The sequence below is a fragment of the Halichoerus grypus genome, chromosome 14 (assembly GCF_964656455.1).
Source record: "Halichoerus grypus chromosome 14, mHalGry1.hap1.1, whole genome shotgun sequence".
NCBI lineage: Eukaryota > Metazoa > Chordata > Mammalia > Carnivora > Phocidae > Halichoerus > Halichoerus grypus.
The window spans coordinates 79,775,682-79,919,860 of record NC_135725.1 but is presented as its reverse complement, the minus strand read 5'-3'; the positions used below and the strand labels follow the sequence as shown (position 1 = coordinate 79,919,860).

The window sequence follows — 144,179 nt, the reverse complement described above, 5'->3', positions numbered from 1 at the left end:
TTTTTTTTTTTTTAATTTTTTTTATTGTTATGTTAATCCCCATACATTACATCATTAGTTTTAGATATAGTGTTCCATGATTCATTGTTTGTGCATAACACCCAGTGCTCCATGCAGAACGTGCCCTCCTCAATACCCATCACCAGGCTAACCCATCCTCCCAACCCCCTCCCCTCTAGAACCCTCAGTTTGTTTTTCAGAGTCCATCGTCTCTCATGGTTCTTCTCCCCCTCCGATTTCCCCCTCTTCATTCTTCCCCTCCTGCTACATTCTTCTTCTTCTTTTTTTCTTTCTTAACATATATTGCATTATTTGTTTCAGAGGTACAGATCTGAGATTCAACAGTCTTGCACAATTCACAGCGCTTACCAGAACACATACCCTCCCCAGTGTCCATCACCCAGTCACCCCATCCCTCCCACCCCACCCCCCACTCCAGCAACCCTCAGTTTGTTTCCTGAGATTAAGAATTCCTCATATCAGTGAGGTCATATGATACATGTCTTTCTCTGTTTGACTTATTTCGCTCAGCATAATACCCTCCAGTTCCATCCATGTCGTTGCAAATGGCAAGATCTTATTCCTTTTGATGGCTGCATAATATTCCATTGTATATATATACCACATCTTCTTTATCCATCCATCTGTTGATGGACATCTTGGCTCTTTCCACAGTTTGGCTATTGTGGACATTGCTGCTATAAACATCGGGGTGCACGTAGCCTTTCGGGTCCCTACTTTTGTATCTTTGGGGTAAATATTGGGTATGTTTCTTAACATCTCTGAATCTCCATTTCTCATCTGAATAAAAGGGATAATAATAATCTATTTGAAAAGAATTGTTGAGAACATGTGGGGATGAGGCCAAGCTCTCAGCACTGTTTGTGACACATAATGAACCCTCATTACTGGTCACTATGATTGACATTACATTAATCATATGAGGTGGGTACTATGTGTAGTTCACAGATGGGCAAACTGAGACCCACAGGAGAAGTGCTTTACACAAGAGCACTCAGCAAACTGGGAGCTGTTGCTCAGGTTCCCAGTCTCCCAGGGCATTGCTCCTATCTGGTCACTTGAGCTTTTTTTTTTTTTTTTTAAGATTTATTTATTTATTTGAGAGAGAGTGTGAGTGGGGAGAGGGGGAGAGGGAGAGGGAGAGAATCCTCAAACAGACTCCCTGCTGATCATAGAGCCCTCGCAGCACTTGATTTCATGACCCTGAGATCATGACCTGAGCCAAAACCAAGAGTCGGATGCTCAACCAAAGGAGCCACCCAGGTGCTCCTGGTCACTCAAGCTTTAAAGAACACTATGGCTTTCTTCTTTTTTGACAATCGAAGACCCTCGGTGGAAGTGAGTTCTTGTCACGCTGCCAGCTGCAGGTGCTGGGCACCAAGGACAGGGTTTGAGCACGAGTGATGATCACATTGGTATCAGTGAACATAGTGTGCTGAGAAAGCAATTTACCAGTTCAGCTCCCAATATGCAGGGGATGGCTCTAATGGACTTTTCTCGTCTGTATGAAAATGTCAGGGACACATGGCACGTCCCATCGATACCTTCTGAAGCCCTCATTTTCCTGAAGGCAAAGGTAGAATGTGGTGTGGGTGGTGGGGGGAGACTTGGCCTTGAAGTGTTCATTAAGTAATAATAATAATAGGAGCCCCCATTTATTAAGTACCTACTATGTGTCCGGCACTGAGTTAAATGTTTTATATACTTTATCTCTAATTTTCTCAATAGCCCTGCAGAGTAGATGTAAATGGAAGATCAGAAAGTATGTCTCTTGATATCACACAGATAATGGGAGCTCTTTATTCGGCTATTTATTGATCTATTCATTCAGTTGTTGGATGAATTCTCATTAAACACTTCTATGAGTCCAGCACTCTGCTAGGTACTGAGGATATACTGATGAGTAAAATCAGAAGCTTATAGTTTAATGTGGAATCCAGAAAATAAATAATCACAGCAGTAAAACTATACTTATGATTCAGGGGTTATGAAAGATTCTTTGAGTGAGAACGAAAGGGGTGCCAGTTAAGTGATTCACAGGAGGGCTCCCAGTTAAGAAGTGTCAGAGCTGGAAGATTTAGGGTTGGAGAAGCCTTGGCTCTTCCCGTTTTGCACCACAGAGAGGGGAGAGGGGAGTTTCCTTGGGAGGCTTGGTTTGAATCCCAGCCCTACAACTGTCTAGTTGAGTGTTCTTGGTCCAAGCATTTCACCTCTTCAAACCTTGGTTCATCCCTTAAGAAATGAGAAGAATACTTGAGCCCGTGTGAGAACCAGAAGAGATAAGGTATAAGAGAGCCAGAGAAGTCGAAGAGTTTTGCACATCACAGCCACGATGACATGAATGAGAGTCTTGCACTGTGCGGGCCCCATGATGGTGTTGGGCTGGGATGTCGGGACTGTCACAACCGCGTGAGGACACCAACTCTGGGCAGGGACAACTTCTTGCTTTGCTTTGGGTTCCCTAATTTAAGTCCAATCCTGAGGTCTTATCTCTTCAAGGCTGGCAGCCCTGCATAGGGGATGCGGAGAAGGCATTTGTCCAGGTGAAGAGTGTGTGTGGGGGAGAGCATCAGAAATTCACGTGCATGCATCTTGAGCTCTTGCCCCAACAAGATAAGGTGAGTGTCATGGTAGTGGAGTGTAGGCAAGAAGCAAGGGGTGTTTTGACCTTCTTTCCTCCCCTCTCCTCTGTCTGCCATCAGGATGTCTGGAAGAGTAAAAGAAGAGAAATAAAAGCAGCCCTTGAATCCCCACCTTCATATTTCTTGCAAGGAATTTAGGCTGTTCCTCAGAGCAGTAGAAAGTGATGAGGAAGATGGGTGAGACTATGGATTAGGAAGAGAGAAGGGGCTGTAATAAATGAGGGCACCACCTCGTAAATGCACATTGTTCACTGACTTCAAGAATTGCAGTGTAATTATATTAGTAAATGTACTGTACTCTACTTGGTAAAGGTAATGAAATTTTAATTGCATGTGACTTCTCTGGCCCTGTCTGGGGTCCAGGCTTTGCAGGGAAGTGTGACCAGTCAGTGGCATTTCTAGAGAAAAGGGCCAGGAGAGAATGGAAATGACTTGTTGCGAGTCCCATTATGCACCAGCCGCACTGTGATTCATGTTGGCGTTGGTCATCACAACAGTCCCAGGAGGCATCCCCGTTCTGTAGATGGAGACTCTTGGGGTCAGAAAGGCAAGTGTCTCATCTGAGTCCTCAAAAGTGAGATTAAACCAAGCTGGTGGCCTCCAGGTCAAGAGATCTCTCTTTTTTTTTTTTTTTTTTACATTATGCGACCAGAGGAGTAAGGAACCGAAGGTGGATCCAGCTTCCTTCAGATGTCCCATTTATACAAAGGAAAAGGAAATGGATCCTCAGAATATCACCCACTTGAGATCAGCAGAGCTTAGTCCATGGAAGGGTATAAGGGATAGCAATTTCTTCTCATCAAGGAACTGCTGAATCATGTGACAGTGGGGATGTCATCAGAGAGAATTCAGGATTCTGGGGTAAGCTGGGAAGGCTTTCTGGAGGGGGTGATGTTGGGGTGACGCCATCATGAAGGATGAGTGACTATCCCCAAGAGAAGCTGCCACTCTGAGTTGTGTCCTTGTCTGTTTTTCAGTAGACTGTGGGCAGCAGCTGTCTTGTGTATCTTTGTAGATGCCTATCCCAGAGCCTGGCACACAGTAAGTGCTTAATAAATGTTGTTAAATTCAAATCTCACATGAGCTCTAGTAAAGGCTCCAAATTGTGGAAGCCTGGACAGGTGAGGGTTGTATTGAAAGAACACTCAGACTTCGGTGGGGATTTCTGCTGGAAGCACTCTCTTTGACAGGAACAGGATGAATGCTAAATTAACAAGAATTATTAATACCATTATTATTACTACCAACGATTAGGATAATGATCACAATGTAGCCAGTGATCCCAGCTAATATTTATTGAGTATGTACTATATGCCAGACACTACGCAAGTATTTTCCATAGATTTTTCTCATATCATCTTCACAAAAGCTTATGAAGCAGGTACTATTATTATCTCCAGTTTACTGAGACTGAGGTCCAGAGACGTTAGGATATTTGCCCTGCATCCCACAACTAGGAAGGACAGAATAAGGGCTTGAATCCAGGCCTGCTTGCTGCTAAACCTCATCCCGTTTCTCTGCTCCGTGCTGTCTGCTCAGCTAGGAGGGCACCAGAAATGGTCAGAGCAATTTACATTGACCTTCAGTGCCATCGAGGGTAAAGGTAGGATGTTGTAAAAGAAAAGCAAACAGAGGTTTTCACCGGGGGACATTGCCGAATGGGTGAGAATGTGCTGGTCGACCCAGTGCTATGATTTTGCCTGATTCAGAAGAACCAAAGAGAGCAACTTTCCTCAGGGGGACATGATTCCAGAATCCCCACTGCCAGTGTAACTCCCAGAGTAACTCCCTATGTTTATTTGGGGCCAAGGTGTGAAATGAAGCCTGGACATCTGTGCATATTCACAGGCAGAAGTGCCACAGAAGATAGGCTGAAGACTGGGCCACATTGGTGGCCTTTCTCCTTCCACCCTTTCCAAGAGAGCCCTAACCACTGGCCGTCACGGGGGTAGGAGGAGAAGAAAGCTAAAGAGGGAGAGAGCTCTGTAGAGTTGGGAGAGGCTCAGCAAGATGTACTGAGATGAGACTCAAACCCAGGCTCCAGGCTGACTGCTTTCTTTCACAGCTTTCTAGCTCAGACAACTGATGAACAAAAGTGGCATCCAGTGTTTATTCCAAGCCCCTTTTATCACAAATGCAGAGGAAATTGATTCAGGGAGAATCAGGGAACAGCAGAGTTGGTGAGAACAGGAATATAAGGATTTATCAGCCCCTTCTCCAGGAGCTGCCTAATCACGTGGCAGACTCACAGAGGGAACTAGGGATGGGCTGGGTAATCAGGGAGGCTTCCTGTAGGAGGTGGTTCACCATACACGTTGCACTGAGATGCACCTGGGATGGCCACCGCCTGCTGCCGCAGTGAGACTGGTCACCCACATCTTTAGATCCCGCAGCCAGACTGGTCTCTCTTTTTGTTACCCAGAAACCTGAAGGAACAAGATAACAAGTAAGGGTGGGGGGAGGCATCTTGGAAGCAAGAACAGAAAGAGCATGGCCTGGGAGTCAAGAGGCCTGGGATAGAAGCCTGGCTCTGCTCCATCTCATGTGTCACGGTGGCCTTGTTGATTTTCCCCTGGGGCTCTCGGGCCCTATGTGTGCGAAATAAAGGCAGTGGGCCAGATCGTCTCTCAGGCCCCTTTTGGTCCTGGGAGGTCCCCATTCTTTGGTGTGTCCTCATAAAAATACAACTATCAAGGCTGAGCAGTCCACATCGTGTCCAGGAGATGGTGCAGTCAGTTGGGAGGAAGACACCCACAGAAGGGAGCAGTGGGCTGGTCAGGGCAGGCTGGTGACCTTCTCAGGACAGGTGGTGTTGGGCAGGGCTCCGAACCATGAGACAGGCTTTGCTAGATGAGGGATGTTCATGACCGAGGAGGTAGCCCAAGCAAAGGCACAGAGGAAGAGAGAGCGACATGTTTTCTGGAAACAGTGAAGAGTCTGCAGAATGGGACCCAAGCCACTGGGTGTTCTTGGCTTCTTCTTCCCCCTGGCGTGGCTCCACTTGACCACTGGACTGCAAGCTCTGCCTGGGGCCAGAAGCCACATTGTCACTGCCGCATCCCCACAGTCTGGCACAGGGACCGACATGGAGCAGCATGTAAAAAACACTGTTTAATGAAGGAAGGAATTTCTCTGCATCTCAACACCTAGCTGCATTTAGCCAGATGCCTTTGTTTGAATGAGTAAATGGGCAAAAGCTGAATTCTGCTAAGCTTTCAAAACATTCACCCCGAGAGATGCAAAGAGCTTATCCTTTGGAAGTCTGTGGCTCCCTGGATATCCCACATGGTTTGGGAACCTGTCCCTGGGTGTCAGCTCTCAAGCCATTCTCAGATAGATCCTCAGGGCTTTGGGACCGAGGCTGTGCTATATATGTATGTATGAATTATTTTATTATATATTTCTTCCCCTGCTTTAATTGTTGCTGAGCTCATGTTTTATTTTAATTAATGTTTTAATTTAGTACATGCGCCATGAGGCTCTTTCTCCGAGGGTATAATTAAGTTAGAAAAAAATTGGCTACTCTAGGACTCGAGGCTGGGAAACCAAGGCTCAAAAAGCGTGGGTTTGTGGCCCAAAGTCATTCGGAAAGTTAGGGATGGGTTCAGGAGGAGAAGGGTCTTTAGGGAGTCCCCTAAGATGTCATCAACCCCTGTCCATTTGAGCAAAGTGAGAGAGGAGGGAATGATACTCGTGGAGAAGCTACTCCATGCCCAGGGCTGCGCCCCAGATTATACGCAATGTTACATAGTATCCTTTTACCCTTCTAACAGCCCCCACACAGCAGTTTTTCTTTTCTCATTTCACAGATGAAGAAGGTGAGGCTTGGAGAATTAGCAGCCTCCTCAGATTCTAGCAAATTGAAAAGAGTAAAGTCAGAATCTGAACCTATGTTAGTCTGTTCTCTAACCCTGGGTTCGTGTTATCAGAGCACAGTTTTTTTATTTATGAGTACACAGAAAATATTAGGCAGTCACCCTGGAGCAGTTCATGGTGATCCTCTCACTAATCTAACCAAGAAGGAAGAGGCTCTCCGAAGCCTCCAATAGAACGAATTCCTCCGGTAGTGTTCGAAGTGAACTTCAGTTACATTGTTGAGAGTAGCTTTTAACGCTCAAAATAGATCCATGACGCCCACCACCATGATCAGCACCACCTCTGCTATTACTACTAACAACAGCAGTATATAATATTCCAAGCACATTATACAGCAACTCTAGGAGGAGGTTCTACTCTTATCCCCCGTTGCAGATGAGATTCATGACAGCTCACATGTGTTCAGAGATCACCAATCTTTCAAAGCTAGTTCCCATCTTCTCATATCATTGTCTCTGAGGACATCTGGATGGGAAATCTCTGGGCTCAGACGTGGTTGGAATCTCAGCCCCATGTCTTCCTGGATGTGTGTCCTTCATTGATTGACTTTGCATTTCATGGTTCCCATTATGGCTGTTCCAGAGGCTGGGAACATGGAGATGGCCCTAGCTCTCATCCTGCCAGGCAGCTTACATCCTACCAGGCAGAGACAGGCAATGGACAAATGAAGGAACACATAGAAAAAGGAAATAGCAAGTAATGATGAGTGCTTTGTGGAAAACTCAAAAGGGGTGATGCTAGAAATTGCCTGAGGATGTTCAGGGAAGGCTATTTTGAGAAGATGATGTCTAAGCTGAGGTCGGGGAGACAAGGAGGAGCCAGCCTGACCAGAGCTGGGGAAGGATTCACGGGCAGTGGAAACCACTGGCAAAGGCCCCAAGGTAGGAAGGCTTCTCTCCACCATTTTCTTACATTTCCACCATTTTCTTGCAGTTCTTTTTCAGGGCACACTCACCACCATGGGTGATTTTATATTCACTTGTGGGGCTATTTCATTCGTATTCACCTCTCCACTGACTGTGAAGTTCAAGGGGGCAGGCGGCCAGGTATATTTTGTCCGTTATAATAATCACAGGATCCAAAAACAACATCTGGCTCAGAAATATTTGCTGAATGAATGAATGAGTTACTGTTCAATAAATGCTATTCCCAAGCCCCTCTCCCTTTTGTAAACTGTAAACTGCAAGCCCTTGACACTCGACAAAGAGGAGACTGAGAACCAGAACACAGTGCTTACCTCCTGTGTGGAAAACTCTTCTCACTCGACCAAAAACGTCTGCCATGTTTCATTCATTCGAGACGTGTGTTGAGTGCCTACTATGTCCCTGACCTTTCACACCCGAATCCGAGTGGGTAAGGAGCCCATGTTGCGTTATGTCCATTTCTCGGGGTGGAGGGGAATGCCTCAGGCAATTATGTGGCCAAGGTCATTGATCTTCTAATGCTGCAGTGATACTTTTCCCTGTCACTTGACCTATTCCAGTTTTGTTTTTTTTTTTTTAAAGATTTTATTTATTTGTGAGAGAGAGAATGAGAGATAGAGAGCATGAGAGGGAGGAGGGTCAGAGGGAGAAGCAGACCCCCTGCTGAGCAGGGAGCCCGATGCGGGACTCGATCCCGGGACTCCAGGATCATGACCTGAGCCGAAGGCAGTCGCTTAACCAACTGAGCCACCCAGGCGCCCAGACCTACTCCAGTTTTGTCCCCTCTCACAGATCTGTCTGGGGATGCACTTCCTAGAGCTTGCTGGGGGGCAGGGCTTAAGGGAAGCTTGACAGGGAGCCTGCAGACCTGTTTCCTCCAAGATGTCCAGCACTTTCATGGTGCCTGTGACACGGAGTGTGCTTGATAAATACACTTCCTGCTCCCCCCAGGGACTCACATCTGCACGGGAGAATGTGCAGACACCCCTGAGCCCCCTTTGCCCTGCAGACCTGCCCCGCACTCCTCATTGAGCTGTCCTATGAAAACAGTGAGGACACCAGCATGTCATGGTCTCTTTGGTCCTTTGTGCCCCCAGGGGACTCGGGTCCCTACATGGCAAGGCCATCTCTTTCCCACACAGGGCTCAGCCTGTGGAAGGCATGATTGAAGGAGGCTCGTGTGCTTCGGGAGCCCGTACAGGCCGGAGCGTGTTCCTTTTTTTTTTTGCTTGCCTTGCCGGGTGCTGGGCTCCCTTGGGGTGGTAACCGGTCTTGGCTGCACCTTCCAGAGCGCGTTGTGTCGCAGGTCTGCCGCAGCTGTGTGTCTGGCATGAGCCCGCATCCATCGCTGCAATTTGTGCGCGCTGAAGCCATTTAATTAAATGGGATGGAATTGAATCTGCGAGGCTGTTATCTCTGATACTGTGTTCTGCGCACGCCCGGCTGCGAGGGAATCCACGGGAGGCCTGGGAGCGGCTCCCCACTCATTCCGGGTCTGCTCTCCCACCCCCAGCGCAGATGGCGCCGGGAAGTGGCTGAGATTTTGGGCACAGATCTGAAGTCAGGGGTTCAAAGCCCCTCCATGCGTGCATCCCCACCCCTCCCCCGTCGGTGGGTCTGAGCCACCGACAGGCCTGTGCCTCTCTGCAGGAGGCAGGCAGAGCCCTGGAAGCTAATTTTGCTGAGGGGAACCTTGCCAAGCCAGAGCAAGCTCTCGTTTGCCTAAGTTTGCATCAATAATTAATCCAACCTGGTTTTACACAAGGCTCAACATAAAATTATTAGCTCTGAGAGCTTTTCCTGAGCTAGTCCCAGAAGAGGGCTATCATGAGCCCAAGAATTGACCACCCATGAGAGATGGGATGGGCGGCTCGGAAAGCCATTTTCATTTTCCTATTTCAAGCTCCCTCCATGGCTCCACTGGGGCCTCTGCTCCTGCCAGCCAGGGCATTCTGAAGTCCGGGGTCTTTCCCCTGCTCAGATACCTTCAGTGGTTTCCCACTGTGCTCCTAATTCAGCACCGATTCCCACTGGCATTTCCTGTTCCCAGGCTTGCTCTCTGTTCCCTCTCCATTACAGCCAAAGGACCTTAACCCACCATCCCTTGTTTCCTTGGCTTGTGCTCCTTACTCACATTTATGTGGCTCGAACTCTTATACATCCTGCAAGGCTGAAATCCAATGCCACCTCCTCTAGGAAGCCTTTTCTGATTTCTCCAAGGATCATCTTTCTTCTGCCTTCCAGAGGTCTCTGTTTTGAAAGGTAACCTGTCCGTCTTGTGCTATGTTATCTGTGTACATGTCTTCATTTCCAAGAAAGGGTGTGTTTCTCGTGGGAAGATACGATAATTCATGATGGAATGCCACTCAGTGTGGGGCACTCACGGCTGTAACCAAGGGAAGTGGGCAGAGCTGTGCTCACTCTTTCGTCCCCTGAACTGGATTCTTAGTCTTCCTTCCCAGAGTGGCTAACAGCACCGAGAGCGTCCCAGTCATGTGCATTTGAAGCCTTCTTTTTGACTGTATTTTTTTCTTCTTCTTTTCCATCCAGATGGTTTCCCACCAGAGCCCTGTTCTCCTGCTCGCAACCACCCAATCACCCAACAGGCACGCATGGGCTCATTTCTCACTCCTGCCCAACCTGCCCCAAACCCCAAGGAACTTCCTATTGCGGTTTAAATATCCCCTGCTCTTCAAGCCCTCTGGCAGTCTGCCCTGTCTAGAAGGCCCTTCCAGCTCCCTTACCCACCGCCCCCAACCCTCTACCCCATCCCTCAAGAGTCACCTCGTCTGTGAAGTCGACACCATTTCTCCCTTTGCAGAATTAAGGGACCTCCTCTTTGCTCCAACAGCACATCGCTCCTACCTTGATGATATCAGCGTCTATCCTCCCCTGCACTCTGCCTCCGCACCTGATCCTTCTGATGGCGGGAGGGGAGTGACCCTGTCTTTTTTGTTTTTCATCCCCTCCCCCTAAGGTCTAGCCTAATATTTGGCCTGCAGCAGGAGCTCAGTAAATATTTGTTGAATTATTAAATAAATATTCAAGAAGTTGGAAATTAGAGAAGGCAGCCCTTCCATCCACTGGGCTAGGAGGAGACTGCTACTGTTACTGTTGTTGTCCTTGGTTGCTATCATTTTCTGCCATCCAAGAACACACAGGCTTCACTCACCTTTCTCAGGTCCTCAGGCAAGTTCATATTTCAAACATTCCATCTCGTTGTCCGCCCAGAGCACATTCAGACTTCTCAGATCAGCTGTCCTAATATTCTGTTTTTAAATAAAGTCCCTTCCAAACGATCTTAAATGCCTGCTGGATTCTCAGTCCTGGGTTGGACTCTGGGAGGGGTACTCAAAACAACGTAGTTGCTGCATAGGGAGAAGATCACCATCTGCTTTGGGGACAGAGCAAACACACACTAGCATGAACACAGAGTGTGTCTAATAATGACGTTTCTGACCATAAAGCCAGTCACCAAAGGCAGCCTTTCTGGTAATAGAGCTATAACCATACACCTCTTTTTAGCAGTCAACAGTAACGAAAGAGCCTGTAAAGTGGGAGAATTAAATCATTCTGTTTAGAAAGGCATCATGGAGGTGGTAGTTGGTTGAGCAAGATGGATCGAAAGTGTCTGCATTTTCTCTGCCGGGTGGCCAGCACACCTTTTCACCAGAAACATTTCCACTTCCACTCCTCATACAATCCCAAATGCCTTCTCTTTTCTTTCCAATAAATCTCCTTTTGTTTTCCCGGAGACTCTCCTGCCAGCCTGTCAGGAAGTCTGCACAAAATAGTGTATTTCTGTCAAGAGTTCCATTTGAAGTGTTAACTATCTTTTGAACACCAGAGGCAGTTGAGGCGGTGTGTGGGGACACTCTTATCGCCATGACGCCTGTTTACTTCCTTTTTCTGGGAAGCTGGCTCTGAGCCAGCTCAAGCCTGCTGATTCAGCTGCAGACAGGGAGAGGGGCCATGGTCCTGTTCAGCTTCTGAATGGTCCCCGCAGAGAAAGCCTTGGAGATGAGAGGGTGCCCGAGGTCCTGCTCTTCTGTGACACCCCCCATCCCACCCAAGCAATATTCCCACCTTCGAGCCCCTGGACGGCACCATGCAAATGCGTCAAGGTGAAGGGCTTAAGCTAACCTGCTATGTGTCCTTAGGCTAGGTACTGCACCTCTGAAGTTTTCCCATCTGCATGAAATGGGAGTAGATAATCCCGAGGGTGCCTTTGGGTCTGTCATTCCATCATTTCATGAATCTATAGCACCTAAAACTTGCTGAAAATGTGATTCTTTCTTGGGGATCCAAAGTCAATGGAAAAAGAAATGGTCTAGGTAATTCAAAGACCCAGGAGGGGCATTCTTTTAGGGCAGTAAAATAACAATAATAATAAAATCTAGGATCAAAGTGCTTTTCCATCTCTTATTCGATTCTCCTAACAGTCCTGTGGGGAGAGAGCCAGATACACAGAACTTTTCACTGGGCCGTCAGAGCCTCTGTGTACAGATGTTCAGGTTGTGCACTGCACAAGGGCGGTATATCTGAGGAAACGTCATTCATATTAGAAATAAAGACTAACTTCTATGAGCGGGTGTGCGTGGTCATGAAGAATCAGGCCTCCCAGCTGGCACACCGGATTGGGCACACACCCAGGGGAGCCCACACACAACACATGCGGTGGGCAATATATATGTTTACAGCTTCCCCTGTCTTGATCACCCTTCACATGACTCCCGAGAGCACCTACCTTTTCTCTTGGAGACCTGACTACACTTCCCTCTCTCTGAACCGAGTACCATTGCCTTATCTGAGGGATGAAGTTGGGGGCTCGGTGTATTCTCTTAATGGTATGCATGCCTGTGTCAGGCAGGGTGGGAGTGGATGAGGTGTGTGTTTGCCCACTGACCCCTGAAGGCTCCCCTGGGCCAGAGCCAGGCCAAGCCAAGGGACACACTCACACCACAGCTGCAGCACCCAATTCTTCATGGGACACACACACTCTGGCCTTCAAATTAAGAAACTGGGAATCTGGACTCTGTGCTGGTGAGTTTTAGCCAATGGGACAGATTAAAGTCAGAGTCAGAGCTTTCCTTACCCTGGTCCTGGCCCCTCTCTTCCCGTCCTCCACCTCCCCCTTCTTTACATGGGGGCCACGTCAGGGGCAACAAACGTGGCTGGAGGGGCCATCTGCCCACGGGCCTGCTGTGCCAGAGCCAGACTGCTTAAGGTTGCTCAGGTTAATATGCCAACGTTTTAAAATGTTGCTGAAGGTAGGGCGTCTTTCTCTAATTTATACAAAAGCACGGCACAGGCCAGTGGTGGGCACACAGACTGAGGTATATGCATGGGGTTCTCCTCTGACTATCTTTTGCTGCAGACGCCAAAAGCACCTTCCCAAGATACAAGTTGGATCATGTCACTCCAACACCTTCTATGGCTCCCTATTGTCTATAAGAGGGCTTTGCAAAGGTGGAAGAAGAAGGGCATATTTCAGAATTGCATGGTGCACCTTATTAAAATATACATTTCCAGGTTCAACAGCAGATGTCAAATATTGAAAGGGATGTGGAGGGGAAGAGAGGTAGAGAGGAAAGGCAAGTGTATTTTTAAGTTTCTCCCCAGGGATTTGAGACACCACCCTGACTGAGAAACACCATCCTTAGGGATGCTATTTAGACCTTCCCATGCCATTCAAGGCTTCCTTCCTCTCTTTGTATCTTTCCATCTTTCTCTTTCTTTCCTCCTTTCCATCTTTCTTTTTCTTTCTTTCTTTCTTTCTCTCTTTCTTTCTCAGATTTATTTATTTGAGAGAGAAAAAGAGAGGTGGGCAGACAGAGAGAGAGAATCTCAAGCAGACTCCCCACTGAGCATGGAGCCCAACATGGGGCTCGATCCTATGATCCTGAGATCATGACCTGAGCCGAAACCAAGAATCGGATGCTTAACCAACTGAGCCACCCAGGCGCCCCAATTCAAGGCTTTCTAAGAGTAGTCTGAGCCTAATTTTCCAGGTTCTTCTCCTGCCATTCTCCTTCACACAACCCATGCTCCAGATCACACTGGCTTTTCCCCATTATGTGGACACCATGATTCAAATACCACCACCTCTGTCCAGCCTTTCTTGATTCTCCAGTGCAAATGGCTCCCTTCTTCCTTTGTGCCTCCACATTCCAACTAGACCAGAGTTGAGACAGGGTACTTCTGGGGTAGAAGTAATACTACCACATTGCCCAATGAGGTAGCTCTTTGGCTTGAGTTTTTTGGAGGAAAGAAGAAAGAGATGTGTGTGTGTATGTGTGTGTGTGTGAGTTTGCATGTGAGTATGTATGTGTGCGTGTGTGCATGCGTGTGTGTGTTTGCATGCGAGTATGTATGTGTGCATGTGTGTTTGTGTGTGTGTGAGTTTGCATGCGAGTATGTATGTGTGTGTGTGAGTTTGCATGCAAATATGTATGTGTGCGTGTGTGTGTTTGCATGCGAGTATGTATGTGTGCGTGTGTGTTTGCATGCGAGCATGTATGTGTGTGTGCGTGTGTGTGAGTTTGCATGTGAGTATGTATGTGTGCATGTGTGTGAGTTTGCATGCGAGTATGTATGTGTGTGTGTGTGAGTTTGCATGCGAGTATGTGTGCGTGTGTGTGTGTGAGTTTGCATGCGAGTATGTATGTGTGCGTGTGTGTGTGTGAGTTTGCATGCGAGTATGTATGTATGTGTGTGTGTTTGCATGCGAGTATGTATGTGTGTGTGCGTGTGTGTGTGTGAGTTTGCATGCAAGTATGTATGTGCGCGTGTGTGTGTTTGCATGCGAGTATGTATGTGTGTGTGTGTGTGTGTGTGTGAGTTTGCATGCAAGTATGTATGTGCGCGTGTGTGTGCGTGTGTAGGCATCTGCATGGGAGGGAAAAACAAGGGGAAAGCAGAATGGCAGGGTTGTGTAGCCTCTGCCCCTGCTGTCAGCAGAGGTGACTGGATTTGAGCGTTGATGGAGGGATGCCGGCTGGAGCTGGAGTTGGAGCATGGCTTATGAGACCCCGGAGGCAGTGAGACCCCGGGGCAGGAGCAGCCCGGCTCTGGGTCCAGTGCACAGCCCCATCTAGAGGTGGGGGAAAGGATTTCTCCTGCCCCTGCCGCTCGGCCCCAGAGGTGGACCTTGGCCCCCTAAGCCGAGCTGGGTGCCGCTGGCCACTTCGTGGGTGGGTGGCTTGGCTTCTCCTGGTGTAAAGGGAAGAACTAAGCAAGAGATTGAGTCTGTACACTGGTTTGGGACCCCAAAGGTGCTCCGTGAAGGTGTTTCCCTTCCATAGATGTCAGACTGCCTGTGGCAAAATCTTGAGACAATTCTTAGGCTTGGAAACCCAGCTGTCATCTGAGTTTCTCCAGCCATGATTGTTTCCATACATGCGCTGGTTACTCCTGCTCATAAACGTGATAATAACTGCTAACATTTACTAAACACCTACTGTGTAGCCACCCTTTATATGTATCTCTATTTGATGCTTATGATAATCCTGTGATATGTTATTATGCAGCCCATTTTCCAGAGGAGGAATACGAGGATTAGAAACACACACCGTGGGGATCATACAGCTAGAAAGCGGAGGGAATGACATCCAAACCCAAGTAGGTGGGACTGTAATGTTTCCTCCATGCTCTGCAGGCAGCTGATCTCCTCTGCAGGTTGTTACTGAGTTCCTACCCTGTACTTACCTGGCACAAGGCAATGCTCAGATCCGGACCCAGAGTTACTAGGCTCCGTGCACTTGCGCCGTGGTGGTTAAGGACTCAGACCCTGTAGCTGGACGCGCCTGACATGCATCACGTATTAGCTGAGTGACCTTGGACGAGCAGCTCAACTTTTCGGAGCCTGTTTCCTCATGGCGTTGTGTTGGGGATTAAATAAGGAGATGTATTTAAGAATTTAGCAGACTGCCAGGCATAGAGCAAGTGTTCAGTAAATGAGGACTCTTCAAGTCAGTATCTAAGCATATCTAAACATTTGTGGGGGACACACCGTGTGCTAGGTACAGTATCTGTTCCTTGGATGAAGCCTGTGTCGTAATGCATGTATCCTAACGACTTAAACTCTGCCCTTCCTCCCTTCCTAGTCTTTGCAGGAGCGGAGAACTTTCCCTCCCCCGAGACCTGTGGGGAGCTGCTGCTCTTATTTATCATGTAGGAAGCATCTGCTCTTTGGTGAAATATCACCCTCATGAACAAACACAGTGCGGGCATTTGACCTTTCTCGATGAGCGTTGGCTTCTTTGCTCACCGCCAGGAATGAAGCAGATTCGAGGAGGAGACGTGTGTCAAAGGACCTTTCAAAGGGGTCACCAGATGGGTGCCTGGGTGATGACCCCGGGACTGAGAAGAGCTGTCGAGATGGATTGGAGGCTGCAAATTAATAAACCTGATCCTGTTATTCCGATGGGCCAAGAAATCTCAACATCTGCAGGTGCAAACTCTGGAAACGAAGTCGGCCTGGTAGGTGCCTAGAACGCATGGGCTGTGTAGCCCCTGCCGCCTCCCTTTGGTCTCCCTCTTGTGCCCTCGCAGTAGCAGTTGACATCTGTCAGGCAGAGCCCAGAAGACACAGCTGGCCAGAGCCTGCCAGGTGAGTCTGCAGGTGGCATCTGTGAGCCATCTGGGGTTTGCAGTGGCATCTCTGAGAAGCCTCCAGGTCCTCCCGGGGCCGGTGATCAGGAGCGGTCTGGGATGGAGGCTGAAATTCCCACAAGGGACATAAGCAATAGTCTAACATAAAACCTTCCAGATGCTGCACTTGGATATGACAGCAAAGTTGTAGTCCCTAGTCACCGCCGAGGGGTCATCTTTGCTGCCGGGGTCTGTATCGGGCTCTATGAGGAATGGGTCATTCGTGTGAACTGTTGTTCCGATCTCAGGGGCTGTGACTATGACTTGGTTTCCTTCATTCACTAGCATTTACTGAGACCTACTATGTTCCAGGTGCTTTGCTAGGGGCAGGGACACCGAAATGAATGAAACGAAGTCATTGCCTTTGCAGAGCTCAGCGTCTTTAGAGGGGTCAGGGTCAGGGCCGGGGGTAGGGGTGGGGAGAGGAGAGATCCAGCACAGGTGGGACAAGGCTGGTGTCACTGGCACAGATAAGAGGCACGGTTCTCAGCGTTGCCCATGGGAGATGGCTCTGTGGTAGGCTCAGGAGCTGCAGGAAAGTCTCGGCTGGGAATTACGAACAAGGGACATGGGGGAGGATAGGGCTGCACCCTTCCAGCACTCAGGATAGGCCCATATTCCTGGGGAGCAGGGCAGAGGAGGCAGTGGGGGCTCAGATTTAAAATGTGGCTTGTGGCTGAACCACAGACACCACGGGGAATGTCTCCTGATGGCAGTAAGGGGCCACTGAAGATTTTTGGGTTATGCTTGAGGGCATTTCATATTGTAGCCTTTTATAGGCTGCGTGGGGAGGGGCTTCAAGACCAGAGGCAAGAAGATTAGTCAAGTGGCTACCGCACTCAGGAGGAGGGCTGGAAATTAATTCTCCGAATCTACCGATTTCCGTGGTCACCTGCATGACCCATCTCCAACCAGGGCTCTGGAAATGGATGAGCTGGAGAGGTGGCTGGACCCTTACCATGGAGGATGTAAGGAGACACCAAATAAGACAGTGCAGACGGCAGGAAATATTTTCAATACTGGAGCTGCTGAAAAGAGTCTGCCTTCTCATTCCTGACCTCTCTTTGTAGCCGGAATCTCAGATTCTGCAAATCCATTAAGAACAAACACACAAAAATCAATGCAAACTAGACAGGAGACCTTTCTAGGCTGGAGAATAGAGATGGCAGGTGTCCATTAAGCCCCTTCCATAGCGTGGAATGCAGGGCATGGTGAGCTGTCGGCCAACTGGAACCAACTCAGGTCTCTGCCACTCGGCCACCGGGTAACCTTGCCCCAGTTCCTTGGTACCTCTGAGCCTCAGTGTCCTTGTCTGAAAATGGGTGGTCGCCATCCTCCAATGTTGTGAGGGTCATGATGTTCTTAGGGAGATATACATAAATTGTCCGATCAATATTAGCTTGTTTTCCTTGTCACTTAAAGGAGCTTGAGGACCAGCTCTTGTTATTACTAAAATACTGCTATAGGAGTGTCCTTTCTCTAGTCCAAATATAACTGCACATGTTGGTCTCTGTTAGGTTACAGTTCTCACGACAGAGGTTGAGTTTTTCAGTGGTCAGCAGTCATTTACACTTTAGTATGAATGAATCTTAATTTACAAGGTGTTAGCTGCTGGAGGCGTCTTTACAGACATCCAGGATGAGCCACTTGTTTTATTCCAGGGACTCCTGTAGTCTAGAGAAGGGAGGGAGGTTCTCAAGGTCTTAGAAGGAGATACAGAAAGAACCAGGATTAGAACTCAGATCTCCTGTGGCATGACTGCTAATCTTTCAATTATTCATGATGAAAATTTATTTATCTGTTATTTTGATGGCAGGCAGATACTGAGCCTGAAATAGAAGCAAGGAGATGACTGAGAAGGCAAATATTTAATTTGAAGAGGTGAAGCGTGCTATCACAATTTTTGACTGTGTCCTCCTGGGCTTTGGGAACCGTGGAGATGGACCTGCCCCATGTGATTGCAGGATTGCAGCCCAGGCTTCTCACTGGAAGGGGAAATAAGGTCATCTTGAGCCCTGCAGGTGGCCACCTGAGATGTAGAGGAGGGCAGAGGTATGACCCCGGGCAAACTGCCTCAGCACTCGGAGCGTCCTCGTCTTCACCTGCGCGGTAAGTAGGGACCTCCCTGTGACCTGTATGTCCGGGTCTCAGCAGGCTGTGGGTTCGCACATTGCCACATTAACTCTACGTCCTGGTAGCACTGAGCCTTCACCAACAGGGCAACGGGACCTCAACCCAACACAGGGTCTCCCCCAGTTCGGAGGGGTCCTCAGATCAAGGGTGTCCCCACATCCTCATGAAGAAGCCTGTGCGTGTATTTGCTCTAGACCTTTGTGCCACACCACTGTTTCTGCCGTGAAAACTCCAGATTCCTACCACGGATGCTGCCTCCCAGCGTCCAAGGGCACCTGTCACGTCTGTAGGGCAATGTTGCCCTCCTCTCAGTCCTGTCACCTGATCCCCAAAACAATACTCCTGTGCCCCACGTGCCATTGGTTCCTCAGGAGAGCAGCTCATGGAGTGGTGCCTCTCCCCACGGCCCCCCCAAGGGTGAGTTGGGGGTTAGCACCATGGCATCCCTCCACTGCCCTTATCTTTTCCCACCCCCTTGGATTCTTCCTTCAGCCCGAACGACAAAGTCTCCGGAAACAAAGTAGTGCCTGAGCATGGGCTGTGGAGCCAGACTCCCTGGGTTGAAGTCCCACCTGCACCACACACAAGCTGTGTGACTTCGGGTAGGCTGTGTAACCTCTCTGTGCCTCGGTGTCCTCATCTATAGGAGGAGGTGATATAATAGCTACCTCTTGGGGGTGGAGTTCAGATTCAATGAGTGCATTGAGCCTGGCACTTGGTGAGGGATTAGTACATGTGACTCATTCACAGGCAGATCAACTCACACAAATAGATGCATTCTGGAAAAAAAGCACATGTTTTGCTCTACCCGCCATGAGCCCCTGAATCCAGCTGTGATCATTTGTCCAGCCAAGTGTCCCACACTTTACAGGTGTCTGGATAGGACTTGTCAGTGGTACACAACCAGCAGGCTACAGGGTTCTTCTTGGGCTGGGCCAACAAGAGGAAAGTCCCAGGGCCATGTCACAGATCAGACTTCCCGGAAAGGCAAGGCAAGCCTTGGCAGAGAGAAATTTCCAGAAGGAACTGTCAGCTGAGTGCATCTCCCACCAACACTGTCAGCGGCTGAGGGGACAAGTCCTTCATTCCTCGAGGGGGACCCGAGTGGTTCTGCACAGCCGCTATGACAGACCAGGATGGGGGGTGATGGAGGTCATGTCTGGGGGCCTCTCACGAAGCATCCTTCCAGGCATGCAAGCAAACTAGACTCAAATTACTCAGCAGGGCGTGTGCTTCTCTTTACAACTGACTCTGGCCTGTCGCCATCCTACCATGTGTCTTCTTCCTCCCCCCACGCCCTGCCCTTCACCTGCAGAGAGCTTCCCACGGATCGTCCCTCGTCCTCCATGACCCCTGTGCCACTGCACACCCCCTCCTGAAGTGCCCTTCCACCCCCTCTCCTCATTCCTCGAGAAACATCCCCAACCTTCCAGGTCCAGAGCAAACATCACTTCTCCTTGGGTTCCATCACATTTTGCACATACCCTTCACATTCATTCATTCTGTCACTCCACAGAGATGGGTCATGAATCTAGAATGTTCTGGGCTCTGAGCTGCCACTCTCCATCCCATCCTAAAACACATACCAGACTCCCCTGCTAGGCAAGGCAAGGGCCATGCTTGACACGTGTCACCCTAATGTCTGAACCTCTGGTCTAATGCCTCGCACACAGTAGGTGCTTGTTAAACACTTGCTAATACATGAATGAATGCAGTAAATTGGAGTTTGGGTCAGTTGAACTCCCAGAATCATTTTGTTTTGAGCCTAGCATTCTGCGAGCCTGCTCCAGGGAGTGATCTGGCCTCCCTCTGGCTCCTTGTCAGTCAGGATGGTGCCTGGGGACAGGAAGACATTCATGAAGGTCATTTTGGGGGAACAAATAAGCTGTTCCAGGTCTTAGTCTCCCAGGCTAATGCTGTCAGAAGAAGGGACCCGACATTGGTTGAGCTCATACTTTGCGCCTGACGCTGTATCTCTGGCTGATGGCACAACACTTCACTCCCCATCACCCCACAAAGCAGATCTTCTCAACTCTTTTCATAGGAGACCCAGAGAGGCCAAAGGACTTGCCCAAGGTCACACAGTTAGGAAGCCACGGGCTTGGGCTTTGGACTTGGGCTGATCCACCTCCAGCATCCATGCTTTTCCTGCAGTCTGTGCTGTCACTCAAACTTTCCTCCGACAAAAGCTTCCAAGATCTACAAAGCAAGCCCATGCAGAGCTCCGTGAGGCCTCAGACTCCAGGTCCCCCCGTTCTCCACTGGTGGGGACCCAGCTTCCAAGGGTCCCCTTCACTTTACCCCTCAGAAAACCCCCATCCTCCCACCACACTCTGGGAATGAGTCTGCAGGACAAAGGGCTTTGTACCCGAAGGACACTTCTCCAGCTGTCCTTGACTTCCTTCCACCCCTCTGTCACCCCTCCCCGATACCACCGGCGGGGAGAAATGCCTTTATAATTGAGGGCCCGGTTCCAGCCTCACCTTATTATACGCCCAGGGAAGGAGAGCAGACGGACTAAATCACCAGTCGGATTAAAGCTCCGTTTGGCTGGAAACGGAGTTGTTTTTGCAAAAGTCCTTCCTTGATTTTTGCACTGTCAGAGGCTGTTTTTAAATTTTATGTTTTCCGGTCTTTTAGCATTCTGCCTGGTTTGCTCTCACACTTTACTGGGCCATTTTCAAACATTACACCTCAGTCCTGCCAGCACTCGGGGGGCGGCGGGGAGGAGGTAGTGGGGAGGTCAGCCCTTCTGGGCTTGGATGGTTGTAGGCAGGAGCTAGGAGGACCCAGGAGCCCCACACCCCGTCCTGGAGCCCCCTGCCAGCACCACGAAGTTGGAGCTGGGCTGTCTCTGTTCTGTGCGCTGCCTCCAAGTGGCCCTCTTGGGGAGGCAGTCTGGCCGGGGCTCAACTGCATGACCCCTCAGCCTCACTCACTGCAGGCCACCGACAGTGAGCCCTTGGACAAGGCATTTTCCTTCTCCATGCTTTCGTTCCCTCCTCCTATAACGAGGGGAAATAAGTGTACTCGCTTCGTCAGGTCACTGTGAGGAGTGAGTTTTCACACGTAAAGCACTTGGAACCAGTGGGGCCTGTACTAAGTGCTCAGGAAGGTTCAGCGAACACAATCCTAACAGCATTTATTTACCAAGCACTTGCCTTGTATTTTATGCATATATCAACTTGTTTGATTCCTATTCACAATACTGAGTCTCGGTGTCTACTCCATCTGGCAGAAGAAGTAAATGAACATCAGAGAGGTTGAGTAAGTCCCCTGGCATCACACAGCCAGTCAGAGGGGACCAAAAATTGAAACTGGGCCTATTGGATTCCAATGTCCGAGGCCCTTGCCCTTTCTACCCTGTGTTAAAGATATTGGGCAACGTGCTTTCTGTCTCCTATGAGAATTTGTGTCTGCAGAGATCAGACTCTTATTCCAGCTCACCTTTGTAATGCCTGTAACGCCGAGCATGGGACACTACTCTGTGGATATTTGTGGAATAAATGAATGGTGCCTGAGAGAAGAGAAACCAACACTCATAGAGTTTCTACCGTGTGTCAGGCACTCTGCCGAGCATGTCTTTAAAGTCTCACGGGGGGGTATTATCTTTGTTTTACAGCTGAGAAAGCACTAGAGGACTCTCTTAGCTCCAAAGTTAAGAAAGAAGATTAGATGTTAGATGACCTTTTAATGGCCTTTGCAAAGATACACTTAGAAGAAAATGGAATTTTAATACTGAAAGGAATTGCAGAAAGGCAAAGAGAATGCATTTAGCCACCATGCTCTAGTAGAAGGCAGCGCGGTGGTTAGAAGAGTAGCTTGAGAATCAGACACAACTTTTCCCAACCTTGGCTTTACCACTTTCTAGCTGTGTGACATTGAACTGGCTGCTCAACGTCTCTGAGCCTCACGTTTCTGTAAAACGAAGCCAGCAAAGTCCTTCCTCTCATTGGTCAGCTTACAAATCTAGATGGAACGTCTGTCGTGAGCCAACCCCAGTTCTAGGCACTGCAGACAGAGTGGTGAATTAGCCGGCACCATCTGACTGTCACCAGGGCTTGACACTATTGCAGGAAAGGGACACCAAACACTGCAAACAATCCTCACATTTGTAAAGTAGTATCAAGTAATGGTTGGTGTTTGAGTCAGTTGATTAGACCGGGGGTGTCTAGGGTGGACAGGGTGGTTTCTTTAGAGTAATGATATTTGACTTGGTCCCTAGATGATGGGAAGGAGCCAGCCATGCACTGTGCGGGGACGGGAGTGCCCCTAGCAGAAGGCACAGCAAGTGAAAATCCTGGGGTAGAAAGTCGCGGGGTTGAAGGACAGGTAGGCTGGGGTAGCTGTAATTGGATGACCAAGCAGGGAGTGGGAAGTGCAGAAGAGGAGATGGCCAGGTGGTCCTGGGCCTCGAGACTTCAGCGGGTCACGTGGATTCTACGTGGGGTGCTCTGGGAAGGCCATGCAAGAGTCCCAAGGCCATCAGCAGGCTGGGGGTAGTTTTCCAGATAAGGGCTGGTTGTGGCTTAGAGAAGAGTTAGAAACGATGACACGTGCTCAGATTGATCCCCCATCACAACAGTGGTGGTGGAGCCAAGAACACTTAACCGACAGATTGAATGTGGAGTGCAAGGAAGAGAGAACAATTGAAGACAACCCTAGGTTTTGGGTGTGGACCACGCGGGGGGAGGATGGTGCTGCTCTTTATGAAGATGGGGAAGACAGGGTGGAGGGAGAATATAGGAATCAGTAGTTTTGATTTGAGGAAGTTAAATTTTAGATACCTATTAGCAGATCAGGAAAGATCTACTGGGAATGTACACTTGATGTACAGTGGGAGAGGGTGAGACCCTCTAGAGACTGAAGTGAGGGAGAGGCTGGGCAGGATCCCAGACCATGACTGTACTGGGGGGTCTGGGAGAACAGAGGAGATCAAGGTCAACAGACAAATGGGAAGTCATGTTGGACTTTTTTACAAAGTGAAGTGATTTCTATACCCAGTGCAATGTGCTCATTGGCTGAACTGAAGAATGTGGAAGGAGGCCTCATATGGGAGACTTGAGTGAGGTGCCCCCAAACTCCCCTCCAAATTACCTTCAATCTCTATCTAGATCCTCCCAACTGTCTGCCTCCAGAAAATGGATGGCTTGGATATCACCTCCATCGTGGGAAGGAAGGCCAGGGAGATGTGTAAGGGGAATGGGCACGTTCACAAGACACCAGTGAGGAGATGAATGGGGGCTGAGTGCCCTCCTGAGCCTTAGCACTCTCCTCATGTCGTGAAGCAGGAAGGAAGAGGAAATGGACACATTTTCGGCTTGTGAACACAAGTTTCACATGCCGGGACCGCCCTGACCACTAGTGAAACGTGGCCTAGACCTTCTGGTTCCTGCCAGTGAGATGAGTGCCTCCCCCTCCCGTGGGGGGAGCCAGCAAAGAGTGGCCAGAGCCACGCATGCTCCTTCCGCACAGCCCCTGCAAGCCCAAGCTGCTGTCTTGTCCTCAACATAATTGCCTTCTGAGCTGGCACAAACAATCTCAAGACCTTGCCCTTCTTTGCTCCTGCTCTTTTCTCTCTCTCTCTCTCTATTGCCAGTAACTTTCATGCCCAAGGAAAAAAAAAAAACAAAACTGGTGGGGAGATGGGCCCCAGGGAGGGCTGTTTAAATAACCGATCCACTTACATGTTTTGCTCCCACCTCAAGGCCTGGATGAGAGAGGTGTGGAATCAGAGCAGTGCATTTCAAGCCACATGATCCAAAATGTGTTTCTTATTTTTAAATTGGGCTTATTTATATATTCAACAGTTACTTTTTATAAATGCAAATGGAATAGCAATGAAAATCCTCTTCTCTTTTTTATGTCTTATGCAGACTCCTCAAAGTTTTGGGAGCCCTGGGTTCTCCCACCCCAACTGGATCACGCTGACTGAATTGGCCCGGGGTCTGTAGGAGGGGCAATGGGTCTGTCTTTACCTAGGCCTGTGGCATGGTTACCTGTGAACATTTTCAGCCCTTGGAGATCACGCTGACTCTGAGAACTTTCTTCCGTGAAATATCTGACCAAATTCATGCTCTTTGACCTTGAGAAGGTGAGGGAGGCCTAAGGACTTGGATCAGACTGGCGGTCTACTTGCTTAAGGTTAAGGCAATGTCCCACTCAAAGTCAATGGCAGCTTCATTGTCAAAGTCTCTCAGGGAACTTCATGAATTCACTCATTTAACCCATATGGACTTGGCGCCCACAGGTGGTGCTCAGGTAGCAGGAATCTAATGTTACCCAAGGCAGGCTCGGTCCTGGAGTCCATGGGACTTAGAGTCTCATGGATCATGGACCGGCCCAGTAGTGCAGACTTAGCCGCTCCATGTCATTAAAGTCAAAGCCCTTCTAACCTGATGCTGTGGAAGGTACGTGAGGAAACACAAAGAGAGTGTTTGGTGTATGTCATGGAGTTTTCAACAGGCCTGAGCTCTGTGCTGAAGAGAGCAGGAGACAGAGTAGAAGCTTTGGAGTGTGAATGTCGGACTCACCACAGATGAGCTGGGTGAAGGCTGGTGATCTGTTGCATCCTCCTTGGATGCCAGGTTGCTCATCTCTAATGGCGGGTGTGAAAATACTAGCTGTGTAGGGTTGTGGCCAAGATGACAGGGGAGAGCCTAAGTACAGTGGCTGCATTCAATAGCTCCACGTGTCTTCCTGGGCTTCCTGCAGCACCATGCTGGGAGACTGCTTAGAAACAACTACCTTCGAGGAGCTCCCAGCCTGGACCAGAGCTTCAAGGGGACAGGTATGAGGCCTCCCTAGTTCTCTGCTGTGCCCCCAGTGCTCAGCACCATACCCGGCCCACACTCTACATTCAGTACATATTTGTTACTCACTGACTCAATGGTCATGGGTTTAAAGAGTATACATGCAAGGCAGAAAGTGATCAATCCTTTGGGAGAGGTGCTTGGGGCAGCAAGGGGCAGCTACTGGGTTAGTGCTGGAGTTTTCATGATGACTGGGCTATAGGAAGAGGGAACAGCATTACAGGGAACAGGATGCTGCATAGTATTGATGGAGCATGAAGTGCAAGGTGGTGGAGGAGGGGTGGCAGAGGTGAGGCTGGGGTGGTAGGCAAGGCTGGTAGGGCATGGAGGACTTTGAACTTGATTCTGTGGGGCTTGATTCAGACATGGTCAGACTTGAATTTTGGGAAGATTGCCTGGGATGGACATGATCAGACTTGAATTTTGGGAAGATCACCTGGAATGGATGGGAGGGATATAAAAGTAGAGGCAAGGAGACTGGTTAGGGAACTGTTCCAGAGGTCTAGGGAGAACATGACCATGGCTTAGGGTCATGGCAGTGGGAATGGAGAAAAGAGGAAGGTCCAGGAGAAGTCAAGGCTGCACAATCTATAGGACTCAGTGGTCAAGCAGTGTCCAGTGCAAGTCTTGGGGCCTAGGACGTGACTGAGGATGGAGGGTAAAGCCCTTGATTTCTGTCCCCACCAAGTGTGAAGGGAAGACTCTTGCATTTCCCAGTGAGGCCTGGGCAGCCCTACAAGAAATTCCTTCTCAGAACTCTCTGGTGAGGGGAAAAGAACCACTCTGCCATCTCTTTACTCACGGGGGCTGTCAATCTCGTAAACAAAGGTGTTGTCAACCCGCCTTATTGAGAAGTAGTTTAAATTAACCTTGACAGGTGGATTAATAAATAATAAGGCCTGAATGGCTTAGAAAGAAATCAATTACACTATAAATTTAAAAAAAGCACGTGCTTGGCTCCAACTCAGTGAAGCTGCAGCATTCTTGAGCAATTCCAAATGTGCCCAAACTTGATTCCAGGCAATCTCATCACTGGGGGGTTTGGACAGGATGCATTCAGTGGCGTAGATTACCATATGTTCTGCGGATGGCTAAGGGACATCAGCAGGTGAGGACAAATTGTGGAAAACAAGATAATTTACTGTCATTCTCTACCTGTAATGTGCTGCAGGTGATCAGGCCTGCTTCTCTTTCCATAATACCCCTACTTTGCCTTGGCTGGAAGCGACCCAGGGGTCATGTGACCCAGTGGTTCTCAGCCCTTCCAGACTAATATTTTGTGATTCTCCCTTTATTATCCTGAAATAGAATTCATAAATTATATAACCCACCTAGACATCTCATTTTAAAAATCCATATAATGCCTGCATGGCAAAGTAAATGAAAAATAAAAAGCAAAGTAATTTATAATAAAAGAATATGTATGTTGATATGTGAATAAGAGGGTATAACTGGACCGGAAGACCTAATAGCAGTCGGATGATTGCTTGATGGAAGCCGAAGTGACTATGCGGAATTGGCCACTCAAATACATGAGCAGCATGGCCTTCTGAGCTGTGATTTTCTGAAACAGTGGAGATCTGAAGAAAACAGGGAACCATCCCTCCTTTATTTGCATAGTAGCTGCATTCTTGGAAAATTCCGTGTATTTTAAAATCATACAAAAATTCCTCGTATCTCTATGTGAAATGGAACTAGAATCGAGGCTCAGGTCATGAGAGCAGGCATTTTTTCACTTATGTCCGGTGGGACATTGCAAAATCAAGTCAGGTGTGGTCCAGTCCTTTATCAGGCTGTGCCTTCCCGTGCACTGCAGGCTATCTGCATCCAAATGGCCCCCCTTCCATCTGTTAGGATCACAAAAGTGCCCCTGGAAATGTCCAACTGGTAGAGGTAGAACTGCCCATATGGAGAGCCACAGTTCTAATCTAATCTCCTCGGGTCTGGGTGGAGATAGAAAAGGCTGGAGAAGGGAGGGGACTTGCCAAAGGTCGCCTGCAGGGTTCCTGGTGGAGAGAAGCTGGAATCCAGTCCTCCTGTCTGGCAGCCCAGTACCTTCCCATTGGCCTTACTCTTGCCTGCAAAGGGGTGTAGAGTGGGGCCTCCTCCAGTGCCTTTGAACCCTGGACTGTCCTTTGGCCTAGCGGATGTCCATCTCTCAACCTGTCTGGGATGAATTCTAGGCTTCTGTACTCTGTACCTATTCTTAAAGTGAGTCTCATCTGAATTTTAAGGTATTGCTCTTCCCCCCCCCATGTCTTATTCTAAGCAAAAGTGGGTAAAGTACTGTGGATAACAATGTGTGTCTTGTGATCTAAGTGGCAAAACCCTGTTTATCTTCCCACTACTTCATAAGGAATTATGGTAGATACAAAGCACACATACTGATACCCTCAAAGGCTGATCTCAGGGCAGACATAACTAATCTATCTCATCACTTGTACCCATGGGGCAGACATGACTAATCTATCTCAGTATTCATATGCGTGGAGACCATCATGGTCTCAGATCCCTTCCTGATTTAGAACTTCAGGCAACCAAGACTGATCTGAACCAGCAGAGATATTAATAGCTTTGTTCATCTTTGCCTTAGCTAACTGCTGGATGGCTAACTGTTTGGAGGGTTTATTATTCTGTAACTCCACATTATTAGGTTCTAGAATTCAAAGATTCTAGGATCTATAACTTGGAGTGTCTAAGATTATGTGATCTCACACATCATTTTATTGTGTCCACTCAGAAACAGGCTTTCCCACATCCTCCTTGGTCATTTTTGGGAACTACTGTGGCTTTCCTTGTCTTTTTAGTGTTGTCTCTGGTGCTTTCTAGATGGCACCCAGAACTCTGAACAATACTCTGCATGACACTGGCCCCTTGAGGCTGAACAAGGGATCCCTTGACAATCCTTGAAGGGATTGTCATTACTACTTGGCAAATGAGTTAACCGAGGTACAGAGAAGGGAAGTGACTTGGCCCAGGCCCCAGAGCTAGTAAATGGTCGAGCAGGTCTCAAGCCCAGCTCTCTTCTAGTCCAGAGATTTCCACTGCACAGGTTGACCCAAGAAAGGGAGTGGAAAATCCTGGACCACCCCCCCCTGCCCCACCCCACCTGCCATTGCTCAATGCAGAGGCCTCAGGGGTCCTGAGGGTTCAGAGGAAGTAGCTCCCCCACCTCCTCCCAGCTCATCATCTCTCACCAAGACCATTGTGATCTCTTTCCTGCTTCCAGGTTCAGCCCTCCAGTTCATCTGTCCAGCTGGGGAAACTTTTGTAATGGAAATCTGACCACATCACACTTCCTACAGTCCATCAGTGGCTTCCCATTGTCTAAGCATTTCAAAACCCTTACCTTGGAATTTAAGGCTCTGTGGCCCTGAACCACAAACCTCTGCAGCCTCTTTTCTAATGACACACTCTACACTTCAACCATTATGAGCTTTCATCTCTATATTAGTTTCCTATTGCTGCTGTAACAAATTCCTATGAACTTAGTGGCTGAAGGCACACATGTGCTTCTTTATAATACACATTATTACCTTACGGTTTTGGGGGTCCAAAGTCTCAAATGGGTCCACTGGGTTGAAATCAACACGTCAGCAGGGCTGCATTCCTCTCTGGATCATCTAGGGGAGGATCTGTTTCCTTGCTTTTTTAGCTTTTAGAGGCTACCCAAATTCCTTGGCTCATGGTCCCCTTCTTCCATCTCCAAACCCGGCAGCGGCCAGTGGAGTCTTTCCAATTTTCCATCACTCTGACTTTCTTGCCTCCTCTCTTCTACTTTTAAAGGCCTTTGTGACTGTATTGAGCCCACCCGGATAAGTGAAGACAGCTGATTAGCAACCTTTATTCCTGCTTGCCTTGTAACATAACATATTCACAGGTTCTGGGGGTTGGGACAGGGACATATGTGGGGGCCCATTATTGTGCCTATCACATGTTCCATGTCCTCTCTGGCCTCCATACTTTTGCATGAGCTGTTGCTTTTGTCTGAAATGCCATTTCCCCTTTTTACAACAACTAACACTTTTCTATGTTTTCTTAGGACCCAGATTCTCCCTTATAAAGTCTTTCCTGAGCCCAGAGAGTTGGTTATGCCTTCCTCTTTTGTGCTCCTGCACACACACACACACACATACACACACACACACACACACACACCATATATGTATAAATATATATATATTTAAATAAATCTAATATAATTTAAATAAATATATTTAAATAAATCTATCTATCTATCTACCTATCTATCTATATCTATGTATATATATATAGAGAGAGAGACTGTAACTTTGTTATTTGTTCTCTGGATCATGAGCTCCTGCCAAGAGCAACCATGATTTACTCTATTTACGCAGCACCTGTTTACTCCCTGAAACATTATTTGTGTTCAGAAAGGTTTATTGAATAGGAGAATGAATATAGTGGAAGCTGGAACTTGGGAAGCCTGCTATTTTGTATTTATCTAATTAGCCAGTTTGATTTTGGACATCCTCTCATCCCTTCCCTGGGACTCAGGTCTCTAAACCACGGGATTAACACCAGGAACTAGAGGAACTGGGTCTTACTACAGTTAGGTTCACGATTCAATGCACTGGAAACTTATTTTTTTCATGTTCAAGTCCAGGACTGCTAGGGGGTGGTATTCCATAGAGTTCCCAGCGACCCCTCCACCATCTCTACAGTGTGCCCTTCGACCTCAAGGTCCAAGGAGAAATTCTAACAATCATATTAATGTCACAGAAAGATGGTAGAAGAGACTTTCAAAAGGGCAAAGGATACCCAACAGCTGTACCTTCAGAGAGGTTTCTGGAAGTTTCCATTCAACACCTGTGCTTATATTCATTAACTCAAATGAAGTCACATGACATTCCTAGCTGCAAGGGAAGCTGGGGAATGGAGATCCTATTCTGGGCAGATAAATTTTATTGTTGTGAAAGAAGGGGAGCATGAGTGTTAGGGCATCTCTAGAAGCCTCTGCCATAAGCTCTAATTTCCCCTCACACATTCTGAGATTTCAAGGTGGATACTACAGCTCAAGGATTAAGAAGGTCAAGATGGGCAGGCTGGTATCTGTCATGGATGTATTATGGTATATCATAAAGAAGTCTAGTATTAACATAGAACCATAGTGAATCTGGAGGAAGGCAGAAGGCTTTCATCTTATGTCTCGATGACTTTGGCCACTATTTACATAATGACCTTCCTTTGTTCCTCTCCATCCTGGCTAATTGATCTGGGATACTTATGTTAAATCACTGGGCTTACAGACCTTGGAGCCATTTACAGCCCCCTATAAATAGGGTGATCATGCACAGGCTCACTTGGGACAGTGCTGGTTCATGCCTGTGGTCCTGGTGAAGTAGCAAGAATGCCCCCTCCCTCCCTCAAAAGCATTCCAGTTTGGATGATGAATTATACAATCACCCTACCTATAAACAGTGCAGCATACAGGAAAGGAAGGGGAATAGTGGCTCATACTTGAACCTCAAGAATATTAAATCCAGAATTCAGTTTTGTTTTGCTTTTTAAGGTTTGGTGCAGTGGGGACAGGGCATGGAGTCAGGAAATAAGCTATTTGGGATATCATTCTTCTCAGGACAAAAACCTTATGGGTTATAACATCCATTTGTCTTTTTCTTTCTTTCTTTTTTTAAACATAAGGTTCTGTCCACCTGCCTAAAAGATCACTTTCTCAGTGGCCTTCTGTGATGATTGGATCTGAAGTTGCCTCCCTACCTCCATTCTCTCCTAGCCTGGTTTCATTTTCCACCTAGAATTTATCTTGTTTATTCATTAGCTTGAATGTTTAGTTTATGTTTTTCTCCAACCCTTCTGCTGCTAAGAATCCAAGCTACATATGATCACAGGACTTATTTTGTTCACTTTGTGTCCCAACTATTTAGGACATATTATCTATGAATAATAGATAATCAATGGATGGCCGGATGGTTGGATGAATGTAGATGGTTAAAATAGCTTGTTGGAAGGTGGAAGAAATTGGGAAGAGATCTAGAAGCCACTGAGGTTTGAAACTTACACAATGTTTCTAAAAAGCTTCTCTGCAAGGGACTAAGATGTGCCTTTGCCGGTTTCCATGACATGGGACAGATCACATGGGCAATGAAATCCACAAAGACATTGTCAATCAGAAGGGGCCAGAGCTTCAGGGCAAGACGGCTGCTGGTGGATGGAACATCTGCCACTCATTGTGTGTTCTTCCAGTGCTATTGTATTAGTTTCATAGGACTGCTATAACAAAGTACCCCAAACTGGGTGGCTTAAAACAACAGAAATGTATTCTCTCATGGTTCTGGAAGCTAACAGTCCAAAATCAATGTATCAGCAGGGCCAGGCTCCCTCTGAAGTCTTTAAGGGAGAATTTTTCCTTGCCTCTTTCTAGCTTCTGGTGGTTGTTGGCAATCCCTGGTGTTCCTTGGCTTGTAGACACATCACTCTGTCATCACATGGCCTTCTTCGTGTGTGTGTCTCTGTTTCCAAATTGTCCTCTTTGTGTAAGGACACAGGTTACTGGATTAGTGTCCACCCGAATCCCATAGAACCTCATCCAGAGCTTGGGTTTTCTCATCTCTAAAATGCGAAAATAAACTTCTACCATTTTTCTCATTGATTATGAGAATAGATAAAGATGAACTTTAAAAAAACTCCAAAATCTCCTGCACATATAAATTGTGAATATTAAGAGGAGGAAAAGTAGTCTGTGGTTTTTAGTTAAAACAATAGTATATACACGAGCAATTTGGTTTGTACGATCTGAGGCTCGGAGAGATTAAATCGCAATATTTAAGGTAACACAGCACTTAGCACAGGAGAATAATCGTGCTGACTCCCATTTTTTTTTTCTCGAGATTTTGGTTCTGGCTGTTCATCCCTCAAAGTGAGATAACTGAGCCCTTCTGTCTCCTCCAGCTGCTTCCTCCCACCCTTCTTTGGGTAGTGCTGAGGACAAGCAGGAGGTTTTGCCTTCCAGGCAGCAAGGCTGTTATGAGTTCATGGGAAATCTGTTTGTAGTTTACTTTATCACAGAGCGACGGGAGAACTGGCCTGCCTGGAATACGAAGGAGCCTGAAGCTGAGAGCAGGGAACCTGAATCCTGTCCAGCCCAGGGAGAGAAGGCAGCCAGGGCCAGGGACTGCCACCAGCGATGAGGAGCAAGGTGATCTCTTGGGGTCACACAGCCCAAGGCAAAAGAAGATCTGGAGTCACTGATACATACATTGCTGTGTGTGTGTGTTCCCTGCTTTGTCCGGTTTCTCCCTGATGACTGGGATGTTTCTCCACCCGTCCGCATGTTTTAGTTTTCAAAGCCTTTCACATGCTGCATTCTGTGTGCTCCTTACAACAAACCCAAGAGGAGGTTGGTTTTATTCTCCCCATTTTGTAGGTGGGGAAACTGAGCCCCAACATGAGAAGGGACAGCAGAGCTGGGATAGCCCAGGGCTTTCTTTACCACATGGCAGCTTATGCTACTGTCCCCATGGCTCTCCTGGGGGTGCCCTGCAAGCCAGTTAAGATGATGCTCCCCTCTCCATTGTGGTCCCCAAACTTGGTGCCAACAGTCCTCCTCTCCGTTAATGCTTTGCCTTTCCTTCCAAACTAGTCCCCTGAGTTCCACAACCCACTTTAGTCTCCCCCTTCTCTGAATGAGGCACTACACAATCTTCATGAGATACGGAATTATCCTCATCTTGTGTCAGTCCTGTTTCTAAAACTAGAGGTTAATGTGCTTGAGAGTAGATATTTAATAATGCGATGATGCATTTTTCCAAAGCACCTGGTAAGGGGGCTGAGAACGTGGTAGATGCTCAATAAAGTTCTGGGGATGGGTAAAACTTGCAATGGTAAGGGCCTTTTACTGAGTGCTCATGATAGTAGGAGAGGAGATATTAAGAAGCAATGAGTGCTAAGGATGGGTGATGGTTGAGGGAGAGCAAAGAAATGCCAACTAGATGTGCATAGCTCCTACCTACAAGGTCGGGGGAGCAGCATTCAGGAATAGGTAGGGGCATCACCCAGGCTATCATATATAATCTATAGAATTGTATGATGAATTTGCTGCTATTCCCACTATTAGAGGAGAAGGAACAGAGTCTCAGAGAGACTAAGTAACTTACTTAAGACCCCATGGTTTGAAGCTGGACAGAGCCAGGATCTAGACTCAATTCTGTTGGCTTCCAAAACATTTTTCCAGAGGGTTTTCTCCAGCATCAGTTTAAGAATGTCATCTTGCACACAGTAGGTACTCAATCAATGCTTACTGAGTGACTTTGACTCTCACAACAGTTCTCCGAGAGACAGGACAGTGGGTGGGAGCATGTTTATTTGCACTCGTACTGGAGCCCCTGGGAACCCAGACTCCAGGGAGGGGCTGCAGAAGGTGTAGGCGGGGTTTGGACGGAATGTTACCTCCCCCCCACCCCTTGCCCTGCACTGGGCTGCCGCTGATTCAGACAGAGATGGTGCCGGGAGGATGGCACCTGGGGAAGCCAGGGGCTGGGGAGGGAGTATTGCATTTCATCTCAGCATTTATATTTCCCCAGAGCGGATCCCACTGCATTTCAGGACCGGTGTAAAGCACTTAATTGAAATCGGTAATTCTAGCCCTCATTAATAACAGATCTTGGGAAGCAGAGAGCCTCATGACCATTAGTGAGGAGTGTGATGCAGGCACAGGTCTTAAAGGGGTACAGCAAGTCCCTGGTTCATTTTACAGTTGATTAGAGTTGAGTTAAACTTTGCCCTGCTTGTAAGTTGTATATTTAATATGAGAAGTTGGCAGTATGTGAAGTTATCAAAATACCACAGGTGCATTGGCAGGCCTCCAGCCGGCATCGCTCATCCTAAGCAGCATGGTGACCCCGCAGAAACGGGTCTGGGATGCCATGGCACAAGATGGATAATGCGATTGAACCTAATCGGTCCCAAGGAAACTAGAGACCTCCCTTCATCCGCTGACTGCAGATTCTTCAGGATCCTGTACTGCAGGTGAGCTGGCGGCAGCGCCCCCTGCTGGCAGAATCTACCTTGGTCCATGGTTGTGACCTGATTTGGGATCTTGTCTTTCCTAGTACAGATGTGCAGTGTGGCCTCGGGCAAATTTCCTCCTTTGGGGCCCTCAGTTTTGCCATCTGTGCAATGAGATAACTAGGCTTGATTGCTCTGATTGTGCCTATTGCTCCTGGAATCCACTTTGCGGAAGTGTTATTCCTCAGACCTTGTGGGTAGTGATTTACAAGTGGACAGTTGTTTGCATTCTTGCGATCATCGCCCACCTTCTGGACTCCTTTTTTCTTTAACATCTCCCTCTCTAGCTTTCACAGTCTCAAGCCTCTTAGCACTCAACTGTTTGCATTTTTCAAATATGTTTACATCCTGGACACTTTGTTCTTGCTCTTTCATCTATATCTTTGGATACCTTTTGCATCCTTTGGACATTATCTCCACCTGGAAGACTCCTATTCATTCTTCAATACCCACCTTGAATATGCTATCTGATTGTACTAGTTTGCCTGGGACAGTGAGGAGAGCCTGCTGTGCAGAATTATTAGATCCAGGTTTGGATCCTGCTTCTAACATTTATGAACTTGGGCCAGCTATTAAAACTTTAGCAACTCAAATTCATTCATTGGAAAAGATATGTAGTCATCTATTTAGTGGACTCAACCCATCCTGGGGTTAAAAACTCTCTCCTTTCTTGGCATCTAAGACAGAGGTAACTTCTTCCTCTACAGCGGGCTGGCACAATGTTTCTGTAAAGGGCTACATGCTAGATATTTTAGGTATTGCAAGCCATATGGTCTCTGTTGCAAAGACACAGCCCTACAGTTGCAGTGGGAAAGCAACCATAAACACTATGTAAGGGAATGGGTGTGGCTGTGTTCCAACAAAACTTTATTTATAAAAACAGGTAGAGGGCTGGACTTCGCCTGTAGGCTGCAGTTCGTCAACCCCTGCTCTGTTGTATCTCAGGGACAGACTCACGCACAGACTAGCCCTGGTGGGTTGTACATCAATCTTTCTTGCTAGGCTGTGCCTTCTTTGAAAGTGGGAGTTGTTTTATTTTTCTCTGCGTCTCTAGGACAGGACTGAGACACTGTCTCATTTAATTCTCTCAGCAGCTCAGAAGGTAGACACTATTTTATCTCTATTTTCTAGATGGGAACACAGACGCTCAGAGAGGTAAATAATTTAGCTGGTAAATGGTGGAAGCAGGCTGGCTCCAGAGCTCCTATCTCCACCATGACCGCACAGTGACTGGGACATGAAGGCCCGGTAACCATTAGCTGACTGAGCATTGAAGCCCTTTAATGCCATCATTTCCCTCTCCTGCATTTATGTGTCTGTTTTCAGAACCCAGAAGCAGGATTTAACATTCTCTCAAATCAGCATTTATTGAGCATCTGTCCCTGTTAAATTCCACCCTGGTAGATTTGGCTCATGTCTCAGACCTGTTCAGATCTTTTTGGATCTGGATTGCCTTTGTCTGATGAGCTCGCTCTCTGTATCCCCTGCTTTGGCACTGACCACCTTTTTTTTTTTTTTTTTTTTCTGGAGTTGCCCCAGCCAGAGATGACTGTTAAATTAATTTTACATCAGTGAATAAGGGCCTGGACAGCATTTGAGTTAAAAGTTGTGCTGGTTCTTATGGGGCTTTGCCAAGCCTGTTTCCTATGGATTAAGTCCCCAATCCTTATAGTTTAAAAACAAAAATCTGTTAACTTGGTACCTGGAAGACTAAAGGTCCTTGAAATTCTGGTCCAGTCCCCGAATACTCATGGTTTGAGTCAACAGGAGCATGTTGGTTTGATCTTACTGAGGTCTAAAATACAGGCAACGGAAACAGATGTGAATGTTGTACATTTCAGCTTCCATGTACTTAGCGCTTCCTGTGCACCAAGGTCTGTGCTGAATGCCTTGTGCATGCATTCTCCTTTCATGTTTATTGGAGTACGTGGCATTGGCCCCACTTCCCAGATGGGGAAACTGAGGCTCAGAACCTTCCCCAAGGTAACAAAGGTATTAAAAGGTGAAGCCAGAAGTCGCACCCAAACCCCTCATTTTAACTGCAATCTACTAGCACTTGACCTGTTTACTTTGGCTGATCCGAGTAAGAGGGCAAGCAGGGTGCACAGTTACTGTGGGAGTTGGGGGGGTGTCTTAGCTTTAATGACTGTCTACTATGGGTTCCATGCTCTGCCAGCCTTAGCACATTTAGGTTACCTAACACCTCGACAAGCCAACAATTTCCTTCCCATTTTATAGATTGACAAATGGCCATTCAGAGAGGTTGCACATTTCCCTCAATGTCACAGGACTAATGCCCGAGGAGTAACACTGAATCCAGGGGTAATGACTCTAAACACCGACTCTGCTCCTTGGAGCAGGATTCTTGTTGCCCTTTGGAAGCATAGGGGATATTTTCTTTTTAAATAGAGATGTCTGAGCCCGAGCCGCAAATTTCTATTTTGGGGGGTGGGCAGAGGTGGGGCCCATGCATCTGCATTTTTTAAAAACTCCCCTAGGAGACTCCAACGTGCAATAAGTCTGAGCCATGCTTACTGCGTTGGGTTGGAGTTGACAAAGGAAGCTCTCGGGCCTTTCCACTTCCCAGGAGTCTATTATTAATGGGGAATTGAAGCAGTAATGATCATGTTTAAGGTCAAGGGTAAGGATGAAAGAACATACATACTTAGATCAGAGATTTATAAAGTTTGAAATCAAGGAGGCGAGGGAGCCTAGAATTCTGAAGGTCCAGGGAGAGAGGGGACAGATAGGAGTGTCTGAGAGAGGTGGCTGAGCGAGGGACCTCGGAGAGCTCAGAGCTAGAACCCCGGTGTGGGTTCAAGTGCTTGCAAGTCATGCAGCCCCAATCCCAGCCTCCAGCACCTCACTCACTATGCAGAGTGAGGATGGAGATGGTGTCCATACCAGAGGGCTGATAGCAGGATGGAGAGGGTGCAGAGCACTTAGAGTCGCGTCCTGTGTGGTAAGCTTGTTGTTCATGCTAACGGTTGTTGTACCTGGGTTTTCTCTGATCTGACTCTAACACATGGTAGCCCAGGGGCCAAGCTTTGTCCTGTGTTGACAAACCCAGATCCCGTTGGCTTACCCATCCAAGGAGGGACGGAGCACCACAAAACCAGCTCACATTGCTGTGCTCCTACTATGTGCTTCATGCTGGGTGCTGAGGGACAGAGATGAGGGAACTGCAGTGTCTACCCTGCACTTGCACCCACGGTCCTTTTTGGGTCAGAGAGGAGGAATGCAAAAGGCTGAGGGTCCCAAGGATGATGGCTAATGCTGCCTGGGGTCACCTAGCTGAGGGGACAAAGGAGTGGCAGTCAAAGGAGGATGGTAGCCAGCAAGCGTCCAGCCTCACTACAGGAAACACAGGCGCTGTGCTAAGAGCTTTGTGTGCCTCATTTTACCCGATTGTCTCCGCACACACTGCCCATTGTATTGGAGGCACTCACCTCCCCTCTGAGCTCTAGTCCTTTCCCTTGTACACGTAGGCTGTAAGACTGACCATCTCATTTAGGGGAGTAGGGGCGAAGTCTCTCTCATTTTTATTACCTCTTGTACTTTCCTGAACAAAAAGAAATGCAAAAGGAAACTTAATTTGTATATGTAGTTGCTGATCCCTGAGGTCCCATCTTGTCTAAGGTAGACAGCAAAAACTGTAGAGCACAATGTTTATATATTCATTCATCAAAAATCTCGACTGAGCAAGAACTCTGTAAGAGGCATTGTGATGAGTTTCGGTAAAATGGCGGTGAGTAATGAGAGCAGCTAACATTTATTGTGCACTTGCTGTGTCCCAGGCTTTTTGTAGGTATTAATATTTAATCCATGTAAAAGTCCCCTGCCATTACCCCAAGTTTCTAGAAAAGGAAACAGACATGGAGAAGTCACATAACTTCTTCATGGTCACATGGCTGGGAGGTGGCAGAGTGCGGGTGATGAGATAGCCTTGGGGGCTACAGTCTCATGAGGGAGACGGATGGGCCAGTGGTGAGGACTGCAGGTTGGTCAGGACTATAGGGTGTGAGGGAGCCCTGAGGAGGCACACCAGACATGGAGCCTCTGGGAAGACTTTCTAGAGATAGTGATGAGTAGTAGAAAACAATTATGAATTATAAGTAGAATTTGGAGGGTCAGGGATGGGAGAAGTGGATTAGATATGTCTTCCAGGCAGAGGGCATATTTTATGAAACATTGGCCAGGAGAAAAATCATGGAGCATTAAAGGAGTGACAACAAAAAATTTCAGTGTGGCCTGAGGTGTTGAGGGTCGGGGCTGGTGATATAACAGGGACTTGGTCACAGCGAGGTTTTCAAGTTCTGCATTCAAATTTTCCCAGAACCAGAGTTCAAAGGGCAAGCTGCATCTCCCCTCCACACGCGCCCCCAGTTGGGGCAGAGCTCGGATGTCGGGAGCCCCTGATCCTCCAAGGGCCGTCGGCTTCTCATTTAGTTTCTGGAGTTCCTCGCGTTACATCAATTTGCTTCTGTATCAGTCCTGGGCCATTCCTAAAACTTCAGACAAAAAGGGAGGAAAAAAACAAACCCAACTCCAATAGAGAACCAAATTAGATGTGATTCAGAAGAGAGGATCAAGACAACTGGGTTTTATTTCACAAGGATAAAATAAATTGGCTTCTATAACAGAACAAGCCAGCACCATTACTGAGTACAAGCCCCCCCCCCCCCCATACCCCCTTGTAGGAACATTGAGCTATTGGGCTATGAACCTTGACATCAGGACAGACCAGGGAGGAGGCTGGGGGAGGTGGGGGATGAATTGTCCACAGAACTGAGGTATTAAGCACTTCACACTTAACAAGGTAGTCTACCCAATGGTCTAGTCTATCCCATACCATTGATCTGAAAGCAATAGCTATCATTCAGCATTTAAAAAAAAATAAGATGCACACCATTCTTGCAATGGGGGCTGCCCTATCATGTGTCTTGGTTTGGAATGAATCCTCGTGTTCGTGGCTCCCATGGAAACACCCCACCTCCTCCTCCATCAGACACTGACTCTTGTCGTTCTTGTCTTAAAGTTCTATATTTTATCTGTCTCCTTTAGGAGATGGGAGGTTGCTCAAAAACAAGGACTGTGTCTTATTTTATTTTTCTTTGGATCCTCTGTAGCCCAAAGCATCCCCAGAGGCCACTTAGTCAAACTTTCGGACTCACTGAGGAGAAGCTAAGTGCGGTGAGCTAGCCGTCGGACAGGAACGAAAACCCAGACCTCGTTATTCGCTGTCCTGTGATTCCTGCGGACCTCCCTGGCCCTTGAGGGCATCTGCAGCCTCCTCTTGGCCTTCTGCGTGGCTGGGTCTACAAGACGGCCCAGGTGAGACTTCTGGGTGAAGCTGGACATAACTAAACTCTAAGCAGGAGCAGGTGGTGTTGGCCTTGGGGTACCCCCCTCCCCAGCCCCCCGGCCCCGAACTGGGCAGTGATCTTTCTGGGCCGTGCAGCTGTGGATGCTGTCCTTGTTCCCATCTAACACGGTGATTAAGAACATGAACCTGGAGCACACAGGCCAACTCTACCCCTTACTGGCTGTGTGGCCTTAAGCAAGTGACTCAGGCTCTCTGAGCTTCTGTTTCCTCCTCGTCCGAAAGGGCTGCTCGTGAGGATGAAATAAGAGGAAGCGTGGAAGTGTGCTCAGCCGGACCCGTGTCTTTGGAGGTCATGGCACCACCTTGCCCGGATCAGGTTCTGCAAAGGTGAGGTTGTCAGTGTATCTCATGCCCAAGTAAGTGAGGAGTGACTACATCAAAAGATACATTTATAGTCTTGGGATATTACTTAATAAACGCCACTGTGAGGGCGCCAAGCTCTCTGCTCTGCCCAGGACCTGGGCTGACAGCTTTTATTGTCTAAACATATAACCTGGGGCTTTGGTAGTGGGCCAGAGCCAGGGAATTTAAAAGTAAGAAAAGATTTTAGAAAGTGAAAGTGATCGTTGCTTACGGCTTTTTACATCGAATCCAAGGCTTTAAGCAGCTCAGTTCCCTCTGCAACCAGAGAATAAAGCTGCCCTACTGCCTAGAAGCCCCCACCTCACTATGCTCGGCCCTCCTCTGGACTTACAGCCTATCCATTTAGAGGCTCTATTGCTTGCTGGTTAAAGACACAGAAATGAGCCCCAACTCTGCCACCTGCTTGCTGTGTGACCTTGGGGATGTTACTTAACATCCCTGAGACTCGATTTCTCTATCTATAAATATGGGGCATAGAGTGTGTGGAAGAATCAGGCTAAAGCTTTTTTTTTTTTTTTTCTTTTCTGATGGAATGTATTTCAGTGTACATTAGCTCAAAAAAGAGGTAAAAGTGCCCTCTGCAGAAAAACAAAATTCCCAGTTCCAGGAAATTATAGATCATTACAAGGTAAGTGGGCAGAGCTCATCTGCATTTTATCCAAGTGGCCGTAAGGTAGCAAAACTATTTACGGAGAAATTTTTCACTTTCATATCTAAAAGTAAGAACCCACTAGGGTGAAATGTTTATTTATGTGTTTTGGCCTCTTTTCCAAGGAACTTAAAAAATTACAGACACATTGAAATACTCCCTCGTAATATGTAGGCAGGACTGGACATCACTGTCATCATTTTCGAACCGTTAAGGTCCAGAGAGGTTAAATGACTGGCTCAAGGTCGCACAGCGAGTCCAGCTTCAATTCTAGGTCCACTGACTTAGGGATGACCCATTAGAGCACTGTACCCTGTCCACCCAATAAAGAACCCCGAGTGAAACACAGATTGTTAAGGAAGGAAAACAGCTATTGAGCTACGGAAGTTGGCATTTAGCCTGCCAGAAATCATTAATGTGGCCAGGTTTAAGGAGAGCTCTATTAAACTGTCCATCAAACCCTTTACTCTTAAATGGATTTATTGAGAAAGGGGAAAAGACTAGGGTAGAGAGAACATATTAGAGGTGGCTTTTTCCTCTGTCTGCTGGAAGTTCACAGTGACTGGCAGGGAAAGAGGATGCCCCTGGAGGACCAGATTGGTGAGAGTAGAAGGAGGAATTTCTTTGGGCTCTGGGGCCCAGAAAGCCAGTTGGACTGTTGACAATGAAACCTGTTAGCTGTGTGTCATCGGACACATTTCTTTCCTTCTCTGAGCATCAGAAAAATGGGTCCACTGTGAAAATGGAGCCTGGCTCACCATAAGCACTCCCTGACATGCAGTTATTTGATATTATTGTTGTCGTCATTAGCAGAGACTAGAAGAAGGGAAGAGGGTGGACCCAGCCCAGCTAACAAAGTCAAGCAGGAAAATAGGAGAGGGAAGAGTTAGGGGGAAGAGTGCAGCCCAGGTCCAGTATCATCATCAGAGAGGTCTAGAAATAGAGAGACAGTGTGTGTCTCTTCAGGTAGGAGCAGCCCAGAGATTCGGGGGAAAGGGGCATCCATAGGTACAGAGAAGCATTGGAAGTTTTCTTTTCAAGTGGGATTGCAAATTCTAACCCTCCTTTGGCAGAGTGGCCAGAGGAGTAAGTGTGTCTCCTACTATCCATGCGAGCCCCTTAAACTAGGTGCTGGCAACCCATAAAAACAAAGCTCCAGCCCAAATTGCCATCACTGTCTTTGCTCTGAGTCACTGGCCCTAAGCCACTCATCATTCGGAATCTGAGCCCTCAGTCATCAAACATGGTCTGTGCACTGCCATCCAACCACCGTGCTGGGCGCTAGCCACACAGGTGTGGAGGCAAGGCAAGTGTTGTGGCTGAGGAAGGGGGCTGTGGGCACACAGCAGATCCTTAACCTAGTCTGGGAGCCAGGAGAAGGTGACGACTGAGCTGGGTCATGGAGAATAAGTAGGAGCTATCAGGGACAACAGGAAGGAGGTGGTCATTCCAGGAAGAGAGAATACCAGGAGCAAAGGTCCACACACCAAGAATCACCTGGTTCCTGTTGAGATTCAAGCCACTTGAGGTTCCCGAGATGTCAGGGGTGGATTGGAGAGAGGCAGGAGAAGCCTTTGGATAGGACATTTGTGAAGGGCTTGTGCGCCATGTTAAAAAGTTTGGACCTTTTACTTGGGGGCAATGGGGAGGCATGGAAGGGTTTTTTTCATGGCAGAAGGATAGACCAGATGTTTGACTGAGAAAGCTAACCTGAAGGCAGTGTGGGGAGGATTGGAGGGGCAGACAGAGGTGGGGACCAGTGAGAACGCTGCCTTATCTACCCATTGTTCCTCTGATCTGGCCTTTTGGATCAGACACTCAGCACTGTGTTTCTTGGCTAAGACCATCATTCTGCTGGTCAAAGGTTCTGGGTCTCCACTATGAGTGTGCTTCCTTGGGTGGCCTTTGTTAATTATGTCTTCACATTTGAGTGGGTCTTGAGTCCTTCTGCCCGGCTGGATGGCTCCCCAGAGAACCCAGAAGGAGTGGGAACACATGTAAGGGGTCAGCTGAGTTCCTGGGGAGCTGAAAACTCGTAACCCACCCTTGAGGGCCTCAGGTCTGGGCCGGCCTGTCTTCCTTCCTTCCTTCCTTCCTTCCTTCCTTCCTTCCTTCCTTCCTTCCTTCCTTCCTACCTTCCTTCCTTCCTCCCTGACTTGGTATAGAAGAATCAATAGTGCTGAGACTCTACTTTCAAGGGGAATTTTAAAGTTAAGAATCCTCTCTTGGTGGGTGGGGGGAGCAAAAAGAAGAGGGAGACTAGTTGTAGCTGGGTCAGGAAGGGTTTTCTGGAAGATGTGATGTCTGTGGTGCTGGTTCTCGGGAGATTAGAGGGTTTCCACCAGCTGGGAAGGATGAAAGGCATTCTGGGAAAAGGGGGTTGTGTGAGGAAAGAGCTCAGAGCATGGAATAACATGGCATGTTATGACAACCCAGCTGTGCTGCATGGTGGATTGTTGGAGAATCGAGACCGCCAGGAGCCTCAAAGTATATTAGAACTAGACTCTTCCTCCATTTCCACCATTTTCCAGCTGTGCGACCTTGTGCAAGTTACTTGACCTCTCTGAGTCCTGGTTTTCTTATTCATGAAATGGGGGAATGTAGTGCTTAATTTGTAATGTTGTGAAAAGGTATAAATAGGATGATCTTTGAAAATTATCTAGCACAGTCAATAAACGATAGATATTATTATGCTTATTTTTATTTTCAGTGCCTAGAGGTTCAAAATAGAATCTAAATCTGGTACTACAAAGCTGCTTCACCTTAAGTGCCAAGTCCCATTGATCAGTACCAGCTGCCTGGAGCAGAGAATTGTGAGGTTGTATATGAGATCAGCAGGAGGAAGTGTGTGATCGATTAGTAATGTCTGTACAGGGCAGGGAATGGGAGTGATGACATCTGTGCTAGGTGTTGTAAACCCTAAAATAAGTGTTGCTTAAGAGCTAGATGCTGTGAGTATAGTCCGTGTTTTAGGAGGCTACACGGAACGAGGGGAGACTTGAATCAGCCCCTTAAGGATAGGAAGGTATGGGACAGGTAGAGAGGAGGGGAAACAATCTAACCCAGCTGAATTTGCATTTCATCTTGTTGGCAATGTAACACTCTATTCTATTCTGTCACAAGCCAAAGTGTTAGAATTCCATCCCTTATCAACTGGCTACAAAACAAACAACCGTCCCCTTCCCTGGCGATGCAGGGGCCACTTGAGCAGAATCTAAGTGAGGAGGGCAAGAGGTTCGTGCTTCATTTACCAAACCCCCAGGTCTCTGGTAACTTTCCGGAATGCTAAGCTGTTTATTTTGGGAGTCTTTAAGCTTAGTCAGTTGGTATTTAGAGACAGCTAGGAATTTTGGATTTCACTCCTATTCCAATAGAAAAGAGAAAAACTTAAGTGCCTTCCAAATACTGGTAAGTCAAATGAGGACAGCCTGGTTCCAATCTGCTCTCATCCCCCACTCCACACCCCCTCCCAGAAACACAGAATGAAAAGGAAAAGCAACATAATCAATGCACTAAGCCATAAGTTAAAACTTCCCCTGGAGAATGCCAGACAACAAGACTCCCTCCTCATTAGCTGATGCAGAAGAGCATCCGTCAGTGTTTGCAAGACTCAAGGAAGAGGAAAGGCAAACTCGAATATCATAAGGGGGGCTCTTGTGCCCTTCGTGTGGGGCTCTGACACAAGCCTTTAAAAGGCTTCCATTAGTGGTGTAATTGATCTTCTGATGAAAAGCGATAAGAAGTCCAGCAAAAAGAAAATGTGATTACAATGTACAGAAGTGGACACATACAAGTCGCAGGTTACAAGTTCACAGTCACCACCATCTATAAACCATGCTTAGATGTAACTTTCATTATTTCTTTGTCATGGTCCTTACCTGGTGAGTCCCCGTTTCTGTCAGGGGCAGAAAACTTAATCTTGTGCATTCATAGAGCTCCGTGACTTTCAGACTTAAATGTGATCAATTTGGGATCCAACGTAGGCACGTCAAGATTCTCTTCCTCTCCCTCCTTCTCCTCTTCTCCCCGAAGTGGGAGGGCTGAGCTAATTTCCAGTGGCCTTACTTTTATCTATCAGTTATTGGCAGGAAGGCATTTGGTCCTTGTGGGCCTCCTTGGGGTGTGGCTTGTCCCATGATGGGTCCTTGGCCTCCATCCAGACGCATCTGTGGTTGGTGATCTTGTTCTGGCCCATGGTTATCAGTCCCTCAGACTTCCTCCCCTGCACCCCGGCTGTCAGATGTCTTCAGGCCCACCAGTAAGTACTTCCATGCCCTGTTTGCTTTCACAGCATCTCCTGCTGGTGAATGGAGCTTACGAGTCTGTCCCCGGCTCATGCGCCTGGACATCTCAGCCATGGTGGCTGCCCTGTGTGGGGTCTTGGTTGCAGGCAACTGTCCCCTGCTCCATAATCCTCCAAACTCACTTGTGTTCCTATCTTTCCACCCTGAGCAGATTGCATTATTGGCCCCAAGATTTTCTGCCAACCTTGATATTCATACTCTTTGCATCTGACTTTGGAATTTTTTCCATGAAGGCAGGTCACCCCCTCCCCCATCTTCCTGCCCTGCTTGACTTTGAGCTCATCCATGTGACTTGGTTTGGCCAACAGAATGAGGCCAAAGTAATGACGGGTCATCTCCAAGTCTCTAGGCCTTCATAGGCCCTTCTCTGTTTCCACTTGCCCTCTTGTGCCTCTGCTGTTACCAAAAGAACGTTCCTTAGTTTTCCCTCTGATCCAAGGAGGATGAGAGATACACAGGGCAGAACCACTTCAGATAAGCCCAGCTTAAATAAATTGACCCCCAGTTGACCTGTATATCTAAGAACATAAAAGTTTATTGTAATGTGTCATTAAGATTTTGCATTTGTTACACGGTGTTTATGTGTCAGGGAGTAACTGATACACTCCCACACTCGGAACTTAGCTCGGGAGGCTGGGAACCTGGGGGTCCTAAGATCTAGTATTTCTCCTCTTCTTGCCACCCTGTCACACTTTATTCTCTTTTCTCAGTGGAGGTGAAAACTTCTTTTGAAGTACTATCCCTTTTTCCTACCCTTTGTGAGATTTTATGGTTTCCACTTATTGTTCTGGTCTTCTCAAGGTGTAGGTCTTAATGGGCAAAGTCATGTTTATGGACACCGAAGAGTAATTTCCTTTCTCTCGAAAACCCTATCCTTCTCAATCTGCAATGTCAGTGGTACAACCTGAATCTATTCAGAAAGACAAAGGTGAGTGGTCTCAGCCATCTTTCTTCTGAGGCTATACATACAGAGAACTATCTGCTTTTCCAAATAGCCTAAAATATGGGAGAGGCATGTGATGAGTATCCCACTGATTCCAGAGGAGGATGAGAGACATGTGGAGCAGAGCCAACTTTCCAGCCATACCCAGCTTAGATCAGTGGACCCCATCCAATCCCTGCCCCCCCACCCCGCCCCTGTGATGAGTGTGCATGGCCTAGATCAAAACTGCACAGTCTAGGTTGACTGAGCCATGCTGACGAGTGAGAGATGAATGTTCATTGTGGAAGTTACTGAGGTTTTGTAGTATTTTGTAGCAGCAATTTTGTGGCAATCGCTAACTGATAGAAACCTCCATCCCCAAACCAATAGAAGTGGACATTCTCTTGTTGGAGCAGGGGGAGGAGAGCCTGGACCCTCAGCCATGTGACCTCCTCTATCTTCTGTGTCTAAACCTGAGGCCCCATACTAGGATCGGGGTTCCATGAACACAGTTTTACAACCATTACTCTGATCCACACTGTCTGCCCAGCTCTCTTGTCATTCCCTTCCTTCTTCCCCCAATTCACTGTTTGAATTCTCTCTCTAGCATGTCTTTCATGGGTTTTTGGCTTGAATACTTCCTTGACAGGGAATTCCCTCCTTCAAAGACAGCTACTTCCACTTTTGGACAGCTCTGGCTGTCAGACAATGATTCCTCATGTCCTGGGGGAGCTCAGGGCTATCATAGAAGAAATGGGGCAGGAGAATGGTAGAGAGGAGATGGTTTCTGGTCTAGCTCTCACCCAAGAAATAGCAGCCACGTGAGCCCTCCAATTCCTCTCTACTGGGATAAATGGGTTGTGCCACATGCACCTGCTCATAAGTGGGCCCATATTTTCTTAATAATCGTAACTTCTCTTTATTGAGCCGGGAGTAGTAGTCAGGGTCAGTGCTAAGCATGTCAGATACAAAATCTTTGATCCTTGGAGGTAGGCACTATTATTTGTCACATTTTGCTAAGGGCGAAACAGAAGCTTGGAGCTGGCGAGTGGCCTGCCCATGGGTCTTACAGCTGGTAGATGATGGTGGTGAGGCTTGAGCCCAGGTTTGTTGACCCTGAAACTCGTGCTTTTAGGGACCGCATAATAACAGCAACAACAATAATCATAACAGCACCGTAAACAGTAATAACTAAACTTATCAATTGTTCACTTGCTATGGGTTGAACATTGTGGTAAGAGCATTTGTGGATGAAATTAACCCTCACAGAAACTCTGCTGGGAAGATGATCCTCCCCTATTTTTAGGGATCAATAACTATAGCCCCTCCACGGCCTCAGCAGGTTTACCTCTTAGAGTGTATTCATTTCTTATTTGAGGTAGTGAGTTCTCTGTCATAGAAGGCATTTAAACAGGCACTGGAAGAATGCTTTTTAGGGATTTTTGTACTAGAAAGTGCATTCTACCGAGTGACCACTATAGTATCCTCTTCATCCTGACACCCTTTTCCTCTCCTCATTCCCATCCCCATATCCCTTTCATGTTCATAGACCAGGAAAGAAGGAACGCCTCCCACTTACTGGGTTTCTACTCTAAGCCAGACACTAAACGAGATCTTGTCTTATCATTGCCTAACTTAGAGCTCACCACAACCTCCAGAGCACCTTCTTCTCATGCTTTTTAGTGCTTGTGACCATTTGTTTGCTTGACAACTGTCTTCCCCACTAGACTGATCACTATCTCAAGGGAGGCAGCCACTCTGCTTATTTTATTTCTCTCTTTCTCCAGCACATGTAGGAATCCCACACGAGGCCAGTGACCAGTGACTGGGAGCCAGGCTCACAAAGGCATGACCATCTTCGAAGGCAGCCACATATGTGTGGCTAAGAGCCAGGCTGCGAAGCCAGACGACCTGGGCCCACATCCCAGCTCTGCCATTTGCTAGCTTGTGAGTGATTTGCTCCTCTGCACCTCAAGGCTCCCCATATTTGAAAGGGGAATCACATTTTTATTGCACTGAGACAATTAAGCCGGGTGATGAAAGTAGGGATTTTGGAGACAGACTGGTAAGGTCCATGTCCTAGCTCTGCCCTTGACTCCTAGGGCATCTGGGGCAAAGCATGTGTGTCTCCATTTCTCTCCTGGAATGTAAACGGGGCTGCTACCACCTTCTATCCCAAAGCTGTTGCAGGGGCTGAATGAGCCAATCCCTGCAAAGCACTTAGAACAGGCTGTTTCACTGAGCACATTGGCCGACTCAAGATCCCCCAGCTAGTTAGTGTGAGAGTCAAGCTCACCTCCAAGTTCATTGATGCTTAGGTTACACCCAAGTTTTGAGAAGCGTTCTTTGTTCAAGTTGCTGGTTTCCAGCACCTCTAAGAGAGCACACTTCCCTCACACTATTTCTCCAGTCGAATCCTGACACGCTCGAAACATTTTCTACATCGGTAGAGACAAGCGTATTTTCCACCCAGGGCGGGAGTGGGGCCTGCTTCTAGGAGGGAACGAAAAGAGTCATCAAAAAACAGAGACCAGCCAAGGAAGATGCAAAATAATTAAAATAGGAAACGTGCTGCTGTCTTCACAGGATTTCAATTTTGCGGCTGCCGGAGGGGAGGGGTGGCAGACATTCACTTTCTCACACTGATACACATTTTGATAAAGTGTGATAAAGACTTAGAAAAATTGACAGATCAAATGGGAATACGGGTTGAGGACGTTTGCATCCTGTAAGTGAGGAAAAGCAGCCAGTGGTGAAGGGGCATCTCTATGCGACAAGGTGTTGCTTCTTTCTGCTCTTGTGAATGAGGTCCCGGGATGCCCACCCGGCCCTTCTGCTCATTCTCACACATCGCTCGGTCTCGGCTCGGACCCCGCTTCCTCAAGGACGTCTGGCCTGGTCCCCCGGACTAGACGGGGCACCCAGTTACATGCGCTCAGCGCTCACTGCTCCTCCTTCACGGCGCTTGGCACTGTTGTAACTACCGTGCACGCTCACTGGAGGTTATCTGAATTCCATCTGGAACCTGTGCGAGACTATTGGCATCTAGAGGACAGAGGATGGGTTTCTTTACTTTACTGTCTATTGCCAGAGACTAGCATAGTACCTGTGCGTAGTGGGCTCAGTACTGCAATTACTGCAGGAAGGAAGGAACAGAGGAAGGAAGGACACAGACGTGGGATTCGAACCAGCAGGGCAAACGGGGCTTCCTGTCCGGAGAGCACTTACTCCATCGTGTTCTCTTCCGCACGTCGATTGAACCTGAGCCCCTGAGTCCCACTGAAAAACACTCAGCCAATGGAGTTTAGTGAAAAAGTACTCGCTCCGCATTGCCCGTGAGGACCAGTGTAGGTGTCCTCATGTCATGGTGGGTGGGGATGCGGTGTGATCTTGTCATGGGATTGGTGCGGGGGCTGCTGGTGGGCCTGATGGTGCTATCTTAACCCCATTGAGTTGTCTCGGAAAGGGGTTTGCAAGCCCCCCCGCACGCCACACAGCAAGGCAGCTGGGGTGCTTAGGGTCCCACAGCAGGGCTTCTCCAGCTCTGCGTCTGGGTTTAGGGACGGAGACCTGGAGTCTGGAGGGAATAAGTGCCGTCTTGGGGTCAGGGGATAAATCTCTGGTTTGGCAGAGCTAGGATTTGAACCCATGTCTCCTGGTCCCTAGCCCAGTGTTCCTCTCAGCCACCATTCATTCATCCATCCATCCACCTGTCCATTTATTTAATCACTGTGTTTGGATGGTCCTCTACTGGGTACCAGGCACTTGCTGCCAAAGAACCAGGACCAAGACCAATACACACCTATGGCAGCTCACCTTTAGTTTTTATTTCTTTAGTTGGTCTTTTTCACGTTCCACTGAGGACTCTTAGCTTATTCAGGCCTTTCCAGTTCCCTATGTCATGTGCTCATCAGGACAAGTTGGCAGAGGTTGGCTGAGGTGTTCGCCCCACGTCCTCACCTGTCAGTTGGACCTTTAAAAAAGTCCTTTGTCCACTCTGTAGCTCTTCTGCCCTCTCTGAGTGCTGGGAGGAGGCACCTGTAGGGACCCCAGGCCACCTGTCTCAGCTAGACAGGAGCATAGCATCCCTTGCCAGCAATTAGCGCCCTGACTCAAATCGGGCATTTTCAAAGGCTCAGAGGGCTGAGGCCAGAGGAGAAGTTGGGTGTTGACATCTTTGGCTGCCGCATTGTGTCCCACCCACACATTTATTGAGCAACCGCTATGCTCCAGGTCTGTGTTATTCGGCCTGGGATGCAATCCTTAGGAGCTCCCAGACTATGGGAAGAAGCTGGAGGTGGCCTTATACAACTTTACAATAGTTCAGAGACTCAGAAGGTGGCACTTTTGGAGTCAGCTGGACGTGGGTCTAAAACCCAGTTCTTCTAATGAAAACATATGTTTCACTTACTCTGTGAATCCCAGCTTCCTGTTCTATAAAATAATGGGATAATAGCGGACCCCCTGGGTGGTTGTGAGAGATCCCATGGGGTGATGGCCAGGAAGCACCTGAAACATGGTAGGGCCCTGTCAATACTGATTTCCTTCCCTGATGCTCCTAGGGCATGTGCTCATTTCATGCCTGCAAACTGAACCAGGCTTCTCCCCAGGAAGACGGCCAGCTCCTCTCTCACTGTGTGAACTCTCACTGTGTGACCTTGAGCATGTCACCTGGGAACCAAGGATAATGAAGGCTCTGCCACAGTGTTACTGTGAGGCAGCTGGGACTAGGGTGGGATGAGTGAGGTGTCTAGGGCCCCAAATGTAAGGAGGTGGTGGCTGTCGGGGTCACACGGCAGGGATGGCATTTGTCCTGACCGTGACCACTAAATCCATTCACTGATGCAAAGTGGAGCGCCCAGGGCCAGTCACAAAATAGACACTGCTTTTGTCTGGGGTTATTTGCTGGAAAGAGACAGAGGTCCACTCAAACTATTTCAAAAAAAAGGAGTTATTTTAGAGACACATGTGGAGTTAAACAGGGAACAAAGTCTCGTGGAAATCATCAAAGAACCAGACCCAAGAATGAGGCCGTGTCCCAAGGATCCTGTCATGGGAGGGTAGTTCTGGACACATGGTGGCTCCCGGAAGCCCTGTAGGAGAGTTCAGGGCCCTCTTCGTGCAGCCCTCAAGGTCCCGAATGTCTCTCCCTTATGTGCTTCTCCAGCCTCCACTCGAACCCTTGTCCCTAATGAACCTCTGCTCCTGCCCACAGCCTCCCATGAGCCTCTCGAGTGCACAGGTGTCTCTCGCCTCCCTGTCCCTCTGCCTGGACACTCTCATCTCCTCTTGTCACCAGGGAGGCCTCTGCTCATTTTTCGGGATCTGGCTTCACTGTTAATTCATCTAAGACGCCTTCGCTGGCCCCTATACAAAGTAGGTAGCCTGGAGGTCTCTCTCAAAGCACTTTTTGTTTTGTTTTTTTGTTTGTTTTTTTTTTTAAAGATTTTATTTATTTATTTGACAGAGAGACACAGCGAGAGAGGGAACACAAGCAGGGGGAGTGGGAGAGGGGGAAGCAGGCCTCCCGCGGAGCAAGGAGCCCGATGTGGGGCTCGATCCCAGGACCCTGGGATCATGACCTGAGCTGAAGGCAGGCGCTTAACAACTGAGCCACCCAGGCGCCCCACAAAGCACTTTTTGTAACAACGTATATACTTGGATAACTATTTGTTGCATGTCTGTCCTTTCCTACTCCTGTCAATTCTGTGATGGCAAGGACCGGATCCATCCCATTATTTACTGTGTCCCTCATGCCTCGTGCAGCACTCGGTGCATGGGAACTCCCCAACAAATGTCTGTTGCACGGAGGAAGGTAGGACTGTTTCTTTCCCCCAATACCCCGCCTCCGGTTAGACTCCATTTATCTGCTGCATTCTGCTGTCCTTTGCTTTTCTCTCCCTTCCAGGTTTCCGAGACCCCTTCCTCCACACTGAGACTTGCTCCTGGCCCCTCACAGCCTCTGAAGCCCCCCATCCTCACCTTCCAGCTGCAGCTCCTAACACCCACTGGCCCATCTTTCCATGCGTCATAGTTCAAACTGCAGAAGAAATGGGACTGGTCCCACTCATCTTGTCAGCAGAGATCGCAGGTCGACTCTCTGATGGACAGCCCATGGATGGACTAGTTGCCTCCAGAGCAGTTGCCCGGCTAACCCTGCACCGTTTACATTGTCACCAGGACGTGTGGCTATTGAGCCCCTAAAATGGGGCTAGTGCCACATATTGAGATGACATTTTTTCATATAGGTTAAATCAAATATGCTACTAAAATCAGCTTTACTTGTCTTCTTACCACTTTGGTGTGTATACTAGAATATTGCATCATGTTTCCCCCGGCCTTGCTGAGCTACCGTCGCTGGAGTGAGGGTGGGGCACCAGATTAACAGGTATAAGTGGGGCTGCCCGAATGGCAGAAGCTGTGTCTAGGGACTTTTTCTGCAGAAGGAGGTCCTGAATAGCATCCATGTTATATTTTGATTAATACAATTATTATCCAAGTCCATTCAATAATTATTCCTAGTATACTTCCAGAGTAGCAATATTTAAACATTTTATCACATTGCATTCATAATCTATTGTTGTCACCAATATTATGACAAACCTGGTGGCTTAAAGCAACACACACGGATTATTTTGGCTTCTGTGGGTCAGGAGTGCAGGTATGGCTTAACTGGGTCCCTCATTTCAGGGGCTCAACCAGCTGAAATCAAGGTATCGGCCGGCTTCCCTCTCATCTCCAAGCCTTGATTTGGTAGTTATGGGTGGTTGGGGGTCTCTGTGGTTTCGGCAGGGTTTAGTCCCACACGGCAATAGTCTGAGGACACCACCTTCCACCTTCCTGCTGACTGTTGGCTGGAGGTCACCACCAGTTCTTCCCTGGTTCCCAGCCACACAGGCCTCTCTGGCATGGACACTTGTTTATCAAAGGGAGAGAGTCTTCTAGCAAAACTGATGCTACAATCTCATGTAGGTCATCACAGAAATAGCATCCCGTCATCTTTGCCATTTGGTTCAGAACAAGTCACAGGCCCTGCTCACATTCCAAGGGGGGTGGTTATACAAGGACATGGACACCCACAGGTGGTCAAGGGGGCCTCCTCAGTAATGGTCCACCACGTTCTACGAGGCTGACTTTGGAGCTGGAGGTATAGATGTAGAAAATTCTATGTTCCCGATGACTGAAGGGCCACTGGCTCCAATTCCCCCATGGAGAAACTGAGGCCCAGAGAGGGAGAAGGGGATGCAGAGACAGCACAGCAAGTGCCCGTGGTCAGGTCAGAGCATGACCCCACTCCTCGTCCTTCCTCTGTGCTGCACCAGCTCCAACAACAAGAGGTAGAAGTGATTCGAAGAGTGGGCTTTATTCTTAACGTGGACAAGGCCCTAAAATTCTGTAGATTAGGAGAAATAGTTGATGGCTGATCAATCCTTGGGGCTGCAATGGCTTTGAACAGACCTCTCTCCAGAGTCAAGCATCTTGTGTCCTGGCTACGAGAAGAAGAGAAGCAGAAAACATCTGGTTGTTGGTGACCATTAGTGGCCATGTGGTTTCCCTGGCAGGTTGGAGGCCCCACCTGCAGAGACCCTACAAGACAACCCATTAGCCATACTTGGTTCTGCCTCTGATTTCATGGCTGTCCAGCTAGAGACATGCTAACATGCTCCCCAAGCACCGTGGGGTGATGCTCAACCACATGCTAGATCCTGTCAGCTAGGAAGATGCGTGCCCCAAACCCTACTAGGTGCAGAATATCACCCCGGAATTTAAGAGCATGAGACGTTCTTTAGAGCTAACAGGAATATTTATTTGTTTGTTTATTTAGTTTACATAGTAGTACATTACTGAATGCCAAGCAAAATCCAATTTATGTTTATTGAAAACATACGGGACTTCTAATCATTTTCTGTTTAATTATCCTTTTCCTTCTAAAATACAATACATTCATAATATAAAATTGTCATTACATAATAAGATTTCCCTTTCGAGCAGCTTTATTGAGGTATAATTGATAAACAACAAAGGACACATATTCAAAGTGTACAATGCGATGAGTTTGGTATATACATACACCTGTGAAACCGTCCCCACGGTCAAAGTAATAAGCATATCCACCACCTCCTAAAGGTTCCTCATGTCCCCGCTCCCTCCCTTTCTGGATTTTGGGTTTTGTGGTAAGAACACTCGATGTGAGATTTAACTCTTTTCACGATTTTAACAATTTTGTGCCATGTTGTTCGACGGATCTCCAGAACTCACTCATCTGGCATGGTGGCTCACCTTAAACCCACGGAAAATAACTCCCCGCTTCCACTGACCATAGACAACAACAGTGGGGACCTCAGGTTTACAGAGCACATGTCTCACTTACTGTCCACAAGCCCCTTATTTTGGATGAAAAGGCTGAGGCTTAGGGATAAGCTGAGTGACTTGCAGGACTGGGTCTCAAATCTGTATCTTTGGGAGTCCTGCCGCCCCAGGCCCCACCATGCTTTGCGGGGCAATTCTGGCTCCTCTTGTAATAACAACGGTAGCGTATATATGGGCGCATGCTGCGGGCCACATGCTTTGCCACACGCTTCAAACAGACCGACGCATGTCATGCTCACCGTACTCCTAACAGGTAGGAACGATCACCTCTGTCATTTCACAGGAAGGAGACAGGGGCTCAGAGAAATTAGGCCCTTGCCAGGGTCACACGGCTTACAGGTGGGAGAGGAGGGATTTGAGCAGGCTCCGAAGGCTTAGCCACTATGCCTACTGGCTCAGGAGAGCACTGTGGCATCGTGTCCCGTCCTTTCCATTTTCCACGTGGGGAAACTGAGGCCTGGAAACGTAAAGGGGCTGAGCTGCGGCTGGAACCCAGGCACCCTATTTCCCCAGCCAGAGGGCCCCCCTCCCCACCTCACCTCTGACCAACTTCATCTTTCAGAGCTAATGGCCTTTAAATGTCCCTGGGTGTCCTGCCCCTGCACAGGAAGGATGCAGGGTAATTAAAATCCCTCTCTCCCACCCTTCTTTCCCTTTCGACACTTTGTAAACTGTTTTTTTTTTTTTTTCTCCCAGTTCTATCTTTTTAGCCTTTCACAGCCGCTCATTTGGATAAGATCTGGTACCCTTGGGTTTCTCTGATGAGCAACATCACAGCCCAGTCCCCTTCCCTTGGGAAGCCAGAGGAGGGAACAGGGAGAACAGGGAACGTTTCCCATTAAATTGGCCTCCTGCAATCTGCGGAGTTTAATCTGAACTTCAAAGTGTTTTTGATCAGCTTTCCGGCCGCTTCCCCGCTTCTGGCCCACCCCTGTCTTTGGACCCAGCACCCTTTCTCTCCCCAGCATTCGGAGGCATTCAAAGTTGTGCGTGGCAGGGTGTGTGGGAGGGGGGGAAACGAGTGGCCGTTCTTTTATCTCCATCTTCCAGCTGCCTTTCTGGCCAGACAGAAGTGCTAACTCCAGTCCCTTTCCTAGGAGCTCAGGATCAGCAGCTATATTGAGATCTGACCTGGTGTCTGCATTTCAAAGGCCTCTCTACCCAGCACAGCAGCTGCCTCCCCTGCCTGCCTCCTTCATCCTCCCTCCTCCTTCCTCTCCCTCATTTCCCTCTCACCCTTGACCTTGCCTTCTGCTCTTGGCTCTGACACCTTTTTTTCCCCCAGCGACTGCTTCTGTACGGTCCTTTTATGCTTTGGAATGAATCACTAACGCAGCTCCCCTGCCAAGCAAAGCAAGGTCTGATCTCCTTCTAAATGGTCCAGGATTTGCAGGGAAAATAATGTCTCAATGTTCCGAAGGCCTCATTATATATTCATTTGGCGGAATGCAGGTTTACAGAGCGAGGGAGACTGTTGCTTACTCCCTAAATGAATTCCTGGCAAGGCAATATCCATCCAGATTGAAGGCACCCTTAGGTCCTCTTCCTCCCAGAGGAGCTGGAAGATGTTATTATTCCAAATAAACCCAATGCATATTCATGACCGGGAGTGGGAAAACTCTGAACTGCGAAAATATTCCGAGATCTGGTCCTGTCACCTCTTTGCTGTGTGACTTTGGGCAAGTTCCTTACCTCTCTGAACCTCAGCTTTCTCAACAGTACAGTGGGGATAATGATAGTAGCTACTTCCCAGGTTTGTTCTGGGGATCATGTGAGGTGATAATGCTTAAAAGTTTCTCTTGACCATAGAAATTGCTCAAGAAGTATCAATTCTGTCTCCCTCTCCTTGGGATCAAATGCAAGGAAGATTTGTTGAGTTTTCGAACTCCGTGCCCTGCCCATTGTCCCCCATCATGACAGTTAACTGTGCAGTTTGGGGAAAGGCATTGCCTTGGGTTACTTTTTTGAAGCTTTGTTTCCTCTTCTGTAAAATAAAGATATCTCTAGCTCTGATTGCAGGGAGGACTCAACCGCAATTTAATCAGTATCTTACAAGAACAAAAACATTTCAAACAATCATGTGGTGTTAAAGAAAACATGGCTATGGCGCTTTCTAGTTTTTACAACATTTCCATGAACTCCATCTTATTTGATTTAAGCATCAGAGGAAGACCCATTTTCAAGGCTCCTGCTGATTATAAACCATTCTTACGTATTCATTAGAGCAGGCCCCCTAGATATTTCTGCTCTCCCATGCTATGCAAGTGCGATCCGTGCTATTGTATATTTCTAAAAGTAATTCTTCTACCTCTCTTTACATTGTTTTATTGTGCTAAAGTTTCACTGATTTGAATATTCTTCCATACAAATACACACACACACATACACAAACATATAGAGATTTGAGATTTTTTTTTTTGCCAGAAAAAAAGTGGGGAAACCATGCTTATTTTTCATGTGAGCGTCCTCAGTGCAGGAAAGATGGCTGAAGATGTCCATAGCAATGGGAAGTCCTGATGACTCAGGTGCCTCTCCATCCTCAGGTTGATGTTTGAAATTCTGCCATCACAACTGCACCGTTTAGATTATATCTTGAATTCCCCATGCGAATGCAGCCATCATCGGCCATCTCCACTGTTATTAGTCATTCACACCTTATTTATGCATTGTCGAAAAGAAGAATGAATTACAACGAGGGATGTCAAGAGTGAGGCGATTTGGGAGCAGAGGAGAAAATGGTACCAAAAAACCCCCACCAGGAAAATGACTTCAGAAGCTTGATACTTCAGAAGTTTCGTTGACGCTGGCTTGGATCATCCCTTTGATTCTTTCCAGCTTCACTGTTTTGAGCACCAGACCCCAGAATCATTTAGGTGGATGGTCAAAGTGGCCTCTGTATGGTACTCTTTGCCTCCGGAATCAACCACACTGGTCCCAACACAGTCTTTCTAACCTGAGTCAGACTGTGAGCGATGAGAACTATTTCTGTCTTTAGGAAGGCTGGCATGAAGTATGATCTCTCAGGCTTCTTCCATCTCGATAACATGGGGGTCTGGATTGTTGGCGTCCTCTGGGCTGGGCACCATTCATTCACCGTGTGGGAGGAGAGAGCACAGATTTGGGCTAAGCCCTCTTGGGGTCCCAGCCATCAGCTGCTGCTGCTGTGCCACCTCAATTTCTTGCCTTTCAGAAGATTCCCACCTGCAGTTCTTGGCGGTCCCCTGCTGCTCTCCATCTGCTTCCGAGTTGCTGACCAAAGGGTAGGCTCTGTAATGTGCAAGTGTGAATCTGCCGTGAAATCTGCATCCCTCACCTCCTGTGACTGCTGAGTCCATGTGTGTGTGGGGGAGGGGCGAGGGCCTTGGTCTCTGCCTATTCAGTGCCACCTATTTTAGAGGGAAAAACAGGAACAGGTGGTTGATTAAATAAACATGTCACTAGCAGTCAAAGTAACACGAGCAAAAATTTGGTTATCTATCAGGACCTAGTAAAGAATTCTGGATTTGCAGTCAGGATTCTCATCTTGGTTTCATTGCTGAACTTGGACATATCACTCTCCCTTGCTGGGTCTTTTTTTTTTTTTTTTTTCTTAATAGGGATGGGAGGATGAGTTGATCTGATAAGCTTTAAATTTAAGCTCTGTCCTTTCACTAAATTTCCCAGCACACAGATTTTATAGGTTGTTTTTTCTTCTGGTTGCAACATTTCTGAAATTGATTTGCAACTTACAATCCGTGGCATGTCCTAGTTTAATTGACAACGTTTGTTCTTTGTTGGTGATACAGAAAGTGATGCTGAGTCATGCAGTTAATGGCATATGGAATCTAATGAATTATGTGATGTCCATTATTCCTTCCTTCTTCTTGTGATCAGGTGAACCAAATGAAGGAACCAGATCTCACGGTGGATAGTGTCTTCTCCTTGCATCACTTCTCAGACTAAGCTGTCTGGTTGTAATAGCTAGGATGAGGGTTAGCTGCATAGAAAAGGAGCTCCCCCAAATAACAGTGGCTTTACAAAAATCCTTTCTTTCTTTCTCACATACAGGAATACCAGAGGAAGGCAGGCCAGAGTTGGCATGCTCAGGCCCCTAATCTCCCATTATTGTTTCAACCTTTTCCATCCCAATATCCGGCTTGGCTTTGTCCTCAAGGTCACTTCACTGCCCAAGATGGCAGATGGAGCTTTAGCTTTTCATGTCCAGGGAGCAGGAAGGAAGAAAGGCAGAGGAGCGCAAAGGATCCATCCTTATTGATTCAGTTCCCATGATAATTCCTTCTTAGAATTGTCCTGCAAAATCCACTTACTGTCTGTCCAGAACTTGGTCACATAATCAACCATCATTGAAAGGGAGGTTTGGAAATAAATAATAACGTTTTTGCTTAATGCCTTGATGCTCCAAATAAAGTCAGAGTCTGCTACTAAGGAAAAAGGGAACATAACATGGTTATGGGTAGACAACCAGCTGTCTCTGTCACGTCACTGAGGTGTGAGGACTATGAATCTACAGATCAGGAGGAAATTTGTCTCATTTCATCTTTTCTTGCTTGTCTCGGTTTTCTCATATACATAATGTGGTTAATGATGTTTCTACCTAATGGAAATAATTTTCACGCAAATCATACGAGACATAAAAATGAAACAACGTCTTAAATAAAATATACCCTCTAATATGAAGGGATTGGAATTTTTTAGCTTATCAAGAAAACCTTTAAGAAGATAAAGAGCATCATGGATAGGTCTGTTTCTCATCCTGCTAATCTTCATTCCTGAACTTTACTCTTTCCCTCAAACATGAAAGGAGGCTTCCAGGTCTCTGAATCTATGCCTTGGTGTCTAGTGTGGACTAGATTGGAACATGTTGGGTTAATGGGCATCTATGTCTTTAAAAATGGCACTGTCCTTGTTTCTACTCTGGTACCTAGATACCTTCAAGATATTCTCTTTTCACTTCAATTTTAGACCCTCATCCTGTAGCTTAATCTCTTTTCCTTCCTTCTGCTGGTGACAGACACAGGCCTCTCTGGGCTCAGGTGGCTGGCAGGGGTGTTTTCACATGAATGTGGAGATCATTTTGAGGTCAGGGAGATGTGGTAAGAGTCAAGCCACCTGGGTTCAGTCCCATTGCTGCCTTTAATATCAGTGTGACTTTGGAAAAGTCTCTCCCCTTGCCCCCACCATCAGCTGTATTTTCTTTGTTGGGAACATAAGGACTATTGGAAATCTTGAAATCTACTCTCTACTGGGAACCATTGGTTCCTTCCTCAGCACATTTGTGTGGCAGAAATGAAGGTCAGAAGGGGGCAGTAACCTGCCTTTGGTCACAGAGCCGGTATGGGCATCAGAGGTTTAAATCAAATGTGTCTTATTCTGATTCTCAAAGGCCAACTTTTACTCAAAATTCCAACTCTGCACACCATGAAGATATAAATTTTTATCTCTACATTTTGCATTACAAAATCAGATGCTCATGCTAGAAAAGAGGCTGAGCTCCTTTTCAGCACATGGGAGGCATCTGACATGGGAGGCGGTGGTCCTAGTGGCTGGTTTCCTTCGTCTCTCTTCTAGCATTTGAAGAAAACTTCGGTGATGACAGAAGTCACAGAGCAACCGTGACACCAGCCTGACCCTTCCAGACTGGTGGGGTCAGGGTGGGGTTGTCCCCTGACAAAATTCAGAACAAGGCAGACATTCCCTGGACGTGGCTGTCCACAGGGTGCCAACAGCTGCCACTGTCGAGGAGCCCCGGGCCGGAGGCTGATAACAGGGTGAGGCTGTGTGACAACCATGGCTCTCTCCCTTGGGACTCGGGCTGGGAAACTCCTGTGACAATAGTGAAAACCCCTGGGAAGCAGCTACAGTGACACAGGCATGTCCTGCCGGACATCTCACTGGTGGCCGCCAACTTACAGAAGCGTTGACTGATGAATGAGCAGGATTGGCTCATGAGCACTGCTGCTAATCAGACCCTCCTCCAAGAAGTGACTCATGGCCCGGCAGCAAGACTGTGGTTGGCTGCCAGCATGCAGCTGATGGATGTTTTGCGGCTGACCTTGGCCATATTCTTCCTGTGGCAGCCCCTGTTCCTCAGATGCCGTGTCTCTCTTTCCCATCGCTTCATTAATCCAATAGACATTTATTAGCTCCTGTTGGGCGTGTGCCATAATCAAAGAAATCAAAGGTGGAGATCAAAGAAGTTCTTATATCAGGGGATCAAGTGTGTAGTAAGCTGGGTACTAAGGAGACCGGAATGAGGATGTCATAGCTCTCTCGTCAGTGAGCCCAACATGCAAAGAGGGGGCTGAGACCCCCCGCCTGCTCCTGGTGGTGCTGCGGAGAGGAAGGAGGGGAGGGGAGTCAGTTCCTCCTAAGAATAGCGCAGGTTTCACGAGGTGCTGGCATTAGCTTTGGACTTTGAAGTAGAGAGTGTGTGCACCAGAAGTGGGCGAGTTGGCTGGCAAGCACGGACCCGCATCTGTAGGAGGAGAAACAAGGAGGCAGGAAGTTATGTCCAGTGCTGAGCGAACAGTGAATTGTTCACTTTGTCACTTTGCCTGGAGCTACCTCTCTGGCTCATTCTGTGCTCTCTCCTCCTTGCTCTTTACCTCTAGCCTCAAAGGCCTTCGATTCCTCAATGGCCCAGGTTCATCTTCGCCTTTGGATCTCACCCATGTTGATCCCAATGCCGATCCCTATGTCTGGAAACTTCTCTTCCCCTCCACCTCTTAGTCTAGCTAACTGCAACTGGATTCAAACGTCACTTCCTTGGGGATGTCTTCCTGATCCACTAGCAGAAATTGTGACCTTACATCAGACATGCCCATTGCACTCTGCAGCTAACTCTTGTGATGTCACAACTGTTTTGACTTCAATCTCCGTTTTCCTTACCATATGCCAAGCCCCATGAGGCCCACCACTGTTTTCCCAGTGCCCAGCCTGGGCCCCAGAACATAGTAGGCACTCAGTTATTATTAGATGAAAGAATAAACAAGAATGACATTAGACAAGGAGGTAGCTAGCAACTCTTGGAAATCCTTGAAATTTGAATCAAGGAGTTTGGGTTTTATCATTAAGCAAAATGGGGAACCTCATAACCTACTTATGAAAACACAGTCTAGCAAACCTCCTTGGTAAACATTAACATATAGAAGGATCTCACTGATCCTTTTAGTGACTCCTTGAGAACTTTATGCCCTTTGTGCCTTTTATCCCCACGAAGGGAAGTCTGAAGTTTAGGGACATTGAGCTAGGTGACAGGGCCACCAGCTGGGCTCATGGCAGAGTAACTCAATGTCAGGCCTAATGGCTACATTCTTGCTCCTTCTTTCCTATTGTGCCAACACTCTTTCTTAGAAGAAAGAGCATCTGATACATTTGAGATAATTGGGAAACTGCAGTAGACAGTAACTATGGATGAAAATACTTGTATATTCTTGGGGGTCCATAGCACTGGGCAGACCAAAATGACTAAGAACAAAGCTGGAGGCTTCATGGAAGAAGTTATTACTTGAGCCAGTCAGCCCTAAGCCAAATAATGAATAAGATTTGCATAATTGATGAAAAGAAGGTGGCAGTTTGTGTCCTTGCAAGTAGTTCTCCAGAGATTCCTCTCAGCATCTCCTGCTGCTGTGTTTTTGCCCCTCATTTCTTTTTTTTAAATTTTTTAAAAATTTAATTTGATTTTATTATGTTAGTCACCATACAATACATCATTAGTTTCTGATGTAGTGATCCACGATTCATTGTTTTCGTATAACACCCAGTGCTCCATGCAGTATGTGCCCTCCTTAATACCCATCACCAGGCTAACCCATCCCTCCACCCCCCTCCCCTCTAGAACCCTCAGTTTGTTTCTCAGAGTCCATAGTCTCTCACGGTTCGTCTCTCCCTCCGATTTCTTTAGCTATTCCATTGTGCTTGAGATGCAAAAGGAAACATGGGCCCAGCGCAGAGCCGTCCTTTTCTAGTGAAAGTAGAAGAAGGCTACTGTGGGCAGATGCTGTATCTCATCTCTAAGCATCTCTTCAAATCTCCAAATCCATCCAAAGGCAGAAGGCAGTGTTCTCTAGCTATGGTTTGTATTAAGAGACATGAGTTGTGCTGATTACAGTTTTGGGGGGACATCAAGGAAGTGGGAGACAGGACAAGTTCTAAACCCAGTTCACCATTGGAATGACTTGGAGGTAGTATTTCAAGTTATAGGGGCCTCACTCTTGGAGACTTAGCTCCTATAGGCCCTGAGCAAAGCGCTGGGAATCGATTTTTTAAAATCTCCTTAAGTGATTCTGATGATAGCCAAACTTGAGCTCCCAGGTGTAAGGAAAGGAGCACTGGGACAAGGGTCCTTTTTCAGATATGTCTATGTATAAAAAGAATTATACACCATATTCCAGATGTATATGAGATGTATTCTGGATAGGGAAGGCTGCTTCCACATTCAAAAATCGATCAATATAATCTACCATATCAACAAACTAAAGAAGAAAAATTCCATCATCTCCATGGGCACAGGACAAACGTGAGAAAGCCAAAACACATTCATGATAAAAACTTCCAGCAAGACTACAAGGGAATATCCTCAACTTGATAAATAGCACCCACAAAAAACTTACAACTTATACTTAGTGGTGAGAACCACGTGCTTTCTTCCTAAGATTGGGACCAAGGCAAGGATGTCCACTCTTATTCACCATTTACTGGAAGTGTTATGAGAAAAGAAAAAGAAATAAAAGACATACAAATAGAAAGGAAGAAATAAAATCGTCCCTATTTTTAGAAGATATGATTTTCTACTTAGAAAATCCCCAGGAATATATCAAACCAAACCAAACAAAACACCTCCTAGGACTAATAAGTGAATTCAGCAAGTTTGCAGGATACGAGATTAATGCACAAAATAAATTGCATTTCCATATGCTAACAAAGAACATGCAGAAACTGAAATTAAAAACAAAATACCATTTAGAATCATGCCAGAGAAAATAAAATACTTAGATATACTTTTTAACAAAACACATACAGGATCTATATGCTAACAAATACAAAATGCTAATGAAAGAAATCAAAGAGACTTAAAAAATAGAGAGTAATACTGTGCTATAGACTGGAAGAGTCAACATAGTAAAAATATCGATTCTCGTCAGATTTATCTGTAGAGTTAATGCAATTCCTAACAAAATCCCAGCCGTGTTGTTGTTGTTTATAGACACAAATAGCCTTATTCTAGTGTAAGGTTCAGGTGTACATTGTGTTGATTTAATATACTTATATATTGCCAAATGGTTCCCACCATAGTGTTTGCTAACACTTCTATCACATCACATAATTACCATTTCTTTTTTGTGGTGAGAACATTTATGATCCACTCTGTTAACTAACTTCAGCTATAAAATATGGTCTTGATAACTATAATCACCAAGCTGTACCTTTTATCCTATAATTCATGCATCCTGTATAAGTGAAATTTTTATACTTTGACCAACATCTCCCCATTTACCCACCTCTTAGCCCCTGGTTACCATCTTTTTACACTCTGTTTCTATGAATCTGGCTTTTTTAGATTCCACACATAAATGACATCTTACAGAAACTGTCTTTCTCTATCTGACTTATCCACATAGCCTAATGCCCTCAAGGTCCATCTGTATTGTTGCAAATGGCAGAATGTCCTTCTTTCTCAATACAATGGCTGAATAATCTTCCATTGTACTGTATGTCTATCTATCTTCTATCTATCATCTATCTAAACAGCCTAGATATCCTTCAGCAGGTAAATGGTTAAACAAATTGTGGTATATCCATACCATAGAATTTTACCAAACAAGAAAAAGACAAACTACTGATACATGCAACAACTTGGATGAATCTCCAGAGAATTATGCTAAGCAAAGAAAGCCGGTTCAAAATTGTTACATGCTATAGGATTCCATACATATAATATTTTTGCACTCAGGAAATTTTACAAATTGAGAACAGACCAATGGTTGCCGGGGATCAGGGATGGTAGGGGTGAGATGTAGTGGGTGCATTATAAAAGGGCAACAGGAGGGATCCTTGAGATCTCTGATATATTTGGTATCCTGACATGGTGGATACATTCACAGGTGATAAAATTAAAATTGCATAGAGTTCAACACACACCTACAAGTAAAACCGGGGAAATCTGAGTAAGATCAGTGGATTGTATCAATGTCAGTAACTTAGTTGTGATGTAATACTATAGTTTTACAAAATGTTACCATTGAGGAAACTGCAGGGAGCACACAAGGGTTCCTCCTGCATTATTTCTTGCAACTGCATTTGAATCTACAAAGATCCCAATATATATTTCAATTAGAAATGTAGCATCTCTGTTTGTTCTTTTCCTGCCTAGACCTGGATGACTCACAGCCTTAGTATAAAGTCAGCATCACAGAATGCAGGACAGAAAGATGGGGGGAAAATCAGGTCCATCATGACTTTGCTGAGCCCCAGATCAAAGCAACTCTGACTCCCATCCTTCCTCTGCACTTATCAGTCACTTAAGCCAACGAATTTCCTTATTGTTTGAGGAATTTGGACCATCAAGAGATTTTCCTTTCCTAATCCGGGACCAGTTTTCACTCATGGAAATGAAGCAAAGAGGGACGCTACGAAATTCACATTTTGGAGATAGTAATGGTGTCACAGAGACACTGTGCCTAGAAGATAATTTTGGCTTGAAGCTTTTTAAGAGGGGAGACCTTAGCCAAGTCACTTACCTTCTCCAAAGAGGTTACAGATACTTCTCTAGTTTTTTTGGTAAGTGTCCACTCATGAAACAAATAATTGCTGAGTGTCTTTTCTGGGTTTTGGAACAGCAAGTTAAATGGATAAAATCCCCAACTCATGGAGGTTGCATTCTAGGACAGGGAGACAAACACGAAACATATGAGCAGATAAACATCTAATACGGTGGACGGTAGTAAGTCCTAAAGAGAAAAACAAAGCAGGTGCTAGAGCACTGTGGGGTACAATGGGGAGAGTGCTGGGTCATACTTTACTGCATGGTCTGGGACCATGTGAATTATCATATGCTCTTTGAAGAGAGATTAGAAGGAAGTGAGAGTGAGCCGTGTGGATATCTGGATGAAGAGCATTCCAGGCAAGGAGAAGAGAAAATGTCTTGACTCTTTGGATGTGTTTATGGAGCTGTTAAAGATAGACTGGGTAATCTTTTGGGGAATCTTTATCCTCTACTTGTTCAAAAGAGTACACTGCCTTGGTGTGGAGTAAGAAACTAAGTTTTGATTAAAATGGTTACTTTTCAGTTGCCTCAGTTAGTTTCATGTGAATAACCTATCTGTGAGCTCATGGCTCAGATGGGTGGAGAAATGTGTGAAAATCTCTATCAAGGGCAATGGGCTCAGATGTCAGTTTCTTTTCTTTTTTTCATCACAGGAAAGTGGCAGGCAGAGAAAAAATAAGTGGGTGTTAGCTGGTATGAGCTTCTAGGAGTCTACTCAAGTGTCTCCATCTATCAAAAAGTCATAATTGCAAGGTTAACTCCACAGGGTTGCAGATGTGTGAGTAAGAGAAGAAATGGAAGAAAAAGCTCTTTATATGTTCCTATTGATTGGTATCTTTAGTTTCAGATTAATGAGATCTTTCCTACAACTTGGTCCAAAACCCGTTTTTGGGGGAAGGGGCATAAGCATGAAATCCATGGACCCTAACATCTGGAAAAAAATGTACACACACCCAATTTCAGGAAAGGTCCAGAGACCCTCAAAACCATCCTACAGGGTCAGATTAAGAACCCCTATTAAACCAGTTAGTTGACATAGCTTTGTAAACAAGTAACACATGGGTTTTTATTGGAATAAAGTGGGAAAATGGACATAAAAAGACTGTTGCAAAATGGTGTATTGACATGAGTTATTATCAAACTTTTATGAGAACGCATTTGTGTGTAGACATGTGTGGGTTAGTGCATTCATCAGATTCTGTGCTTGTCGTGGTAGTGAAGGGGACAATGTATTGCTTGTTTGTGAAAACATATGCATGAGCACATTTGTGAGCCTTGGCAGGCGTATCTTTTAGTTCAAATGCATCTGTCTCTGTGTGTATGTGCAAGCGTGGGTGTGCCTCGGAGTCCACGTGCTTTCGTTAGATTTTGTTGGAAGTGAAGCCTTTTGGATCAATGCACCAAAAGATGAATGTCATGTAGCACAGGACCTGGCCCCGGGGGCTGACATCCTACAAGGTTGTCTGAAAAATCCATTTGCAGGCCGATGCTAGCACAGTCTAGTCCCCAAAACATTGACCAGGCCCAGAATCATGTCTGCTGATTTTCTGCAAGTTTTTAAAGAGAAAAGGAAAACATAATCCTCCTTTTGGTCTTCATTGTTTTCACTTCTGTTCCTTCTAGGGATGGAGAGCCAGAAAGGAGAAAAAAGTTTCCATCAGGAAATACAGTCCTTCTGCATTCCTGTGATTTTCAGGAGGAAGAGTACAGAGCATGGTGGCAAGAATTTGAACTTGGGAGTTAAAATAGGTGAGTTCTGATCTCGTCTCTACCCTTACCAACTAGCACACATTGGACAAGTCACCGAAGCTTCCTGAGCTACAAATTGCTCATTACTAGGATGGGGATAATATCTATTTTGTCAGACTTTGGTATTGTTGAGAGTATGACATAAGGTCACATATGCATAGAGTATATGCATAGGATATGCATAGAATAAATAAACTTTCAGTTTATAAAAAATAACATTTTATGTTTAGTCAATAAAATTTAAAATATTTGAAAGAATTAAATAGTGCTTCATTTTTCTGTGGTGGACTTTCTAGACTAACTTAGAAAAAGATCTGGGAAAATTCTCATTGTGTTATTTATTTAAAACAGATATTTGCTCAGCTCCTACTTTACGCCAGGCACTGTGCTAGGGGCTGGAGATACGGTGGAAGACAAATACAGCAATAATCCCTATGAAAGGAATTTATAGCCTACTGAGGGAGATAGGCATTAAGCAACTAAACAAGTAAATATGTAAATATAATTAAAATGGTGGCAAAAGCAATAACAGTAATAATGAATGCTACGAGTGACTAATAAAAGAATCTAATTTAGCCTGTGTCATCATGGAAGACTTCCCTGAGGAGGTGACTTTCAACTTGAGATCCGAAGGGGATTGATCGAATTGGCTTGGAGCAAAAGCAGTCCCTAACCTCTGCCCGTTAAGATCTGTTTTTCCCCCTGTGATTCTGTGGAACAAACATGAAATTGAATTCCTTTTCCATGCTGAAAAGTAAGTAAGGGAAAGGGGTGGAGGGATATATGTAAGGAGAATATTAAGAGATAAATCTTATTTCTATATTGTAGTCTTTTTCCTTCAAACTGTTCCTAATCCCCTGACTTTTGATTCATAAAGAGATAAGAGTTTTCCTTCCCATTATAGCCTTGCCGAAAGACAATGAGCAGTTTTGCAACAAATGATTTATGTACTGAAATCTGGAGAGATTTTACTCATAAAAATATTCCAGCCTTTTATCTTGATCATCTGATATATTCAGAAGCTTGGATGCTTCTGAATTAACTGCAGATTAAATGATTCAAGCCAGCTGGAAAAGTAGAAGGGCAAAAGGGGGGCCACGGAAGGAGGCTCATCACCACTGTGATTGTAGCCCTATTAATGTAGAAAGCTTATTGCAGGATTAAAGGCAGGAGGGGTGGAGGTGAGGTCTGGGTCTTGGGGCGGGGTGGGGGTGGATGGTTCTTGGTCGGGTGGATATTCAGTCATTAACACATTTATTAAGCACGTACTATGTGTTAAACAGGGAAGATGCAGTGGTGGGCATTTTAGGTATGGGTGTTGTGCTCATGGAACTTATAGTCTGATGGGAGAAGGAGATAATAAAACAAACAAGAGATCTACCAATACATCTCGAACACAGCATCATTGCGACTTAGTGGAAGCAGTTGGGTCAGACATCATGGCTTCACTCCCTCCATCAAGTAATTCTTGCTCCCCTATTCATGCATTTAGTCAGTCATCCCCCTGCTATTCAACAAGTGTATTTTCCGAGCTCCTATTTTGCTTTTTATTCGGTGTAACCGGGGGAGCCCCCCAAAATGAATGAGATGGGACCTCCCCCTTCACAAGAGCTCAGAGTCTGTGGGAACAAATCATTACGGTGCGAGGCAGAATTGGGTAAGTGCCTCAAAAGAGTTTCATCCAGAGGTCGTGAGTGTCCAGAGGGAACAGACATCTTATTTGGCTGGGTAATAGACTTTAGGGAAGAAACCAAAAATTCAAACACCATATACTGAGTGCCTTCCTCTGACCCAGTCTCTGTGCTAGATTCTGGAGTTAACAAAGATGATCAGACAGAGGTGCTGCCCAATGGTAGCTTCTAGTGTGGAAGATGGGACAGGCATTTAGATAATAACTGCAGTATGATGGAGTCATTCATTCACTTACCAAATATCTCCCAAGGATCTACCATGGACCAGTCTGTATGTGGATACGAGGTGAGCAAGACTGACCTTCCCTGCCCCTGTGGTACTTATACTCAGGCTTATAATATGGTGGACGGATTTTGTTATTTTGCTGGGCATCACCAGTTTTGGTTACTGCCAGATGGGGTAGGTGATGAGGGGCCCCTGGGAGACTAACTTGTCTACTAGGGTCAAAGAACTGGATATCCAAGGAATAAGGTTATAGCGGGAGTGTTCAGCAAGCAGCCCCCTCCCCCAAAATTCCAAAAGAAAGGGCGGACTAGAGGGGCCAACCAGAAGATGTGAGAAATCGGGAAGTTAGGTAGTCAGCAAACAAATGGAAGGTCTGTTGGGAAGGAGAGAAGAAGACAAACATTTACTGGGCACACACTAGGGGCAGGCATTATACTAGCTGTTTTACACACAGAGTTTCTTTCACTCTTTTTTTTTTTTAATTATGTTATGTTAATCACCATACATTACATCATTAGTTTTTGAGGTAGTGTTCCATGATTCATTGTTTGCGTATAACACCCAGTGCTCCATGCAGAATATGCCCTCTTTAATACCCATCACCAGGCTGACCCATCCCCCCACCCCCCTCCCCTCTAGAACCCTCAGTTTGTTTCTCAGAGTCCATAGTCTCACATGGTTTGTCTCCCCCTCCGATTTCCCCCCTTCATTCTTCCCCTCCTGCTATCTTCTTCTTTTCTTTTTTTTAACATATAATGTATTATTTGTTTCAGAGGTACAGGTCTGTGATTCAACAGTCTTACACAATTCACAGCGCTCACCATAGCACATACCCTCCCCAATGTCTATCACCCAGCCACCCCATCCCTCCCACCCCCCACCACTCTAGCAACCCTCAGTTTGTTTCCTGAGATTAAGAATTCCTCATATCAGTGAGGTCATATGATACATGTCTTTCTCTGATTGACTTATTTCGCTCAGCATAATACCCTCCAGTTCCATCCACGTCATTGCAAATGGCAAGATTTCATTCCTTTTGATGGCTGCATAATATTCCATTGTAGACGAATTTCTTTCATTCTTTGCGATGCATGATTACAAGAGAAAGTCAAGGCCCAGACCTATGTAGGACCTGGGATCCAGACATAGTATTGGAAAAACCCTGAGGTAAATTTCTAGGACTGGAGGAAGAAGGAGGAGGGGGCTTTGAGAAGGAGAAGATGGTAGAAGGATGAGGTTTCAAGGCTGAAATTGACTGACCTGCCAGAAGGCTGAGAGCCTGAAGAAGCCAAGAGCCTGCTGTCCTTCTTTATGTTGGAATGATCTCTCAAGCCATCTGCTGATGAGGGCCAGTGGTGACCTCTGAAGACAGTGAGGGGAGGTGGAGATGGGGAAGCTGTCAGGCCTGGCATAGAGGAGCAGAGCCAGACTGTTTCTAATACATTCCACCCAGCAGGACCTCTGTTCCTGATTTCTACTCTGAACATCCCCTGTGTGCAGATTAGATCAGGTAGCTGAGATATGGAGTCTCACAGCTCCTGGGGTTTTCATTCATACCAATTGCATTAAGAAGTGTTCAATGGCAAGTAACTAAAACCCAACTCCAAACCAAGTTAGTTATTAAAGATAATTTATTTTTAATAGCTTTGTTGAAATATAATTTACATAACCTACAATTCACCCATTTATTTTTTAATTTTTTAAATTTAAATTCAATTAACATATAACGTATTAGTAGTTTCAGAGGTAGAGTTCAGTGATTCATTAATCTTAAATAATACCCAGTGCTCATTACATCATACGCCCTCCTTAATGCCCATCACCCAGTTACCCCATCCCCTCACCCCCTCCCCTCCAGCAACCCTCAGTTTGTTTCCTATGATTAAGAGTCTCTTATGGTTTGTCTCCCTTTCTGATTTGTCTTGTTTTTTTTTTCCTCTCTTCCCCTATGATCCTCTGTTTTGTTTCTTAAACTCCACATATGAGTGAGATCATATGATAATTGTCTTTCTTTGATTGACTTATTTAATTTAGCATAATGCCCTCTAGTTCCATCCATGATGTTGCAAATGGCAAGATATCATTTTTTTGGCTATTGTGGACATTGATGCTATGAACATTGGGGTGCACATGCCCCTTCGGATCCCTACATTTGTATCTTTGGGGTAAATACCCAGTAGTGCAATTGCTGGGTCATACAGTAGCTCTATTTTCAACTTTTTGAGGAACCTCCATACTGTTCTCCAGAGTGACTGTACCAGCTTGCATTCCCACCAACAGTGTAAAAAGTTTCCCTTTTCTCCACATCCTTGCCAGTATCTGTTGTTTCCTGACTTGTAAATTTTAGCCATTCTGACTGGTCGATTCACCCATTTAAAATGTGTATACAATTCAATGGTTCTCTATAGTCAATGTTAGATCATTTTCATCAATTCATAAAGAAATCCCAGTCTTTATAGCTATTATTCCTCTAACCCCTATCCTTCCTAGCCCTGAGCAGCCACTACTCTATTTTCTGTCTCTAGAGATTGCCTGCTTTGGACACTTCCTATGAATGGAATCAGAGAATTATATAATAAAATAATATGTGGTCTTTTGTGACTAGCTTCTTTGACTTTGCAAAATAGTTTTGAGGTTTATTCGTGTTGTAGCATGCATCAACTTTATTCCTTTTATGGCTGAATAATATTCCACTTTATGGATATATCATATTTTGTTTATCCATTCATCAATTGATGGACATTGGGGTTATTTCCATCTCTTGGATATTATGAATGATGCTGCTGTGAACATTTATGTACAAGCTTTTGGCAGACAGATGTTTTCATTTCTCTTGGGTATGTACCAAAGAGTGGGATTACTAGGTCATTTGTTAATTCTACATACAGTCATCTGAGAAATTGTTAGACTCTTTTCCAAAGTATCTGCACCACTTTACGTTCCCACCAGCAGTGTATGAGGATTCTGATTCCTTTCTGTTTTCACCAACATTTGTTAGTGTGTGACTTTTTGATTCTAGCCATCCTAGAGCTTGTGAAGTGATTTCCCATTGTTTTGATTTGCATCTCCCTGGTAACTAATGACGTTGAGCATCATTTCATGTGCTTATTGGTTGTTTGTGTATCTTCCTTGGAGAAATGTCTATTCAGATTCCTTGCCCATTTTTAATTGTTTATTATTCTTTTTATTATTGAAGACTACTTTTGTCTGAATATTCTCAAGATATTGCAGATTTCAGGTGAGGCTAGATCCAGTGGCTCAAAAATATTACCAGAGACTTTTTCTTTATGTATCTTATCTCTGCCTTCCATAATATTGGCTTCCTTTTAAGCTTGGCTCTTTTAGTGGTTGAAAAATGACTGTTAATTGCTATTGAGTCAAAACTTCCTCTGTTCTATCCGGTGGCAGAGAAACTTGGGCTTCTTTTTGATTAGCTTGATTTAGGTCACATGATGACCTCTGAATTAATCACAGTGGTGATGGAATGGAAATTATACAGATTGGACTGGGCCATTTAAAGATGCATTTGAAGAGCTGAATTTGGACTCAGTTCTTACCTCCACCCCAAACGCACATGGCTACTACACAATGAGCACAATGAGGGAGGGTTGGGAGAGAGGTTGGAACGGCAGCCAACATAATCCACTGTAGCATTTTTGTAATTATAAGTTTATGTAGCTATTTGATTAATGTCGATTCCCCATTAGGGTATCAAGGCAGCAGGGATCATATTTCTTTTGCTTATTTGCATTTAGAACACCATCCTTTTCCTCATCATATTAATGGACAGACATGGGCCAGATACTATGTTATGTGCTCTGTGTGGATTAAAACACTACATGGTTGATATTATTATTATCATCCCCATTTTGCACATGCAACATCCAGTTAGTGGTAGAGCTGTGATTTGAATCCAGGCGGGCTGGGGACTGGGTATTCTTGACCTCCCTCCTCATGGATGACAAATAATTTTCATCTTTGCAGCTTTTAGTACGATGTGTGGCACAAAATAGGCATGGGCACTCAATAAGTATCTATTGAATTTAAATTGAATGAAAATCTAATATTTTAAAGTAAAGCCATGAATTTCTTTCATGGCAAGAAAAGTAGGCGAGGTCAGAGACCAAAATGAAGAACCAGGTGGTTGGATGAGTTTCCCAGCAGCCCCTTCCATCACACTGATGCTCCTGCCCCAGCTTTGAGACAAAGGTCTGGGTCAGAATGTCTGAGGTCGCATGCGTCAATCAGACACATCTCCAGACCTTCAGTGAGCTCTCCTCTCAGGAGGTGAAACCAGCTTCCCAAAGTTCATGAGTGAGCATAGAAATCCAGAAACCAACTTTGAAATAAGGCCTTAAATTCCTTCTGCAATAAATAATTAAGAAGTCTCGTAGGTTTTTTTCCCCCATCCTTTGAATCAAAAGAAAAATAATGTGAGATCAAAACCCCCAGAAGAATATGAAGAAAAATATTCAGAAAAGATATGGGTGCTTGGAATAAAAAACATCTTTCCCCACGCATCAAAAGAAGCTCCCAGTTTATCAGACATTTTCACGTGGGCTGCAGCATGTTGGGATGAGAGGAAAAGCAGAGCAGCGAATTCTAGGTCATTAGACTGGAAAGTCAGCTGAAATGAAACTAAATCTTGTCTTTCCTTTGGGACAGACATGTTTGCAAAAGATTTATTCAATTTAGGACTATTTCCTAATTTGCTTTCCCCACATTTGGGATTGAGAGATACCTGATATGGCCTGAAAAAAAACTCAAATCTTCAGGTGAATGGTATTCTATACTTTTAAAGGAGGCATTATTCACACCACCTCATACTGTCCTTATCACTTTTGATGTACAAAAGGCTAGTATTATTGGTCCCTTTTACAGAGGATAAAGTTGAGGCTCAAAGTGGGGCACTGATGTGTTGATTATCATATGGCTGGCGAGGGCCAGAGCTGAAATTCTATTAGAACTTGGCCCTCTGTGCTTTCAAGAACAGAAGATGGAAGGGAAATGCAGACATGGACTCAAATCTTCCATCACTTTCTAGTGGCTTTGATGGACTTGTTTTATCTTCATTTTGCTCATTTGTGAAATTGGGATATACCTACATTGTAAGACTGTGGTGGGGATAGGTGAGACAATGTATGTAAGGTGCCTAGTTGGAGCATTTGAGATGGTCCAGTAACTAGCAATCCTCTTTCCTGTTCGAGTTCTGAACTGATTAAGAAATTATAAAACAGATTGACAAAATAGATTTTTAAATAGAGTTATAAAAGTTGGCATATGGGGAAAATGTAGCTTATATCAAGGAAAATGTAGCTTACATCAGTAGAAATCGGGTTTTCTAATACTAAACCCTGGACCTAAGGAGACTTTCCACTAAGTCATCTGCGACACTGGTCCAGGTAACAGCTCCTCACGTGGGGCAGGTTGATCATTACGTTGCTGCATGGCCGAGAGCATTGCTGAGCAAATGGTTGTTTTGTTTGTTTGTTTGTTTGTTTGTTTGTTTTTTCAAGCAGGCTGGATCCTGAGAGGAAAGGGAGAAGAAGGGACAAGGGCAAATCGAAACCATGAGATCAAATTGAAACAATGAGATACCACTAGGCTGGCTATGAGGAAAGACAATAAGAGGTGTTGGAGAGGATATGGAGAAATGGAAGCCTCACTTACGGATGGTGGGAATGTAAAATGGTGCAGCCACTTTGGAAACCAATTTGGCAGTTTCTCAGATGGTTAAATCGAGAATTACCATGTGGTGTAGCAATTCCACTCCTAGGTATATATCCAAGAGGAATGAAGTTATTTACAATTTATAAGTTAAGCATATTTTGAGAGAAGAAGAGAACAAGGGGTGCAGTAAAGGGAGGGTGGCTTTGATGCAAAACTCTAAGGGGCACCATCTGTGTTATGGTCGATGTAAATGGCACTGATGGGACTTGGACATCACAGTGGTCCTCCATGGAGAAAGAACCCCACTCTCTGTGTAACCTTGGGAAAGTCATTCACTGTAAAATGGGGAGGGACTAAGTGGTTTCTAAGGGATGTGGGATTCTCTCTGCATATCTCTGTCCTGCATTTCTCTCTTGCTTAATATACATGGGGCTGTCTGTTGGTGCCTTGATGTCTTAATTTGGGAGCTCCTGGAGCAGTAAGATGGAAATATCTAGGGGGATCCAAATGCCATCTGGTTCCTTTGAGTCCCACTTAACACGGGCTTCCCCCTTGCAGTAGCTGCTTCCAGCCTCGGATCCATTTCATTCCCATGGGTGGGATTCCTGTAGAAGCAGAGGCCCGCTGCGGGCCTTACTGATGCTGGCTGCTGATGTCCAAGGCAACAGCAGAGATAGAAGACAATTGCCTAGAAACTGGAAACAGTGTCCAAATGCTCTTACAGCCTCTGATACCACAGGATACTTTTGGCATTGGTGGCTGTGTTGATGATGTGGGATGGGGCTATTGGACCAGATTGCACAGGCCTCCCATAGCTCTCAAAGGCAAACATCTGAACAAGAGAAGGAAGAGCAGAACCACCCCAACAGTCCTGATGGACAGACATCAATTGTGTGTGTCTGGCACTGTATTATGCACTTTATATGCTTTTTGTAATAAGCCCACAAGGTAGGTGCTGTTCCACCTATTACCTATGCTAGCAGTTTCAGAGTGGTTAAAACGCTTGTTGGTTTACTCTTGTTAGTAGTGAAGGATTGGAGCCTCAAATCTAAGTGATTTTGCTCCAGGGGTCATGTACTCAACTACCACTAAAAATCTGTACCTTATCATAAGTTGGATCACCAATTCAGTTCAATTCTGCAAGTTTTTATTGAGTACATGCTGTGCTAAAGGAAAAGATGAAGGAAACCAACAGTTTGGGGCCCTTCTATTAGCAGGCACTGTTTTAGGGATTCTATTATTTTGATTAAAATATTTTTAGCTTTGGGTGCCTGAGTGGCTCAGTTGGTTAAGCGACTGCCTTCAGCTCAGGTCATGATCCTGGAGTCCCGGGATCGAGTCCCGCGTCGGGCTCCCTGCTCAGCAGGGAGTCGGCTTCTCCCTCTGACCCTCTCCCCTCTCATGCTCTCTCTCTGTCTCATTCTTTCGCTCTCAAATAAACAAATCTTTAAAAAAATAAAATGTTTTTAGCTTTATTGAGGTATAATTGACAAAAATTATATATATTTAAAGTGTCCAACTTGATGTTTTAATATATGTATACATGGTGAAATGATCACTACAATTAAGTTTATTAACATATGTATCACCTCCCGGAGTTACTATTTTATTTTATTTTATTTTATTTTATTTTATTTTATTTTATTGTGGTAAGAACCCTTAAGATCTACCCTCTTAGCAAATTTCAAGTATATAATATGGTATTATTAACTATGGTTACCATGCTGTACATTAGATCTCCAGAACTCATTCATCCTATATAAGTGGAATTTTGTATCCTTTGACCAATTTCTCCCTATTCCTCTCTACCCCCAGCACCTGGTAACCAGGATTCTACTCTTTGCTTCTCTGAGTTTCACTATTTTAGATTTCACATATAAGTGAGATCAGGCAGTATTTGTCATTCTGTATCTGGCTTATTTCACTTAGCATAATGTCCTCCAGTTTCATCCATGTTGTTGTGAATGGCTGGATTTCCTTCTTTTCTAAGGCTGAATAATATTGCTGCATATATATATATATACACACACACATGCATACACACATTTTCTTTATGTATTCATCCATTGACAGACATTTAAGTTGTTTCCATATCTTGGCTGTCATGAATAACTCTGCAATGAACATAAGAACACAGATATCTCTTCAAGATACTGATTTCATTTCCTTTGGAAATACACCCAGTAGTGGGATTTCTGGATCATATGGTAGTTCTATTTTTAATTTTTTGAGTAAGCTTCATACTGTTTTCCATAATGGCTGTACCAATTTACATTCCCACCCACAGTGCACAAGGATTCCCTTTCCTCCACAACCTTGCCAACATTGGTTATCTTTTGTCTTTGTAATAATAACCACCATTCTAACAGGTGATAGGAACTATCTCATTGTGGTTTTGATTTGAATTTTCCTGATGATGAGTGATGTCAAGAGCATCTCTTCACATACCTGTTGACTGTATGTCTTCTTTTGAGAAATGTGTAATCATGAACTTTGTCCATTTTTAAATCAGAATAATTTTTTTTTTTGCTATTGAATTGTATGAGTTTGTTATATATTTTGGATATTAACACCTTATCAGATATATGGTTTGCAAATATTTTCTCCCATTTTATAGGCTGCCTTTCCACTTAGTTGGTTGTTCCCTCTGCTGTGCAGGAGTTTTTTTTTTACTTTGATGTCATTCCAATTGTCTATGGACAATGTTGGTTTTTGTTACCCATGCTTTTGGTGTCATATCCAAAAAGTCATTGCTTACACCAATGACAAGGTGATTTTCCCTATATTTTCTTCTAGTAGTTTTATGGCTTTAGATCTTGTGCTTAAGCCTTTAATCCATTTTGAGTTTATTTTTGTATATGGTATGGGATAATGATCCAATTTCATTCTTCTGATGTGGATATCTAGTTCTCCCAGCCCCATTTATTGAAGACATAATCCTTTCCCCATTGTATGTTCTTGGCACCCTAGTTGAAGATCAATTGGCCATAAATGTGTGGATTTATTCCTGGATTCTCTATTCTCTTCCATTGGTCTATATGTCTGTTTTCATGCCAGTACCATACTGTTTTGATTGCTGTTGCTTTGTAATACATCTTGAAATCAGGAAATGTGATGCTTCCAGCTTTTTTTCTTCTTTCTCAAGATTGTTTTGGCTATTGGGATCTTGTATGGTTCCACATACATTTTAGGGTTATGTTTTCTATTTCTGTAAATAATACCCTTGGGATTTTGATAGGGATTACATTAAATGTGTAGATCACTTTGGGTAGTATGGACATTTTAGCAGTGTTAATTCTTCCAGTCCATGAACATGGTTGTCTTTCTATTTATCTGTGTATTCTTTAATATTCAGTGTACAAGTCTTCTGCCTTTTTGGTTAAGTTTGTTCTTAAGCATTTTATTCTTTTTGTTACTACTGTAAATGGAATTGTTTTCTTAATTCTCTCTTCAGATAGTTTGTTGTTTGTATATAGAAACACCATTGATTTTTGTATGTTGATTTTGTATCCTGCAAATTTATAAAGTTTGCTCATTTCTTTTAACTTTTTATTTTTGGTTGAATCTTTAGGGTTTTTTTTACATATATGATCATGTCATCTGCAAACATTTTAGATGCACTATTTCCTTGACTCTTCTCATCTAGCATTGGGAGGTGAGAATCATGATGTCTGTTGTACAGAGTAGAAAACAGAAATTCTAGAAATGAAACCACTTGCTCAAAGTCACATCTGTGATTCACAGCAGAACTAGGGTGACTCAAGACTCCTGAACTTGAGCCCTGTGTTCTTTCTACCTTCTTTGACATATTTCACAACTTGCTCACAGGTATAAATATTTATGTGCGTATATGTATAATATCAACATAAAGAATATAAACACATATATACACATCATAGTTATCCCCATGTCAGAGGGCAATGGGAAAGACCAAATTACCTGCAAATGGATGTAAAAAGGCTTGTAAGCATGTTATTATTTATTGTTAGCTTTTGTGGTTATTACTACAGTTACAAATCATAGCTGCTCATCTGTGAAGGATGTTCCCTGACCCACAGCATGTGGGGGCTCTGGGGAGAAGACAGAATTTTGCCTTCCCTACCCCTTTCTTGCTGACATCACAACTCTGCTTCAGCACAAATAGAAAAGAAAAGACTGATTAAGTGGCGTGATGTTGACTTCAGCTCCATTAAAGTCGCAGAGGGATAGTGTCAAGGGAAGGGAGGTCGGCTGATGGGAAGCAGGCAGGGAAATGAGTGTTGCAGATGGCTGGCTTGCAGGTCTTTGGAAGCATGACGACTCCTCTTTACACCCTGAGAACTCCCAGATATAGCAAATCCCAACTACTGCTTGAAGGCATGGGTATCCGTACAGACTTCGGAGCTGCTGAGGGGCTTGTGGAGATAGCATTGGGGAATACACCAAAGGGTGGAGGTGGTGGGTGCTTTCTCGGCTGGTAGAGATTCTTCAGAGCCATGGGAGTAGGTTTCATGCATGGCTTCCAGAGGAGGATCTCTGAGTTCAAATCCTGGTTTGCCTGTTGTGACCTGGGTGAATTTAGGTAAACTAATCACCACCTTTCACCTCCGTTTCCTATTTTTAAAAAAGATTGTATTAGAACCTACCTTGGATGGTTGATGAAGGATATGAGGAAATAATATATGTAACGTTTTGAATCCTAAGCCTCACCCACACTGAGCATTCAGTAAATGTTAGCTATCATTCTGTTATAAAACCAGCCAGATGTGTTCCACCACCATAAAAGCAAGCAGAGTAGCATTGCCAGTTGCCTTAAGTACTGTTTTCAAGACAAGGCGTGGAGGGAAAAAACAAGAAATGGGATGGGGTGGGGGTGGGGGATATACGGGAGAAGAAGGGGGTGCTGACTCTCTCCCTGCGTGTATTGAAAAAGTTTGGAATCAAACAAGCCTGGGTGTGAATCATGAGCAAGTCATTCAACCTCTCTGAACCTCATTCTCCTCATGAATAAAATGGAAATCATAAATCCCTCTCTTAGAATTTGACAAATCAAAGATCCGACCCCTCTTTTATTCCTGACATAGGAAGAGATGGAACGGGGATGGAAAAAAAAAAAGAAGTAACATTAATAAGTGTCTACAGTGTACCAGTGGTGAAGTTGGACAGAGATAACTTGGTAGGTGCTCAGGACAAGGTGTTGGTGCATTGGGAATCAAATTTCAGCAAGAGACCCATAGATGCTTAGAACTTACTGTGCTATTCTCCCTCCTTCTGCCAAGATTCCACCCTAGAGGAGATACAGATATGGGAAAATAAGACTAGAGCTTGAAGTAACACTTTATTAGTAACTAAAGAGGAGCCTGCTTTCCCAAGCAAAGGCTTTCTGATCAAAGTTAAGCTTGAGGCTCTCAGAGAGCTCCCTATTCTCCCACTCCACCTGCATCAGACATGCCCCTCGGGGCCAGCATGCTGAGGAGAGAGAAAGAGAGAGAGAGAGAGAGAGGTGCCAGAACTTGAGAGCCACTCTGCCTCACTTCAAAAAGTTCTCTGAATGGTGTAGATGTGGGATATACCAGAGCGTGGCTGGTCTGCCCCAAAGGAAAGCCTTGTCTTGGTGTGAGGCAGGATGTGCAAGCAATGACTAGAACACGGGGCCTGCCTTGGAGGCTCAGCAGTCTTCCTTACTAGTGGAAGGTGGCCCAAGCTGTGCCCTGGGCTCTGGCTTCTCTGAGATCTACTCCTCCTACCCTGTGGGGGGCTGGGAAGGAGGCTGTCAGAGGGGGCCCGGACATGGAAAGGGAAGTGGTCTCTTGTCCTCACACTCAAATGTTTATTTCCCCCGGGGACCTCTTAGGCTGATACTTTGTGCATTCTTTCCCCTTTGAGGTGGTCCTTGTGTCTGGATTTCATCTTCCTTTCTAGAATTGGTCAAATCTAGGAATTGGATGGACTCCATATCGGGCCTCTACATCAGGCTCTGATTATCACTTCCTTAGTCACAGCCATGGTGTCTTGACTCATCTCCTGATGTCTAGCTTCGCCATCTGCTTTCATTCACTGTTCTCCTAGTCATGGGTGAATTCACTAGAACACACTCACCAGCTCAAGAACATCCCTGGCTGCAGACTAAAGGTCACATCTGTTAGCATGATGCTCTAGACTACTATACACGGACTTCATCCATCCTTTCCATTTATGGAATTGTCAACTCGAACTGTTTGCCTCTTGTCCCAGTACCCCAGTATAATTGAGCACATATTGGTTTCTTTCAGCAAACTACAAACCCTTTCAGATGGGGACTGTCATTTATTCATCTTCATAGTTCCTACAACACCCAGTGAAGTGCTTGGCACATACTAGGTGCTTAATATGTTGGAGTAGACCTCGGGAGCCAGACTTTTGGGTTGGATATGGTCTCTTTGTGGCTTTAGAAAAATCATGCATAATCTCTGCACCTAAGTACCTTTATCTTAAAAATGGGGCTGAGAATAATACCTACCCCATAGGGATAGTTTGAATATTACATTGGTTAGTAATCATACGTTCCTTTGACAAGTGCATGGAATAAATAAGTGTACCATATCGGTTAGGTATGACTACAGTCACATTGCTCCCGAGTCTCATAGAGTGGCAGGTTTACAGGAATTAGCACGCATTATAATCATCATGGTCCATCACTTTTATTTGGGGCTTTATTGCTTTCATCACAATGCACATAAACAATTTTAAATGAGTCTCACAACTAAGTCTGTGAAATCCCTTCCTGCAGATGAGGAAACTAAAATAGAGAGGGGCGTTTAGTGGCCTCCTTGGTGACACAGAAAAGACTCAAAATTAAATCTTTGGATATCGGTTCATTACTCTTTCCATTGCACTGTGGTCATCCCATGAATTACAGAAGAAATCAAGTATAAATAAGTCATATGCTAAATTGATTTCACTTAAAAAGGAAAACTGAATTTTCATTTTATTTTTATTTAAAACATTTTGTTTTTAAAAATGAGATTGTGAATTTCTTGAGTGTTAAGACCACATTTCATTTTTTTCTGATTCTCCCAATCTCATACAGTATCTGGGACAAGACACACACTCAAAATGTTGTTGGAAGAAAGAAAAAAGAAAGAAAACAATGAAGAAAAATATTTTAGGGTATGTGAACCACTCCCCCCCCCATTTTGTGATACCTATAATATCACTTAAATTAAGTATTCATTACTGGAAGTGAGGGTCTTTTCTTTTGCACTTTAGTGGACAGATAGACACTAACAACTGTCTTACCCAAATCCCCTTCAGAAAATCCAGAGCAAGTAGAGTAAGAGCTCTCTTAACAATTTCTTTGACATTACAAAAACATCCATAGTACAGCTCATGTGAAAAAAACATTAATTATATTTAGAACTCTTGAGTATGATTCTCAGGAGTTGCTTGAGATGGAATTAGCAAACTCCTTTATTTTAATAAAAACCCTAAACTCATAGAAGAGATTCATTCAGCTGTCTTTCTCTGCCTTGCAAAGTTCTCTTAGCCAGAGTATTGGAAATGAGAATGTCTAAAAGATGCTTCATTAGAATGCATGCTCCCCAAGAGCAGACCTTGCCTGTCTGGGCCTGTGTGTTCACAGTGCCTGGATGTAGTCAGAGCACAATGATTATGTGCTGGGTGAATTAAATCGTCCAATAAGAACCTTTGAATGAGATCGCCTTTAAGCTCTGTGCAAGTTACAGACACTGGCATTTTTATGGTTATAATTCTCCTTTATAAAATAAGTTCATCCCAATACCCATAATGATTCCGTGAAATCAGGTAGATCTGGCTGGGTGTTTATGATCAATCATACTGGTTAGCAAGTGGATAGGCTTCAAGATACAGACCATAATACCCGACTCATACACGCCACAAATCCAAATGTATTCCAGCTGGTCACATCACTACCATATACAGTTTACCAGAAGGTCTGATTGCCTTCTTTCAAGTGATGTTTCAAACTGCTTCCATGAATCACACCAGCTCATTCTCTTTGGGGTCCAGAACAAGGATGGGCATTGTCTTTAATTCTAATTGAGGACTTCAGTTCTGGGACATCTCAAATATTGCAGGTGACACACGCTGTCTCTTCCAAGGCCACATTTCAGAGGGTTTTCTAACAAGAAAGCAGCCAGATTTGAATATGGTGACATTAGACCTCGTCAGACAAAAACATCAATATTGGCGCATAATTAATGCTTGGAGCTTATCTGACATGGACAGAGCAGGCCCAGAGTGCTTTCAAAAATCAATTTGCTACCTGAATTACAAACATCGTAGATACAACCTGACAGGCTGATGCTATTAGAACATGGGGGCATCTAGAAAAACATTTGAGCTAATCAAAGATCTAGTCTCCCTTTCACTCCTGATATATGAAGAGATTGAACAGGGTTGAGAAAAGAGAAGTAACATTTATTAAGGATCCATAACAATCAGATGAAATGAGGGTGGTGATACTAATATTAAGGATGGGAAAAGAGACTCAAAGAGATTAAAGAATGTGACCAAGATCACACTGCTAGTGGGTAACACACGTGGAATTTGAATGCAAATATGACCATAAAGTCCATGTTCTTTGCATTCCTTCTCAAGACCACGCGTGCCTATGTTCTTACCTTCTCTCTCCTCTGGGATGGTTCCTTCAAAGCTGTGTTCCAGGGAATGGGGGGTGCTTCCATAGAAGAGCAATTGTTCCTACCTCAATGTCTACATTAACCTAAAAGCATGATTTAAAAACTGTAATTAAATTACTATATTGTACACCTGAAACTAATATAATACTATTTTTTAAAAAGATATTTATTTAGAGCACGTGTGAGTAGGGGAGGGGCAGAGGGAGAGAGAGAATCTCAAGCAGACTCCTCACTGACCTCGGAGCCTGATTCAGGGCTTCATCCCACAGCCCTGAGATCATGACCTGAGCTGAAACCAAGAGTTGGAGGTTTAACTGACTGAGCTACCCAGGCGCTCCTATATAACACTGTATGTTAATTAACTGGAATTAAAATAAAAGCCTTAAAAAAAACCCTGTAATTAAAAATAATGTACGTACTTCATTATATCATCTAACCAATTTACACACCAAAACGGTTACTAAAGAGTTAGCTTATTTTGTATATGTGTGTGCATGTATGTAGACCTTGAAATAAATCGAATAAACCTACTCCCATAGTTTCTGTGTGTGTGTGCATATAATTATATATAATATATATGATATATTAATAATATATCATATGTTATTGTATATTACTTCTATGTATACCTTTATATGTATACCTAAATATATCTATTTTTACATATATGCCTTTACATACATACCTGTGTGTGTGTGTGTGTATATATATATATATTTTTTTGCATATATACCTTTGAAATGTGAATGTGTCATTAATTAGAAGCCTGTAACTCTCTAGTGGGTTTTGTTTGAACCCCAAGGCAGTGATTTTCCACTCATGTAACACTCTATAAGTGAGTACCACTACTTCTCTGTGTGAAAGGTTTTTCTCAATACTGCAAACTCGAACAAAATACCCAAACATATTAGATGCTCGAGCTGTCTTAAGATCATAAAGCTTATCCATAACTCCCGAGGTACTGTTTGATCAGAGTAGTCTCATTGTTCTTAATGATGGGTTTTAAAGTAAGTGCTGTAAGAAGGAACTTGGGAAGTAAATGCATATTGTTTTTTTTTTTTTTTAAAGATTTTATTTATTTATTTGACAGAGAGAGATAGCGAGAGCAGGAACACAAGCAGGGGGAGTGGGAGAGGGAGAAGCAGGCTTCCTGCGGAGCAGGGAGCCCGATGTGGGGCTTGATCCCAGGACCCCAGGATCACGACCTGAGCCAAAGGCAGACGCTTAATGACTGAGCCACCCAGGCACCCCATAAATGCATATTATTAAGATAGGTTTCCATCTGCTTTCCATTTTAGGAGTCCATGTAAAATTTCATTTTTAAAAACGGGCTCTCCTATTAAAGGAATTGAAAACGATGAAGAAAGAGGAATTGGGACATCCACAAGTTCTATTTCCTTTGGTCTCAATATGTCTGTTAATTCTGTATCTAAGAATGAGTATGATGTTAACCATAACACCGAAAATGCCTGGAGTGAACTTTGTACATAAAACCCACCCATCTTTCAAGGCCTAACTAAACAAACAACCTTCTGGTGAGTCTTTTTTGCCAGAATACAGGCTTTTCCCAGGGTGGACGTGACACCAGGAGAGGGCTTGCAGCAAGAGGCCCTGAGACGGGGTGTGGAAGGGCTGCGTGGGGGCCATACCGCCCACTGTGACACAAGGGCCCCCGACAACATTCTGCTTGGGATCTGCAGGCAGCTCCGGACCTCTGGCCTAACCTGTTCCTCAAGCCTCACCCACTTCCCTCCCCACTGCTTCCTCCACTGGGGACTCCCACCTTGCTTTTCCTTGCAGCCTTCCAATGTAGCCCGGTCTCTGCTCCCCCAACTACAACCCTGCCTCCCATTTCCCACCATGTGAATCCTCCCTCTGGTTACAATGCATTAGACTTCTCCAGTTAAGCAACCATGATGCATTGATTATACTGATGATGCGACTCGCGGCCCCTTTGAATCTCTGTCCTTTTACTCTGTGACTGTGTCAGATTTCCATTCTCTTTGACTCTAGGCTGGTTTGGGAACCTGCTTTTGCCAACAGAATGCAGCAGAAGAGACAGCATGCTGATTCTCAGCTTAGGCCCCAGAGACCTTATCCACTTCCACTTGGTGTCTTGTACAATTGGCTTTCTTGTGCTTATGCTCTGGCTTTGACTTAAGAACATGCTCGAAGGATGGGAGAGTCCATGGAGGCTGGCTCAGGTGGAGAACAGAGGTGCTCCAACTGACAGCCAAGCCAAGACCAAAGGAGCTGCCCAGCTGGGTTCAGCAAAAACTGACAACCCTCAGACTTATGAGCTGAACAACTGGTTGTTTTAAACTGAGCTATGGAGTGGCTTGTTATGTGCAAGAGCTAACTGATAGAGTGATCCTCTTAGATACAACTCGCCCCATTTCTCCCACTGGCCCTAACTGAGTCCTGCCTCATACCTGCACAGGCCATCCTCAATCTGTTCTTCCTTCATAGTATTTCACCATTGTGAGGATCCTACCATAAATTATCTTTGCTTATAAATATGTTGCCCTTTTTTCTAGAAAATGAACATCTTGAGGATGAGGTCTCTGTCTAGGTCACTCCAGCTTGTTCTGTAAGCTCCAACCATGTTGCCCTTCTGAGAGTTCCTGCAATGTGTCCTGTTGCATCTGGACTCTGGCTTTGGGCACTTACTGCTTCTGTTGATGGAAATACTTATCCCCAGCATTTCCCATTCTTCTCCTGGCTGGGTGCTTTTTAAGTTCCAAGTTCTGGTTTAAATGCCACTTCCTTATGGAGGCCTCCCCAGACTACTTATGCTAAATCACGTCATCTTCCTTAAACTTATTCTCGATCCCAATGTTGTGTTTCCCTCACAGGGTCTTACTATGCACAATTATATTCTGGATTTATTAGTGTTCTTGTTAATTATCAAGTTCCTTCACTAGAATATAAACTCAATGAGCAGAAGGGACCATGTTGGTCTTGGTTTCTTCACTGTATCCCAAGTGCTTAGCTCAGTGATTGAGACTGAGGAGACATACTAGTCGTATTCATGGAATGAATGAATGATGTCTTTCTGTATCCCCCCGAAGGATCTTGCACATTGTAGATGTTCAGTGTATGTGTTCCTTGATGGGTTAATTGAATGACATCATTCCATCACTTAAAGCTTTATGAGGTCAATTTAACCTACAGGTATGCCTTATTTCCTTGTTTGAGAGAGGCTTGGTGAGGTTAATTAACTACCCTGAGTCGCTGAGCAAGGTGGGAAGCACTTTGATGAGAATCCAGAGTTTCTGAGTTCCTACCTGGGACTGTCTAAATCAGTCCACAGTGCTTTTGCAAAGCAAGCTTGGTGGAAGGTTTGTTCATTAGAAAAACTCAGAAGAAGTGATTGTGAATTACCAAAATCTCAATTATCATTTAATGAAAAAGATGGTTGTTAACTCCCAAGTACACACCACAACCCAAAGGAGGCTAACCCAATCATATATGTATAGCTCCTCAGGGATTCCTTTACAAGTGAATAGATGAGCATGATTTTGTAATTAGCTGAGTGATTTGATGCGAATGGGTATCAGAATCTGACCTTAAGCCTTGACCTTCATGGCACGCAACTGCTGTGGTCATATTGGTCCAGAGAAGTTGGCTCATTTAAAACAGTTAACTAGTCTTCCTTCCTGTCCTGTTTACCAAAACCTTTAAAGCCTTGGTTGAATTATCATAAAGTCTAAATTAATGGATCTGAAATGGTGAAGTTTGATTATTCTTGGAATGTTAGTGGTTGGCTGAGAAATGAAGCAGCCATTTTTAGGGACAGGGTAACCTAGCCAAAGATTCTAAGGCAGATGATGGGGGTGGTGTAGCAGTTCGTTAGATGGGGACATCACTCACAGGCTCTGTTAGAAAGGGCACCGGGCAGGCTTTGGCAGCAATTTAATCAAATTGACACTCACCTCACCCTTCAGGTTTAATTTTGTCCCTGGAAGTCAGATGCTTAAGCAAACCAGGCAAAGTGTTTGCTCACTTTGAATGGGGTGATTCAAGGACAGGCAAGCAGACAGAGTGAGTCACAGACGGTTCCATTTGGAGGGGTCTTTAGCTGTCATGTATTCAGGGGAAAAAATGTCTGGACCAAAATAAAAGAGATAAATAAAAATAAAGCCATGCCTGTGTAAGAAAGCTAGAGCTGGGCCCAGATAGTGTCTCCCACTTTGGCGGATGGAGCGCTGAGCTCAGAGCCAGGGACCCTGGGCAACAGCCTGGACGTCCACTCTGGCCTTGTCACCTTGGGCAGGACCCTCCCAGTGTGGGCCTCGGGTTTTGCATTTGTAAACAGGCGGGGGCGTGTGTGTGGCATGTCGATGAAAGCTCTCGGTTCCCTTCCAACTATGGTTTTTTTGGAGTAAAGATAGCACAAACCCAGGCAGCGAGAGGCCGGGGGAGCCCGGACTCTGAAGGCAGAGATCTCGCCCCCAAGTCTGGACGTTCATCTCTGACTTCACCTCCCTCCCCTTGGAGGTTTTCAGAGAATCAAAACAAATTTCCTGGGGTGGGTAATCTACAAGACAAGACTCAAACATTTTCACAAAATCCAAGAAAGAGTCTTGTTGATTTCTCCTGAACCTTCCCATCGCTCTGGCCTCCAACTTGATTGGCAGGGGGAGGTGGGGAAGGCAGACATTAAAATTTGGCAGAAAAAACACAAGGTCTCCCAGGTTTAAGCAATTTCTTGTGGAGAAATGCTGCTTCTTCCGGGCAGGTGCTCAGTCTTTCTGTGTCTCCCCCTTCTGCTCTCTCCTTCTCCAGACAGTGGCAGGGAGCAAGGGAGAGCTGCCTGTCCTCCTGGTGGACACATCAGCTGGCAGGAGTCTTCCCCACTTGTTTCTGGCCCCCCTGCTCTGTCCTCTGCACTATCCCTCTAGCAGCTCCTACAGGATCTCAGGGCCCGGGCTGACTGCTGCCCTTGGAGTCTCCATGCAAGAGGGCCTCACACGCAGGCCATGCGGAGTCCACTATACTCTCTCTGCCAGGCGGGCTCCTGCCTCCGTGTACCTTGGGGCAATCAGTGAGGAAGTGCCCATACCTGGGGATTTTAATGGGGATTTTGTCATGTTCTGCCCTCTCCCTGATCTTTCTGTGGGCTTGGAGCCCTTGGGGGTAGGTGGGGTTCCGATTCTCTTCTCAAGGACTCAGGCCTCCATCTCCACCTTTGTCTGAGCCCTTCCAAAATCTGTCCCTTGGCAAAACACTTTCCCCTTCCTCTTCCTGTCTGGTAGAAACTTGAATTATGCCATATCTCAAGTTACATATGGCAAAGAATATAACTTGATGTTAAGATTAGCCTGGCTACATTCTTGATGCTTAATGGAAGTTTGGAATTTAGAAATACTTTCCCTTTCTAACCAAAATCATCTGAAGACTACTGTTTCACACACACACACAAAAAATCTAAATTGATATTCTAAGTTGAGGGGTAACATTATTATGTTAGCCCGCAACTGTTTTTCCTCTGAATGTCTGCAACATACTGATTCCATGGCTAGGAAACTTCAGTGTGTCGTGAATGGAGAATGGAAGGCACATTGCTTTGTATTCTCAAAAACACCAGGTATTTTACACAAAGAATAAAGTGAAAGAAGAGGGAAGTGGTGTAGTCTGGTACAAACAGCCAGTGTCTGGGAGTCAGAAGACCCCAGTTTCAATCTTGACCCTACTGGATTTTCTGTCTTTCAGCAAATCCTACAACATTTTTGGTCCTCAGTTTTCCCTCTGGTTCAATGAAAGGGTTTCATGAGATGATCTGGAAAGTTCTAGCAGTCCAAGACTATGGCTGGCCACTGGTCCTTCCCATTTTTGAGGGCAAGAGGCAGGGTGGTGCAATAGATTGTGAACTTGGGAGTTGGGCACTGCTGGGTTTAAATCTCAGCTTCCTCACTGTCTCAGGCAAGTGCCTTAACCTCTCCGAGCCTGTTTTCCCATCTGTAAAATGGGGATATTAAAGCTTCCTAAGTTTGTTGTGAGGATTAAACTGGCCCCTCCACCATGAGGTCAGGGCCCTGTCTACTTTTATCCACCACTGTATCCTGGTGCTCATCACAATGGCTGGTGCATAAGTTCTCACAAACATTTGTTCAATAAATGAAAGAATGAATGGATGACGTATTTAAAATATACAGCATGGCTTGGGCATGGTCGGTGGTCATGAGCTCTTTCCTTCCTTCTTCTTCCCAACTTCTCCTACTTCTTTCCCTCCCTTCCCCCCTTTTCTTCCTTCCTTCCTTCCCTCCTTCCTTCCTTCCTTCCTTCCTTCCTTCCATGTCCCTCTCTGTCTGTCTCTATCTCTCTTTCTCTCTTCTCTCTTTCTCTTTCTTCCTTCATTCCCTCTCTTGGCACAAAACTCTGCAGACTAACTGCGGGAAATCCTGGTGGAGATGGGGCCTCTGGCTACAGAGCCCAGGGGACACCTTCAGGCTAACCTGAGTTGGAGGGTGTTGCGGGGCATCTTGGCGCTTGGGCTGTGCTCCTCACAGCTGGGGCTGCTGGTGCCTGCCACCCAGGCAGCGAGCTGTGCTGTGGGTAAAAATAGGCTGTATGAGCGGAGAGTGTTAGAACCACCACCCCAGACGGTTCTCAGCATAAACAAAGCAGCATATGGTGAGGCCCGAGTTGATGGGGATGGGCAGGGAGGGAGGGGAAGTATGCAGAGGGAATCAGGGAGCAGGAGGAAGGATACAGGGCAGGCAACTCAATGAACTCTCTGTCCAGGCTGCCCGAGCTGAGCTGCCGTCCACATTCCTTTGTGTGATTGGAGACCGTTAGGGCTGGGGGAACTTGCTTTGCCCATTTTGCAGGTGCAGACACAGAAGCTCCGTGAGAAGCACGGCTGCAGAAGCCAGAAGGAGGTCCAAGTGCAGCAGTCCTTCTATTCCTGAATGCCCAAGCGGGGTTATGGAGGCAGGAAGACAGAGGCGGGTGGCCAGGGCTGGTGTGGGCATCAGGAACATCAGGTCACTTCTGTCCTGAGAAAACACACACAGAGAACGGGTAAGCACTGTAAAAGGACACAATTGAAACACACAGACTGGGGCAGGTCCCTGGACGCTCCTGGAACTCAATACCTCTCCTCCAGAATTCCTCCAAGACATTGAGAGAGCTGCCGAACAAGCCTGGCCCAGCTGACTGTGGCTGCAAACAGCCCAATAATCCATTAACAAGACCCCTCCTGGGCTCCTGTGTCTGCAGTGCTGTGTAACCCCTGTTCTGGCCCGCATGCCTCACTTTAGAGATGGCAATGGCAGGGCGGTGGTGGTGATGGCCGGTGTGGAAGGCAGGCCGTTGAAAACTGAACCCAGGAGTCCAGGCACCCTGGCTTTCTCTCTCTCTCTAACTCACTTTTTAGTAACATGGGAGCTGTAAGATTCTTGGACTCTCATCAGTCACAAGACATGAGCTCTGTGAAGACAGAGACTTCTATCTTCTGTTTTATAGGGTGTCGTTCCAAGGCCCAGAAGAGATTTCTAGTCACAGAGCAGGGAGCAGGGACTCAATAAATATTTGTGGCATGAACAAATGAATGTGCCTTGGCATTAGATAACTCAGAATTCTAACCTCAGTTCCCCATCTCACCAGATGCCCCTGCTGGATCCTTGTTCTTTCATCAGGAAATGGGATCATGGGACCTACCTTGTGGCAACATTGAGGAGATGGGTATGGAAGGGCTTCGGTAGATCAGTCAGTTATAGTCTCGTGGCCAATATCTTGGTCTCATCCCCATCATCTCTGTTGAAGAGACTTTTCACAGGGTGGGAGAGGGCCCCACAATTAGGTAAGAAAAGTCATCAGGAGTCAGATCCATTGGTTAGTATTGTGTCCATTGTGCTTTATTATAGACATCTCCCAATCTGTGTTGCCTTTTCTATTTAATGGGGCCTCTTTGATAATGTCCTGGACCTCCTTTTCTCTTAAGATTTCTCACTTTTCTCTTGTTGACATGTAAGATTGACAGGAATTCAGCTGGCTCATTAGTACAGGTCACAAGAGAGGAGCAGAAGGTCCAGTATTCCCAGAGGGCTCAGATTTATCCGGACTATTCCCCAGAGCTTATGGATGGGTGGTGGGTGCCACAAGATGCAAAGGACCACCTAAGAAAAGACCATTGCCTGGGTGGAACCCCTGAGGACAACATCACAGAATGGAGCCAAGGCTGCTCATGGGTGACCTTTCCTCCTGCCTCCTGCCATAACATGCCTACTGCTGGTGGGCTTTCATGCAAATGGTTTGGGCGGTTGAACAGGGAAGGGTTACGTATCATTGAATTAGTGGAACGTTTTTATAGTTGGTGTTGTTGTGGTCTTGACTTACATAAGAATTGATCAAAATGTGATCTTTCAGGATTAACACATGGCATTCATTCTAGTAGCAATAAAACATCCTAAGACTCAGCAAGCTAAGTAATTTCTACCTTTCCTAGCTGGGTCAGAACCTGAGACATCCTTTAGGAGGGTTCTGGTACTAGAAACACCACTTTGACACTCACTCAGACAGCAAATGATCTTCTGGTCTGTGGGAGAGTCATTTGTTAAACAATACATCTAAAACTATATAAAAATTTAAAATTTTGATCAGTATCATGAATTACAAGCATAAAGTGCTATAAAAGAAAATTACATGGGAAAAAATTTAGATGTAGGTCCCTTGGAGAGCTTCTTTGGGGAAGCGACATTTTAGCTGAGACCTAAGGGATAAAGAAGTAGCCAAGGGAAGAATGAGGGCGGAGTGTGTGCTGGGCAGGTGGGCGAGTGAGTCTGAGTGTTCCCAGCCTGAGGTGAGAAAGAGCTTGCTGTCTGAGCATCCAAAAGAGGGCTGCTTTTCAGAGAAAAGTCCCAGGCACTTGTATATATCAGCACAATGGCAACTTCATGCTTACCTATGGGAGACTCAGGCTCTGATTCGCCACGAAATCTTGGAAGTGCCCTGCCCCCCACCCCCATATACAATGCGGCCCTACTGCATGATTACCCACTAGCCTTTCCCTTTCAGCAGTGATATGTGATGAAGGAGCTTTCTTCACAACACATGTGCCTTGTGACCTTTAGAAGGTTGACCTCAGGACCATCTGGGTGTCAAGGAGAGATGCTGCTTCCCCTTTACCCAACTTAGCTGCTGAATGAAACAGTAGATTCTCATGTTGAGAGTTGTCACCTGTCAGTATCTCCCTGGAGTTTGGCGAGGTGTTTTGTACACATAAAAAGAAAAACACAAAACCAAAAACCAACTCTGTTGATAAAGGAAGGGGATGAGTTATTGTCTGAATGAAAAAAAAAAGTGCCTGAGCTCTTGAGAGAAAGAAGAATCCCTGTCCGTAGGGGATAGGACTTCCCTTTAAGGAGATGGCAGATGTGTCATAAATCTCTGGAAGAGTCTCTGGTCTGAGCAGAAGCTGACACTTGAGCCCATGGAAAAAGACCTGTGGGAATCCAGGAGTGTCGGGAGGCAGATGGCTCCAGGTCGATTTGCAACAACCATAAAATGGCCCAGAGGAGGGCCTGCCAGTGGGGATGGACTCCATCTCGACAGCCGGGGATTTATATCCTTGCCTTCTGAGACCTGCACACATGCACCAGGCTCCCTGCTTAGGTCTTGACTGGACCTTCATACAGATTGGAGGCTGCCATTCTGGCTTGGGTTTTTCCGGAAGATAGCATCTATTGGTGGTCTCAACTGCAACATTGCAGTTCTGATTTAGCTCTTTGGTCTGTTCTCCTTGACAAAGCAGTTTGAATTCCCCCTCTTCCCTTATGGTGGAACTGCCTTGTGGATAGAAGGAATTGGAGTACTGCGAGAAGAGCCCTAAGTGGGGCTGGGAATTTGTGAAACAGTGCTCAAATCTCAGCTACACTCTACACTAACTTTCTGTAAGACCTTGGCCTTTAAGACTAGTCCTGTTCAATTCTTGGTTCTCAGGCTTTCTATCTGTAAAGTGGATCAGACCGGTGGTTTGCCATCTCCCTCCCTCTCTCCCACCCTCCCTCCCTCTTTTCCTTCCTTTCTTCCTTCCTTCCTTCCTTCCTTCCTTCCTTCCTTCTTAGCTGTCTTTTCTCCCTCTTTCTCTCTCTCCCCTTCAGTGTGGGGAATAGAAAACTCATTTTCTAAATCAATATTTGTTGGATGAGTGAATGACTAAAATGAAGTTTCATTTGGAATCTCAAATTATAAAACAGAAAAAAGAGAAGATTCTCTTATGTAGTCAGGGATGGGGGCCTTGGGTTTCTGTCCCCAAAACAGCCCTTGAGCCACTTGGGAAGACCACTAGAACTCTGGGGACCACCATTTGAAAACAACTGGATGACAACTCTTCTAAGGCACTTTTGGGCTTTAAAATTTTATGATCACTCACACTGTTGTGCTTCATCTAAAAATACCTTGACCATTTCTGACCATCTGTAAGGTCAACAAGGAAAGACAAGAATAGGAAAAGTCAATCAACAAACTATCAGAATGTCAGAGCACCAGATCTGGACAAAGCCTTGGGGCAACCCAGCTTAGTCTGGTGCCCTCTGTGGTTGATCAGGAGAAGCTGTCTGGGGGCATCGCAAGAATTCTGCAGTTACGGTGCAGTGGGAAAGAGTCAATTAATGACGTCTGCGGCAAGTGCAGGAGGGGGGAGTGGTGGCATGTATGCTATCTATTTGCCACCCATCTGTCCATTAATACCCGTGTAATAGTACATATTGGGAACCTAAGGCACAGAAGAACCAAGAGCATAATTGTAGCCCACAGCTAGTAAGCAGTAGATCTAGGACTCGGCCCAAGTTTGTCTGGCTCTGGTTTTCTTATTTCAAAGCTCAGAAATGCCACAGGGCCTTGGTTGGAACTATGCTGTTTGGAACCATGGCCATGATGCTTTGAATCCTCACTTCTAGTGTGGGTTTTCAGGATACCTGGGGCTGGGCCCACAGTGCAGACCGTTCTAACATCTGAGCTCCTTTGTTAGATTAGCATCTGTCCTCTTTCCCTACCTTCTTGCTCAGAACCTCCAGGGACTTCTTGGCTGCTGAACTGAGGCTTGCCCCTTGGAGCCACCCTTCCTGTTGCTGCTGTCTCTGGTTCTTTTGATATTGCCTGCTCATGACCCCCCCCTTTACCACACACTCCTCATTCCCCTTCCAGAAGGCTGTGGGCTCCTGAAGCAACTGGAACCCGTTCCAGCAGCAGCCACTCACAAGCTGAGCAACCTTGGGGAAATCAGTTAACTTCTCTGAGTCTCAGTTTCCTCATCTGCCAAACGGGCACAGTGATAGAATAATAGTACCTATTCTAAGGATAACTATAAAGCTTTTTGACATAATGTCTATACTATGCTTCGGATAGGGTCGACGAGTGATAGTTGATTGGAAAACGTTAGTTATTCTACTGCTGATGATGATAATGTTACTGGTAGAAACCACTTCTCTCATACATCATCATCGCCATCTTGGACACCAAGCTGCTGGCCTGTTCGTATCTTCTCGTGATGATTACAAAGAATAATAGCAAAATGGTAGTTCATGGTAATTCTTCCCGTTTATTGTTTACTATTTGCCAGTACTTTACACAGATCTGTCTATCTATCTATCTATCTTCCTATACTCCTGTATTCTAACATATTCTCAACACCCCTGTGAGGGAGGTACCATCTTTCTTATTTTAATGGCAAAAAAAAAGAGAGAGAGAGAGAGACTTAGAGAAAAGAAGCAATGTGCTCAGGGCATATGGTCAGCACCTGGCCATGCTGGGATCCTGCCACTCCAATCCATCTACTGGTAAAGCCTGGGCACTAGCCACCAGGCTACACTGCCTCCCAGTGCAGTACCCAGTGGCCTGGACTTCCTCCCAGCCCTTGCTCCCGGGTGAGTCCAAACCCTCATTCCAGCCTTTCCCATTTTGCCATGCACTTGGCATGGCAGACTTCCCACGGTCCACTAATACGGAGGCTGAGGACAGGCAGCAGGCTGGAAGACCAGAGAGGTGAAGAAACTTTCCTGGCACCTCCCAGCCACCAAGTGGCCAATTATAGACATCAACTCTTTCTCTCTCTCTTTCCCTGGGTGGCGGCCGCTAAGCCAACTGCCTTTCTTTGCCGATAGCTGACACACAGAAAGCCGCATATTGGGTCCTCCAAGATGTCACACGAACAGTTTTCATGGCACCGGGGTGCACATAGTGGTGGGGTCCTGTGACATTAATAGTATTGTTTCCTGCCTGAGGAAAGCATGGAGTCAGGGAAATGGCTGGGTGTTTTCAAAGGGCAAGGTAATTCGTGTGACCAACAATAACATTTACAGTTATTTAAGCTTAGATAAGGGTAATTAAATCTCACGCTTCATGGGCTAAGCTGATTGCCTGCAGGGGTCAAGGAGGCCCCCTCCCAGCTCAGCATCCACAGAGGGATTACCAGGTGCATTGTGGGGCCTCACGGAGAACACGGCTTTCCTGCCAGGCTGAGGCACCAGAGAAGGCAGCTTCTGTCTTAGCATCTCAGGGAAGGGCAATAGTACTTCCGATTCAGTGCCTGACTGCCCCGGAGAAAATCCAGGCTCTGGGTCGGACAGCTCCGGATTTGAATTTTGGCCCTAAGTGCTGGGTGACCATGCAAGTCACTTGACTTCTGTTAGAAGTCATGTCTTATAGGTTGCTCGTAAAATGGAGGAAGTACTACATCATTGGTGTATGATAAATAACATAATAGAATATAGAACATAAATAACATAATAACAAAGAACAACCAGCATGTTGGGGTGTTTTCTAGAAGCCAGACACTGTTCCAGGGCCTTTCCTCACTGAATTCTCGCACAGGTATGCAGTTCATCCTCTCTCCTTCCATGGTCCTGCTGGGGTCATCCCTCTTAGGCAGAAGACCATCCTCAGACTCGGGTGTGGCTTGCCCAGGATCCCATGCTTTTTTTTATATTAATTTATTGACTTATTTATTGAGATGTAACTGACACACAACATGTCAATCTGTAATTTGTCGGTATGTCACTAGGTATCATGTCAGATACGTAAGTGTAAGGCGTACAACAAGTTGGTTTGTTAGACTTACATGTTACAGTATGATTAGCACCCTGGTGTTAACTAACACTGTTATTGCCTCACATAATTATCCTTTCTTTTCTGTTGTGAGAACATTGCCGATCTAGTCTCTTAGCAACTTTGAAGTGTATCATGCAGTATTGTTGACTCTAATCACTACGCCGTGCATTATACCTCTAGGACTTATTTTCTAGCTGCAAGTATGTCCCCCATGACCAACATCTCCCCAGTTCCCCCTGTTCTAGAAGTCAGAGTGTAGCAGGAAAAGGAAGACACACACTAATGGGAGTGACCAAGGAGAGTTAAGGCGGTCTCTTCATAAAAGGGGAATCAGCCAGGCTATGGGGCAAGGGAGGGAGCTGTTAGCAGAACTTGGACAGAGTAGCCGTGACCTAGGAGAGGGATGCTCTAAGGAGCTGTGGGCTTGGCCACAAGGAAGGAAATGGTTGCGGGGGGTGTGGAACTGGGCTGGGGTTGGGGGAGGTGCTGATTACTCTGCCCTCACTCTCCTCCAATGCACTGGCTGAACCCAGCCTCAATTGGACCAGAGAGGCCAGCTGCGAGGGCACAGAGCCGACTAGAGGAAGGTGGGAAAGAAGGACCTGAGGGAACAAACAAAAAATATCCAGTCCTCTGCCTGGAAGGTGACAGATCCCACAGGCACGCTGGGGAAGTCTCTATGCATGCTGCTCCCACCAGAGTGTATGCAGTTAGTGTTAAATAAATGATAGCTGTTAAGCGCTTGTCTGGGTCTTTCCCCACTCCAGGAGAAGGGAAATACATTATTGTCTCATCTCAAGTGGAGACTGGAGCCTCTTCCCCAGCTTGAGATGAGAATAGAGACTCTTCATTCCATAGGGGAGGGGACATAAAGAAGATGGATAATTGTCATCTTACCCCTCGCCAAACAGCCCACCCTGGCTACCATGTGAAGACTGGGTGGACTGGAGGGAAGGTGGGGAGAACAGCTGGGAAGAGAGAGCCAGACGGGGGATGCGGAAGGCCTGACCCAGGGCAGAGGCAGGGAGCATGTGGAGGAAGCCGAAAATTGTTTCTGGGGATTCTGGCCAGATGCAGGGAGAGGAGGAATCTGGAGTGAGCGAATGCATAGAAGTGGAACTATGTTGTGCTCTGGGACCAGAAAAGAGCAGCATTGAGAAGCGGACCACCTTCGAGAAAAACCTGGGTGTTGGTGGCCCACTCCCTCTGGCTGATGCCCAGAGAAGGGGAAGCTGTCAGAGAGCGGCTAATTGTTTCTGGAGGATGGGAGAGTTAAGGGATCAATTTATAGAGATGAGTTTTCCAACTCCGGCAGGTAGAGGCAATTCAGTCCAATTTATGTCCGGTGAAAATGGACACTTAAGAGGAAAATATTTGCAGATCAGTATAAATTCAATCTTGCCCTTAATGCCAGCCCCAAGCTGAGGAGGAGGGGAGATTTTCTTTGTTTCTTTCTTTTTTTAACCACAGTCAGTGCTGCTCTGGGGGGAGGGGGGAGGGAATTCAGTTTGCCTGCTTTCTTTCTTCATCTGCAAAATGGGAGAATTAGCTCTGCCCTTCCAGAGCCAGGGGCTGCTTCGAAGATCAAAGGAGTGATTGAGGAGGCCCTTTGTGAACTGAGATGTGGCATATTCGTCTGATGGATATGGGATTTAACTTTTAAAATTATTATGATATCGCATACTGTAACAGGAAAAAAAAATCAGTGAGCCTGATTTAAAATTTCAGCTCTTTCACTTACTAGCTGTGTGTCTTTGGGCCAGCTAATTCACCTCTCTGAAATTCTATCATCTCATCTGTAAAATGGGAACAGCGCCTTCGTGTCAGGGCTGTTATGTCATAGGAGCACCTGATTGAAGCAGGTAAGACAGTGCCTGGCACGTAATGACACAGAGTGTGCACACTGAGGATGGTAACTATTAGCTGATTGATGAAACCAGGATAGGGTTCATTAAGGAAAGCCTCCTAAAGTAGCTGCCGTTCACATCCTCTGAACAGACTTAGGATTGGCTGCAGGGAGGCTCTTCAAGAAATATAGAATGAGTTGGTTTGGGGAGGATGAAACCCACCACAGATGAGTAGAATCCGGGAAGGAGTGGGAAAGCAGAACGTCAGACATTCTAGGGTGAGAGGCCAAAGGGAGAGTGGGCATGAAGACGGAAATGACTATGATTCCTTTGGGAGACAAGAACAGCACTGAATCTAGAACTTCTGGGCTGGGAAAGTCATTGAAATGACTCAGTCCATAAGTCAGAAGTCAAACACACACAGGGGCCAGTGGGGTGACGGGCGTGAGTTAAGGTTGCCAAGGAGCCACTCGGAGATGGCGAGGACTATCGTCACCCGGACGGCGCGTGTTATACCTCCAAGTACCCACATTCCAATGTTACAAAACTCGGTGCAAACAAAGCCCATGGGCCTTTGGATCACAAGTTTGAGAGCCCTGATGTATCCAAACCTCACCTTCCAGAAGGCAAGAATGACAATCCAAGGGACAGAGACTTCCCAAGTTTGTGGCTGAGCGGGGACTGGAAGGGCTGCCGAGAGAGGATGAGCAATTATAGAGTGGGGACCCCCACCCACCCAGCGGAGGCCTGGACAGATTCAGCGAGAAGGAGGCACTTTTTGGTGGGGGCTAGGAGTTATCCTGCATGAACTCCAGAAGACACTGGGGATAGTAAGCTGCGCGTCTGTTACATTGTTCCCGTTTGATCTTCACAGTAATCCCCTGGGGGAAAAGGTGTCTCTGTTCCCACGTGTAGGTGAAGAAACAGGCTCAGAAAGGTGAAGGCACCTCCCTGTGGTCACACAGCCAGAGGGGTGCAGAGCTGAGATTTGATCCCGGGCTGCTTGGCTCCCATACTCCGGTTCTTGCTTCTGCCCCACGCCTGATCAAATGGCCTCCTGCTTTGTGCAGTCATCATATTATCTTCCTTTGTGCAACAGACCCGCATGCTCTTGGGCCGCAGACTCCCAGTGCTGTAAAAAGACTGGGCCCAAAGTGCTCTCTTCACCCTGGTCCCGGTGGCTCCCGGCCTCTGTACCTGCAGGTAGGGCATGGAGCGTGGACCTCCCACTGACACTTTTAATGAAATGGAATGAGAGCTGTGGCCAGCGAGTCAGGTGCTGTTGGAAAGCTTGCGTCACCATCGAAAATAGGCCCCGGGGCAGCGTGGCCCATGGGAAACTGGTGGGGCCCAGGAGGTGTCCGAGCCTTCCAGGCTCGGTCCTCTTGTTCTTGGTCATTTTCATTTCTCCGGATGACGGTGAGCTCTAAGACAGCGTGACGTTTGCAGAGCTGCCTGCTGGTGGACTGCAAGTGTTTTAGAATTCCAGAAAGGCTTTTCTATTACCGGTTTCATGGTTTAAGACCCAACCCTGCAGGAAGTGCCACTGAATCCTTTGACTCCAGCTTGCCTGGCTAGTCTCACTGCCCGTCAGCTCCTGCCCACCCTCCACACACGCCCCTCCCCACATACACGCGTGCCTGCACACACACATCGCCCCCCACCCCCCACATGCACCCACAAACACACTTATACACACACCCATATGCTCACACAGACATACCTATACACACTCACTCATATACACACGCACCCTTGGACACACATACCCCCACCCCCACACATGCATGTATACACACGATCATATACACAAACACACCTATACACACATACCCATTCCCACACACACAAACACGATGTATACTCCTACACATATGTACACGCACAAACACACACACACACCCGTATACACCTAAACACACATACACACCCACATATGCACACACACACACAAACACACATACACAAACATCACCAATGCTCTAGCAAGAAAAGATTTCTTTTTCTACTTTGTGCATCCCGTGATTCATAAAGCTATCGCACTGGACTCACTATTTGTACTTCCCAGAGCCATCCACGTAGTAGTCGTCTCTCAACTGTTTCTGTAAGGAGCTTCTCCCTGGAGAACAGACCCTTCTCACCTCCAGGTGCTTCTGAGGTAGCTGCCAATCATGTGGCCCTTGGGTACCTGAAGGGTACTCCTCGCCCCTTCCTCCCCCCTCCAGGTGTGCGCAGTGATTAGTTTGGAGGCAGAGTCTTTTTTTTTTTTTTTTTTTTTTTTGAGCTCTGATGTAGATGTTGAAGGAGAACCTTTTTCTTGCTCTGCAGGCGTGTTAGCTCGGAGTTGCCCAGAGGTCTTGTCCAGCCTGTGCAAGATACCCATCTGAGAAGGAAGCCAAGAAGAGTTGAGCTAGATTGGGAGTAAGAGAGAAAGACCTACGGACATAATTGCCTTGGATCCAGCCATCCTGGAAGTCAACTCTGTCCCTTTGACTTACCAGTTATATAAGAGCGTTGATTTCCCTGGTTTTTGCTTATGGTATTTTAAGACTTTGTGGTTACTTATTGTTACTTGTAACCCAGAGTCCTCATGTTATAAACAACACAGTGCTAACTGTTTGGCCTTTACTGTATCTTCTAGTCCTTGTAGAAGTCCTCTGATGTGGATATCATGCCCATTTCGGTGATTAGGAAGGTGAGGCTCAGAGAGGTAGAGTCACTGTCCAAGGCCATCCCTCCCGCATCCCTCCTAACAGCCTCCATCGTTTTAAAGGCTTTTGCCTGAAAGTGGCACATGTCACTTCCACTTGTGTTTCATTGGCTGAGGAGAAGCAAGTCACCCTGCAGACTTCACGTAGGCGGGAAGAGCAGTGCTACCATGTGCTTGGAAGGAGAACTGGAGTATTTATGGACGATGGCCTTAACGATTACCACATGTCACCGTGTCACAGGGAGCTGCACGGAGGAGGGGCTTTGTCTTATTCATCCCCAAAGCCCTGGCCCCTAGCACAGGGGCTACGAAGCAAGGTTGGGAAGTGTATGTTCAGCGGATCACGGAACTTAGCGTGTGGGCCAATTGTACCGACCTATGACAGGAGTCTCTGAGGCATGGATTATCTTCACCTCTGCACCCGCAGTACCTGGCACAGTGCCTGGCACTGAGCAGACGCTCACTGAATATTCACCAAAGGAATGAATATGGAATTGGTGATATGTGGTATCTGCTCACAATGGTGGCTTCTGTTTCTTTTCACCTGGTTGGGTGCATCTGAAAGGCCGGAGCAGAAAATTTGGAAATGAGAATGCATTGGGATCAGACTCCAAAGAGAGGATGGACAGTTCATCTCGGCCCGGAGCGAAAGGAAGGACTTGGACAAGGCTAGTGGGAACCAAACCAAATACCAGGAGACTCCAAGACGGTGTTGGGCTGAGGTTAGAAATCAGTTTGCTCTCTCCAGATTGGAAGTGGTAGAGAATAAGGAGGACCTGATCAAGGGAACCCAGAATATATGTGAAAACCCAAGATATTTTTGGGGAGGAGAGCTTATTTACTTTTTACTTGCTCCATGGTATGTATGTCTTCTTTCCAATGGAAGTGCAGTCTTTCTGTGTGTGAAAAAAAAGTCTCAAGCTGCATCAGTGTTGGATTTGCTCCCAGATTGTAAGCTCCTTGAGGACCACCACAGTCTTCATTGTCAATTCCACATCAATATCACAGCACAGGACCTTGCATACAGTAGTAACTAGGTAAATGTTGGTTTGTGCGTATCAATGTGCACGCATGAATCCACAGAGAACAAGGAGACTCTTCCCAGACAAGTCAGAAGATTCAGAGTAGCAGATAAAACAGAGGCCTCACTGCAATATTATTATGATACAGAAACACTGCTTGCTCCCCATTAACCTCAGGGAGTAGGCGATTCTCTGGAGTAGGGATAGTTAGATAAATATGGGCTAAACTATTCAAACATAGGGAATTTTATTTTTAAAAGTATTTATTTATTTAAGAAAGAGAGAATGCACACTCACGAGCAGGGTAAGGGGCAGAGGGAGGGGGAGGGAAGCAGACTTCCCGCTGAACAAGGAGCCTGACATGGGGTTTGATCCCGGGATGCTGAGATCATGACCTGAACTGAAATCGAGTGTCAGATGCTCAACTGACTGAGCCACCTAGATGCTCCAAACACAGGGAATTTTAGAAGGAAGGAAGGGAGGGAGGGAGGGAGGGAGGGAGGAAAGGAAAAGAGAAAGAGGGAGGAAAGAAGGAAGGAAGGAAGGAAAGAAGGAAGGAAAAGAAAGAAAGAGAGAGAAGGAGGAAGGAAGGAAGGAAGGGAAGGAAGGAAGGAAGGAAGGAAGGAAGGAAGGAAGGAAGGAAGGAGGAAGGAAGGAAGGAAGGAAGGAGGGAAGGAAGGAAGGAGGAAGGAAGGAAGAAAAAAACAGACTATCCAGTGGGGTACTATCTAACCAGATAATGTAATTCCCCAATTTTTAAGCAGTCCCTTGACTCTACCATTTTGCGAACATTCAGTGTTGCCCCTACGATCATCCCATATTGTGTGGTGCTACCACATGGCAACACTCTTGGGGACACTTGTGTATGTAGGACCACCAGGCCCTGCACTAGACCTCTGTGCTTTGTCAGTTCACTGGGCTGATGTTTACCATCCTCTGCTTTCACCCTCCTCTCTTAAGTCAGGTTGTTAGCTATTATGTTATTTCTCACAGGTGTCCAGGTCCTTGCCTACTAGTAATCTCCTGGGGCTTCATAAATGAGATAAGTAAGCCCTAACATTCATCTGAATGAACACCATAGTGAGCACCCCTATTTTTCAGACAATGTGCAGTATGCAATTTAGAAGGTGTGAGGTCTCCTCTGGGGCAGCACAATGCTGGGGTTAAAAGTATGGGTTGTATCTGATGCTTGGGGCACAGCCCTTGTTCTGTCTTTTAGTCACTGGGTGACCTCTGGCAAATTAACAGCCCTCTTTAAGATACGATTCACATGGCCATAAATTGGGGATAATGACAGTGCCTACCTCAGAGGTTTGTTGTGGGGGGATTAATCGAAGGATGAATGGAACTATTGGATATTGTTTATAAGTAGCTTAGTGTCAGAAATGGGAGATAAGACTCATCGATAAAGTATGCGTGGGAAGGTCACTTCTTGGTGGGGAGGGTGGTGCCCCAGGGAAGAAGCAATGAGTTGGAGGCTTGAAGAGCCAGGAGGATGCTTGGAAGGGAAGAGAAAGACAATCCAGGCAGAAAGAATAGGCGGGTGGTAGAGAATCTGGAGATGAAGGGGCTTGTGCAGGGAAAAGACAGCCCTGGGTATTGAAGCAGCACGCGATAAGGTGAGAAATGTAAGCCGAGTCTAGACCAGGGGTTTGCAAACTACGGCCGGAGGGTGACATTGGCCCACTGCCTGTTTTTATATAGCTCGAGAGCTAAACATGTTTTCTTTTTCGTTTATAAATGGTTGGAAAAAGAAAGAAGACTATTTTGTGATACATGAAAATTATATGAAATACAAGTCTCCGTGCCCACAAATTAAGTTTTATTGGAATATAGTCACTCTGTTTCATTTATGTATTATGTATGGCTGCTTTCTGATGACAAAGGCAGAGTGGAGTAGTTGAGACACACTCTAGGGCAGGCAAAGCTTAAAATATTTACCATTTCGCCCTTTACAGAAAAAGTTTACTGATCCCTGGTCTAGACGCTCAAGTGACTTGAATGCCTAACTGAGGAATTAGACCTTAACCTGTAGGCACCAGGGAGATAGAGAGCTGGGGAAATGGCAGGGATAGGAATGAAAATGCCACCCTCCCTGATCATCACGGGCTCTCCATGCCCCCAGTAAGCTCCCATCCCTTCTCTTTCTGTCCTCCAAATGTGCGCTTCCTCCAAAGTTCCATCTTTGGAAGAGACAAATGCATTCTTCTCCCTTCCCGTATTGGGATTTTTTTTTTTTTTAAGAATATTCAAATGGGCTTTCTACCTTCCATACTAAGTGCAGAGAGCTCTGGGCCCCACGCTGATCAGACTGGGCGCCATTCTGTAAATCATTTTGTGCAATTTCGTGTTCTCTCTGTCTGAAAGAAGGAGAATTAGTTTGATAGATTAAAGCTGTTTCCTTATTGGAATGGGCGTTTTGTCTCTTTCTCTCGGTGCTCGTCCACTGTCTCTCGATGCCTCCCAGGTAGGGAGGCCCTAATTTCCCCGAGTCGCTCATGGTGAAGCAATTTCCTCTCTCTGCCAGCCCTACGGGGTCTCATTTGTCGAATGAGGGGGCCTCTGGCTAGGGTGGAAAATATAAGAGACGAGAAGGTGACCTGCTCCTTTCTGCGGAGGTTCTGTGTTGTAAAATATTTCCAACTTAGAGGCAGATGCCCCTGGTTGTTGGTCAAGGGGGTTTCTTTTAACTCTGGCCTTTGCAAGGGCTGTAGAAGGACATATGGAGACTCATTGGGCCCCCACTGTGGAATAAACGGGACGCGGGGCTCAGTGAATTCAAACCAAAACAGCTACATTTACAACCCCACATTATGTACAGGCATCATATAAGTAAACATCTGGTTTTAACAGCTCATTCCTCCTTACAAAGATTTTGATGAACTTAGTAGTGCTTATACTTTGGCATTTTAAGGAATAGCCAGGGGAGTATGTTAAAAGGCAGATTCCTGGCCCCCACCTCCAGGGATTCTGCTTTGGTAGGTTTCAGGTCGCACTTGGGAATCTGTATTTTTAACAAAATCCCTGGATGATTCTGATGCTCGGTAGTCCCAGGACACCCGTGGAGAAATGCTGTCTCAAGATAACATTTTGTCCTGGTGATTTTCTCAAGCTAGCACGAGATACCCCAAGTGCCTGGCACGCACAGGGTGCAGGACCAGCAGGGACAATGGACATTACTGGTGTAAGTTTTCCCATTATCTTGGTCATTACTGCAATTTTTTGGTTGCTGTATGTCTGATCCACGTGGTGTGCACTTATACCCTGTGCTGATTCATACTGGATTCATGGTGAACTTTTGGGGACTTCTGTTTCCTCCTCCATAGAAGGGAAAGACAAATCCCTAGCTTCCCGAGACTATCTGTGATTATACTAAATGCTAGGGATTCTCAAGCAATCAACTTGGAGTTCTATTGCTTTGTTCCAGCTCCTAATTACATTTGCATAAATCCACATCCATGGAAGCAAGTTTAGATGGGCCTCTTTACTAGGCTCCGTGGCCTTCCTATGGAGTCCTTTGCCTGGTGATGCTCTCTGCTATTATAGTAACTGGTTTTCGGACCCCCCAAGTTGAAACACATACAACGTCATTCATCACCTTCTGCTGTAAGAGGTGGGCTGGAAAGAAGCCTGTGTCAGGAGTCAGGAAAGCTGGGTCTGCCCAGATATTATATCTGGTATTGCACCTAGCTTCCATCAACATGGAGACATAAATAACATACGCTTTTCTTTTTCTTTTCATATTGTTTTTTATTCACACTGTTTATTTTTCTATTGATACTGTTTCTGTTCATACCACTCAGTGTGGCAAAACTGCATTCCTAATAGAAATCACTAGAGCTGGATTTCAATATCCACCTGGGCACGTTGTTATACCTTTTACAATCACCTAACTTTTAACTGTTGCAATGACCACTTCATCCAATCAGTGGCTCCCAGATGGAGAATAGTCACTCTCCCTGAAACTTCCCTTGAGAATGTAACTTCTCCAAGGTGTGTTCAGAGTTAAGATGCTCTTTTTAGAGTCATAAGTCCTTGGAACTTTGTGTTAAGAGTTCTTTATTCTTAAAAAAAAAAAAAAAAGAGTTCTTAATTCTCAAAGGGGATCATCTATGGCTACCACACTACTGTGTATTGAATATTGTTCTGGGCATTGGGGCTACAAGAATGAACAGGTGGTGTCTCTGGTTTTGAGAAACCAATAGAACAGTGAGAAGACAGACACATCTAAAAAACAAAACAAAACAAAACAAAAACCCAAGAAGCTCTGTGGGTTAAACTAAAGGTTTATGCAAAATATATGGGGACATGAAAATTAGCAGGTGGGTTGAGGACCTGGGGAAGGGAGTGGAGGGAAAAGCCACCTAGGAGAGATGTGTCCTGGAAGCAGGCTTGGGGAAGAGGAGGAGCTCCTGCATGAGCTCTGGGACTCAGGGAGAGTCCAGATGGGCATGAGCACATGCAAAGGCCCTGAGACAAATCATTCATGTATTCATTTGCTCAACCAAAAAAAAAAAAAAAAGAAAACAATTTTGAAGGATCTAACTAGATCAGGCACAATGTTATGGGTTTGCATGAAGATAAATTTTTTTAAATTTAATTTTATTATGTTATGTTAGTCATCTTTCAGTACATCATTAGTTTTTGATGTAGTGATCCATGATTCATTGTTTTCGTATAACACCCAGTGCTCCATGCAATACATGCCCTCCTTAATACCCATCACTGGGCTAACCCACCCCCCCACCCCCTCCCCTCTAAAACCCTCAGTTTGTTTCTCGGAGTCCATAGTCTATCATGGTTTGTCTCCCCCTCCGATTTCCCCCCCTTCATTTTTCCCTTCCTTCTTCTAATGTCCTCCATGCTATTCCTTATGTTCCACAAATAAGTGAAACCATATGATAATTGACTTTCTCTGCTTGACTTATTTCACTTAGCATAATCTCCTCCAGTCCCATCCACGTTGATGTAAAAGTTGGGTATTCATCCTTTCTGATGGCTGAGAAATATTCTGTTGTATATATGGACCACATCTTCTTTATCCATTCATCTGTTGAAGGGCATGCCAGCTCTTTCCACAGTTTGGCTATTGCAGACATTGCTGCTATGAACATTGGGGTGCATATGGCCCTTCTTTTCACTACATCTGTGTCTTTGGGGTCAATACCCAGGAGTGCAATTGCTGGGTCATAGAGTAGCTCTATTTTTAATTTTTTGAGGAACCTCTACACTGTTTTCCAAAGTGGCTGTACCAATTTGCATTTTCACCAACAGTGTAAGAGGGTTCCCCTTTCTCCACAACCTCTCTAACATTTGTTGTTTCTTGCCTTGTCAATTTTTGCCATTCTAACTGGTGTAAGGTGGTATCTCAATGTGGTTTTGATTTGAATTTCCCTGATGGCTAATGATGATGAACATTTTTCCATGTGTCTGTTAGCCATTTGTATGTCTTCTTTTGAGAAGTGTCTGTTCATGTCTTCTGCCCATTTTTTGACTTGATTATTTGTTTTTTGGGTGTTGAGTTTGAGAAGTCCTTTATAGATCTTGGATACCAGCCCTTTATCTGTAGTGTCATTTGCAAATATCTTCTCCCATTCTGTGGGTTGCCTCTTTGTTTTGTTGACTGTTTCCTTTGCTGGGCAGAAACTCTTTATCTTGATGAAGTCCCAAAAGCTCATTTTTGCTTTTGTTTCACTTGCCTTTGGAGATGTATCTTGAAAGAAGTTGCTGTGGCCGATGTCAAAGAGGTTACTGCCTATGTTCTCCTCTAGGATTTTGATGGATTCCTGTCTCACATTGAGGTCTTTCATCCATTTAGAGTTTATCTTTGTGTATGGTGTGAGAGAATGGTCGCGTTTCATTCTCCTGTATATAGCTGTCCAATTTTCCCAGAACCATTTATTGAAGAGACTGTCTTTTTTCCATTTTATATATTTTACTGCTTTGTCGAAGATTGTTTGACCATAGAGTTGAGGGTCCATATCTGGGCTCTCTATTCTGTTCCATTGGTCTATATGTCTGTTTTTGTGCCAGTACCATGCTGTCTTGGTGATCACTGCTTTGTAATATAGCTTGAAATCGGGCAACATGATGCCCCCAGCTTTGTTTTTCTTTTTCAACATTTCCTTGGTGATTTGGGGTCTTTTCTGATTCCATACAAATTGATTGCATATTTGAGGAAAGAGGATGAGTCTTATTTTCATAGTCGGGGATGGTTACAAAATACAAATCTGGAAAAGTGCTTTAGGGCATATGGCACAGAATTTTATAAACCAGTAGAAGATATTTTTGGGCAAAATAGAGATCCCACAGTGTGTAAAAAAAGGAGGGACTCAATCCAAATAGTGCAATGGGTACACATAGAGAGGATTCTAAGAGATAAAACAATAGATAAATAGGATCCCTGACTTCGTCAGGCCTCACCCTCACTCTGCCCTTGTCAACAAAAGACCACTCTATAAAGCAACCACTTCACCCTAGATCTGAAGACTTCCCAAGAGCCTGGAGTCACATCAACCTTTCTTTGGTGTCTTTGCTATGATTGATAATTTGTACCAAATTCATTTTGGGACGTTGTTTTTCTTCCCTGACATACATCACAGGATATTTTTATAGTTTGATGAATCTAACACATCTGTGTAATCACACAGTTTCCAGAAATCCAGATGTTCCCCAGAGCACCTCTGGCTCCCACGCTCTTGCAAACATTTGCTGTAAACACCAAAGGCTGTTTGTTGGTTTTAATGTTCTAGCTCATCTCATTACCCAGTGAAGGTGAAAGATTGAAGCCAGATAGTGTTGCCAGTAAATGTTTTCATCCCTAATGCATCTATTTCTAGTGACTGATTAGTATGCGGTGGGGCCCACAGACCAATGCTGTCTAAATGGCCAATCGCATTCTGCCTGCTGTGGTACAGAGAAGGAAGTCAGGCCGGTGTGCAGAGCCCCTTCTGTTTTTTGGACTGAGGTCCCTAACTGAAAAACAAGGGACCACTATGAAGCCCCATATCACTGGTTACTGGGATGACTTTAAAAAAGTGAATGAGTTTAAATGTTCACAAGTACCTAAAATATGGACAAATCTTAACAAAAGGTAGTTATTTTCATTACTAATACAATCATCAGTCCGTAATGGAAGACACATTCACCTGTCTTTAAGAAGCTCTGTGGTAGTGGAATTTAACTGCAAAGCTGGGGAAAGAGCACTGAAATGGGAGTCAGGGGCTCAGACTAGAGTCTCTTATGGTCCTTATGGTCTTAAGCAAGTCTTCCCCTTCTCTAGATACCAGGTTGTCCATTTGTGAAGGGAACATATTACCTCAGATGATACCTAAGGTCCTCCCAGTTCCAATGCAGATGAATCTCTCATCCTAAGGGGTTGGTGCATGGAAAGCAAGGGGGAGCATCTCTAACCCAAGAGGCTGTTAGCTGATCCCTCTGGAATGGAGATTGTAGCTACCTTTGCTTTGGAGAGCTTTAAACAGTAGGCAGGAGATAGTTTTAGGTGAAGAGCCTTCCCCACCTCTGTTCCTTCTGCTGGGAGTCCCCTTCAAACCCCCCATCTCTGTTGAGTTCCTATACCTCAATGAAGCCTTTTTCTGAATCTGCCCAGTGACCCTCACCAATGAGATAAATTAGGGTCCCTATATTTTTATGTCACTCAGCATCACCAATTGAGACTATATATTTTGTAGTCATTTGATTCATGTTGATCTCTCCCACTGCACTGACATCTCTCCCTCTCCATGAGAGCCTGGATCAGGTCTATTTTGACCATCACCGTTTCACCCATGCCTGAATGTGTGGATAGATAAATGAATGAAGTCTTTCCTGGGGGAAAGCAAATGGGTTAGACAGCCTCTTTCTGGGGGTTCAGAGCCCCAGGGTCCTTGATAGAGTAAATATGGGGGATACGGAGTGTTGGGCAAGTACAAACACTGGCAAAAAAGCAGAAAAGAAACATTTATTAGTGAGGATAACATCCAACTTTGGAGAGAGAATGGACAGCAAAAGGAGAGGAATGAATATACTGTTAAATAGGAAACAAAAAAGAGCAAGAAAAGCAAATGCAGTGTGAAGTTTGAGTGTGGGAAGGACAGGGATGATTTTCTGACTGAAGCCTGAAGATCAAGGATGGCACCGAACACATTAAATATTTCACAATGATTATCAACTTATTAAGACAAAAAGATTGATTTATTCTTATGTTCTGGAGAGAGAATTGTGAGAAGCAAGAACCCATCTCGAGCACAATAAGCTTGCCTTAATCGGAACAGATAAGGTTTAGAGGATTGAGGGAGATTAATTGATGAAAGAATGAGTCCCTGGGCTTGCGTGGGGAGGCAGTGCGGTGAAGAGGAGGAAGGGATGGGGGGAGCCCTGCAGATGTGGACTGAAGGCTAGTACATCTCTTGGCAGCTGGGTGACCTTGGGCAAGTCCCCTTCCCTCTCCCAACTTCAGCTTCCTTTTCTTTAGAACAAAGATTGATAAATGAGGGCCCATGCCAAATCCAATCCCTCACTTGTTTTTTTTTTAAATAAAGTTTTATTGAAACATGCATTGTCAATGCTCGCTTTTGTGTTACAATGATGGGGTCATTGCAACAAAGAGCCCATGGTCCCCAAAGCCAAAAATCTTTACAATATGATTCTACAAAAGAAGTTTGATGACTCCTGCTCTAGAAAGATATAAGTGATAACCATTTTGCAGGCTTGTTCTGATATTCATTCACCTGGTGTCTGGCATGAGAAGGTGCTCAATAAACAAAGGTGGTGTTTGGTCGCATCAATGGATCAATGAATAAATACATGAGTGGCATGATATACCAGAATGGTAAAGACAGATGTGGGGTCAGATCTCTGTGTAACTCCCTAAAAACTGTGTGACCTCAGGCAAATTGCACCCTCTCTTTCAACTTCTTTATCTTCTATAAATTGGATACAACAAAATCTATCTTGCAAAATGGTGGCTGGTAAATGAAATACAGTATGAGTACTTGGAACATAAACCCTCAATAATTTCTTGTTAATTAAAAGCCTAGAGGAAGTAAAAATAATTGCCATTCGTCAATCATTGCTTCGGAGGCAATATAGTCTCAGAGAAGTTGCTGGAGTTCTCAGCCCAGCTTCAACAACTACCTCTACTAGTTTCTGACTTGGAATCATGGTTCAGGAATCGTGGTTCAAATGGACCCATCGCTTGAGTCCTACCACCATGCCTGCATTTAAGAATGAATGAATGAGTTCTGGCTAGGACTCTCTGTTGGGTAAAGTCATGCTCTCCAGTCCTTTGGGGATCATCTCTGAGGTCACCTCTAATACCTCTTAAGTTGTTTCAGGACAGTAACTTGATCCTTTCTACCCTGTTTGGGCTGGAAGAAATGCTGGGGCCATAAACCAGAGGATAATCCTATAGGGCTTTCCCAGTGGTATCTGTAGTTAGCAGTTCTCAATCCTGCCTACACACTGGAATCAACTGAGGAGTTATAAGTAAATGTACATTCCCACATAAGAGAAACTAAATCAGAATTTCTGGGGGGTGGGCTCAGGCATTGACATCTTTTAAAAACTCCCCAAGGAGTTTTCTAGAAGCTATAATTTAGCTATCATAGATTGGACCCTGGGGTCTCTTTGGATGGTTTCTGGGCAGCCTGGGGCATGTATGCAGTAGGAACTTGGCTCAGACACTTTCCCATCTTCTTAACTGAGCTAGAAGAATCTTAGCAGGAATAGTCTGAAGTAGGATTTGGGGTCTCAGGGAAGTCCAGTGGTTCATCAAACATCAAGAACCCAAAGGTCTGGTCCTGGGGGTAAGGGGGTGGTTGAGGAGATCCTGAGTTAAAGGGATACCTTTTTAGGGCCCAAACCTACTGCTGGGGGTTGAAGCAGAGCCTTCCTGAGTTCTTCAGAGCCTAAGGACAAAGACAACTTCTTAGATCTTGACCTTAACTTTTTTCCAATAGATCCCTAAGGCCATGAAAAACATCTGGGTCCAGGTGACTAGTTTCAGAAAGGGCAGGTAAATCTATATCACTGAGTCCAAGGGGCTGGTGGTTACCTGCCTTGGAGTGAGGCTGTGTGACAGAAGTGACGGTTAAGGGTGTTAGAGTCCTGTGTTGAGTAGAAGTGGGAGGGATGCTCCCATGGGAAATAGGCTCTGTGTCTCAGGAGAGGCCCAAAGGCATGTGATTAATTTGGATGCATTGGCTCAGTTGGTTTTCAGGTGTCTCTGAGGTTCAGAGACTGAGCTAGCTTGGCCGAGATTTAGGCTACACTAGGCGAGGATTGCAAATGAACTTAATATTTTGGCATGAATCTAACCAGTTGGTTGTGGTTGCCTAGACACTCTGTTAAGAAGGATTCTGAAGTCATGTCTGGCTTGATGGGGAAAAGCACTGTGATTCATTCGGTTGGCTGTTACGTGTGTGGGAGAAAGGAGTGGCTTATCAGAGAAATGGCAGGAAGATAGTGTGTGGGGAGATTAGGAGGCATGACAGAAGCTCCAGGGGAGACAAAGCTGGGGCCAAATCGTAGGCCCTTGAATGCCAGGATGGAGAATTTGGATTCAATTTTTTGTTTTTGATTCTGAGAAATTCTGTTATGCCTTCTAAACAGAGGCCTAATGTCGTCAAATTGAATTTTTGGAAATATCTCTTGACTGCAGTAAGAAAGGTAGCCTGGAGGAGGTGGTGGTGGCTCTGGGTGGGGAATAAGGAGGCCAATGCAATCCAAAGTGAAAGGCTTGAGATTGAAAAGTTGATGTTCTTCTGACGATACCTGAGTGTCTGCTTTGTGCCAGGCATGGGACCTGGTTCTCATTATTCAACTCGGAGTAAGACAGGTGTGGCTCTTCATCCTCGGGAGGAGATCAGATTCTGGCTGGGAAGCACATCATGCTCTGTCTGTAAGCTGGGGGTCCAGGAAAACCCAGGGTGTCATCCAAGTCCACACCTGAAGGCCTAGGAACCAGGGGAGCCAAGGGTGGAAGTCCCAGCCTGAGTCCAAAGGCCCAAGAACCAGGAGCACACATGTTGGAGCACAAGAAAAGATGGGTGTCCCAGTTCAAGCCCTTCTTCCACCCTTTTGTTCTGTTCAGTCCCTCAACAGATCGGATGATGCCCATTTGCTCTGGTGAGGGGCATTTTTCTTTACTCAGTCTACCCATTCAAGTGCTAATTTCTTCCAGAGATTGACCTCCCCCCCCAGAGACATATCCAGAAATAATGTATTAACAGCTCTCTGGGCATCCCTTAGCCCAGTCAAAGTGACATACAAAATTCACCATCACATCCCATTATTACACTCCATTTGCTCCAGAAAGTTGGGTGATTGGTCTCCCAATCTCAAACCTTTCTTCCTGAAAGGGGAGTGACAAGTTTTAGTTAACTGGACTTTGATCAATAATGGGAGCCGCTGCAAAAAAAAAAGAAAAAGAAAAAGAAAAAATCCAACATTTGCTGAGTGATTTTGAAGTGCCAGGCACCATGCTATGCATTTCCCATAATCTTTTCTATTTAATCCTTACAAGATTATTTTATCAGCCTTGTCTTGAGGCTGCTGGAACCCGAGCATAGTCCAGAGATTCGAGGTCGCTTGTCCACGTTCTCACAGCCAGTAAGCTGCAGACCTGGGATTCTAATCTCAGTCGAGCCAGGCTCAAACCCACATGCGTTCACCACAACACCACCCTTCTGTCCCTGCAATCAGCCACCCCTCGTGTCCCCTTTCCAACGTTAACTAGGCCGGCAGGCAATCTGATGCCACAGGGGCGCTGCACTCTGATTGTTTCTCGTTAGTGGTTGTCTTCTCTCTCTGTGGGCACTTGGTTACATAATACCTGAAAATATTAAATTAGTTTTCCTTTACAGGAAATTATGTTCCATTAGGGCCACTGACATAGCTATTTTGGGACCTCCAGGAGAGTTGTGTGCTTTTTGGAAATGTCTGACAAATCTGATTGCTCTCCGGCAAGGGGCTCTCCGAAGGCCTTGTGGCTGGTGGAGTAATTAGGCATTAAGTGGCTTTAATAATAGAACTAGGAGGCCCAGACAAGAGGGTTCCACCTGTGATCATCAGAGCTGCTCTGGGTCCCGCTTCCAGCAGAGGAAGGGAAGGGGGCGGAGGCGTGCGGTGATCTGCAACATTATCCCCTAATGTCACCTCCCAGTCACCACTCGGCCGGGGCGGGGGGAGGGGCGGGGGGGGGCGGGCGGGGGCGGAGAACTGCTCCGGGGAGGAGACACAGCCAAGAGGCCTCCTCTTTTCCATGCCCTTCCTTTAGGGGGCGCTGCGATCAATTGCCTGGGGGATCATGCCCTGCTTGAGTCTTGCCCCTGCTCAAATACCTTCCCAAGTGTAGGTCAAAGTCCACCTTGGTTTGACATCAAAATCCTGCAAGATGCAGCCTCCATGTATTTTTTTAGAATGCTTCTTTACACTAAGCTAGTGGCCCTCGTGATTTCCCATCCTCCCCAGGGTTTGCCCCATAATTTGTCAGCCCCCTGGTCTTGCCAGTCATGCTTCTTCCACCCAGAAGAACCTCCTCCTATCTCTATATTTTGGAATTCTACCTAGAGTTCAAGCCTCAGCTTCAAGACCACCTCTTCCAGGAAGCTTTCTTGAAATTCTTCTGCCAAAGAAACCTCTCTCTCCCCTTTGCATACCCACGTCACTCTATAGCATCTTATTTCTTCTCTTCTTGTATTATAATTATTTTATACAAATCTTATCTCTCTTGTTATATAGGAAATTCTTCAAGTGGAAGGATTACATTTAACCCCCCCTCTGTCTAGTTTTCCTGGCTCCTCTTACAAAGCCCTGCATGCAGTAGGTGTTATAAACATCTGCCACTGTGGTGATAGAAAACAGAACTAGAGACTGATGTCCCATGGCCCTCAGCCTATCCATTCATTCTCCTTCTAGTGACATTTTTAACCCTCCCTGACCTACCTGCGCTCTCGTGCATGATATCTCTTGTCCCAATATGGCATTGATGCAGATGGGGGAGTGGGGCATGGGATGTTAGAACCCAGGACATGGACATGTTTTGGGCACAAGTCTTAAGACACAGATCCATAAGCAGGCATCCATTTTCCTAAAGGGGAAGTGCATTTCCATCTTCAGATGGATTTGATATTTAGTATGGGGAAAATGGAGAAAAGGGCACTGACGTTTCTTACCTGCCCCATTTCCTAAGACACTAATCCACCTTCCCAGCCTCATTTCCCATCATCCACAACTTACCCTGTGATCTAGGCACACCAAACTTTGCACCCATCCTGCAGCACATGGTGGGAGGGCTAGGGATGCCATTCTCTGGTTCCCATCCCCCTCCAGGATGGACTCAATTAAAGAAAACACAAAGATTCAGCTAAGAAAGAAAATAAGTATCAGGATTCACTACTGGTAGAGATGCCCTTGAACTCCTTTCTTGAATCTTGACTGTGAAACTCATGCACCCTGGGACAGATGGGCAAGCTGGCCCAGCAAAGAGGCTCATTTGAACCTGTAGGAACAAGCCTGTGTGCCCAGCACCCACCACTTCTGGGCAGAGGCAGGTGAAGGAATCCTCAAGAGAGATATCTTTACTCATGCCTGGAAGATACCATTCTTTCTGGCTCTTCCCTTTGATCTTCCCACATGTCATTAGTCCTTTTGATGGCAGGGAGAGTTGTTCTTCACCCTCACCAATGAAATTCAATACTCCTTCCATGGAGACAGAGGAGGGTGGGACGGGACAGAGGACCCCAAGGTGTCCTCGGTTCTAGAAACCTCTGTTTCTCTATAGATCTGCCACAGCAGAGATTCAAGTGATGTTTCCCTGACATATATTGTGTATCCACCTGTCATCATGCCTTTGCCCAGGCTGATCCCTTTTTCCAAAAGTGTCCCTCCCTCCTATCTCCACCTGACAAGGTCTTACTCAAATGCTGCCTCTTTCTGGAGGTTTTCCCAGATCTGTCTCCATTCTTCCTCAGTGGTATTCAATAACCTCTTCCGGGCTCCCCATATCACAGCACTGACCATGTCCTGCTGATGTTCTGGAGACACATGATGCATCTCTCTTCCTCCTCTCCATTTCTACCCCTGCTCCCTTCATTGCAATCTCCACAAAGGACCACCCCTGTAACTCCAATGCCCACCTCGAGCCTGGCACAGGATTGGTGCTCATGAATGCTGATTGAATCTGCTCAGAGAATCAGTTGTCTGGTGGTGTAGGGTCAAGTACTGTGAAGTCTAACCTTGGCTCAAACATGTTCCTCTCCTGCTGATGAGACTAGGTTCTTTGTTGGCATTCCAGTTCCCACATGGAGACCCTGGAGCACGTGATGCCAGAAGAGCTACTGCTCCAGACCAGCATGTGAAGACCTATCTCACAGTGGCCTGCCCGCCAGCTCCCCTGGCTTTACTCAGGGCTGACTCTCCTCCAGTGATATTCTGCTCTTATGCTCCCACAGGTCAGTGAGTGGCCTTGTGTCCTCCAGAGAGCACATCTGTGGCACAGATTCTGAGCATCCCCTTGCTCTCTAATAACACGTGCAATGAAATAACCTAAAAAAAACAAAAAACAAAAAAAAACTCACAAACAAACACAAACAACAGAAACAGAATCATAAATATGGAGAATAAACTGGTGGTTTACAGAAGGGAGGGTGTGGGGCAGATGGGTAAAATAGGTGAAAGGGATTCAGAGGTACAAACTTCCAATTATAAAATAAATAAGTCACAAAGATGAAAAAAATACAGCATGGGAAATATAGTCAATAATACTGTTGTAAGGTCGTAAGGTGACAGATGGTGACTACACTTACCGTGGTGAGCACAGCTTAATGTATGGAATTGTTGGCTCACTAAGTTGTACACCTGAAACTAAAAGAACATTGTATGTCAATTGCACTTCAATAAAAAGAAAATGAGAAAGGGAGGATGTTGATCCAGTGGTTGGGAACACAGAGATTATATTAAATGATTTATGAAAAGTGCTTAGCTCAGCTCATAGTAAGAAGACTCTCAGTAAGTGGTAGCTACTATTACCATCATTATCACCAGAGAGGGGAATGACGTACTCAAGGTCACACAGCTGGTTAATGACAGAGCTGGACCTGGAATTTGAATCTGGGATTTTAGGCTTTGGGTCCCCTGCCTTTCTCTTGCCCTTCACCTTCTTCCACGGATCTGTGTGTATGACCTTCCAGATCCCTGTTCAGTCTTGGCCAGACTCATTCTGCCAGCCAGCAGAAACAAAAAAACAAAAAAACCCAGAAACAACAACAACAAAAAAGCCCCACAACTCTTCCACCACTATGCAGGGAAAAAATTACCCTTAATTACTGGGGCTTCTCCACAATTACAGGACGTGCATTTGAACTCTGAAGGGTCCTCTCCTGAGGATAACCTTTATTTGCCTGATTGCGTCTGTTCAGTTAATTCTGGCTAATTACTATTTTCTTCCTATTAGATTCTAATTATATACAGTATTTTCATTATAAAGCGTAATGTTTCCCAGAGAACCATGTCAATTATACAGGCAATATTACCGGAGGTCTGGTTTACCTCATTAAGCCCAAGTGATGAAACCGTGCATCTGATTAAACCCACAGTTTGCGGGGTGGACTTTAACTATATGTGGGCACCAGCGATTCTCACCTAGAACTTGCTGGGTGTGGGAGAGGACTGGAGAGACTGGAGAAGCCCCTTGAAGGAGATGGGGGTCCATCTGGAAGTCTTGGCTTTTCTTCAAGAAACACAAGCACCAAGCCACAGTGTCTTGGTGTTGGTGGATTTACATCCTCAGTTATGTCTATTTCTGAGCATCCTGTGGTTTAGTTTCACTGAGGCATGGATTTAATATGGTTGTAGAAAATCAAGTCTTACCCTTGATTCAAAGGCTTCTGGAGGGCCCCCAGCATCACCATCTCCGTCCCTCACATCTTTCTGAGCTCCTGATTTATCCATCCCACCATTGTCTTGTATCTCTACTTGGATGTCTAGTAGACATCTTACCCTTAGCATGGCCAATAGAGAATTCTTGATTTCTGTCCTCCATGAACCTGAATCTAATCCTCCTTATACCACTCTCATCTTAGTAAATGTCATAATCAGGTGCTCAAGCCAAATGCCAGGAGGTCATACTGATTTCCTTATTTCCTTCATCTCTCGTTTCCACTCCATGGGCATGTCCTGTGAACTCTAGGTCTCAACTCTATCCTGGATCCATCCCTTTCACTTCTCCATGGCCAACCCCCTCCCCCATCCAGGCAGTCATCATTCCCACTGTGTAATGGCCACCTAAATGGGATCCTGGTTCTTTTCCTCTTCTCACACCTGTATCCCTTCTTCCAACAATAAATCAAGGTGATTTACAAAGTATGACAGATCAGACCATGTTACTCTCTGCTTAAAATTATTAGATATATTGCTTTTTGGGTTAAATCCAAACTTCTTACCATATCTATAAGACACTCCATAATTATTTTCTTGCCGACTTATTTAACAAGTATTTATTGGGGCGCCTGGGTGGCTCAGTCGTTAAGCGTCTGCCTTCGGCTCGGGTCATGATCTCAGGATCCTGGGATCGAGCCCCGCATCAGGCTCCCTGCTCAGCGGGAGGCCTGCTTCTCCCTCTCCCACTCCCCCTGCTTGTGTTCCCTCTCTCACTGTCTCTCTCTCTATCAAATAAATAAATAAAATCTTTAAAAAAAAAACAAGTATTTATTGAGGGCCTATTATGTGCAAGGTACTATTCCAGAACAACTGGTTCCTGTTTGAGAATAAAATAGACAAAGATCACCCTTATGCATGCCACTTGTTCATATCACTTTGATAGGACTTAATATTTCACATATGTGTCTTGTCCAACTGGATTGTCAAAGAGGTCTGGGTCCGGATCTATCCCCCATGATCCTGACCCAACCCCTGCACCTGGAAGCGGCTCAAGAAATGTGAGCTACTTTACTGTGATTTGACACTTGGACAGGAGTTGGAAAACAAAGTTGATTAAAAAACACACTTTTATTGGATTCTAAAGGAATTAATAAAATCCTCCCTTTGGGGATTAATAAAACAGGATTTTTTAATATTAGCCTTATTTTTTTCTACTTTATAAAAGTATTTTAATCAACATTCTAGGTTTTCGAGAATGGACTCAAGCTATGTTCTCTACTTGGGGGAGGAGGGGTTGCAGCGAAGCTTTCATCAGCTCATTTGCAGATGACTCCCATTTTTTACAGTGGCTGCCCTGTCTGAAAAATGTTGTCACTACTGTTTCCCTGGTAAGGATGCATAAAAACAAGGGCAAAGTCAAGCTATAAGGGAAGTCACCTTTCTTGAGCATCTCACTATGTAGGAGTTAATTTTTTGTATCAACCGTAGGCCATGATAGTGCTGCTTTGTTTGGGAAGGTTCGGTACATTGTGTAAAAACCCTCAATGAGTTAGCTATCATGAGATGTGGGAGCTAGGCTGCCTGGGTTCCAATTCCAGATCTTCCATTTATTGGCTACGTGAGACCTTGAGGACCTTTGTTAACCTTGTGCTTCACTTTCCACATTTGTCAAATGGGAATCATAGGTCCTACTTCCTAGGGTTGTTTTATTAAATGAGCAAATCCACATAGAAACGTGCCTGGCAGATTTGTGCTGCCTATGTGCTGGCTCTTACCATCTGGTCTAAACCTGGGCTGGTCTCCCTCCAAACCACCATTCTGGCCACCAATAAACGCTACCAGCAGCACCTGTGCTATTCATTGAGCATCCTCTAGAACTCCTAATAAAATTTCAGAAATGTGTAGTATGCACATTAATATCTCACTTTTCAGGTGAGTAACACTGAGGGTCCCTAAGGTCACTTGTCCAAAGTCAAGGGGCAGGTAAGTGGCAGATCATACAGGTTTGTCCCCAAAGACTGTGCTCTTTTTTTTTTTTTAAGACTGTGCTCTTGAAAGTAGTTAAAATGTTCCATAATCTTCAAAATGTAATATACTTTATACATGGAAGGTGTTATAGACTAAACTACGTCACTCACCACCCCTCAAATTCATGTGTTGAAGCCCTAACCTCCAAAGTGGCTGTATTTGGAGTGAGGGCCTTTGGGGGGAGGTGATTCAGTCACAATGAGGCCATAAGGGTGGGGCCCTCATCCAATCTGATTGGTGTCCTTATAAAAAGAGGTAGACATACTAGGGATGTTCACACACAGAGGAAAGGCCACGTGAGGACACAGAGAGAAACAAGCCAAGGAGAGAGGCCTCAGGAGACACCAGACATGCTGACACCTTAATCTTGAACTTCTAGTCTTCAGAAATGTGAGAAAATAAGGTTTTGTTGTTAAAGCCAACTAGTCTCTGGCATTTTGTAATGGCAGCCAAAGCCAACTAATACAGGAGGGAATACCATTAGTGGGAAAAGAACAGAAAGAGGTATCAGGTGACCTGATCTTAGTTATCAGGGTGTTTCCAGTGTTCAGTTCCATGCTGGGCTCCTAGCAGGAGCTTAGAAATGCAAAGGTTTGTGTGTAAAAAAGTGCCTTCATTTTCAGGAGTGAGGGGGCACCCCCAGTACGGACCCCCATGGTGTCTTGGCTCTCCCATCCTTCCTCTCAACACTCTGCATGGCAGTGCCCTGCCTCCCCCATGAGACCGGATGCCCCACGAAGACTGGAATTGTGTGTGTCTTTTTTACTTAGCACAGACACAGCACAGGATAGTTCTGGATCGTTATATCCTGGCTGCATATCTGTAAGGCAGCGAGGTCCATGGGGGCACTTTCCAGTTCTATAGACCTCTTCCTTAAGGAGCTGCCCTTGGCTGGGCAAGATGCTCAGGTGCAGGGAGTGCGTTTTATGCAGCAGGCCTGCTGGGCCCCTGCCAGAGCACCTGGAGTCTCTGAGTCTGGAACAGGCAGTTTATTTACGTGAGCAGTAGGGAACATTAGCGGGATTACTGAAGACGCAGGGCAGGCTGTCAGCATTGTGCTTCTTTCTCCATTATCTCAGTAAGATCTCAAGTCCAAGGAAGGCCTAGGAGCCCCTGCCAAGTGGAGCTGGAGCCTGAGAGAGGGACACCATCCTACCCTTCCTGAGGAAGGGCTTGCTGTGGGTTCCTACAGCAGAGATGCTGAACCAGGCTGCAGCCCCCACTCCATTCCTGTTCCTACTCAGATCAGGGTGAGAGATTGAACTAATTTATTATGGGGAAAAAAAATTAAAGAGATAAGGTTCAAAAGTTTTTTCCCTTAAAAATATCAAGTGGGTTCAAGGTTATCGTGCTAAACTCGCCCTCACTTGTATTCCAGTTGCATTCTTGGATGGGAATGATCTTCTAGGATTGTAGCTGTGTCTAGAACTGTTCCCCATTCTGAGTGTGCTATAAGAGAAGAGGTGGAAAAAAGATTGAGAACCACTGAACTAATGGAAAAGTCCACGTAGAATTATTTCATGAGCTCTTTGAAGGTTTCTTTCTCCCAAATTATTCCCTCCCAAAGGCCTGAAAGGCTTCTCTTTGATCTGTTTGGCTCTCAGAAATTTATCATGGCTAATGAGTATCCTGACGGGTGAGTTCCAATGGTGAGCTTGATGACCTGGCTCTACTACCCAAGATGGCCATTTTGCAGAGGTATGGCCTTGGGCGGGTCCCTGATTCTGCCTAGACTTCAGCTTCCTCATTGGTGAAATGAAGAGGTTGGTCTAAAATCATGATATTCTCTGCCTCTGTGAATTTAGAGCAAAGATGTCTGGATGTCACATCTAGGTGTTATAACCCCTTGTGCCAAATCTTTAGCATCTGGCAAAATCAAGGCATTCTTCCTGGTATGACTGAGGTTGGAACAGTGGCTGGGTCATCTGCATGGCATATATGGTAAAGCAGGTGTTTGGGGTGGGTGAGAGGAGAGGCCAGGCACCGTGTTGTGTGACTAGCACCTGGATCAGCTCTGGATATGTGGGTTCTAGTCCTGGCTCCACCTTACGGAACCGAGGTTGTTCATGAGATTGATTTGTAGCCAAAAGAATGTGGGCTACCATGATGTACACCTTTCGGCCCTTAAAACCTTGTATAATCTCCCATGCTTCCCTCTTTCCTCCCCTCCCCACCCCTCCCTTTCTCTCTAGTCCTCTCCTTTTCCCTTCCCTCCACCCCCTCCCCACATTTTCTCCATGCTCATCAACCAACCAGATTAAGAGGATCCACCTGAAGACTTCATGGCTCTAGGGGATGGACAAGCCACTAGATGAAAAGAGTCCAAGTCAGTGAGCAATTTTGTGAGCAGAGCTAATCCTGCCAAGACCCTCTTCTCTTCCCAAATGAATCACTGCTATTCTGGGGCTGTCTCGGCAGTTAGCATATCTTGACTAATAAGCCAGGGTACTGTGTTTTGGTGCCTGTAACCCTTGAGAAGAGGTCATGTCTTCCCTTGCATCATAGGACAGCATGTGGTCTGATGTAGGCTCAGGGTTCCTCGGGAGTGCAAATACAGGCTTGATGGCTTGGGCCTGGAGTAAGTGTTCTGGGGTGTCTTCTCAGAAGCGGTGGTGCTGTGCTTGAAACAGAAAGGACTTGGGGTCGCACAGCCTAGGGTTAGAATCCTAATGCCTCCAATGGTGAGTTTTGTCATTTCAAGTAAATAGCTTACCCTTACTCTTTGCCTAAATTCAACCAGCTAAGTGTCCCTCCCAGAGAGTCCTTTTCTGTCTCCCAGTCTGGGCAAGCTCTGCAAAAGTTCTGTGCTCCTCCTTGTTCACCCTCATTGCCTTTGTGGTACTGTGTTCTAGTGTGCTAGTGATGGGGAGAGTATGTCACATTAATAAGCTTCAAGAGAGCAGTGACGGCAAGAAATATTGAAAGGGGTCCTCTAAGCAAAGAGAGAGCCTAAAAGCAACATAGATCAGAAAGGAACAGAGACAATATACAGTAACAGTCACCTTACAGACAATACAGTGGCACTAAATTCATATCTTTCAATAGTTACCCTGAATGTAAATGGGCTAAATACCCAATCAAAAGACACAGGCTATCAGATTGGATAAAAAAACAAGGCCCATTGATATGTTGTCTGCAAGAGACTCATTTTAGACCCGAAGACACACCCAGATTGAAAGTGAGGGGGTGGAGAACCATTTATCATGCTAATGGACACCAAAAGAAAGCTGGGGTGGCAATCCTTATAACAGACAAATTAGATTTTAAACCAAAGACTGTAATAAGAGATGAGGAAGGACCCTATATCCTACTTAAAGGGTCTATCCAACAAGAAGATCTAACAATTGTAAATATCTATGCCCCTAACATGGGAGCAGCCAATTATATAAGGCAATTAATAACAAAAGCAAAGAAACACATCGACAACAATACAATAATAGTAGGGGACTTTAACACCCCCCTCACTGAAATGGACAGATCATCTAAGCAAAAGATCAACAAGGAAATAAAGACTTTAAATGACACACTGGACCAAATGGACTTTACAGATATATTCAGAACATTCCATCCCAAAGGAACAGAATACACATTCTTCTCTAGTGCCCATGGAACATTCTCCAGAATCGATCACATCCTAGGTCACGAATCAGGTCTCAACCGATACCAAAAGATTGGGACCATTCCCTGCATATTTTCAGACCACAATGCTTTGAAACTAGAACTCAATCAAAAGAGGAAAGTTGGAAAGAACTCAAATACATGGAGGCTAAAGAGTATCCTACTAAAGGATGAATGGGTCAACCAGGAAGTTAAAGAAGAATTTAAAAAATTCATGGAAACAAATGAAAATGAAAACACAACTGTTCAAAATCTTTGGGATATAGCAAAGGCAGTCCTAAGACGAAAGTATATAGCAATACAAGCCTTTCTCAAGAAACAAGAAAGGTCTCAAATAAACAACCTAACCCTACACCTAAAGGAGCTGGAGAAAGAACAGCAAATAAAACCTAAACCCAGCAGGAGAAGAGAAATAATAAAGATCAGAGTAGAAATCAATGAAACAGAAACCAAAAGAACAGTAGAACAGATCAATGAAACTAGGAGCTGGTTCTTTGAAAGAATTAACAAGATTGATAAACCCCTGGCCAGACTTATCAAAGAGAAAAGAGAAATGACCCAAATAAATAAAATCATGAATGAAAGAGGAGAGATCACAACCAACACCAAAGAAATACAAACAATTATAAGAACATATTATGAGCAACTCTATGCCAGCAAATTAGATAATCTGGAAGAAATGGATGCATTCCTAGAGATGTATCAACTACCAAAACTGAACCAGGAAGAAATAGAAAACCTGAACAGACCTATAACCACTAAGGAAATTGAAGCAGTCATCAAAAATCTCCCAACAAACAAGAGCCCAGGGCCAGATGGCTTCCCAGGGGAATTCTACCAAACATTTCAAGAAGAATTAATACCTATTCTTCTGAAACTGTTCCAAAAAATAGAAATGGAAGGAAAACTTCCAAACTCACTTTATGAGGCCAGCATTACCTTGATCCCCAAACCAGATAAATACCCCATCAAAAAGGAGAATTACAGACCAATATCCTTGATGAACATGGATGCAAAAATTCTCACCAAAATACTAGCCAATAGGATGCAAAAGTACATTAAAAAGATTATTCACCACGACCAAGTGGAATTTATCCCTGGGCTGCAAGTTTGGTTCAACATCCACAAGTCAATCAATGTGATACATTAATCAAAGAAAGAACAAAAACCATATGATCCTCTTGATAGATGCAGAAAAAGCATTTGACAAAGTACAGCATCCTTTCTTGATCAAAGCTCTTCAGAGTATAGGGATAGAGGGTACATACCTCAATATCATAAAAGCCATCTATGAAAAACCCACAGCAACTATCATTCTCAATGGGGAAAAACTGAGAGCTTTCCCCTTAAGGTCAGGAACATGGCAGGGATGTCCACTGTCACCACTGCTATTGAACATAGTATTAGAAGTCCTAGCCACAGCAATCAGACAACAAGAAGAAATAAAAGGCATCCAAATTGGCAAAGAAGAAGTTAAACTCTCACTTTCTGCAGATGATATGATACTTTATGTGGAAAACCCAAAAGACTCCCCCCAAAACTGCTAGAACTCATACAGGAATTCAGTCAAGTGGCAGGATATAAAATCAATGCACAGAAATCAGTGACATTCCTATACACCAACAACAAGACAGAAGAAAGAGAAATTAAGGAGTTGATCCCATTTACAATTGCGCCCAAAACCATAAGATACCTAGGAATAAATCTAACCAAAGAGGCAAAGGTTCTGTACTCAGAAAACTATAAAATACTCATGAAAGAAATTGAGGAAGACACAAAGAAATGGAAAAATGTTCCATGCTCATGGATTGAAAGAACAAATATTGTGAAGATGTCAATGCTACCTAGAGCAATCTACACATTCGATGCAATCCCTATCAAAATACCATCCACTTTTTTCAAAGAAATGGAACAAATAATCCTAAAATTTGTATGGAATCAGAAAAGATGCAGAATAGCCAAAGGAATGTTGAAAAAGAAAAGCAAAGCTGGCGGCATCACAATTCTGGACTTCCAGCTTTATTACAAAGCTGTAATCATCAAGACAGTATGGTACTGGCACAAAAACAGACACATAGATCAATGGAACAGAATGGAGAGCCCAGAAATGGACCCTCAACTCTATGGCCAACTAATCTTCGACAAAGTAGGAAAGAATGTCCAATGGAAAAAAGACAGTCTCTTCAACAAATGGTGTTGGGAAAATTGGACAGCCACATGCAGACAAATGAAACTGCACCATTTCCTTACACCACACACAAAAATAGACTCAAAATGGTTGAAAGACCTCAATGTGAGACAGGAGTCCATCAAAATCCTAAAGGAGAACACAGGCAGCAACCTCTTCGACCTCAGCTGCAGCAACTTCTTCCTAGAAACATCGCCAAAGGCAAGGGAAGCAAGGGCAAAAATGAACTATTGGGACTTCATCAAGATAAAAAGCTTTTGCACAGCAAAAGAAACAGTCAACAAAACCAAAAGACAACTGACAGAATGGGAGAAGATATTTGCAAATGACATATCAGATAAAAGGCTAGCATCCAAAATCTATAAAGAACTTAACAAACTCAACACCCAAAGAACAAAGAATCCAGTCAAGAAATGGGCAGAAGACATGAACAGACATTTTTCCAAAGAAGACATCCAAATGGCCAACAGACACATGAAAAAGTTCTCAACATCGCTCGGCATCAGGGAAATCCAAATCAAAACCTCAATGAGATATCACCTCACACCAGTCAGAATGGCTAAAATTAACAAGTCAGGAAATGACAGATGTTGGTGGGGATGCGGAGAAAGGGGAACCCTCCTACACTGTTGGTGGGAATGCAAGCTGGTGCAGCCACTCTGGAAAACAGTAGGGAGGTTCCTCAAAAGGTTGAAAATAGAGCTACCATATGACCCAGCAATTGCACTACTGGGTATTTACCCCAAAGATACAAATGTAGGGATCTGAAGGGGTACGTGCACCCCGATGTTTATAGCAGCAATATCCACAATAGCCAAACTGTGGAAAGAGCCAAGATGTCCATCGACAGATGAATGGATAAAGAAGAGGTGGTATATATATATGCAATGGAATATTATGCAGTCATCAAAAGGAATGAAATCTTACCATTTGTTATGACATGGATGGAACTGGAGGGTATTATGCTGAGCGAAATAAGTCAATCAGAGAAAGACATGTATCATATGACCTCACTGATATGAGGAATTCTTAATCTCAGGAAACAAACTGAGGGTTGCTGGAGTGGTGGGGGGTGGGAGGGATGGGGTGGCTGGGTGATAGACATTGGGGAGGGTATGTGTTATGGTGAGCGCTGTGAATTGTGTAAGACTGTTGAATCACAGACCTGTACCTCTGAAACAAATAATACATTTTATGTTAAAAAAAAAAAAGAAGATAGCAGGTGGGGAAATCGGAGGGGGAGATGAGCCATCAGAGACTATGGACTCTGAAAAACAAACTGAGGGTTCTAGAGGGGAGGGGGGTGGGGGATTGGGTTAGCCTGGTGATGGGTATTAAAGAGGGCACGTTCTGCATGGAGCACTGGGTGTTATACGCAAACAATGAATCATGGAACACTACATCAAAAACTAATAATGTAATGTATGGTGATTAACATGACATAATAATAAAAAAAAATTAAAAGAGAGCAGGGAATGAATCGGTTGAATTCAGCCATATTATCCCCACCTCCCAGCAGAGTGCCTGGAACACCATAGATATGAGCTAAATAACTGTTGATGGAATGAATAGATGAATATATAAATGAACTTGAACTCTTTGAGCCTTAGTATTATCACCTATACACTGGGCATCACACTAGTTATATCCTGGTGTTTTGGTAAAGATTAATTGAGATCATATATGCAAAGAGACCGCCCTGCAATGTTTGTTCTTCTCTGCCTTGCTGGATAAGGAGTTTACGAGGTTGAGAAGAAGGGATAGAGCTCTCTTAGTAGAGGGAGCAGCATTGTGCACAGGCAGAGATGGGCACGTTGTGTGTGGAGGCTGATGAGGGGGACAGGCACCGTGCTGTAACGGTCTTGGGCCTTTGGTGCTCGAGAAATAGAAACATGTCATAACTGTGCCTGAAAGCCATCAAGAAGTGATGAGGTCATAAATCTTTAGTAAATGAAAGGCAAGACACGCCCGCATTGCTATGAATTCGTGTGATGAAGAACACGGGATGGCAGCGAAGGCCTGTGGGGGTGGGAATTTGCACTGAGGCTTATAAACTTGGTGCTGCTCAAAAACAGGAGGAAAGTCGTTCCATGTGGGAGTTAGGGTACCACGGGCAAGGAGCTGGAGGTTGGGAGACAAGAGAGAATGCCAGTTTGGCTGCAGCGGAGTTTGTGTTGGGTCAGGAGATTAGGCAGCCCAGGACCAGATCCCTGGGGACCTCAGAGGCCAGGTTCAATGCTTAGCCTTCATCTGGACGCCACTATGTGAAGGAGAGAGAGCCGCAGAGAGCCCAAGCTTTGTGAGTACCGATGGTCATCCTTCGTTTTGCCCAAAGGTCTTTAGGAGGCAGGGGGCTGGATCACATGACCTCTGGAAATTTCTTCCAACCACAGGACTCTGCGGTAGTCAGAAGACAGATAGAGGGAAACAAAAACCAGGGACCTTGGCCTGGATTTCTCTCCATCATAAATCTCCTCCACTGCTTGGTGCCATCTCTCTGTCCACAGATTAATCTTCTCCGGCTTCCTGCAGGAACAGAAGGACCTACTGACCTCATCCCGTTCTCCAGGCTGCAAGTGAGAAATTGGGTTATCAGACCGGCAAAGGCCTAGGCGTGGGCGGAGGGCAGCTGAGCCCCCAGGGGAAAGTGAAGGAAGCACGGAGACCATCCTGTTCCAGAAGGGCTCTCCGCCAGGACTGTCCCAGGGTCCAAACCAGATTAGGCAGGATGCCTTGTCCTTCTGCATGAATGTCTTTGACCTAAGACTGGCAAATGTTGGAGGAGATTGCACACTCCTATCAGGTTGTTTTCCACTGTTAACACTGACCTGGGCTGAGTGTGATTTTTCTGTAATTCTTTTGTCAGTGGTGCTTCTTTCTCACAGTTGGTAGGTCAGATGTGAGGCCTAGTGGCTGAGGAGGAAGAACAGGAGCTTTAGACAGGAAATCCTGTGCTCTGGCCTCAGCAGTGGGCTCTCTGTGCCTCAGCTTCCTCATATGTAAATTGTGCCCATCTCAGACGGTTATGGTGAGTATAGGGCCTCTTAGAATCCTGCCAGGCACACAGTAAATGCAGAAGAAATGCTGACTCTTATGATTGATTTCGTTATTGGAAAATGAGGATAAAAGCACCTGTCACCCAGGGTTGTTGTGAGAGTCACACTCACTCATTCATTTGCTCAACACACACACGCTGAGCCCTGAGTGGGCACCAGGCAGTGTACTAGGCACGGGCGTGATGTGTCGCAAACAACACGAAAGAGCTCCTCATCCCCAGAGCTGACGGGCTGCGGAGGCGGGTGCAGATCTGAAACAAGCAGATGCTCCAGCACAAGCATACAAGTCTGTAATAATGCTGTGAAGGGCGAGGGCGGGGTGCTAGGGACAGAAGAGTGCAGGGCCACCCGGGGGACGATGGTCACAGAAGTCTGCTCTGAGGAGGCAATTTCTGAGCTGGCAGAGGAAGGGATGGGCAGAAGCAAGGGTTCGGGGTACTTCTGACAACTCAGACACAGAGACCTGGGGAGGGGGACCGGCAGTGGCACACTGGAGGGCGTGAATGAGGTGGCGGGGTTCACAGGGATCAGGTGGGGTGGAGGCCGACTTTGATCCTGAGGATAAACTGCAGACACAGTGCAGGTAAATGCCTTGGGAAAAGGTACACGGCAAGCACCTGTTACTTCCTGTATTTTCTGGAATAAAAGAGTGGGACTTGGAATTGACAGAATGGGGGCCAGTTGAGGAATGACCTTCCTCCCCTTTGCTTTTGTAGTTCACACTCAGAATAAAGCAGTTGTCTAAACACTACAAATACTACGCCATAAAATGAGTGTGTGTGTGTGTGTGTGTGTGTGTGTGTGTGTGTAATTCTACTTCCCCAGGAGGAGTTTGGACCCCTGCCACTGAATCCCTTCTTCTGATGTGCATTAACTACTTTGAACCCCAGTTTCCTCCCTCTGTAATAATGGGGCTGCTTCCTCCTCTTTGCTAATGGGATTGTTCTCTCAGAAGGTTGTTTTGAGGAAAGCGCCGATAAATGTTGGTTCACTTTTCTTCTTCTTTCCTCTGTGGCTTAAGCTTCACTGTCTGGTGCGTCTGATGACAGTCTGCATTTGAGAGAAGGCATTAAACATTCATAGCTGGTTTTTCATCAATATGTGTCCTGCCCACCACAATCTTGGAGGACCTGTTGGGGTCTGACCACTCTAGAAATTGCCCCTTTCTTAAAGGCGCCACTCTGACCTCTCCCCTCCGGTCCTAGAATCCATCAAATTCACATACCATTGCTGTGGAAGGAAGTCCTTTTAATTCTGACCAAGTGAGCAAAAGGGAAAACAAGGAGGGATCTATCAGAAGGATTCTGAAAAATATGTATGTTCTTTAAAGGAAGACAGCATACGAATGGGATATATATTTTTTCCAAAAGGGAGGGGAAAAATCGCAGGCTTTTAAACAGAAGACTTTAAGCAGGGAGTGAGAGAGGAAAAATATGTCTCTTAAATGCATTCAGCGCCATTGCCACGGGCTGCCGAGCCAGGATTGTTTATTAGAAGATAAGATAGTGAAAAATGTATTTTGCAGAAAGAAAATAGTAAAGTCAGGTCTGAGGCAGATAAGAAGCCAAATTTCTATTTTATGCTCAATTGAGTGACTCAGTTACATTATCTGGGAAGCAGGGGTGAAATAACACCCTTTGGAAATGAGGCCCGGGGTGCTCTGGGTCCCCTTCCAGCCTTGGCCAAGCTGAGCCGGCTCAGCTGGGAGGCTGCCTCCTCAGAATAGCGTGTTTGTAAGCTGGGGCTGGGGTGAGGCTGGGGATGGGGTAAGGCTGGGGATGGGGTGAGGCTGGGGATGGGGATGGGGCTGGGGCTGGGGTGAGGCTGGAGCTGGGGCTGAGGCTGGATCTAGGGTGAGGCTGGGGCTGGGTTGAGGCGGGGGCTGGGGTGAGGGCTGAGGGCAAGGGCTGAGGCTGGGGTGAGGCTAGGGCTGTCAGCTGGGGATGGTGCGGGGCTGGGGGGTGGTGGGGTGGGGAAAGGAGGTTCCAATCTTTTCAGCTCCTTATTTTCTCCATCTTGTTATGTAAGTGCTTGGGTTCGGCTTTATGCCTCCCCTCCCGCTGCCAAAGGTGGGAAAATAAAAACACACATGCATGCGAGATGAAGCTCTGCAAAGGCCAGTGGATGTTAGAGCTGGAATAAGCCTCATTAGAGACCGGCTGGTTTAGGGGATACTGACTCCTGGCCTGTGGTCAGTACTTGACTCGGCAAGCACAAACAAGTCCTTTGAATGTTTCTAAGCAGGGCATTGTTCTCCAGGTTGCCGAAGATCTCTGTTACTCTCTTCTTTATTTCCACCTGGCCGCTTTACACATTTTTGTTATGTGCCTGGTGTCTGGAGAAATAGAAGTTCGATACCCCCAGATTGTATTCCAGAATCCTCAGTGCAAATATGGGGGAACTCGCATCAAGGAGGGCAAGCGGCTCGCCTAAGTTCACACAGCTAGTGACTTGCCTCAGTACAAACAGAACCCAGAACTCTGGGCTCTGCTCCCAATCATCCCGATCTTTTCCTATTGTTCCACCTCAGGTCTTTTCTCATTTAGGAATTCTTCATTTATTAGCCAGTTGGAGGTTAGCGGGATCTGGAAAATGAAGACTAACTTAATTCAACAAATGTTTATGGTTTAACTAACAATGAATTTATTTATTCAACAGATATCAGCTGAACAACTCAACCACTTATATAGGTTGAATAAGGGCCCCCAAAGATGACTGAGTCCTAATCTCTGAAACCTGTAAATAATTTTGCAGATATGATTAAATTAAGGAACTTGAACTGGGGGAGATAGTCCTGGATTATCTGGCAAATAATCACATGTGTCCTTAGAAGTGAAGAAACTTAAGGTCAGAGAGAGAGAGGGAGATGGGGTGGTAGAAATCTACAACATTGCTGGTTTTGAGGAGGAAGGAAGGGGGCCCTGAGCCAAGGAACATAGACAGTGTCTAGAAGCTGGGGAAGGCACAGATATGGTTTCCAGCCTAGAGCCTCCAGAATGGAATGAAGCCCTGAAGACAATCTGATCCTGCCCCGTGAGAGCCATGTCAGACTTCTGATCTATAGCAAGAACTGTCAGATGCTAAATATGTGATGTTTTAAGCTGCCAAGCCTGTGGTGACCTGTTCCAACAGCAGTAGGACACTAATATGACAATCATCAAGTCCTGACAGTACCCCACACCTCTATTCATTCTCTCATTCTTTCTTTCCTTCCAGAAGATTTCTCTGAAGTCACTTGTAGCTACTCATTTGGAACTCTACTTTGAGATAAAATCAGCAACAACCATGAGGCTTAATGGAGGCAGTAAGCCACTGTATACGGGAGCACAAGGAGTAATGTCATTTTATTCATCAAGAATGAATGTTCAGGGGTTCCTGCGTGGCTCAGTTGGTTCAGCATTGGACTGTTGATTTGGCTCAGGTCATGATCTCAGGGTAGTGAGATTGAGCCCCGTGTTGGGCTCTGCAATGAACGTGGAGCCTGCTTGGGATTCTCTCTCTCCCTCTCCCTCTGCCACCCCCCAACCCCCACTCATGTTCTCTCTCTCTCTCTCAAAGAAGAAGGAGAAGGAGAAAGAGAAGGAGAAGGAGAAGGAGGAGAAGGAGAAGAAGAAGAAAGAAGAAAGAAGAAAGAAGAAAGAAGAAAGAAAGAAGAAAAAAGAAGAAGAAGGACTATTCAAAGAATGAATGTTCAGAGAGGGGGAGTCCTTCTCCAAAGTTGCCTAGCAAGTTCATGTCAGGGTCAAAATTAAAATCCTGGTTTTTCAACTTCTAGCCCAGTGTTATTAAGATTCTGTATATTTATTTATGTTTTGATTGATTTAAAATACTATCAGTCCAGAAACTGATATTTGGTCACTTGATTTAGTGCAAATATCTGGTCACCCGGTTTATCACAAAGACAGAATTGCCATTCAGTGAGACAAAGATGGTCTCTGCTTGGTGGGTTGGATACCTCTACGGACAAAAATGAGTTTTGGCCCCCTTCTTTGCCAGCATATACAAAAGTTACTAATTCAAGACAGATTATAGACCTCTATGAGAAAGGAAAAACAACAGTGTCTGCAAGAAAACATAGGAGAGCATTCTCATGACTTTGGGGTAGGTGAAGGATTCTTAAACAGGACATACACATCACTACCCATGAAAGAAGAGAATGATAAATTGAATGTCACTAAAATTAGGAACATTTGTTTATTGGAAGATGCTGATAAGCAAATACAGGAGAAGTCACAGACTGGGAGTAGCTCTTTGCAATATTTGCATCTGACAAAGGGTCTGTAATAAGGATATATAACCGACTATTAATCAACAAGAAAAAAACTAATTAAAAACTGGCAAAGACTTGAAAAGGCAAAAGAGTTACACACAAAAGAAGATCTCACAATGGTCAATAAGCACCTCAAAACTCCTCATTAGCCACCAAGGAAAGAGCAATTAACCCACAGTGAGGTATCACCCCACGCCCACCAGCAAGACTAAAATTAAACGGAACGAGAATACCAAGTGTTGTCAAGGCTATGGAGCAAAGGGGCTCTCACATACTGCTGTCCTATACTTCCCCATTGTTTTAAGTGTTTTGACAACAGAAGCCATGTTTGGTTTGTATTTGGATACCTACCCCTCCTACCTGCCTTATGCCTGTTAAGTCTAGACTGCAGGTCACTTTCCAGATGCAAAATTGCCAGCACAGCAAGAGATAGTGACCATGGGAGAAGAGCCATAGAGAAGGTCCAAACGGTCTCCTTGATGGGAATACAGGGAGGTGGCCGGATCGGGGCAGCTGGTGCCCGCCTTCCCCCAGGTGAGGGTGCAGCCCTCAAGCCACACGGGCTTCCGTGGCTTCAGGAAACAGCAGGGCATTCCTGACTCCTCTGGGCTCTGCGGTTGGAAGAAGGCTGGGTAGTATTCCAGTCCTGCCATTTACTGGCTATGTGACCTTGAAGCCAATGACTCAACCTCTCTGGGCCTGGGTTTCCTTATTCACAAAACAGAGAGAGTCATGGTATCTAAGCAACAGGACTGCAGTGCTGATGAGTGAGATTCTAGAAGCAACACATCCGGCCCGTAGTAGGTGCTGTCCACGAGGCCACCTTTTTTCTTTCTTGGCTTCAGGAGGTCCTCTAAAGAGACCTTTACATGTTGCATGACAATAACCCATTTCAGGAGTGTTTGTGAATTGTTCTTTGTACCTTCTGGAAATCTCTTTTGTTTACATTCAAACCTGGCTTTCAATAAAACAGCATGGTCCAAGACCTCCACACTTTGTGGCCGGTGGACGGGGAGGCCCCCCCTTGGGAAAGGTGCAGCTTGTGGGGGGGCCCTGGGAGGGGCCGGAGCTTCAGTGCCTGTCACCGCTCCAGCTCGGACTGCGCTCGGGTTTGAGGAGACAGTAGTTAGGAAGGAAGCTGCAGAAAGGCAGCCCATAAGCTTCCATCATCACAGCTCCTAAGGAAAAGGCAGAGATGCCCTGGAGCAGTTATGGGGCGGCTCCCTGCTGAGCCCGTGCCCCAACTGTAGGCATGCGTTGTAGGCAAAAAGGCCAGGAGTAAATATTTACAGTCAGGGAGCCCCAGCATGCTGACGCACTGATGGAATGAAAAATTGTGCATACCTCTGTGTGTGTGTGTGTGTGTGTGTGTGTGTGTGTGTGTGTGTGTGAGAGAGAGAGAGAGAGAGAGAGAGAAGGAGAGGAGGGGAGGCAGAGAGAGAGAGAGAGAGAGAGAATTTTGACTCCTTGCTCTGCCCGATGAGAGCTGCAGGTGAAGTGGAAAGAACCATCCAGCAGGGTCCTAGTCAGGTGCCCTCTGGTCTGGTCTCTGTTCTGCCACTTTTCTGCTTTTACCAAGTAGGAAGCAAGAAACATATGCTCCCTCAGGTTAACTCAGGCAAGACAGGTTTGCTGTCTGGTGGGTGGGGGGGCGGGGGGGGGTACAACGAGGGGATGGACACTGCCACAGGAGATGCAAGACTAGAAAAAAACAGAATGCACAAGCAAAACTGGATGGTGACTTAGAATTCCAAGAAGTTCCAGGGCCTTTGGCAACAGGATGGGTAGATTTGATGGAACACACAGACTCTGGTGTCAGAGTGCTCCTGGTTGTGTGAGCTGGGACAACATGCCTAACCTGTCTGAAACCTTAATTTCATCTTATGCAAGATAGGAATAATAATACATCTCATTCAGGACGCTGCTGGGTAGGATGATGTGTACAGAACCCTCAGCATAGTGCCTGGAACACAGAGTAAGTATTATTGTTGTTGTTTTCTCTCTTGTCTTTGTTTTTTTAATACAATTAAGGTGACCTAGTTCTTCTGCATCCCTATTGTGATATCGTGATTTATAATATGAAATATATATTTGGAGGTCTTTGTCCTCCTTTCTGGCACAGAGCTCCTGAAACCCTTGGAATTTCCTATGTTCTGAGAGGGATCAAGGTGTCTTTTATGTTAATGAGGTGGCTTCGGACCACACTTAAGGATGGGGCTGGTTGCCAGGAGAACCCACCACCAGACCACCACGTGATTAGAGAATTGGAACTTTCAGTCCCACCCCCTGACCTCTGAAGGGCTGAAGTGTTGGGGAGGGCAGTCTCAACCTGTGGGGCCTGATGCTGTCCCCAGGTACATAGGGTCAGAATTGAGCTGAATTCCCGGACCTCCAGCTGGTGTCCAGAGCATTGCTTGTTGTTATGTTGTGTATTATGTTATTGCTTGTTGTTGTGTGGAGACACCCTGCTCCCACCACACACACACACACACAGTTGGGTCCAAGGAACCCCAAATACCTGCTTCCTTCATCTTTGCCGTATCTTTTCCAGTGTGGTCCTTGGAGCAGCAGGATCTATATCACCTGGGAAAATGTTATCAGCGCAAACTCTCAGACTCACCTCTGACCTGACTCAGGGGAGGGTGGAGGTGGACTCACATTTAAGAACCACTGACCTACACTGTGGCTACTAATACCTTCTAGATCCGGTCCCTCATAGCTTCTGCTTTCTCATGGCCCATGATGGCCCTTCTGGCTGGCCTCTATCCTTGTCCCTATCTCCCAATCCATACTTTTGAAAAATCCTACAATGGCTTCCCATTGGCCTTAGAACAAAGCCCCAATTTCAGCCACACCCCGACGGCCCTATGTGATCTGGACTTCGGCTCTTCCAGTTTCTTCCATCAGTTTCCTCACCTCGGCCACTGCCTGCTCCCCACACCCCTCTCCACCTTCCTGCTGATTTCCTATTCTCCCAATGCTCTGAGCACTTAGGATTCCTTGTGCCTCCAATAGAATGGTCTCCCACCAGATCCATGCATACCTAGGTTCTTTTTATTCTTCAGGTCTCAGCTTACACATATTCCCTCCCAGAGAGCCTCCCATGCCCAGTGCCTGGTGCAAAGTAGGTGCTCAGTAAATACTTGGTTGTCAATGACTGAATGGGTGGATGAAGGAGTCAGTTAAATCCGGCTGAGTATTTTCAAAGGACAACAGTGGGAAGCTGCCTTTGAAATCCCTTCCCATCCAGCGACTTCATACTTCCTTAGCTGGTTCAGCTGGGTGGGTTGCCAAAGGGTGGCTCTACCCTCATGTCCAGGGCAACTTGGAAATGGGATATTCTGCACACCTTCCGACTTCTGACGGGGACGCACGAAGGGCATCGGGCATCGAGTGGGCGGGGCTGGGCAGGCCGAGCCCCCTGCACAGGCGCAGACAGCCTCCTCATTCAGTAACGCAGGCCCCTGCAACCTCCCCGCAAATACGAGCAGCATCCCATCCGAGGAACCATGGTTGAGCCTAATCATCTTATTTTGTAGTAGCTGGAAGATGGGGTTGGAGGTGTTTCGAAGCTCCAGCCTCTCGTGCTCCAGCCAGGGTCTGGGCAGTATTTACGGCTTCGCTGAAGAAACCCCGACACGGGCTCACAAAGGGTTAACTTGGCTGAGAGGAGCAGCTGGCTTGCTTGTGAGCCCTTGTTTCCAGTGACTAATAGGTAAGAGGGACGCAAGTTGTCCTGGTCTGTGGCGGAAGGTGACTCACACAGAGACAGAGGCCCAGTGAGGAAGTCATGCCAGGCACATGCGTGTGCATCAGGCACACACTCAATGCACACACCCAGAGGTGCAGCATGGGTACTCCTACCGTGCATGGATCCAGAACACAGCCTGCAAGCACCAAACGCACCCAGACACACCGTGTTTTTTTTAAAGATTTTGTTTATTTTGACAGAAAGAGAGAGAGAGCACAAGTAGGCAGAGCGGCAGGCAGAGGGAGAAGCAGGCTTCCCAGCTGAGCAGGAAGCCCGATGCGGGGCTCGATCCCAGGACCCTGAGATCATGACCTGAGCCGAGGGCAGACGCTTAACCCACTGAGCCCCCCCAGGAGCCTTACACACCATATTTTAACCTGCAGGAGACCGACCACACACAAAGGCACACGCAATATACACAGAACACGTTCTCCCTAGACATACCACACATCTGCTCACAGCACAGAGCCTTCTGCTTGCTGCAGCAAGGGCTTAGAGAACACACCTAACACAGCCAGCTCGTTCAGCAGATGGGCACACACACGTAATACATACGACCTGTGCACACGAGCACTCCTCTAAGCAAGGCTCCTTCACGTACCACTGCACAAGTAACCACAATATACAAATACACACAGACACACGCAATCACACGTGATACTTAGAGACGTATGCATAGAAATGCAGGTCTAGCTAACAGATATAAACATGGGTACAACATGTAAACGCGTACTCACATGCACACTTCACTAAAACACACACCCCAGAGAAGTCCACATATCAGGAACAACACACATTCGCAGCACCTGTTAGAGATATACAATCCGAAGAAACGAAGGACACAAGAAGGACACCATACATACATGTGCGTGTTCATTCTTTGCTAACAGCATCTTTTTAAAAGTAATACTTTTTAAAAAGTAACCCTTTGACCCCTGCTCCAACTACAGCAATCAATCAACACAATATACAAACATTACTTTGAAACTGTCAAATTAAAAAATAATCGAGTACAGAAAACAAATGTGTTGTTTGACACTCTCTGACCTTTGTGGATATTAACGCTTGTGATAATCATCCCTACAAAAGGCAGAACATCAGCCCTTCGCACAGCTGAGATGGGGCTTGTTAGTCTGACCTTCTCTGGCTGCAGGAGGGGAAAGAGGAGAGGCCCAGGACCCTCCCCAGGTGGGGGGAGACTGTGAGGCCCAGGACCCTCCCCAGGCGGGGGGAGACTGTGAGGCCCAGGACCCTCCCCAGGCGGGGGGAGACTGTGAGGCCCAGGACCCTCCCCAGGCGGGGGGAGACTGTGAGGCCCAGGACCCTCCCCAGGCGGGGGGAGACTGTGAGGCCTTGGTAGCAGGAGACCGGGGGTAGGGCTCTGCGATTTGGTACCATCCTCCTGGGTTCCTGGGTGACCTGAGGCACATCGTTTTCCATTTCTGAAACTCAGTTTCTTCATCTGTAAAATGGGTATGAGTCAGCTAAACGATAGGCTACAATCCAGACGTGCATTGTGAATTTATCTCTTCATATTCCTAACAGATGGGCAAGCCTATGACAACCCAACAACAGCATCAGCTTTCAGTTTGACTGTCCTCACTTGCCTTTTCTCCCAAAGGAACTTCAGCATGGTGTAGGTAACGAGTCTAGCTGGGCTCATCCGCAAAGAAGGGCTGTTGTTTATTTCATTATCTTTATTGTGTCTTTATTAAGTGCCAAGTGCTTTACCTGTATTATCTGAGTGAATCCTCAAAACAACCCTTTAAAGTGGGTCTGTTATTGCTCCCATTTTACAGATGAGGAAACAGAGGCATGGTTTTGTCAAGAGCCTTGTCCAAGATCTCACCAGCTGGCGTGTTTGGAGTCAGGATTCCCACTCCCTCTGCTGCCCTGTAGAGTGCTAGCCCGATCCACACACCACCCCCAGAAACGGCCGCAAGGTGCCATGGAGTTGGGGGGTAAACCAGCTTGAAGTCAGAGCTCAGGGTGCTTCCAAGAGGCCCTCTTATGCTGGACCTGCTCCACCATGACTCAGGAGCTGGGAAGGACACAGCTTCTAGAAAGGTGTGCATCCCTGGTGTGCAAAGTCTCTATTCAAGCTCCTAGCACACTTTCCCCCTTCTTCAGCCCCACATGCTCCATTCTAGAACCCGTACCTTTCTCCATAGTCATTCTCTAATTATGTCCTCGTCCCCACTCTCCACCCTCTGTGATTGGTAACTTTGGGTTGACCAACATACAGTGTTTGTGTAAAGAGCATTGGAGGCTCATGCGGGACTTAGGCCACCCCCTTGTAGGCACTTACTGTTGCCTTTTGTATACTCGTCCCTGCAGCATGCCTAGTGATGGAGAAACAAGAGTTTAGAGTCAGGCTCTTTGGGTTGGAATCCTGGCATTACTCTGTAACCTTGAACATATTACTTACCTTTCTTGTACTCCAGTTGATGTCTATGTAAATTGGGGTTTAATCCCATCACATGGACTTCATGGCTTGTCATGTGGCCTAAATGAGTTAAGATTCAGTTTAGCACGGGATCAGGCACTTAAATGTGAGCCGCCACCATTGCGAGGGGCCGACCCCTCCTTGTTGCTGCTGACTCTGCTCTTTCCTTTTTGTTTTCTCTCAGATAGCCCGAGTTTGAGTCCCTCGTCTGGGGGAGGCTTTCCCCAGCCATCTTTGTCTTCTTGAGCACAATCTCTGACATCTCATTTCCTGAAAAGAGCAGGTCTATGGCCTACCTTGACTCTACCTGGAGATTCAGGGCAAGCTGTTCTCTTGAAAATGCCTGGGTTCCCTTTAGTGGAGGGCAGTGTGAGGGACCCGGATCCAAATGTCCACGGAGCACATGGTGGTAGGCAGGGGACACTAGAGGTGGCACAGTAAATGTTAGTGACAAGGTGCATGGGGACTTTCAGTGACCTGAACACCTGAACACATGCTGTTCTTTCCCCTTTAACCTTGCTTCCTGAAGCCCCTTCCCACCTTGCTCCCATCAGAGAGTTTTGATTCCCATTCTTGCTTTTTCTGAGTTACCGGTTTCTCCTTCCTTTTATTTACAAAATCCTCCCACCGACTTTGATATATCCCACTATATTTTGTCACAATACGCCTTGCGTTGAAATTACTATGTAATCCAAACACTTAGAAACTTTGACTTCTTTCTTTGATAACATGAGATCTTATCCAAGTAAATCTCTGGTGGAAAGTGCATCATTCTCTTCATCATCCATTGTGCCACCAGGGTGATGGGGTTACAGAATGGCCTCTACCCACCCAAGGCAGACTTTTCTTGTTCTCTGGTTGTCCCATGGGAATCCACTGTGTCTCTCGACCTCTCTGCCTTCTCCGTTCTCCTCTGTAGTCTGGGCTCACAGGAGGGCCTCTGGCCATGATGTAGGATTGTAGAGCGAGGGATCCCTCTGAAACCAACCATTCCAGTGCCTCGTTTTATAGACAGACAAGGAGGTCTGTGGCTAAAGTTCCCAGAAAAAAAAAAAAAAAAAAAAAAAAGCTGCAGGGCTGGGCTTATAAAACCTCCCAAACTCCTAGGCCTGAATCCACTACATTGCTTTTGCTTCTATGTATCTCTTGACTAGATCAGAATACAACCAAGTGCCGCCCACCCCAACCCTCTTGTTCAAAAACCTTCGATACTTATTTTATGCCAATTAAAGGCCTTATCCTTTGAGCAAGACCTCAATCCTGGCATTTAAGTCAGTTGTGAGGATTAACTGAGTTAATACAGACAAAAAGCTTAGGAGGTTTCTGCCAAAAACTAAGTACTATGTAACAGCTTTTGGTATGTTCTAACCCTCTGTGGCTCTGTAACAGAGATCCCCAGTATCCATTCACCCCTTTTTCCTTTTAATAATTTCCCTCAACCACCTTGCCAAGTTCAGTTGAGCACATGGCAGCCCAGCTAGAAACTACATTTACCAGCTTCCCTTGCAGGCAAGTGTGGCCATGTGACTGGGTTCAGGCCAATGGAGGGTGAGTGCCATTCCCATTTCTAGTAAATTCCAGGCCATTTTCTAAAAGGGCAACCTGCCTTCCCTGGACTCCACGTCTCCGTTTGCTTCTGGCTCAGAAATGGCTATACCTGGGGCAGCTGCTGTGGCCTAGGGATGGACAGCAGAACAGACCCCATATCTTGGGTCCCCGGGGAACCATGTGCATCACAGCTCCCACTACTCCTACCCTCTGTGGCCCTGGGACACTCACCGTGATCATTCATGTGAGGGAGAAACAAGCTGCTATTTTATTTAAGCCCCTGCACTGTGGGGATCTCTTTGTAATAGCAGCTTCTTCGGGACCCCAGTACAGGCTGACCTACTCTTCCTACCTCTCTCCCATGGTTGCCTTTCACTTACTCTCTGCCCCAGCTACATATTTCCTCTAACATCAGCTTTCCCCCGCTCCAGGCCTTTGCTCGGGCTATTTCTACAAGATGAGGGAATGTCCCCTCATTTCACACATGAACCTCTGGAGATTATTGCCTGGTGAAGAGCATACAGATACTGAAATCAGACAAGACTGGCTTTGAATCCTGGCTCTGGCACTTTCTAGTCTGTGACTTTGAGCAAGTCCTTTCAACATCCTGAATCTCAGTGTTCTCGTCTGCAAAATGGGTCTAGGGATACTTATCTATTTCATGGGAATGTTTCTAATGACCAGTGTTTATTTAGTGTGAGCACAATGCTTGGTTCTCAGAGAAAGCTAGGGTTTACTATAGGCATCTGGCTGACCAGTCCCAGCCTGAATGTCATTCACTCCAGAGATTTCCAAGTTTCTTTCTTGATGCAAATCTTAGGATGCTTGTTAAATGTATGGCTTCCCCAGCTCATGTCCCAGCCCCGTACTAGAGATCAGGCATGGGTCGTGGCTGACGGATTTGTGTTTTGCAGGAACCCCAAATGATTCCTATCATCGGGGAAGTTGGGGAAACACCGACCCTTTTTGCTCAGCTAGAAGCAGCTGTCTCTTTCCCCTTTGAGTTAGCTGAAAACTCCTTGTATTCTTCTGCTTAATCCCTTTCTACTTTGCGTTATTATTATTTTTGCAACGTACACTTCTGTATCTCCGCTAATAATAGCCAGCACTTCCGGAGCGCTCATTAGGTGCCAGACGCGATGTAAAGTATTTTACATACATTATCATCCCTAATCCCCTATCTACCCTTTCATCAGCTGCTGATGAAGAAATTAATAGCAGCTCCTTTATATTGTGCCTTTAAAATGTGCCAGGCATGCAGCTGGGCACTTCTCTCATCATTATGTCAGCTCTTCATCACGCAGCAGCCTTCTTGGACAGGAAGTAGCGTCCCTATTTTACTGGAGAGGTAGCTAGGTTCAGAGAGGCAGAGCAACTTGTCCAAGGATGCTCAGCCTGAGGGGACAGAGGAAGAGAAGAGGAGCTGTTCAAAGCAGTTGGAGAGAGCGGGCTTAATCTCCCCACTTCTGCAGGCAGAACGTAACTTCTGCAAGCTGACGCCACTCATGATAACTTCATAGACCATCCCCACCCAGAGGCGGAATCCAAACAGAGAGGATTTACTGCCTTCCTTCTTGATTGCTGCAGGTGCGGGCAGCTGCGGCACCCATCTGGGCACCGGGGGAGAGGCGCCGGAGAGGGGGAGACAGCCCCTACGCACTCTCTTCTCTGCTGATCGTTGTCAGATTGAAGGGAAAAAAATCAGAACAGTCTCTCTTGCAGGGTTTGAAGTCAGGATCGACCCTCATTAGAAGTTGGGGATGCCTTTAGGGGCCTGTGCTTATGTTCTTGTTCTTATGATCAGAATGGTTTCTAGTGAACAAAGCATTTATGAAGCAAATATTTGCTGACCACATAAAGGGATGAATTTGTTGCAGATTCTACGCTCAAGGAACGCAGGAGAAGAGTTAGCCGTTACTCCCTTTTCAGTTAAGGAAAGCGACTAAAAGAAAAAAACAAACAACCCCTCCCCCTCCAAACATTTTTTTGGTTCCATGTCACAAGCACACATGAATAGCAGCTGTGGGCTCTGAACCCCATTTTACAAAGGAAGACCTTGACCCTCCACATTCCGCCTCCTGGACATTGGGTCCCCCAATTGAGGTTTAAGCTTTCACCAGCCCCTGACCCCCCAGGGAGCCAGCTTTCCTTCTGAGGGAGGCAGAATACTGCAGGATGATTCCTCACTGTAAAGAAATGCAATGTAAAACCGTCAACGTATGCAGAATGGGGAGTTTAGGAGCCTTGTCAGTCCTGGATGAGCGAAAAGAATAATTGATCAGCAGCAACCTTTAAAGAAACACTTCACATCCTGAAAGATACTCATCATTTACATATGAACCGGCACTTTGGAGTTGCTGAGCACTTGGTGCCTAATATCCCACTGAGCCACCCCCGAAGTCTAGAAGAATCGATTAGGAGAGAGACCCTGAGAGGTTTGGTACTCAGCCAGCATCTCACACAGAGACGGAGTTCATTGCTCCAATCCCTGGCCAGGCTGCTGCTCTAATCAAATCACCCTCAGATTTCTGTTTGCTTGACTGAAAACCCCCATTTCTCACAGGAATATTCTCCCTTGCCTTCATTCATCTTTGATGTGGGGTAGAAATGCAGCTATATTAAAGAACAATCCTATCAAATGCCGGAGCAGAAATCTAGCAAGAGATGAAGTGTTTCTGGTTGAGAGCTCCTTGTTCTTCCGAGTTCATGCCAACTACAAGAGGCTGCTTGTACCATAATCGAGGAAAGGAAGTCTCAAGAAGATGCCTTGGAGGTGACCAAGCTCCAGACTCTCCTGATAATTGGAGTCACCAGGTAGAATCATTGACTTCTCTCGGCAAGCAGCTCACGTTCGAGTCAAACAGATGGTAGGTATGTTTGGAAATAGATCTTTCCAGGATTTTCCCTGCAACCAGATCCTAAGAGCCAAGCAGACAGCTGAGTCATTATCTCATCCTTGGCCTATGTAGACTGCCAATCTGGGTAGCTCAGGATTAGGATCCAAGTCATGTCTGATAGACCAGCGGGCCAAGAAAAGTCTGGAAGATACAGGGCATCAAAGATGATGAGGTTAGCTATGTCAGGACACCCGACCTGGGACAGCGAGAGATCAAGGTGGTGAGTTCCTGTTCTGCTCAGGCATTCAACTTTTGCCCTATTTTGTTTGCCTGATGGATGGGGAGAAATGGCAGGGTTTGCCCCACAATCAGCGCAAGATGGCACCGTGGAGATTCGAGGATCTATCATCATATCTCTTCCTCTTTTCTGCTTTCATTTCTCCATCATGATTCTGCTTCCCTCAAAACAGATGCAGCCTGGCTTTCTCCCCGACCCACTGCATGTTGTTGAAAAGGCTCTTCCATGGGGTCCCAGCGTTCCAGAGCATCTCCAATACCTGAACAGGAACAGTTCCCTGAAACAGACTTTGTCCTAAAACATCAGAGCAGGAATGGCCCTTCCATACGATGGCACAATCTCAGCACTTGGTTGGTAGGGCGTTCATGTCTCAGGGTCCCCAGAACAGTTTCCACCTCTGGTCCTGGTGTAATTATTGATAGCATCCCCTTTCAGTGTCAGAAGTGTCCCATTTTGGATCATAAATCATGGGTCCCCGCGCTGACGGGGACATGTGGGTGCAGAGAGGGTTAAGTGTCCTTCTCGGGTCACATGGCAGGTTGGTGATGGAGCTGGGGTAGGAAACAGTGCTCTCCCTCCCAGGCTTTGGCTCTGGCCACCGCACCCTTCCTTAGGAATTCGCTTATACCTGCCTCATTCCGGAGAGGATTTCAGGCAGTCACTCCCCCACAAAGTTTAATACCTTGTCGTTACCATTTACCACCTTCAAATCATAGACGTTTAGAGCTTCCTCTCATAAAACCAACTTGGAAATGTGGTATGCTTGTATATCAGGAACATACATTAA

The 144,179-nt window shown here is 45.8% G+C and overlaps 2 long non-coding RNA genes across 3 annotated transcripts; both read left to right on the top strand.

Annotated features, from left to right (window-relative positions):
- The first annotated feature begins 39,127 nt into the window (after positions 1–39,127).
- Positions 39,128–53,610, top strand: LOC118523895 (uncharacterized). The gene is made up of 4 exons (XR_004911305.2): positions 39,128–39,817; positions 47,516–47,675; positions 50,944–51,104; positions 51,637–53,610. It is a non-coding gene; the product is annotated as an uncharacterized LOC118523895 (long non-coding RNA).
- A 3,676-nt stretch (positions 53,611–57,286) lies between these two features.
- On the top strand, positions 57,287–133,477 carry LOC118523897 (uncharacterized). 2 transcript variants are annotated; one of them, XR_004911312.2, is made up of 4 exons: positions 57,287–57,358; positions 66,487–66,612; positions 67,189–67,366; positions 131,459–133,477. It is a non-coding gene; the product is annotated as an uncharacterized LOC118523897 (long non-coding RNA). The 2 variants fall into 2 exon arrangements; XR_004911311.2 differs by lacking the exon at positions 57,287–57,358 and adding an exon at positions 62,013–62,172.
- Positions 133,478–144,179: the final 10,702 nt, after the last annotated feature.